Genomic DNA, 144,179 nt, shown 5'->3' with positions numbered 1-144,179 from the left:
TGGTCAATCTCAAATGCAGTCCATAAAGTGCTTAAAAACTATTAGTAAATTAAAATGAGTCCATAGTGAATAAATAGTGCCAAGTGCTTGTATATAGTCCTCCGATTGTGCTCGGGCCACCAAGTGTGTGGCTGTGTTCCCAACCAGTGTGCGTGACCGATGTGTCACAAAACCTTGTCACACCGTGCACCCCCTTGTGATTGGGCGCTCACATTAAGTAAGGGATATATAAACCCAAAACATGGTCAGTGGTTCCTCCTCAAGTTCACTTCTCCTCACTTCCACTTAGACCCAGATAGTTCACTGGCAGCACCTTCCTACATGTATCTCCGACTCTCCAAAGGAGGCGATGTTGTATACCATGTGGAAAAATAGCTCCAGATAGTGCTTATACCTTTTAAAGCTGTTTATCTGCAGTATTCCCTTCTCTACAGCTTTTCAAAGTGCAGAATTTATACAGCTACACTATTCATATAATTATTTAGCACTGTGCACTTTCTGAGGAGTGAGGTGTTTGCAGCAATATAAAAATCTAGGATAGGGGGGTAGCTCGCAGGACTTAATATACATGTCCTGTGGTCTGATGAGACCAAAATAAACGTATTTGGTTCAGATGGTGTCAAGCGTGCGTGGCGGCAACCAGGTGAGGAGTACAAAGACAAGTGTGTCTTGCCTACAGTCAAGCATAGTGGTAGGAGTGTCATGGTCTGGGGCTGTATGAGTGCTGCCGGCACTGGGGAGCTACAGTTCATTGAGGGAATCATGAATGCCAACATGTACTGTGACATACTGAAGCAGAGCATGATCCCCTCCCTTTGGAGACTGGACTGCAGGGAAATATTCCAACATGACAACGACCCCAAACATGCCTTCAAGTCGACCACTGCCTTGCTAAAGAAGCTGAGGGTAAAGGTGATGGACTGGCCAAGCATGTCTCAAGACCTAAACCCTATTGAACATCTGTGGGGCATCCTCAAACGGAAGGGGAGGAGCGCAAGGTCTCTAACATCCACCAGCTCTGTGATGTCATCATGGAAGAGTGGAAGATGACTCCAGTGTCAACCTGTAAAGCTCTGGTGAACTCTGAATTGTGTGTTGAATTAATTTGAGGGGACAGCACATTTACAGTTTTACAAGCTGTACACTCACTACTTTACATTGTAGCAGTATCATTTCTTCAGTGTTGTCACATGAAAAGATATAATAAAATATTTACAAAAATGTGAGTGGTGTACTAACTTTTGTGAGATACTGTATATCTGTCCATTTAGTCCTGAGATTTGCACAACCCTACGAGACAGCAATGCCAAGTTGGAGACTATTCTCTGCTGAAGTTAAAACTGAACTCCTGGCAAAAATAGGTCTTCTTTTGCAGTGGGGGCTGTCTCCCCACTGCAAGGGTTAATTATTCATTTTTGTCTAGGGGAGAGATGAAGGGAGATATAATGACCTAATCCTCTGATCCTCCCAGCACAAGACTGGTTTATTAATATATCACATCATTGATTTCCCATCACAGACTGGACATCTCTATTTAGGAAGAAGATATTTATATTTTTATCATCACATATTACATCTTTATTTAGAAGACAAAAATGAATTTTGTTCAGTTCATGTGGCCATGCAGTGAGTGAGCCCAACCAGAAATACATTTTGAGATACACAACATTCAATTTATGTATTAAATAGTTTTGATATAAGACTCAGCATGGGCAACAGAAGCAAAATCAGCCAACAGCAATCCATTTTTAGGGGTGAGAAAGTTTAGAGGTGAAAGAATTGAAACCAAAGAGGTAAAAGGATTCTGCTGGAGGGCCCATCAAGAGGAAATATATTCAGTATCATAAAGATGCACCATCAGTCTTTATAGTTCTGGACTGAAGGGGTGTATACAATGTTCTTCCATCAAGTCTCTGGTACAATCAGAATAACACCTAAAATTAGAAACTGGGAGGAGTTTCATATTTTTAGCTTTTTTCCGGTCGATTGCGGTTAAGGGCAGCTTTGGGTGTAAATTCCAGTTTTTCCTTCAGACTGGTGACTTGAGTGAGATCCCGTCCTGCAGCCTCCTGTAGGATTCTTTCCTCTCTTTTTTCTACAATGCTCTGTTCTTCTGTAGTTTGTTGTGGGGTTCCACGAACAAACCATTCCAAGTGATATCCAACAGCTCCCACCACGAGTGCCACTGGGAAGGTAATGTATGGAGCATACGTCCTTGCTGCAGTCATTATCAGAGGCCACATTATGGCTCAGATAATCGCAAAGCTACTGTTGTAGAAATAGAGCTTCAGGTGACAGCCTGCAGTAATCAGGATGACAGAAATGTTTAGGATTACGATGCATTAGTAATAATACATATAACAAACAAAGTAATTAAAGTGGTTCTAACGGCTGAAGGTTTTTTAATTTAAGGCATTCTATGCTACAGCCCCCCTAATACTTACCTGAGCTCCTACCAATCCAGTGATTTGCACGAGGGGACTCTCCCTCCTCATTGGCTGAGAAAACAGCTCAATCATAGCTAGACAGCCAATGATAGAGAAGAGGCAGGGCCAAGCTACGTCTCTGCATCTGAACAGACACAAAGCAGCGGCTTAGGAGCGTGCCTGCTTGGATGTCCCCATTGCAAGCTGCTTGCTGTGGGGGAATTCGACAGGATGGAGGGGCATGGAGCACCGGCAGAGAACCCAAGAAGGGGAGGAGAGTATGACATGCTTGTTTTTTTTGCCTTTAATATCACTTTAAGCACTTCTAAAATGAGATGTTAGTTTTAATAATTTTCACATGTATAGGTTTAAAGAGCTCATCAGAGCTAAAAAAAAAAAAAAAATTAACTGGTTGTAAACTTTAGGCGTGCTATGTATGCCCAAAAAAAGGTTATCAAAGCACACAGGGTATACAAAGCATGCTGTGTCTCCCAAATTAACAGCCAGGACTTGTGTATTACAGTAGTAATTGGAGCTGCTGCAGACAAAAACTGGATTTTTGACTTACCGAAAAAAAACGTTTCCCTTAAGTACATTGACAGACGCAGTTCTCTCCGATTCATATCAGTAGGGTAATACTGCCCCCTACAGGAGTAGGACACTAGACAAAAAAAAGTTCTGGCTACACCTATGGGCAGTCCCGGAGGGTACACCCTCTCTCTTCCTGCATAGGATGTCAGTTTTGTATCAAAGCAGTGTCAGAAAGTAATACCAACCCAACTCAAAATAGAGGGGCGGGTACCGCGTCCGTCAATGAACTTAACCACTTATCGCATATCGACGTATTTATACGTCGGGTAACTTTGCGGGGTTATACCGGGATGATGCCTCTAGCTAGAGGCATCATCCCGGTACCGTGGTTAACAGCCAACGGTCGGCCTTCCGTCTCTAACGACCGATGCGGCTCGGGAGCCGCTCGATCGTTACCAGGGTGAGCGGGAGGGGACGCCCCTCCCGCCGCCTTCCGTGACTTTGCTCGGGGCTCCCGTCCCACCGGGAGCCCCGAGCACCCAGCCGGCACGTCCGCCGGCTGGATGGAGTCGCGATCAATGCCGGAAACGGCTTTGTTCGGGTCTCCAATGACGTAACACGGAGGCGGCGTCCATGACGTCACTTCCGGGTTACTGTGCTGCAAAAAGCGGCAAATTTAAAAAACGGCTGTATGCAAAAAGGGCGTTTTTGTCGTTTTGCATACATGGAAGTGTAGTGGAGGGGTCTAGGGTCTTTTAGACCCTCGATCCCTCCATAAAGAGTACCTGTCACTACATATTGGTGTCACAAGGGATGTTTATATTGCTTGTGACAGCAATAAAAGTGATCAGATTTTTTTTTTTTTTTTTTTAAAAACCTGTAATAAAAAGTTAAAAAAAAATAAAATAAATAGGAAAAAAAAAAAAAATTTAGCTGCCCCCGTCACCGTTAGCTCGCGCACAAAAAAAAACGTATACGGAAGTCGAGCCGCGAATGAAATCGCTGTTCAAACCACACATGTGAGGTATCGTCGTGATCACCAGAGCGTGTGCAATAATTTAAAAAAAAGAGCTACACTCTAACATTAAACTGGTAACCGTTAAATAAATTTAAAGCGTGGCGCAATTTTAAACCGTAACATGTTGGGTATCTATTTACTCGGCGTGACATCCTCTTTCACAATATACAAAAAAATGGGCTAACTTTACTGTTTAGTATTTTTTAAATGCAGTGAAATGTGATTTTTCAAAATTTTTCCAAAAAAATGGCGTTTTAAAGACCGCTGCGCTAATACCGCGTGACAAAAAATATTGCAATGACCGACATTTTATTCTCCAGAGTCTTTGCTAAAAAAATATATATAATGTTTGGGGGTTCTAAGTAGTTTTCTAGGAAAAAATACTGGTTTTAACTTGTGAACAAAAAGTGTCCGAAATAGGGCTGGGGCTTAAGTGGTTAAGAGAAAAGGATTTTACGGTAAGTCAAAAATCCAGTTCTCTCTATCGTTCATTGACAGACGCAGTTCTCTCTGATTCATATCAGTAGGGTCGTTCCCAAAGCAGTGCCATAAAATGAGGGGTGGGAACAGCAGAAAAGAACAAGTCCCCAAGGCCAAACATAGCCAACCAAGCAACATAGGACTCATCAGAACAAAAGATGAGGCCCACCTGAAAACAAACAGTAAACACCCTCAAGGAAGGCCAAAAGCCTTCCAAACAGCAGCCAGCAAAAAACCTTGCGGCCGAAAAGATGCATCTGCAGATGCCAGCACATCCACCTTAAAAAACGTGGCAAAGGTGTGAACAAACGACCAGGTAGTCGTCTGGCAACCTGAAGCACAGATGCCTGTATGGCAAAAAGCCCAGGAAGCACTAGGCGCCCAAGTAGAAAGCGCCAAAACGGGGAAAGGTAGGACCTGACCCATAAATGAAGAAGCCTGCACCACCAGCTGTCCGATTCACCTGGAAATAGTCGCAGCAGACACAGGCAGCCCTGTCCTTGGGCCATCGGTGAGCACAGAGAGTGAACCTGACTACGGGAAGACTCAGTAGTCGCCAAGTACCCCTCGAGTGCCAGAACTGCATCCAGAGTATGCAGCGCACATTCCGTAGGATGAGGGGCTTAGGACACAAGATGGCAACACAATGGCCTCGTGCAAGTGAACACCAGAAACCACCTTCGGAGGAAAGGACGGATCCGGACGAAGTACCACCTGGCCCTATGTACCAACATATAGGGAGAACGACAGGATAATGTCACCAGTGCCGACACCCTGCGTGCAGAGTGACAGCAACCAAGAAGGCCACCTTCTGCAATAAGGTAAGAAGGGGATAACCTCGATACTCGCAAAGGAGGGTCTGGAAGAACCGACTGCACCAACCAAGGTCCCCAGTTGGCGATGGAGGTCACACCAGAAGAACCAAGTGTCGCACCCCCAGGAAAATGTTACGCACCAGGGAACGGGTGGCCAATGGCCTGTGGAATAAAAATTACCAAAGCTGAAACCTGACCCTTGACAGTACTCAAGGCCAACTATTGATCAACCCCCCCCCCCCCCCCGCCCCCCGTTGATGGAAGCCAAGATTCAGCCACTGAGTAAGAGCGAGGGGGAGCCCAAGAAGACTCACACCAATACGCGACTTTCTCATATGATGAAAAAATCATCACAGAAGACGCTTCCCACGCTTTACGCAGGGTGGGAATCACCGAAGCAGACAACCCTCCATCCTTTGACACCTGGCTTACAACAACCAAGCCAGCGACTATAAAGCCGGACGGGAGATCAGCCCCAGAGATAAGAAACCTTCCCTGAGAGGCAGCCTCCGAGGAGCGTCAATGGCAATCCTGACCAGGTCGGTGTACAAAGCTTGGCGAGGCCAGTCCGGAGCCACGAGAATGACCGAAATCCCTTCCAGCCTCGATCCTGCGACGGATTCTTGGCAGCAACTGGAGAGGATGAAAGACAGACAGCAGCTGACACTGACCTCGGCCCATCCATGAGCACTCTCGCATGACCATGCCGACGTCAGCCTTGCGCAGGTGACCACGCCAAACTTCTCAGCATCGTACATGTTGAACCTAGCAAAAGTTCTTGCCCATGACAGAACCCATGGTGCCACCATTGCACCCACCAGAGGGTCCCGGGAGCGTGCCACGACCTCTGCACTATCCTGTAGATGTGATGCCAACAGGACCACGTCTGGAGTACCCCCAAACGAAGGCACAACTGCTGGAACGACTCCGGATGAAGGGTCCATTGCCCTGTGGATCACTCTCAGCCCCAGGACAATAAGCGGTAACCTGGATCCTCCAGGGACCATACTCCTGAAGCAGAGAACCTGCCAAAGACTCCTCCCCACCCGGACAAGCTTGCATCCGTGGTGACAATTGTCCAGTAGACGGGGAGGACGGATTCCAGAGCAAGACTCCCCGGGCATCCGGCCCAGCCGGATCCACAAGTCCAGAGAGTTTGGATTCCAGTCGCCTTCGAGAAGGATTGCCTCCTGGGGGATCCCCAAGAGGGATTGAGCGAAAGGGACAGTCTTGAAAAAAACAACACCATCAGTCCCAGAACTCGCATGCAGGTTCGAAGGGAAGACCATGTGTGGGACAGCAACAGTCGACCGCAGTCTAAAGTGCCAAGAGTTTTGACCCCGGAGGGAGAGACACCCTGACCGAGGACGAGTCCAAATTCAGGCTCAGAAAGTCCAGTCTCATGGAAGGAACCAGGGATGATTTCTGAAGGTTCAGAACCCACCTGAACTCCACCAGAGTTCTCACGGTAACAAACAACTTCGTTGTCAGCATCGTAGGGGACTCCAAACGTAGAAGCAGAGCAGCCAGGAAACCAGGGCCGATACGCCCCGCTGCCACAACAGCGCCAGAACCGGAGCCGGAGCCAACACCTTTGTGAAGACCCTAGCAGCATAAGCGAGACCAAAGGGTAGCGCCACAAACCAAGAGATCCTTCCCCGCGGCAAAAAACTGAGAACCCGTAGCTGTCCAGAACATAACAGGATGTGAAGGTAGGCAGCTTGATGTCTATTGAGGCCAGGAAGACCCCTGATGTAGAGAAGCCACCACCGTGCGAACCAATACCAACTTGAATTTGTGATATGCACGGAACCATCAAAGGACCAGTAGGTCCAGCTTGTTGAACCAGAGCCTTAACTGCCCCACAGAGCGCCCGTAAGCGATCCGGAGACAGCCGTACATTGGAAGGGAAAAACCTTACCGGAAAAAAACGGATCGAAACTCGATCTTACAACTGGACCGCATGACCTCCTGAACCCAGTCAGCCTGGGATCCAGGCCAGCCGCAAGTCCTCCACTGGCAACTTCCACCAACCCCACATATGGGAGAGGAAGCACCTTCAGGCTGAGTAGGCCTTGTCCGCAGGTCTGGAAAAAAAAAAAAACAATTTCATGTACGCCAGACCAGGGTCATCTGGAACCTACGCGGAAGTCTGGAAGGACTTCGCCACATCGATTGTCCCGAGGGACGAAGAAACTGTTTGTGAGCCGAAAGGGAGGAACCCCGACTGTGATGAAGGTCCTCACCCTTAACAGCCTGTGGAAGAAAACACTCTTCCCCCCCATGAGACTCTTACATAATGTCATCCAGGGCAGCGCCAAACAGGCGATCTTGAAAAGGGAGATCCATTAAGACCTTCTTAGAAGTTTGATCCGCAGACCAACACTCCGGTCAAGTAGACTCCGGTCAACCACCGCTGTAAACGACAAGGTGACTACACAAGGGAGCCTCGACCAGTGCAGCATCGCAAACAAAATGCAGCCCCTGTGCCACCTGGTGCAACATCTCCCCCAGGGCAAGAGGGACACGCCCCACACCACGTCACGGCGTTGGGACTCTGCCCATCAGGCAGAGTCTGCGTGGCAAGGGCAGACATAAACACTTTTCCCAGTGTGGCTACGCCAGAGAGCACAGAGCGCAGGCCACAGCCTGCGCCATCCTATCCCCCAAGTCCTTAAAGGTTGGAAATTCCTCCACCGGAACAATGGTAGTCCCATTCAGCTAGAGACTGTATGTCCACCAAAGGTGGAACAGTCCTCTGTAGCAGAGACTCCCCCAAAAGGGCAACGTCTAACGGCCGCTTAGACACCCCAGGGGAACGTCTCAAGACGGTCCCCTCCTACATGAGCAGCCAGCAAAAAGAGCAGCTCCAGGTGGCATGTGAGTGAAGGGGTAGGGGTAGGTGGAGAAACGCTTTAGCGCACCTTCACCCAGGGCCAAATGTGTCCTGAACTGCCGAAAAGGCATCGACGGACAGTGGAGATCCGGAAGGCCCTGCGGCCTCCGTGAGGGGGTCAGGTGGGAAAAATGGCCTGCAGGGTCCATATTGAACACATATTGAATACATAAAGGGAATCAACTCAGTAAAGGAGGAGAGCATATTTAAAAGAAGAAAAACTACCACAAGAGGACACTGTTTTAAATTAGAGGGGCAAAGGTTTAAAAGTAATATGAGGAAGTATTACTTTACTGAGAGAGTAGTGGATGCATGGAATAACCTTCCTGCAGAAGTGGAAGCTGCAAATACAGTGAAGGAGTTTAAGCATGCATGGGATAGGCATAAGGCTATCCTTCATACAAGATAGGGCCAGGGACTATTCATAGGATTCAGATATATTGGGCAGACTAGATGGGCCAAATGGTTCTTATCTGCCGACACATTCTATGTTTCTATGAACCTGAGGAACCCGCCAGCAAATTTTCAAAAAAGGCATATTTTTTTAAACGGCCCCACAGCACTACAGGGCCCCCCGGAGGTCAGGTACGTACTAACGGACCCCCACAGAGAGGGAGAGACCACCCTCGTGACAAACTGTCCTCTAGGCACTCCCACCGACCTCCACAGCAAAAAATCTACAGCAAAACGTCGAAAACGGGTGTACCAAGATAGCCGCCTCCATAGAAGCAGACAGAGGCTACAACAAAATGGCGGCCCCGTGCGGGAATCGCGGTAATCGGGACCCCCCCAAACGCCCATCCACTTTAGAAAAACCCCACCAAGGACGCCCCCCTGCACGATCGTTGAGCGCCGTGGACGGCGCACTCCCCCGGCCCCCCAATGCGGCCTGCACACTAGGCCCCAGGCTCAGGTAGGCCCAAAGAGTGCCCCATGTGGGGGGGGGGGGGGTAGGGGGGCTGGGGGAGGTTGAGAGGAGAGGGGAGTCACAACAGGACAGAGGGTAACCCAGGAGTATGAGGGTCCGACCGTCCCAGGGAGAGGGCCCGCGTCCGCCCCAAAATCCACCAGGGAAGGGGGCACCATCTCTTGACAGGACCCCCACGCCACCGGAGTAGGGAGGCTGTCGGCCAAATAGGAATGCTGCGACATAAGCCTCGACCCTGTCGTGTGCGTCCTGGCGAGACATTTAACTTGCGGGGTCAGTCCCCGTCCAGTGGAACTATGTTGCGGCCAACCCAGCGCGGAGCTAAGGCCTGCACGCGCTCGATGGCCAGACTTTAGATCAAAGGAATGAACTTTCTGTAAGTGAGGGTAGTTTAAGGCCCCTTTCACACATACGGACCGGACCGTTTGTCTATTTCTCATCCATCCGTTGATGGATGAACAACGGACATCAATGCATTCTTATGGAAAAACGGATGACAACGGATGAACATCCTATCTAAATAAAAAATCCTTTTATCGGGGGATAATAAAACCATTCTCAGTTTAATAATGCCAATGAAATTTAACAGGGTTTTTGCTTACTATACAATTCTGTTTCTCATTGTTAAAGAGTAAACTGCATTAAAAATAAATAAATCGGGCCCCGAGCAGTTTAAATCATATGGTACTAGTATGCATCGCATAGTAGCCCATTATGACAGACTTACCTGAAAACGAAGCCCTCCATCAGCGTGCTGTCACCGCTGAAGGTGCTTCCATCTTCACCTGGTCTTCTTCCTGGGTTTGCGGGCTTTGGCGATTATAAATGGCTGAGTCAGTAAAGGGTTGCTGTTTACGGCACAGCTCTGAAGGAATGGCATTGATGGTATCCTGTTACTTCAGAACCCATGCACCAGTGACTTCACTGGCTGCATCTAAAGTAAATATCTCCTAAATGGCGCACGATTAGGAGATATTTACTGTACCTATAGTAGAGCTGCACGATTAATCGTTAAAAAGATTGCGATTTCGATTCACCCCACCCTCACGATCTTAAAACAGCATGTCCTCCATTCTTAGGCCTCTTTCACACGGCTGTCATCTGCTGACATCCGCAATCCCATAGACATACATTATGTCCGTATATCATCCGCAAACGGATGGGATAATATGCGGACATACGGACCGGATGACACAAGTGTCATCCATGTCCGTAAAAAAAAAAAGTGACTGAAGGGACGACAATAACGGAGCGCCCGTGTGAAAGAAGCCTTACAGAGCTGTTCTCTGCTTACTCACAGCTGTCAAAAAAAAAAGAGCCTACGCAAATGTTTATCAACATTGTTAACCACTTGCCGATCGCCGCACGACTATTTACAGCGGCAGTCGGCCCCTCACAGGCAAAGCGACGTAGGTCTACGTCGCTAGCCTGTGAGGCTCTAGGGAGCGAGCGCACGCGCCGCCAGAGGCGAGCTCCCGCTCGGTCACGGACCCGATGTCCGCTGGGCACTCGCGATCGTCCGTTACACCGGAAGAAAGGCAGGCGGCTAATGTAAACAAAGCCGCCTGTCATTCTTCCCTGTGTAAGAATGGAGATCATACGGTTCTGCTATGTAGGACCGTTGATCTCTGTTCTTACACATCAAGCCACAGCCAATCACAGTAATAAACACGCCCCTAGGGACACACTTAACCCCTCCCTCACAAATAAAGTTAACCCCTTCACTGCCAGTGTCATTTTTACAGTAACAGTGCATATGTATAGCACTGATTACTGTAGTAATGTCACTGGTAACCCCAAAAGTGTCAAAAATGTCAGTCAAGGGTCCGCAATGTCGCAGTCCCGCAAAAAAAAAAAACGCAGATCGCCGTCATTACTTGTTAAAAAAAAAAAAACAATAAAAATGACAAAAATCTTTCCCTTAGTTAGTAAACGGAATAACTTTTGCGTTTTTTTTTTTTACCAAACATATGTAGCATAAAACAAATTGGCCTAAAATGTTAAAAAATTTTGATTTTTACATTGTATTTTTGGGGAATTTCATATAAAAAAAAGTGAAAACAAAACGGATCAGACGAAAAACGGATGTAAAACTGACAAACTGTCAGTTTTTCATCCGTTTTTGCATTGGTATTGGTAGTGGATGTAAAAAAAATGGATGAATACTTCATCCATTTTGACGTGACTGAACTGATGAAATGTGTGAAAGGGGCCTATCCTCTTAAAGACTAAGCCTTTTTCTTACACTTGTTGCTTACAAGATAAAATCAGTAATTTTTGCTAGAACCCCCAAACATTATATATATTAGGGCTGAACGATAGTCGATATGATATCGAATATGGTTCTGCGGGCGTGGGCGATATTCATATCGCCGAAGACACGATATTTAGTATAGGCAGGGAGAAGTCGGGACTTGGGGGAGGAGGAGGACTCACAGTGATTACATCCGTCCCATGTTCCGTGAAGCTCCATTCTCTGCCTATAGATAAGCTCCGCACACCGGGGGCCAGTGTGGGGGATGTAGTTCTTTGCTCCCCTGTTCCTCCACTGGTTGGCGCCTACAAAGACTACATCTCCCGGCATCCCTTGCGCCTTATCAGCTGCCCTGCACACAGACAGACAGCTCCAGCGGTGTCCTATCACACCGGAGGGGGATGATGTCACCTGCAGGCTGCAGCACGCAGAGACAGTTCAAATAGATCTCCGCGTATGAGGAGCCCGGGCAGGATTCATGAGGGACCCGGCATGCTCAGGTGAAAGAGACCCTCCCTATGCTAGGAATGGCTGTGCTGGAGAACACAGACAGTACACACTGCAGGGGATGCTGGGGAGACACTCAACCAGCTTATGGGCGTGACAGCTATGTGGGGAGACTGCTAATACTCGGTGCGGGGTGCATGGAGGGTGTTCCATTGAGAAGAGCAGCTTGCTGGGTGGCTGGAGCCTCCCATTGATCTGCAGTCACTGGTCTCACTGGACACAATGGGGGCAACTACTGCCTTCCTTTCATTCTCCTCCATTCATACTGTCATCCCACTGGAAGCACGGCGCAGAAGGCTGTGTTGCTGCCTGCATGCCCTGCTGCAATACTTCATGATTTCCATCCATTCTCAATATTGCAATATATATTGTTGAAAAAAAAATATCGCAATATATTTTTTTTCCAATATCGTGCAGGCCATATATATATATATATATATATATATATATATATATATATATATTTTTTTTTTTTTTTTTGCAGAGACCCTAGAGAATAAAATGGCAATCATTACAATCTTTTATGTCACACTGTACTTGCACAGAAGTCTTTCAAACGCAGTGATTTGGGAAAAAAATACACTTGAATGAATTTAAAAAACTAAACAGTAAAAGTTAGTAATTAGAAAAAACTGAATTCTGTGTGTCCAAGATCTAATTAGACACTTTAATGCCCCATAAACATTGGGTGTTTAGCTTTGGTACATGGGGCTAAAGCATATCACTGCAATCAGGAGGAACAGGTGCCCTGTTCAGCTTTGCTGCCAACAGCCAGTTAAACTCTATGAAAGTATGAGCTGTTGCGGCTAGCAGGGCACCTAGCAGTACTTATGTTTAGCATAATGTACATACACCTAGGGATGAATGCCTGGAACCCATGATGATTTTTATAGTTGTGCGCAGCCTATTGCATTAAGGCATGCACCCCAAAGCTCAAACACATATTCCTTTCTCTGCAGCCTAAGCTGCACTGGCCAGTAAATAAATAGGAAGTGTTCTGTGCTGAGCAGTTTCCGGTTCATTCACAAACTGAGGCATAGTAAACATAGTTTTACTATGCTTCAGTTATCATTGAACAGGGTGTGTTCACTTAGAAAAGGAAGGGGCCAGTAATTGACATATCGATTAGCCCCCTTCCCCCACTTTCCATCCTGAAACATCCCCAAAGCAGCTAGGGGGAGAGGAGAGAAGGGAAGGGAAGCCAGCAGCACTTTGGTGTGGGGCACAACGTGAGGGGAAGCCCGGGCAGCAGGGGAAATCGGCAATGCATAAAAAGTGATTAGGATGTGCCCAGACACACACCTTTGACACTTTAAGGCCCCTTTCACACGGGCGATCCGATCCGCCTTTCGGTTTTTCAGGCAGACCTGATCGGATACTTCATGCATCCCTATGGGGCAGCGGAGACATCTCCGCTGACACCTGCTGCTATCAGATCCTGTCTGTGAAATCCGAATGCATGGAAAGCCTATTTTCCATCCGTCTGGAGGATCGGATTGGATGAGAACGGAAAGGTGGTCCGTTCTCATCCAATCTCCCCATAGAGGACAGCGGGGATCTGACAGCTCTGTCTCTGCACACAGAGCGGAGCCGGAGCGGTCATCTGCCTGCTCAGCGGGGGGGAAAAAAAGAGGATCGATCCCCCACTGAGCAGAACGGACTCCTTTGAGCGGTGCGCCCGTGTGAAAGGGGCCTTATTCAGGGAATTCCTCCTGGGCAAATACTGCACTAAATATAAGTGCTGCTAGGTGCCCTGCTAGACACAGCAGCTGCCACCCTCCCATAGAGTTTGACAAGCTGCTTGCAGCACAGTTGGGGGCACTTGTTCCTCCGGATTAGGAATGGGCTTGGGTGTGTTTGGGATCCCACCTGCCCGATTCTGTCAGGAAGCTTACACTGCATACGGCTAATCACAGGTACTGAGACATTTCCCGGTCAGCAGCTGCACAGACCAGGAAGAGTCTTATGGGCCATACACTATAAGATTTTCTGAAGACTTTTTCCTTTAATTTACCAAAACCATATAATATGAGGTCATACCTAAACACTTTCAATGTGTATGCAATCCGGCAGGCCCTTGCACTACAAAGAAAGGTAAATCTGAAGGAAAAAGTCTTCAGAAAATCTTATAGTGTGTATGGCCCTTTATTGCCCCGGATTAGCGGTGTGCAGTGCCAGTTTCCTGGCAGGTGGGATCCCAAACATGCCCGAGCCCATCTCTACTCCTGATTGCCACAACCTGCAGGAGTCCCATGCACCAAAGCTAAACACACAATGTACATGGGTGACTACACATATGTAAACCCAGCTAAATGCAGGAAAAAGTCATCTGGGAGGCATAAAGCAGTTTCTACTTCACTGATCACTGCAATTAGAAGAGGTGAACACAGGATTGCCAGTTCTATTAGTTCTGCCCGTTTGTAATCAGCATAGGACAGGTCCTTCGTAGCTATGTGCTAAAGTCTCCTCAGGTTGTGGATGGCATAGTCTGCACAGCTTGTCACGTCCCTCCCTATGTGCTTTCTAATAAGTATAATGATCACACACTTATGTACAGTCTATAAAGTAATACTCAGCCTCCCTTACCTAAGTGACATTGAACTCACGTCTACTTCCCAGCCACTACAGAGACCCGGAAGTGATGTCAGCCGAGGAACAGGAAGTGGGAGGGGTATGCACGGAGTGAACTCAGAGCCCGGGAAAAAAAAACTTCCATTTCATCGTCATTCTGTTCCTCCTAATAGATTGGATAGGACGAGGTGCTATAAGAAGAGAGGGGAAGCACAGGCAGTACGTCAGGGAATGCTGGATGCAGACACAGATAGGTGCAGTGTAGACAGAGATAAGTGATAGGGATGTACTGTTAGCAATGAAGGGTGCAGTGACGTTGGGGTTGCTGGGTGAGAGGAATTAGATAACAGGGGGTGCAGTGTCAGTGTTATGGGGTGGTATATAGCTGTGGTAGAGTACACATGATGTAATTGCAGGGGGATAGTGTAGGGTTGCCACCTCATTCCTTTAATCCAGGACACATGTTAATTACACAGGTTCTGAGGCTGATATAATGCACCTTTATTATGTCCGCTCTATAGCTAAAAGACGGCTACAGCGTGGACCTAAATTGCCGGGAAGGCATCTATTTACATCTTCCCGTGCATGAGCTGCCTGCACGCTCTGATCAGCGAGTCCATGAGACTCGGCTGATCGCAGATTGGAGCCAGTCCCGACCCCTTACCACGTGATCAGCTGATCACGTGATGTAAACAGCAGCCGGTGTTCCGTGAAAAAACCATACCCTCGTCACTTCCGGAGGGTATGGATTTCTCACGGCAGTGTGTTTAACGTTATACTTGCCGCCGTTACATTAAAACAGCTCCTCTGCACTATGAGGCATCTCCGCTCCTCTCCCTGTCACTTCCCTGATCTGGGGTAATAAATATAAAAGCGGATCACGGAGCCGACATTTACATCTCATACACCCGCCGCCGCTTTCATATTTATTAGCCCACATCAGGAAAGTTACAAGGATAGGAGCGGAGATGCCTCATAGTGCAGCCGCGCTGTTTTATGTAACCGCCGCAAGTTTAACATTACTTTCACTACCGTAATTTCATACCTTCTGAGCATGCGCACTTGTCATCTTCTCTGCTCTTCCATGATGTTTCCGGCTCTCTGAGCATGCGCACTCCTTCGCTGCTCAGCTGTTTCTCACGGGAAGTGACGAGGGTATGGTTTCTTCACGGGGTATGGTTTTTTAACGTTACACCGGCGATCAGCTTTTTTTTTTCTCCTCACGCTGTGAAAAAAAAAAGCCGATCACCGGTGTTGTAAAATTTTCCCGGACCCATGAAAATCCTGGACCTTTTCACTTACGGTTAGACCGCGTCATGACACAGCTGGTGCGAGTCATCAGTGCGCATGCACAGAAGACATTTTCGAGGGATGAGAAAAAGTATAAGACAGAGCGGACAGATGACTGAGAGGAGGCTGGGCTGAGGTGGGACGGCGTTGCCGTTGCGTCATGGAGTCCTTACAGGGGGCGGATAGGAGAGCTGAGAGGAGGCGGGATGGAGGTTGAGGAGACTTGTGCACCTGCAGAGCTGATTTAGTGGAGGTGGGACAGAGAGATGCCCTGCATTAAAGAGGAAGTAAACCTGTTTAAAAAAAAAATGTGAAAAAAAAAAACCTGTAAAGACAAAGGCATAATGAGCATACTAGCTCATTATGAAGTACTTACCTAAAAACAAAGCCCCCTCAGTGCCAACAGGATGGCCGACATGTTAGGCCGTCCTGCTTCCTGGATCTCGTCCTCCGAGCCATCTGATTGGCCGGGGGCGCGATTACATCACTCCCGCGTTCACTGCACTGGGATCTGAAGGAACAGCACGGGTGGCCGTTCCTTCACAGCGCATGCGCCAATGACGTCATTGGCTGCATGCAATGTAAATATCTCCTAAACGGTGCCAGTTTAGGAGATATTTATAGCACCTATAGGTAAGCCTTAATGTAGGCTTACCTATAGGTAAATGTAAACAAAGTGGGTTTACAACCTCTTTAATGACACAGCCACACCTCTGTACCACCTCCTCGAAGTCAGCTCTGCATGTGCAAAATTCTCCTTGACCTCCATCCCGCCTCCTCTCAGCTCTCCCATCTGCCCCACCCCCTGGATAGACTCGATGACGAGGTGGCAAACTCCATCCCACTTCAGCCCCGTCGCCTCTAATGGCACTTTTCCACTGCATAGAACCGTACCGGCTCGGCACGCTTCATGGAACCCGAACGGTACGGTACGGCTCTGAAAAAACAGTACCTACTCGATTGTGGTTCCAACAGGTACCAGACTGGTACCATATCCCACAATCCTTTGCATGCAGTCACTACTAGCCACTGATTGGTCAGAAAATCACACCCACCCTGTTTTTATCCCACCCACTTAACTTTAGTACTACTTTAGTGGAAAAGCAAACCTATACCGAACCGTTCCGACACTATACCATGCGGTACCGCAGTGGAAAAGCAAACCGGGCCAAGCAGGGCCGAGTAGAGCCGAGCCGGTACTAGCCGGTACTTGCAGTGGAAAAGTGCCATAAGTCAGCTATCTGCTCTGTCTTATAATTTTATATATAATATGATTCAACTCCTCCCGTATTGCCACACAGCTTTCTCTGACTATCTTGCCCACCGTCGAGACGCCAAGAAGGAAGTGGTGATGCAAGGACACAAAACGTAGTCCTGTAGCAAGGAACCTAAAAGAACATAATCGGGAGTGTCAATACAATACATTTTGTACGAATGCGATGTAAAATAAAGGCCCGTACACACGTACCGATCGTCGGCATACAAACGTCGGTGGACGAAGGATCTGCCGATTGTACGCGTGTTAGTATGGTGCCTCCGACAGATGTCTGCACACAATCCGCGGACAAAAGTCTTTCTTGCAAACATGAAAATTTTTGTATGCCGACACCAGAACGGACGATTGTTCGCCTGTCAGTACAGAATTCGGCCGACAGACCGCAGATTTGCAAGACTGGGCATGCTCAGAAAATAGAAAACACAGAGAAAGTTAACCATTACATGACATCACTTCTGCAGTCGGCGGACAAAATTCTTGTGCTGTCCTTGTGCTGTCTTTGCACTTTTCAGCAGACACCGACATCCCGGGGAGAAAAGAGGAACATTTGTATGCCGACCATCGGTACGTGTGTACGGGGCTTTAGACATACAATCTGTTTGGATGAAATCGTAATGCACAGACCGCATGAGATTTGCATAGCAGTGTGGTACAAATTGCATGCAATGTGTGACATTCCATATGTGTGAACAGGCACTGACCACAACCCCTAACCCTTCAAAAAAAATGTCACTTACCGGATCACAAGCAGTCATACCTCTGGTGACACACTGCTTATCATCATGGTGTCCATCCTTTCCAACCTTGGCCTGAGCCTCTCCAGCAGGTCATCAAAGACAGGCACATTCGGGTGAAGTTGTAACATTTTTCAGGATGCATGCGAAGTTGGGCATACATGTTATGAAAGTACCCCAACGTAAGACGCTGGGATACAATCGGATGCATCCAGAACCTACACTGACTCCTGCTTCTCTCCTCCTCCATCTGTCTTCTTCGCCGCATCCTTCAGCAGGATTGCTTCGTCAATTTTTTGAATCACAGGATCCATATTCCTCAAATCAACAATCTCCCAAAAATCAGTAATGTTCTCTTCTCTCCACACAAAATGGCACAGTCACATTTTTTTTGTCATTCTGGGTAATTTGGTAGTGTAATTTCGAAAAAGGTTGTTTATTAAAAAAAAACGCTGGTTAGCGCCAACGCACCTAAACGCAATATGACGCCAATGCAAAATGCAGCTTAAGGCGCGTTTTTGACGCCGCTTTTTCCTGGCGTCAAAAATAGCTTTGCAGCTCATTTTTTATGACGCCCTGTGTGCATGTGGCCTAGGTCTCTGCATGTGCTATCCAACAATAGGCCATACAGTATAGCAGTGGTTCTCAAATCCGGTCCTCGGGACCCACCAACAGGCCAGGTTTGCAAGATAACTAAATTACATCACAGGTGATCTCATTTGCTTCTCAGTGATTGCAGTATTCTAGTCTGCATCCCCCAAAGTAATACTTAAAATCTGGCCTGTTAGTGGGTCCCGAGGACCGGATTTGAGAACCACTGCAGTATAGATCAGTGAAGGATTTATTTTTTATACTTGTCTGCCTATTTGCCAACAGCAGCTTGATTTGTAAACTCACAAGATAATTAACCAGTACAGCTGCAAATGATAGAATCAAGAGAATGTCACACTTATACAGTATGTTCCCATGTATTATCAGCTTATGTTTAATTTAAGGGTTTGTTTTCTACACTTTACAACTATCATTTGATAGAATTCCAATTCTGATTTGACAACACTTTATTCGATTTTCTTGTAGTCAACAAAAACTATAGTTCCACTGACTAGATTACTAATTTTGTTCTTTTTAATCTTTTGATACAATAGCTCTAAATAAAATGAGCAGATTTGAATATACAGTATCTCACAAAAGTACACCACTCGCATGTTTGTAAATATTTTATTTTATCTTTTCATGTGACAATACAGAAGAAATGACACTTTGCTGCAATGTAAAGTAGTGTACAGCTTGTATAACAGTGTAAATTTGCTGTCCCCTCAAAATAACTCAACACACTGCTATTAATGTCAAAACCGCTGGCAACAAAATTGAGTACACCCCTAAGTGAAAATGTCCAAAATTGGGCCCAAAGTGTCTATTTGTGTGGCCACCATTATTTTCTATCACTGCCTTAACCCTCTTGGGCATGGAGTTCACCAGAGCTTCACAGGTTGCCAATGGAGGCCTCTTGAACGATGACATCACCAAGCTGGTGGATGCTAGAGACATTGCACTCCACCTTCCGTTTGAGGATGCCCCATGGATGCTTAATAGGGTTTAGGTCTCGAGACATGCTTGGCCAGTCCACCACCTTTACCTTCATCTTCTTTAGCAAGGCAGTGGTTGTCTTGGCGGTGTGTATGGGGTCGTTATCATGTTGGAATACTGCACTGCGGCCCAGTCTCCGAAGGGAGGGGATCATGATCTGCTTCAGTATGTCACAGTACATGTTGGCATTCATGGTTCCCTCAATGAACTGTAGCTTGCCAGTGCCGGCAGCACTCATGCAGCCCCAGACCATGACACTCCCACCACCATGCTTGACTGTAGGCAAAACAAACTTGTCTTTGTACTCCTCACCTGGTTGCTGCCACACACGCCTGACACCATCTGAGCCAAATACATTTATCTTGGTCCCATCAGACCACAGGACAGGGTTCCAGTAATCCATGTCCTTAGTCTGCTTGTCTTCAGCAAACTGTTTGCGGGCTTTCTTGTGCATCATCTTTAGAAGAGGCTTCCTTATGGGACAGCCATGCAGACCAATTTGATGCTGAGGGCAGCGTATGGTCTGAACACTGACAGGCTGAACCCCCCCATCCCTTCAACCTCTGTAGCAATGCTGGCAGCACTCATAAGTCTATTTCCCAAAGACGACCTCTGGATATGAAGCTGAGCATGTGCACTCAACCTCCTTGGTCGACCATGGTTAGACCTTGTAACACTTAACAGGTCCCATGGCACTGAGGGGGGGGGGGGGGGCTAATTGGGCACAATTTGGACATTTTCACTTGTGTGCGTACTCACTTTTGTTGCCAGCGGTTTAGACATTAATGGCTGCGTTGAGTTATCCGCTTGCCGACTGCCGCTTATATACTGCGGCAGACTGCCTCGGCACCTGCATTTGCTCCCCGTGGAGAGAGAACGGTGGTCTGCTGTTGTAAAACACAGCAGACTGTTGTTTTCTCTGGAATCAATACAAAGCGCCTGTGTTCCTAATATTTAGGATCACAGATCTTTGTGTTGATTCCACAAGCCCATCCCCCTCACAGTTAGAAACCACCCCCTAGGCATACATTTAAATCTTTGATCGCCCCTTGGTTAACCCCTTCCAGTGTCATTAGTACAGTAACAGTGCATATTTTTAGCACTATTTACTGTAGTAACGTCACTGGTCCCCCCCAAAAATGTCAGGGGCCCAATCTGTCCATCACAATACCACTAAAAATTGCTGATAGCAACCATTACAAGTAAAAAAAAAAAAAAAAAAGACAAATCTTTCCCCTAGTTTGTAGACACAATAACTTTTGCGCAAACCAATCAAAATACGCTCATTGGGATTTTTTTTTACCAAAAATATGTTTTATTGAGAATGTTCTATAGCAGAAAGTGAAACATTTTTTTTTCTCTGAATTTTCTTTCTTTCTTTATAGCGCAAAAAATTAAATCTCACAGGTGATCAAATACCACCAAAAGGAAGCTCTATTTGTGGGGGGAAAGATGACATCAATTTAATTTGGGTACAGCGTCGCACAACTGCGCAATAATCCTTTAAATTAACAGTGCCAAAGCTCAAAAAATGGCCTGGTCATTAGGGGGTAAATCCTTCCGGTCTGGAAGCCTTCTGTGTGTAGCAGCCGCCCCAGCACCCCCTAATACTTACCTGAGAGCCCCATCTCTATCCAGAAATGTCCGCGAGTCTCTCAGCCGCCCAGGACTCTCCCTCGATTGGCTGAGACACAGCAGCGGGAGCCAAAGTCAGTTAGCCAATTAGGAGTGAGAGAGGGGGCAGGGCCAAATGGCAGTTCCGTGTCTGAATGGACACATGGAGCTACAGCTCGGCTCTGGTGCCCTATAGCAAGCTGCTTGCTGTGGGGGCACTTAACAGGAGGGAGGGGCCAGGTGCAGCGCAGAGAGACTTGAAAAGAGGATCTGGGCTGCCCTGTGCAAAACCACTGCACAAAAGGAGGTAAGTAGAACTTGTTTGTTATTTTTTTTAAAAACCACAAGACTTTACAACTTTACAATCATTTGAAGTCCAGGTTTCTTTTCACTTTTATTAGTTTGTTTGGGCTAAGCTGGCCCAAACAAACTACTTCCATTACAAAGTTATTCTGCCATCGAACACCACAATTTCCACCTTGGCCAATCTGAGGAAGCCTTGTATTTATTCATAAAAACACCCTTCCTCTGAATGGCTTAGAAGCACTCAGCCCAACTTAATTTTGTTCTGCTAGGAGATGGGAAGTAATCCATGATGTTACCAGAACACAGCCTTGCATAGTTTATATAGTTGATGCTACTCAGACATGGGAGTAATGCCCTGTACACACGTGCAAATCGTCGGCCGAACGATCGGCCGTCTTTTGTCCCCGGGCTGTCGTGTCTGTTGAAAAGTGCAAAAGACTGCACAAGAATTTTGTCCGCCGACTACAGAAGTGATGTCATGTGATGGTTAACTTTCCCTGTGTTTTTTCTTTTCTGAGCATGCCCAGTCTTGCAAATCTGCTGTCTGTCGGCCGAAATCTGTACTGACTGGCGAACAATCGGCCGCTCTGGTGTCGGCATACAAAAAATGTAATGCTTGCACGACAGATTCTTTTCGGCCGAAAGTGCGCTGTCGGCTGTCGGAAGCATCATACTAACAAGCCGAAAATCGGCAGATCGTTCGGCGGCCGAACATTTTCGGCCGACAATCTGCACGTGTGTACAGGCCTTAAGTCACAAGCAAGTCTCAACCTTCAAATCTCAAGCAAGTCCCAAGTTACTGTGACGAAAAGCAAGCAAGTTAAGTCGAGTCCCTGCTAGAAGTCAAGTGAAGGCATTTATTTTGGTCAAGTCACAAATCAAGTCAAAATACTGATCTACCCCAATTTTCACCTTTAAATCAATTAAAAGTCAGTGGTCAGGAAAGGTTTTGTTTTATTTTCAACATTAACAAAACTGCTTAGTGATTTTTTCTTGGCATATTAAAGAAACACTTTGAATGCCCAAACAGCTCAAAATCCTTCATCCGGTCATGTTTCAACAGCACAGTCACTAAAAACATGTTAAGTATTTCCATTGTTAAACAGCCAGTGTCCTAAAAATCATAACACACTGAGGTGTTTTAAGTGACTGTGGTGTCAGAAACATAACAGGCACATTCATTTTGCTTTAACACATCTTGAGAAAATGCTAATATTTAATAACTTAAAGTAAAGTCATTTCGAGTCATATGTCTCAAGTAATGTAATGAATACCAAGTCAAAGTCAAGTTGAGTCTTTTATTAATTTTAGTCAAGCAAGTCTCAAGTCTTCAAACTGGTGACTTAAGTCAAGTCATGTGACTACAGTTTGATACAGCACTGATAGCGGCAGAATAACTAATGGGTACATTTGAATTCACAGACTAATTGTAAACCAACTTATTTTTTTCCATTGGTTGTCTAAATTTTCAGAGTGAAAAAAAATGTGAACAGGTAGCTTTTTATGGCAAAAGAGGCTAGGTTTGTCTCTTTATTTTTGGAGGTACAGTATCTCATCCCGCCCAATCAAGACAGCGGAAGACTCTGTGAGCTCCAATTTCTTTCAAGATCCAATTACAGTTTCGTGGCAGGAGGCCCTGCAATTTCAGCTTTAAACAGTCAAGTTTAGTTCAACTTTACCTTTTTAACCACTTTACCACTAGAGGATTTTGCTGTCTTACGTCTGGACCACTTTTTGCGATTCGGCGCTGTGCGACTTTTTTGACAATTGCGCGGTCGTGCGACGCCATACCCAAACGAAATTTACCTCCTTTTTTTTTTCCCACAAACAGAGCTTTCTTTTGGTGGTATTTGATCACCTGTGCGATTTTTACTTTTTGCGCTATAAACAAAAAAAGAGCGTAAATTTTGAAAAAACAACAATATTTTTCACATTTTTTATATGAAATTCCCCCCAAAAATGTAAAAATCTAAATTTTTTAAAATTTTTGGCCAATTTGTTTTCTGCTACCTATGTTTGGTAAAAAAATTCACAATAAGCGTATTTTGATTGGTTTGCGCAAAAGTTATTGCGTTTACTAACAAAGGGAAAGATTTCTGTCTTTTTTTTTTTTTTAATGCGTAATGGCGGCGATCTGCGATTTTTTTTTTTGCGGGACTGTGACATTGCGGCGGACAGATCGGACCCTTGACTGACATTTTTGACACTTTTGGGGGTACCAGTGACATTACTGCAGTAATCAGTGCTATATATATATATATATATATATATATATATATATATATATATATATATAGCACTGTTACTGTAAAAATGACACTGGCAGGGAAGGGGTTAATTTTATTGGAGAGGGAGGGGTTAATGTATGCCTGGTGCTTACTGACGTGTGTAGGTGACTGTGTGACACAAGGACAGATCCAGGGTTCAGCTATGCTGAACCCTGCAATCTGACCCTGCCTGTCACTTGGGAGATCCGCCCGCTTGTGTTTACACAAGCAGGCGGATCTCCACACTAGATCCCCGACGATCGGGGAAGAGCAGAGGCGATCGCCGCTGCTCCTCCCCTGGCCCGACTCCCGCTGTGACTGAATACAGTGGGAGCGCACGCCGCCGAGAAAGGGGAGTGTCCGACGACGTAGTACTACGTCGTCAGACGAGAACGAGCCACTTTGCCGCAGTAGTACTACGGTGCTCAGTGGTAAAGTGGTTAATGTGCTTTTTTTAAAATCGTAATAATATAATCGTTATAATTTTTCACACATTTAGATTTTTTATGTCTGTTAAATTTATTGAATGATCTGATTGTACACAGTCTTCTCCCTACTTTGGAGAAATCTGTGAATTTTTGTCTTTTATTGCATGGGTTAAAGGTGTTTTGATATACATATGTAGGCATTTTTTCTATGTTGAATTGATTCAGGGTGTGTTTAACCATCAAGTAATTGGCATCAGCTGATACTCTGCCTACAAATGTTAGTCCTTCACCGATATCCCATTGTGTGGTTATGAGTAAGCGATCCTTTGTATCGTGAAACGCGTCAACCTATTTGCATGTCTTTGATGCACTGTCTGTATGGATGTATTCATGAGGAATAAAAGACAGTTCTAATTTCATCTACTCCTGAGTGCGGTCCATTTTTTCTTGGTTTTGAGACATTTTCTGTATGGCGGATCTGACCAGCACCGGAGTGCCTTGTCTCACCTGAGTGGCTACCCCCTTCAGCCTGTACAGGTAGCTTTTTATGGCAAGAGAGGCTAGGTTTGTCTCTTTATTTTTGGAGGTACAGTATCTCATGTGGAAGTGATGTCATCCCGCCCAATCAAGACAGCTGAAGACTCTGGATCTTGAAAGAAATTGGAGCTCACAATTCGTTTCGTGGCAAGAGGCCCTGCAATTTCAGCTTTAACAGTCAAGTTTAGTTCAACTTTACCTTTTTAAAGTGCCTTTTTTTTTAAAAAAAAATTCCTTCTTATACTATATACGATGAGACCTTTTGACTGGATGGGAAGTATAGACATAACAAAAAGCAAACTTTTATCCCAATTTCGGGCCTTAACCAACCCACTCGAGAAACTACTTTCTGGTTTGAGGCAAAGCTGTGACTAGCTGAAACAAAACACTTTACCTTTGTTATTGACCACGGCCTCTCACAGTTCTCTCTGACAGCAAATGTTTTTCTGGGATCACCCTGCCATCTGCTGGCAAGATATCTCCACATCAGATCTGACCATGTGTTAAAAGTCTTTACATTCCAATTTTGCCAAGCTGTCAATGCTACAGTTTGCATAGATTGGTACCATAACATTATGTTTTCACACTGCTTCATTGAAAAAAAAAAAATGCATTAAAAAACGTGTGTTTTTAAAGCTTTTCCAGTGTGTTTTTTTTTTTTTGGGTGCCTGTTACCCAGCTTGCAGATCTGAAACTTGCAGATGTGACTCAAAAACACAATGCAGGTGCACCTTCTATTTATTGGGGACCTGCGCAAAGATGCAGCATACTAGACTTTTCAAAATGCACAGCACCCGCAGCCCAGTGGTGTGAAGAATCCCATATGATTAACCACTTTACAACCGGAGGATTTTGCTGTCTTCCGTCCAGGCCACTTTTTGCGATTCGGCGCTGTGCGACTTCAACTGACAATTGCGCGGTCGTGCGACGCCGTACCCAAACGAAATTTACGTCCTTTTTTTCCCACAAACAGAGCTTTCTTTTAGTGGTATTTGATCACCTGTGCGATTTTTACTTTTTGCGCTATAAACAAAAAAAGAGCGTTTATTTTGAAAAAATAATATTTTTAACATTTTTTTATATGAAATTCCCCCCAAAAAAGATGTAAAAACCAATTTTTTTAAAAATTTTTGGCCAATTTGTTTTATGCTACATATGTTTGGTAAAAAAAAAATCGCAATAAGCGTATTTTGATTGGTTTGCGCAAAAGTTATTGCGTTTACTAACAAAGGGAAAGATTTCTGTCATTTTTGGTGTTTTTTTTTTTAACGCGTAATGGCGGCGATCTGCGATTTTTTTTGCGGGACTGCGACATTGCGGCGGACAGACCGGACCCCTGACTGACATTTTTGACACTTTTGGGGGTACCAGTGACATTACTGCAGTAATCAGTGCTATAAATATGCACTGTTACTGTAAAAATGACACTGGCAGGGAAGGGGTTAATTTTATTGGAGAGGGAGGGGTTAATGTATGCCTGGTGCTTACTGACGTGTAGGGGGGGAGGTGACTGAGTGATTCATGGACAGATCGGATGTCCAGCTATGCTGAACAGTCCGATCTGTCACTCCCTGTCACTATGGAGATCCGCCCGCTGTGTTTACACACAGCGGGCGGATCTCCAGACTCGATCCCCGATGATCGGGTAAGAGCAGCGGCGATCGCCGCTGCTCCTCCCCTGGCCCGACTCCCGCTGTGAATGAAAACAGCGGGAGCGAGCCTCCGGCGGCGCGCAAGCGCCGCCCAGAAGGGGGAGTGTCCAGTCACGTTAATACTACGTGACTGGACGATAACGAACCACTCTGCCGCAGTAGTATTACTGTGAGCGGTTGCAGAGTGGTTAAAGAGGATTGTGCATTTGATGAATTTTTACCTTGCTAAAAACGCAACTGTGTGAAAGCAGCCTAAGATCAGATCAAGTTGAGTTAGAGCTCTACGAAGGGATAATAGTGTTTTTTATTGATCTTCTACAAAACGTTCTTCTGGAATGCTTTGTAGCTAGTTTTGAAACCCAGGAGAGGATTGCTTCAATTTATGCTTGATGCAGTCTGTTGGTGATCGCTTGGATTTGCAGCTGACAAGCTTGTCCAGGACTCAAGAGAACAGTTGATTCCCAGTGTCAACATACAATGGGATTGATTTATTAAAACTGGAGAGTGCAAAATCTGGTGCAGCTGTGCATGGTAGCTAACTTCAGCTTGTTCAATTAAGCTTTGACAGAAAAAAAATAAACTGGAAGCGGATTGTAAAGTCTGATACAGCTCTATATAGAAACCAATCCCTAAATCCCTCGTTTTAGTCAATCAACCCCAGTACATCTCTGAAATCCATGCAACATTACCATGCCATGCATCCAACAAGCTCTTGACTTCCTGTATTAGGCTGACAATGGTGCGAATGCTACGTTAAAACACAATAGCAGGGTTATTAGCCCTGCCCAGTTTTGATGAACTAAAGAACCCCCCCTCCATAATATATGGTACATGTATTCTGTAGCCCATCAGAGGACAACTCAGGGCTGACAACACCATTTACAGATCTTACAGAGCTGTCAGCATACAAAGTTAGGAGCCCACTCGATTTCTAACACATCAACATGTATTTTAATGTGTTTGCAGTCATTTTTAAAAGAGAAAAAGCATGGGGTAACCTGCATCACTAAAGCCTCGTACACACGCAACGAATTTCCGCCGACCGGTCGGCCGTCTTTTGTCCAGAGTGGCGTCTGTTGGTTGGAATGTGCTGTAGACTGCACACAAATTTTCCTGCACGACAGAATTCTACTTCAGAAGTGATGTCATGTGTTGGATTGCTTTCTTTGTGTTCTTTCACCTCTGAGCATGCCTAGTCTTGCTCATAAGATTTTTCCCCATCGAAATCTGTACTAATGAGACAAAAACCGGACGTGTTTTGATGGTCGACAAAAATTATATAGCCTGCTCACCAGGATTTTTTTTGGCCAAAAAGTCAGAGTCGGAAGCACCATACCAACAAGCCGAAAATCAGCAGATCGGTCGGACGAAATCTCCCGGCCGAATTTCTACTCGTGTGTACGGGGCTTAAGAGATGAAGTGAGGTAGGACATCCTATCCTTGCGTCCCTATTTAGTCAGTCACTAAACCAGAACAAGCAATGTGCAATCAGATAAACGCAAGTGCTTGTTTGTCTTGTGCAGGGTGACTGGTCCTGTATCCACCCCCCCTGCAGTTTTCTGAAGGCAGTCTTTAGTGAGTAGGTCTGCTGGATCTCTCTAAGAACAGTGATGAGGTCTGTGCTACTTTACAAAGTAATAAGGGTTTGCAAAGGCATTTGAGGCACACAAAGTTGATTTATATGCTTGGTCGCCATTAAGGAGTATATATAAAAGTTTTTGTGCCTGGAGTTCAGCTTTAAGAAAATCCTCCAACAGGTTTTAAAAGCTACCTTTGCATCCACCTGCCAATAAATCAACCTGGTAAAGGCATTCTTGCAGTTTAGCCCTGGACAGCATTAAAGCCTCATGTATCTACCATGATGACAGCTATTGTATGAACCAGTCAGTCACTGTTCTAATCAGCCAAAAATGATTGTAGAACTTCCGATACTTGAACAGCAAGTAATTGTAAGGCAAGTTCACTGGGTGGGGAGAAATCATACCCAATAGTTTTTTTTTTATTAATACTAAAAGCCCAGGGAATAAGAAGTGGTTTAAGAAACCTGACAGATGCATGTTAACAATGCATTTAGGTGTACTTGGTAAGGGGGTCAATGGGGGGGGGGGGATTGGGGGATACAGTTCAAAAGAGCTGCATGCTATAAATCTTCAACTATAAAAACACCCTGAAACAGCTTTATGGTTTCATATAAAGTTTTTATTTGAATTGCAGCTTTACTGACAAATGTTTTCTCTGGAATAGCTGCTGCAAGGAAAAATAAATGAACTTCACATATATTACAGTAAAATGTTCTTGTTCAACTCCACAAGAACCCACAATAATTCACTGAAAGAAAAAAAATCTGAAGCAAACAAAGTCCATTTAAATTAATAAAAAGGCAACATAAGGCTTCATGATTTTATACATGTCAATTAAAAGCATAAATTCATTTAAGAAAAACCATGTCATTTACATTTTATACACTTCTCATGTCCTTAAAATGTCCCCTATTCAATGTATCACAGATACATTTAGAATCAAATTGGTAGAGCATTATGTAGAATTTCAAACTGACAAAGAGGGACAAAAGAAACCGAATGATACTGGTGTAGGTTTTCTTCCTGGTTTATCTTTGGGTGATTGCAAATACAGTCAGTTTTGCTTGTCACCTTTCAGAGCTTGCAGTCTTTCCAACAGGGGAGGGTGAGAATAATGCCACATTGAAAACATCCAATCTGAAACAGGGAATCCTAAATTATCCTTATTTAGTTTAATTAGGGCAGAATACAAATCTTTGGCTTTTCCCATATTCTTTGCAAATGCATCAGCTTGGAACTCAAACCTCCGGCTCAGTACGGTCAAACAAAATGAGAGGACCTAAAAAAGGGGAAACAAATATAGATTAATATTTAATAACCCCATATAGTTAGGTGAACAATGAATACAAATTATATTACAAATTATTTGATGTAATAAAACTGGAGTGTGCAAAACCTGGTGGAGCTGTGCATGGTAGCCAATCGGCTTCTAATTTCAGCTTGTTCAATTAGGCTTTGACAAAAAAAAAAACCCTGGAAGCTGAATGGTTTCAATACAGAGCTGCAGCAGATTTTGCACTCTCCAGTTTCATTAAAATCGACCCCAAGACTGTCCATAGTCAGATTTTAATGGCAACATGTAATAGATCTGACCAATGTGCTTATAGTCACACCACCATAACCTGACAGACCCGCACGCTGTTCAAGCTAAATTCTGGGCAAACAGCCATTTCAAATATGAGAAGTTTTATCTTAAAAAAACTTTTTTGTTCAGTCCAGTCACTTTGGTGATTAACTAAACTTTGCCAGACAGCACAGCCATGAGGGTGACTGCAATTTTTCTGTCAAGTTAGGAAATGAGGTCACCATCTCTTATAGCCTGCCGATTCAGCACTGAAGGAGTGGCAACACACTGATAAGCCATCAACACTTCTTGTGCTTCCTTCTGAAGAGGGTGGGGTAACCGGAAACCACCCCTTTTTTATAGTTTTCCAGAATCCCAAATACTACATGTGCTAGGCATAGACAGAATAAAGAATAACACACAGCCTTTATTATTATATATGCCATTCATTTTTAGAAGACCATCAATTCCACATTACAATAATATGATGAACTGCCCATCAACCAAACAATTCCCCAGTAAAGACAAGTTGCTGCCTTCAAATTCATTTACACTGATGCTGATTGTTAGAATATTTATTGATGAGCTTTCTGCAATACCTCATTGTATGGAGAAAAGATGAACTGAAATATGATCATCAGGCCTATGAGAGTGGGTTGTGCTGTGTGGAATCCAAATGCAGCAAAAAGTTCTTTTCGACCACTGAGCACGGCAAATAAAGAAAAACAGAGAAACGAATTCATCTGACGGATGAGAAAAGAGAAAAAACAAAAATATTCAAATTATTAATATTAACAAACAAATTAAAAACACAAATGCTTTAACAGTTCGAAATCATGCTGTAGGTGCGGCATTGAGTGCTAGGTTCCAGGTCAATTTAGGTTAGGCATCCAATATGAAAGTTTTTTTTTTTTTTTTCCTATGGGGAATGGTTAGCACCAGGTATGCTTTAATTACTGTGTAGACTGGAAGCAGAAGTAAAAAAAAAAAAAAATATCTTGAAAAGCTACAAAGGTTGCCTGTATCCGGTTCCCCACTATACTCAGTTTCTTCTCACTGGCTGCTACACCAATACGATTTCCTCTAGTCTGTAACATGTGTCAGAAGAAGCCATGGAGTGTAATGGGAGACCAGTGGCATATGTATTAGAGAGCAAATATTTGAGTCCCTGGACACAGAAGAGACAAGTAGGGCCTTTAAATCTGAAGTTTAGTATAAACTTTATCCCATAGCTACATGGGAATATGGGATAGATAGATGCATACCTGGACCACAGTGATCCCTGTGGATGTTGCAAGTCACTGCTACTACAGTAATAGCATCAGTATTCTGGGTCCTGTGCCTTTTGCAGAGTAACTACAAGAAGCTGCTTGCTTGGCAATGCTGCCATTCACAGAACAACCTGGCATGTTTTTCAATGAATACAAAGCATTCTTTGATTGGCCAAGGTAAAGAGGCAGGCAGTGACGCTATGATTTCCAACTCATCCAAAGAATGCCTTGTACTCATTAAATGGAATAAACAAAATAAAAGCCAAAAGCATTCTGTGAATGGTGGCAGTGCCAAGTGAGCAGCCCACTGTGGTCAGTGTGCAAAGAGGAAGCACTAGAAGCAGAAAACTGATGCCATCACTGTAGTCGAGGTATACTACATGTGGTTTGCAGCTTCCACAGGGATTGCTCAGTTATGAGTTTTACATGCGTACATTGGTCTAAGCTGGCGCAATGTAACAATGGGTTACAATTCCTAAATTTCAGCTTTAAGGACTGTAAACAAACCATTCTAAACATGAGTAAGACCAGCAGGCAGCAACTTGGTTAGAGACTGAACATGCAACACCACTGTAGAAGACAACACTGTATTTTACAATTAAATAATATGAATATTCAGAAATGTACCGTATTAAAGGTAAAAAAGGACATATTTGTTTGTTACATTCATTTACAGGCAGTTCTGCCTACTTAGCTACACAGCACAACTAAAAAAAAAAAAAAAAAAAGTACATTGGCTTTATACCCGCAGTTAATAAAGTGGTTGTAAACCCTTCCATATACCAAGTGAAGTGACTGGCCTCAGGTGATGCATAGATGAAACAAAGCCTCCCATATAAGTTGTACCTGTTTATCTGCAGTCTTCTCTTCATCCATTCAAAGTCCAGAATTTAAAAAAAACTTGTCTAAACTGTCAGAAAACAGGGGATGGGGAGCTAAAGTCATTCTGCAAAGCTCAGTGAGGAGAGCTCTGAGAGCTGACTGGAGGGAAAGGTCACACCCATCTACACACAGGAGCACAGCTGAGGTTTTCAACCACAGGCTGTGTGTGATGGAGCTCTCTCCCCTATCACCTTTTTTCTCTTGGGTCAGGAAAACTTGTCAGAAGTGACTCATACAGATAGCAGAGAAAGAGGCAGACAGAAATGACACTTAGTGCACTAGATACTACACACTATAAAAGGATATGCTTTGTTCATATTTAATGTCTGAAAACCACTTTAGGAATACCAAGGGCACTATGAAATACAGTACTTTAAAATATGTACTTGAAATACACAAAAACAGCAAGCAAATAAAAAAAAAAAAAGTCACATGTGGTTTTACCTTCAATAAAGTTTACAATAGGTTTTGAACATACCGTACATTCGTTATCTAGAACAAAAGATCCTGTAATTGTGTATTCACCTGACTAATGACTATGTTCTTTACGGTGTGGCCCAACTTCCAGTGGCCCAGCTCATGTCCCAGAACAGCCAGAACTTCAGGATTGTTGCAGCCTTGCTTCTTATTAGCATTCTAGATTTGGGGAAAAAAAGAAAAAAAAAAAAGTTTAATCATTGGAGAAGATGCACTAGATTAGAGATGGCCAACCTTTCAGACCTCACAGATCACTAAACTCACAATTTTTAATCCTGCGGACAACATTAATTTTACATGCCTTATACATTATTCAATCTTTATTCTTAAAGCTAAAGCTGGCCATAGACAGTTTGAATCTCAGCTGGTTCAGCAGGAACTGGCCAAGATTTGAACCATGTATGGGCTGGCTGATTATACCAAAGTTGATCGAACAATCAATTTGGGTACATTCAGCATCTCAGACTTTTCTACAAATGGGTACTGCCGCTAGCAGTATCCATTGTATTCTAATGGCCGAGAATGCTCCCTGTGTCCCCTGCTGGCAGAATACAATAGCACGGCATAAGGTATTCCACCATCAACATGGACTGTGTTTGATGGGGGATTTGAGCGATTTTGCTTTCCTTCCACCCGTGGTGAAAGGAAAGAGAATCATATCATCTATGGCTGGCTTAAACAAGTGAAGGCAGAGGTTTACTGATTACTATGCACAACTACTACAGTTTTAGTAAATGCCTCTCACTGGAGTTTATTTACTAAAACTGGAGTGTGCAAATTCAGAGCCGGTTCACATTTGTGCGGCTGCGGCGTTCGCATGTAATGTCGGAGCGCACTGCTCCTTCATTACATGCGATCGGCTGTGCGGTGCGAGTTTAGCCATACACTTTGTATGGCTAAATTCGCACCGCACCAAACACGCACAGGACCCTTTTTTGCAGCCGCATCAGGATCGGATCGCACAGCGGTTCACACTTGTGCGATCCGATCCTGTGCGAACTGCAAGATCGCACTGCGATATGCGATCAAACTGGGGGTGTCGTTAAGATTACATTGACACCCCCAGCGTATCGCATATGGCAGTGTGAACTGCCGGGGGTGAGTTTGCGATGCGGGAACAGGCTGCGGATTCGCAGCCTTCCCGCATCGCATAAGTGTGAACCGGGGCTCAGGCTCACGTCTGCAAAAAAATAAACAATCAGCTTCCAGGTTTTATTGCCAAAACTTAATTGAACAAGCTGAATTTAGAAGCCGATTGGTTTCTATGCAGAAGTGAGCATGATTTTGCACTCCCCAGCTTTAGTAAAATAAACCTCTGTGTCAGAAAGGTTATATAGTCCATACTAGAGCTGCAACTTTCTTAGTGTCCACCCACTTCAGGCATGGTCTATTCCTCAAAAGGTAACACTGCATCCCTCAGTGAATGATACACAAAATACAGGCGGGCACTGCTTATCAACTAACTGTCATGATTAGCCAACAGCTTCAAGCACGAGTCACTGACCCAAATACATATATCAGGAGTTTACATTTTGTACTGAGATAAATGTTAATTCCAAAAGGGACCTCTTCTTTCACAAAACCCAGAGCACTTCCTATAGAGAGACCAATTGTCTGTGTTTTTTGGAATATACGAGAGGTTTCTGCACTTTTATATTTACGCTGAAACCGGTGAGGGTGGGAGGAGTAGTACTTGGTCGGGTCTGAGAGTGTTATGTGACTAGTCTGTCAAGCCGGCTACCCTTCTAGTTTGGTAGTTTGGTATAAGAGTTGTCACGCTGTGGTGACGATGGCTGCTAAAATGTATTTATATATATATATATATATATATATATATATATATAAATAAAATGCCAAAAAAAAACACACACACCATTTTGAAGAACCGTCGTATCTTAAAGCAAGCACACATGACTCCAAGGCAATCTGTTTTTTTCCCAGTTGTAACAAACAGCCAAAAACAACTTGGTATGTAAGGAATCACAATTCCCATGACTGAATATTCCTGTCCGAGTAAACAGCCGTCAGCATTTCAGTTGTGCAACCCTAATTAACAAATTTCACTTTTAACTCACCTTGGCTTTCAACTTCATTTCAGCAGTTTCATTTTCTGTGGTCTCTTCTGCATTATCTTTGTTTAGTGGTGAGTAGTCCTCCAAGAGAGTGTCAAATAAAACAATCCTCTTGTTTTTAAAGAATCCATAAAAATACGCATTGCTGTGAGAGGAGCGTTTTGAGCCTAGATAACACAATTGTAGAAAAAAATTAAACCATTTCTCTCTACACATACATCTTACATGAAGCTGGAATAATACATAAAAAAAAAAAAAAAAAAAAAAAAAAAAAATTAAATAAACCCACATACACCACAAAACAGACCTCCCATAAGACTAAATAGATCTTTATTTGGCTAATGCCATGGAGTGGGGGTGTAAAGTAGTGGATCCAGTTTTCATAGTGGGAATCCTATTAACTGCATGTATGTAGTAGGAATGTTGTCCCCAGTGAAACATTACAATATCCAAGACTAGGTAGGTATCTCAGTTTACAAACAGATACTTATCTATGTGACAACATCTCATCTCGCACCGGTCAGGACCAGTTGCACTGTAGTTTGTGAATAGATTTCATTTCATCCCATCTCAGAGATTTTCCAAGTTGGAAATTCTATTTACAACACCAAGTTTTCTATGCAACCCCACTTGCTCAACAGGCCATCCAGTTAGCACTAAACTAGTCTATGAATGGCCACCGCAAAGCGCTTTTAAAAAATATAAACAATGTGCTACAATATGTGACAGTAAGCCCCACACAGAGTCTGACCATATATTTTAGAAGCTGTACACTATAGCCCTATATTTTCATGGACCCCAAATCGATATCTAGCTTAGTATTTAAAAAGGGACTGTAAAGTAAAAATGTTTTTTCAAATATTAATACATTCTTTGCATTAAGCTAAAAAAAAACCTCTGTGCAGCAGCCCCCCCTCAAAATCACCTGAGGTCTATCTAGCTAGATTGCAGGTGTCTCAGCTGAATGGGACTTCCCCCTCCTCATTGGCTGAGACAGCAGCATGGTGCTATTGGCTCCCGCTGAAGTCAAAGTCAGTCAGCCAAATCGGGAAAGGGGGGGGGGGTCGCGCCTCCATGCCCAAATGGACACAGGGAGCTGTAGCTCATCTCGGGTGCCCCCATAGCAAGCTGCTTGCTGTGGGGGGCACCCAACAGGAGGGAGGGACGAGGAGCACTGAAGAGGGACCTGAGAAGAGGAGGATCCTGGCCACTCTGTGCAAAACCAACTGCAACAGAATAGGTAATTATAGCATGTTTGTTATTTAAAAAAAAAAAAAAAAAAAAAAAAAAAAAAACAACAACAACACACAACACACACACAACGTAACTTTACAATCACTTTAATATCGGATTATTTCTTTCCCCAAATCCATTTTTTGTTTAATGTGGCGATAGAATCACATTAAGGCAAAACCAGGAAATTATCCTAGCAGTTGGAGGAGAATACAGTCTCTGGAACATTTGCTTTCAAAGGTGTCTCTTACCTTCAACAACATAAACTTTGGTCAGTGGGAAGGAAATACTTCTTGCCATTGTTTCAATAGCATCCTTTAGCTCTCCTTCAGGAAGTGGAGTGAATTTATCAAACAAGGGTGCAATATAATCTGCATATATTGTCACAAGTACCTAAAATAAGGGAAATGTATAGATAAAACTTGCACATCAAGATACCAATATCAGGATATAGGTACAGATATATTCTTACCAGAGACACCACCAGTGTGAAGAGCCATGCATAGACAAAGAAGTAATCACCACCAATCTTGATTATATACAGCAAAAGAGATGTAACAGGGAGAAGAATGCACTGAGTGACCAAGAATTTCTTTACGGCATCCTTGAAGAAGAATCCAAGGGTCTGAAATGTACAAAACACAAAGGAAATAAAATACTGCTATATTGCTGTGGTTATAAGATTAATGTCCTAAAATTCTATACTAAAAATGTAATTCCCAGTACATTAAGAATAATGTGCTGTTCTTGGTGCATTGCAAACGGGATGCTTGTAATATTTGTTTGTTTTTTTGTCCCTCTGTGACATCTCAATAAAAAAGTCTTACTTGAATAGAATATATCACACACAAACACACACTATCTCACAAAAGTGGGTACACCGCTCACATTTTTGTAAATATTTTATTATATCTTTTCATGTGACAACACTGAAGAAATTACATTTTGCTACAATGTAAAGTAGTGAGTGTTCAGCTTCTGTAACAGTGTACATTTGCTGTCCCCTCAAAATAACTCAACACACAGCCATTAATGTCTAAACCGCTGACAACAAAAGTGAGAACACCCCTAAGTGAAAATGTCCCTCCCAGTATTTTTGATCCCATATACGAACACTAAATGCAGGGTGCTTTTTGGGGCACCGCTCAAAAGTAGGAGGTGAAAGTATATCCCAGTGTCCCAGAGCATGGGGTACAGGCTTGTCCTGATACCAATCCAGATGGCTAGTAAATGTAAGGAGGAAAGGATCGCCGCTACTCCTGACCAGTCCAGGTGAATAAATGGTAAGAAGCGGCCTCAGCTTCTCCAAACACAACCACATACCCCGATGCATTTTGCCCCACCCACCAGGGCTCCTGTGATTAAGCCCCCCCAGTAGGCGGGGCAAAATGCATCAGTGTGTGGTTGTGTTAGAGACAAACTTCCAGGTCATGAAAAAGGACTGGAAGGTTGAAAGAAACCCAATGTACACTTTTCTTTAACCACAGCTGCAGTGCCAGTGTTTGTTAATAGACCTCCAAGCTGGTTTTTCAAGTCAATCAACAAAGGACAAATGAACTAGGATAAACTGACACCACCACAACGCCCAGATAATAAAAATTAAACATTGTCAAATAAAAATTATATGCATCCCTGTCCTTGATCCATAAAACAGTCTTATCAATTAGAATCAACAGCTGAGTGAAAAAAGATCAATATGACAGGCTCTCACCTATCATGAAGATGGTGTTGCTCATCTTCCACCCTCTCAGCTCAGTGTCTGTCCAGACTAGAGCCAAGTTTACATGATACTCCTCAGATACTACAGGACAGCAGACAACTGGCTCATTGGTAAAGTAATACTGTATACATTAGGCAAAACAATCCCAAATATATACCCATTCTTCTAGATCAAGATTACAAGCCCTCCCAAACATTTGTTTTTATAGGAGCATTGGCGATCTAGCTACTGGTATTTACCCAAGCTGTGAAAATGTACACATTTTTAGCATCAAATACAAAATGAAACAGATTATAACAAACACACTCAGCTAACTACTTGACCTCCGGAAGATTTACCCCTCTTCATGACCAGGGCATTTTTTGCAATACGGCACTGCATTAATTTAACTGACAGCTGCAGTCATGCAATGGTGTACACAAATTAAATGTTTTCACCCTTTTCCCCCACAATTTAGAGCTTCATTTTTGGTGTTCTCTTTATGCTATAAAACATATCCCAAAAAAAAGACAAATCTATATTAATCAAATTTCTTCATAAAATTTTAGGCCAATATGTATTCTGCTACATTTGTTTGGTAAAAAAAAAAAAAAAAAAAAAAAAAAAAAAAAAATGATGAATTTCATTGGCCACTGTGGCAAAGAGATTCGGATCTCAATGTAGCACAAGTGTGGTGACCTTACTGCACTTGTTATAGCCTTGTAACTGAAGATCTGTACCTTGGTATGATCATGCAGCTGCAGAAAGTCTGCAGAAGCCAGAGCATTGCACCCTCGATCAACTGATCGCGGTCACGCTTTTCAGGCTCCTATGCAGAAAAAAAATAAATGCATTTATTAAATTACATTAAAGCCATGCCATTCTTTAACTAGGATTACCTGTTGGTTAAAGCCATGCCTTTCTTCAATAATAAAGGTACTGTATAAGCTCCATGGGATACCAGTCACAGAACTAAACAGTGTGGCAAGTAACAGGAATATCAGCGAGTGAGTAATCTATAAAATAAATAAATAGATAAAGTAAATAAACTACAATCATAATAATTTTAGTCACCTGAATTGTTTTGACTGTTTGCATAACACATACATACAGATACAATGGTATAGAAAAGAACCCCCCACCCCAAAAAAAAAAAAAAAAAAAAGGACACACATTTTGTTGCTTTTCAGCCTGAAATGAAGACAGACACAGGCTTGTAAAACTAAATCATGTGTAGCTAAATCACCTTCTCAATGGCACACAAAGCCATCTGACTTTCAACTGTGATCAGTGGTGGTCATTTTAATTAGCTCAGCAAAAAAGTTTCCTGGTGCAACTGAAGCTAACAAGCAACTATAGGTGGGCAAGCCACTGTCGAAAGATATCCGGGAACGAGTTGTGGGAGGGCACAAGTCAGGGGAAGGATACAAAAAAAATTCAAAGGCTTGATCAATGCCTAGAAGCACAGTGGGGTCTATTATTAAGAAGTGGAAGGTATTTGGTACAACACAAACCCTCCCTGGGGGTCAGAAGGAAATTGGTCAGAGGTTACACCAAGAGGCCTACAGCAACTCTGAAGCAACTGCAAGAATTTAAGACAAAGAGTAGTCATTGTGTGCATGTGACAATATCACAATTTCTACAAAATGTGGCTTGTATGGGAGGGTTGCAATAAAAAAGCCACTCTTCAAGAAAGGCCACATGCAGTCACCTTGAAGATTCTGATGCCATATGGAAAAAATGTGTTACGGTCAGATGAGACTAAAATTGAATTATTTGGCCTCAACACCAAACAATATGTCTGGCAGAAATCCAATACAGCTCACCATCCAAATAACACCATTCCTAGAGTAGAGTAAAGTAGGGAGGTGGTTATATCCTGTTATGGGGGAGTTTCTCTGCAGCAGGGACTGGAGCACTTGTCAGGATAGAAGGCAAAATATGGTCAAATTCTTGAGGAAAATCTGCTGCCCTCTGCCAGAAAGTTGTTGATGGGAAGAAGATTTACCTTCCAACATGACAATGACCCAAAGCACACAGCAAAAATTACCACAGTGGTTTAAGGAAAGAAAAAAGGGTGAATGTCCTTGCATGGCCTAGTTAGAGCCCAGATTAAACCCCACTGAAAATCTCTGGAAGGACTTGAAGACTACAGTCAAACATTCACCATCAAATTGAACTGAACTTGAACAGTTATGCAAAGAAGAGTGGGCAAATATTGCAAAGTTAATAGAGACATATCCCAACAGACTAAAGGTTGTAATTAAAGCAAAGGGTGGTTCAACAAAATACTGACAAAAGGGGTGATCCTTTTCCAACTCGGGATTCTGTTTTTGAATTCTTTTTTCCCCTGACATGTTGGTGTTTTAGCTTTTTGGGATGTTAAAGTTGCACTGAATAAATATAGCTGGATAAAATAAAAACTGTGTCCATCTTCATGTCAGGCTGCAAAGCAACAAAAGGATTTAAAAAGGGGGGGGGGGAGGGGGATGACAGTATTTACAAGGCATCTGTGGTGGACTTCTACCACAGAAACAATAGGCACCTTCAAAACAAATGCATCAGCGGTCATAATGTTCTGGAGAAGATCAGCAGTTGGATACTTATTCTCACAGTAATATCTGAGATGCTGCATTTACCCCTAGAACTACTGCAAAGTATAATTAGAACAGCTAAAATGCAACCTTATCCTTCACTAATGGCAGCATTTAAAACAAGTTGACTTTAAATTGAAAACAAAAAATAAATTTCAAACCTACCTCATACTCTGCAGTGAAACCTCCACGAACCAGTACATATTCTGACACATTCCAAAGGAAAGGGATGCCTCCTAAAACAAGAATGAGCTGCACAAAAGACAAGTGTAAGGTACAACACCAATTCAGAGTGGCTATATCACCTGATATAAACCCAACAATATTATGAATAGTGTAAAATGTATATACAGTAACATTTAAAAAAAAAATGTAAATGTCATTTAAATGCAACAAGTGTATACAATTGAGCTGGACTTGAAATCAGCCTCTTATCCCATGTATAGAGGAAGGAAAACCATGCTAACAGGAGGAAAGAGCCATTTCCATTTTGGACAAGCTGAAACACCAGATTCTAGCTGCAGCTGGCCACGAGGAACGCTGCTCCCACAAAACCACTACAGGGTAGCAACAAATACTACTCAGGTTTTGATCTCGTCACATATATATATATATATATATATATATATATATATATATATATATATATATATATATATATATATATATATATATATATATATATATATATATATATATATATATATATGTATGTATGTATGTATGTATGTATGTATGTATGTATGTATGTATGTATGTATGTATGTATGTATGTATATATATATATATATATATATGTATATATATATATATATATATATATATATATATATATATATATATATATATATATATATATATATATATATATATATATATATATATATATATGACCCTTGAATATTTTCTCCCAGATCTGAATTTTCTAACCAGCTGCCATATACATTATATGACCCCAAGAGACTCACACCACGCAATGCAAGTCTTCCACGTATGATGGTAGATCTTCCTAGAGGTAGATTTCCTAGCTTTCAACGGTGTAAGAATCACCGACTCAGATAGACCCCCTACCCTTCAGCACCTGGTGTCAACAGCCAAGCCGTCAAAGCCAGCGACTGCAAAGCAAGATGGAAGATCAGTCCTTGGGACAGCAGCCAGTCCAGGGTCATTAAGATGACCGGAATCCCTTCTGCCTCAATCCTGCGTAGAAGTCTGGGCAGAGGCTTGAGAGGAGGGAAGGCCTAAATCAGATGATAAATGACCCCACAGGGCCATCTGTGTCGGCCGCCAGAGGATCCCTTGACCGTGCCACAAACCTCTGCACCTTTCTGTTGAGCCGAGACGCTAACAAATCTACCTCGGGGGTGCCCAACCAGAGACACAGTTGATGAAACACCTCCGGATGAAGGGACTACTCCCCATGGTCCAATGCCTGCCGACTGAGGTAATCCGCCTGACAATTTTCCACCCTGGGAATGTGTACGGCGGAGAGGGCTGCAATAAACCGTTCTGCCCACCTTAAAATGCCGGCTACCTCCAGAGCCGCCAGGACACTTCTTATGCCCCCTTGGTGATTGACATAAGCCACGACTGTGGCATTTTCTGATTGAATGCGCACTGAAGACGATCTGTCCAATGATCCAGACACAGTCTGACCATGGGAAATTCAAGGCATTGATTGGGAGTCTGGACTCTTCCACATCTAGATCCCCAGAGCAGAATGCTTGCCGAGGACGCCTCCCCAGCCGGACAGGCTGGCATCCACGGTGACCACTGTCCAATACAAGGAGAGGAAGGATTTTCCCAGCCGAAGCACCAGAGAACGAAGATACCATATCAGGGACTCCTTTGTCCCCAACCGGATCCGTTTTTCCAGAGACTGCGGAGTCTTGTCCCATTTGGTCAGAATTTCCCCTGGCATGGACCTCGTATGGAACTAGGCAAAACGGAACCGCCTCGAAGGTAGACACGATCAGGCCCAGCACCCGCATGCAAGTCCGGAGGGATGACCATTTGTTGAACAGGAGGAGATGAATTGCAGCCTGCATTTTCTGGAGTTTGTCCAGAGGAAGTAGCAGCTAAGGCCAAGTCCAGAGTCAGGCCCAGATAGTCCAGCTTTGTGAATGGAAACAGAGCAGACTTATGAAAATTCAGAATCCAGCCGAAATCCCGTAGAGATTGTATTGTAATCTGCAGGTTCTCCACCAGAGCAAAGGGAGACTCAGCTCACAGGAGATCGTCCAAGTAGCCCAGTACCGCAATGCCCCGGTGTGGCAAAGCTAGCACCGCGGCTAAAACTTGTGAAAACCAGAGGAGCAGATGCAAGAACAAAGGGTAACGCCACAGTAAAGTGGAGAAAACGCTGGTGACTGGCACATAATGGAATGTGAAGGTAGGCATCCAAGACATAGCTAGGAGGCTAGGAACCCTGACGTAGGGATGCCACCACCGTTCAAATAGACTCCATTCTGAATTTCTGTATCTGCACAAAGCAGTTTAGCCTCTTGAGGTCCGCAATTGGACGCACTTTGCCTTCCTTCCTGGGAACTGAACACGTTTGAATAAAAAACTCTGAAAATGTTCAGAGGTCGGAACCAGGACAATCACTCCTTAAAGGAAAAAGGTCCTGTACCGCCCCAAAAAGGCTCTGTAAGCGGTCTGGGAACAGGCGCAAGTTGGAAGGAAAAAAACCTTACCAGGGGACAAGAGCAAAACTCAATCTTGTAGCCAGACTGAATGACTTTGTGGACCCACTTGTCTTGCACCCAGGAAATCCATGGGCCGGAAACCAGAGAAGACGTCCCCCCACCCTTGATATGGGTGAGGGCGCACCTTCATGCAGAAGGAGCCTTGTCCACGGGTCTGGAGAAGCCATATCTTGGCTTGCCAGAAAGGTTCATTTGTATCCTCCAGAAGAGGCCCTGAAAGACTGAGCATTTGTCAGTCAACCCTGAGGGACAAAAAAAAAAAAAAAAAAAAAAAAAAAAAAATCTTCTTACGAGCAGAGAAGGAAGGCCCACATCTACAACGAGGTTCCTTGCCCTTAGTAGCCTGTGGAAGAAAAAGTACTTTAATGATGTCATTCAGGGTAGCTTCAAACAGGTGATCTCCTTGAAAAGGAGGATCAGGCAAGACCTTTTTTGAAATCTGATCTGCAGACCAGCACTTGAGCCAAAAGACACGCCGAAGGACCACTGCCAAAACAGAGAGGCAAGCCATAAGGAGAGCCGCATCCAAAGAGGCCTTAGATAAACTGCAGCCCCCTGGACCAGCTGGCCCGCCAGCTCAGCAAAGGCAGGGGGTAGCTGTTCCCCCTCCAGGTCACGGTGCAGGAGCTTAGCTTGCTTGATCAGAGTTTGCGACACTAAGGCAATGGTGAATACCGACCTCATTTCTGAACCAGCCAGATTGTACATAGTGTGAGCCACAGCCTCCCCCTTCCGGTCATCTGGATCCTTAAAGGCCGGGGACTCTTCAACCAGAATCATGGTTGTCTTTTTTAAAGAGGTTGTACACCGAGAAATTTTTTTTTTCTCTTCTTTAAATCCTGAAAGAGAAACCCATAATGAGCTAGTATGCATCGCATACTAGCTCATTATGAAATACTTACCTTAGAACGAGCCCCCGCCGTGCCGTCCGCTTACCTGTATGACGGGCGACATGTATAGTCGCCCGTCTTCCGGGATCGCGGCATCCGGCCATCTGATTGGCCGGAGCCGCGGTGACGTCACTCCCGCGCACGCGCGCGAGAGCCGACGGTCACGGCACGGGGCTCTGAAGGAACGGCACGATCTGCCGTTCCTTCAGAGCGCATGCGCCAGTGACGTCACTGGCTGCATTAAAGGTAAATATCTCCTAAACGGTGCATGTTTAGGAGATATTTACAGTACCTATAGGTAAGCCTTAATATAGGCTTACCTATAGGTACAACTTCCTGAGGAGGGTTTACTTCCTCTTTAATCTGGAAACCGGAGGGTCCACCACCGGTGGCACAGTCCACTTCTTAAGAAGGGACTCCTCATAGGGGGTAACGCCTTAGGGACCCCACGGGGACGCTTTGGTCGTCCCCACTCTTTAGCGACAATTCTGTAAAAATAGGCAGGGAAAGGAAATACCTTAGCCGCTTTGGATGGCTTGGTTGTGTCAAGGGGCACCTGCGCCTGTCGCAGCTTCAGCTGCGTCCTCCATCTTCAGGGTCTCATGCACAGATACAATCAGTCGCAGACGTGGAGAAATCATCCTCATTATCAAAGGATTCCAGGCTCGTGGTTGCAGACCCAGCAGGGTGACCCACGTCCGCGGCGGCCGAATCAGATTTAAGATCGGAAGAGGCAGGGGAAGGCGGGGGGGGGGGGGCTTTTGCTAGCCCGTTGCCCGCAAGCCATCTCCACCCGGGACACAAGGGACTCCAGGACCGCTATCAGTGCAAGGACGGAGGGCTCCACAGCCTCAGAGAGGAGATCAGGTGGGGAAACGTGCTCCAAAGACTCTACGACTCACCAGGGAGACCCCACAAAAAGTGTAACACTGCTAAAGGGACAACCCCCACTATGCTGGCAGCACCACTCGGTCGCCAAGAACAAAGCGTCCTCAGCAGAGGGAGTCAACAACCCACAGAAAAAGGCACCTGCAGCCACCAGGGAAATCTGCACTACACATGCGGCGATCAGGAACTAAAATGATCCAGGAGTCAGCACCAGGGGATGAAGAGGGGCTCCCACCGCAGAAATCGCCGCTTAACTGTCATGGCCACCGCTATTTTCAATGAAAAAAACACAATAAAATGTTCTATTTACTAGGACCAGAGATCACAGCAGGGAACTAGGTCCTTACTCCATACTAGGCAGAAAAAAAAAAAACCTGAGTGGCTATAGCAGAGAGAGGGAGTATACCCCCTGGGACTGCCCATGGGTGTAGCCAGAATTATTTTTTGCCAAGTGTCATACTCCTGTAGGGGGCAGTATAACCCAATGGTTATGACTATCAGGAGTTGCGTCCCTCAATGAACGAAAGAGAAATAAAGCCTCCACAAATGCCAGTTTGATCCACTGGGCAATTCTGTTCTCCGAAGCTTTGTACCCCAATTTTTTACCAGAATGCAAAATAGAGCATTCGATTTTCCAATGCCTTCGGACAATTCCAAATAAACGCAAGACTCATGCCCTCTAATCTAGGTTGGTGCAATTCAGCTTCTTTGGGATTAGTTTGGGATGTACAGAAGGAAGGCAAAACAATCTTCTGAGCCCAAGTAAAAATGGCACCTGCCAGCCGAATCAAGGAAGGGCACCGTGTCCCCCCCTTATTTGTCGATATAGGAGACCGCCACCACGCTGTCTGAAGACCTTGTAAGAGGTTCTCTTCGCTCCTCCACCACCACAAAGACCTCTTGGTCTTTGAGGATAGGTGAAAGGTCACGTCCAATGATTCTTGTCTCCCGTCGAGTTTCTCAGGATATTGGCCTGGTAACACCTGAAATAGGCCTTTGCCCAAGGAACCACTGGGATCGTTGCTGCCAAGAGACCTAGACCCAACATGGCTGTTCTGACGGTCACTGCTAGATTGCTTTGAAAGGAAGTCACTATAGCCTTTACTTTTTCTACCTCCTCCGCCGTGAGAAAGACTTTCTGCGCTACAGAGTTTACCCTGTACCCCAGGTAGCACAGGTCCTCTGCTGGCATCAGGTTCAAATTTTCCCTATTTATCAACCAACCCAGATTTTCCAGAAAAAGAATGGCCACCCACAGATCCCTTTGTAATTGGGGCAAGGATTAGGCAAAAAAATAAAAGGTTGTCCAAATACGACAGATTCCCTTTTAGTCTGGGGGGGGGGGGGGCAGTGCCTCCGCCAGGACCTTTGTAAAAATCCTGAGCAGCAGAGCCCTGAACTGAAAATGGCAGACTTTCCCCCCACCCCCGCTTGTCTTCCACCCTCAAAAATTTTTGCGATTCTTCGTGGATTGGGATGTGCAAATAAGCATCCCTCAAATCAAGGGAAGCCCTATAGCAATTTGTGGGGAGAATACATTTTGCACTAAAAATGGTTTCCATCCGAAACGTTTTGTAGGCTACCCATTTGTTCAGAAACTTCAGGTTCAAAATTAGACTAAATTTGCCTGACGGTTTCCACACCATGAAAACACGCGAATAGAAACCCTGGTTTGTCTCCTGCTGAGACCACTGGGACGAGGTCCACTAGGTCGCGAATTTGTTACCAAAGTGCAGTCGCCTTCTGAGAATCCCTGGAAGGGGAGGTTATTAAAAAAAAAAAAAAGTCTCTTAAGAACATTTTTGGTTTTAGTCAGAAAGGCTTTCTTCTTATCCGCCGTTCGGTCCAAGACCTTCTCCAGGTCTGGCCGGAACAAAAGATCCCCCTCGAAAGGAATGCGGCAAAGTCTTATTTTTGAGGATGAATCTCCTGACCAGGATTTCAACCAAAGGGGTTGTTGGGAAGAATCGAACAGGGCTGCGGCTTTAGCCAAGAGCTTGACAGAATCTGCTGAGGCGTCTGCCATATACCCCGCCGCCTTATGTAGCATAGGTAGGGAATCCAGGATTTTCTTTCCCGAGAAGTCCCCGATTCCAAATGGGCCTGAAGTTGGTCAAACTAAACTTCCAAATTACGGGCCATCACTGTTGTAGACATTGCCGGCTTTAAATTAGCCACGACTACTTCCCATGACCTCTTCAGTAAAACCTCCATCCTTTTGTCCATAGGTGCCTTAAGGACCCCTCATGTCCTCAAAAGCGAGATCTGTTGTCTTAGTGCAATGCAAAAAAGCTACGTCTAAACTCTGAACTTTATTCCACACGCAGGAGGGGTCCTCATTAAAAGGCGAACCTCCTTTTCAAGCTTCTTGGAAAAAACAACTTTTTCTTAGGCTCCATCCACTCTTTTGATGGAGTTGGATAATGCGCAATGTAGCGGAAATACCCTACTTTGACCTTCCTTCAGGGTTTGGTACATTTTGTCATAGAGGGACAGAGACACCTGTTCCTCTTTAATATCCAGAGTTTCATAAATCACACCCAGCAAGGTATCCACCTCCTCGAGTAAAAAGCTTGTATCTAGGCTATTTTGTCCCATGATCTGAAATACTTTTGGATGAAGCTGCTTCACTTAGCTCCTCCTGGGAATCCAGATCTTCCTCCCCAGTTTTCCCACCCTCCTCTGGGGCTGAAACGAAGGGTACTTTGGCTGTTTTGGGGTCTCAAGGTTCAACAGCATAGACTTAATTGCCTTCATCTTTTTTTTCACCCCAGTAATTAAGTCCTTACTCGCCCCCGTAGCCTCTTTATATACTAATTTATCTATACATGACTTGCAGAGGAGTTTGTTCCAGCCCTCAAATTTAGTTGCACAAGCCAGGCACCTCTTCCTCCCCCTTGATTTCTCTGATTCTTTGGGCTGAGCCTGAAAAGAGGAAAAAAAAAAAAAAAAAAAAGCAGAAGGGGGAACAAACAAACAAGAAAAAAAAAAAAAATGCTGTCAGGAACCCTGGTTTGGATAGGTGCAACCATCACCGCCACCTGTGCTCCCCGTCAGCCAAAACAAGATTCACAAGGCACATATTATATATGTTTGGGGGTTCCAAGTAATTTTCTAGCAAACAATACTGATATTAATTTGTAGACTACATGTGTCAGAAATAGGCTTGGTCCTTAAGTGGTTAATCAAGCTCTCTTTTGGTAATATGCAATCCCATTTTTTTTTTTTTTTCAGTGAAAACATTTCCACATACTTTGAAAACCTATTGAATAAAAGTGTCAGGATAATACAAATAAACCCAAAATAACCCCTTTTTGATTACTCATACATTCATGTCACATACAACATTTTTATACACACACTGAAACCTGAACACACATACAGCTACAAGAAACTTACTGTGCCCTCTATTTCAGAGTATAATCCAGACCAAAAACTGAAGTTACTTTTATCAAGCTGATAAAGGCGAGATTTCTCAAATGTTTCTGGATCCATAATATTACCAAGTTCAGAAGGCACGTGTGTTGTAGTTCGATATACCTTTCTCTGCAATAGAAAATTAAATTCTTTAGTAAACGTTAAAGCCGATAACACGTAATAAAAGTAGTTTTTACCCAGCCAACACTCTACAGTAATATAGCACCAAAAGACAGTTCAAAACACACAGGGATTTCCACTGTCAGTAGGAGCCCCCATAGCCAAGATAATAAAATGTGCTCTTGAACCACGTCTTATTATGCATCCACAGCAAATACTTTTAAAAAGTAGGCAGGTTTATATAATACAAGTAAAACCAGAAAATGGTTACATAAAAAAAAAAAAAAAAAAAAAAAATTTAGAATGGTTGAAAATTGATTGTAATCCCACCACAGATAGCAGAGGTTTACATTTAAAACCTAATCGGTCTTATCACAAACACCAAATTTTCTCTCATTTGATGTGACCATCCATGCAAGAAAGTTCAATGGTAATCAGCTGACGGTCTAAAAACAAGAACTACCCACTACTGCATGTATTGTGGAACTTCTGTCAAATAACACATACACTGCATCTCTCACCAATGCCTGCCAAGAAACTTTAGTGGGTTCCCAGGAAACTTCAGTGTTTCAGTAATATACAAGTACCGGAGGAACAGGCAAATACACACCATCACCTCTGGGGGATGTCTACAGCCTGAAGGACCTTTCAAATGAAAGATTGGTCTTGGCTGGACAGGAAATCTATCCTGTAATATTTTGAAGGGTACTGAAGCTCGACCAGGTTGCCACCAGGCAGATTTTGTCTGACGTAACTCCAGCTTTTCCACATATAAAGATGGTCAGGCCCTGGTAGATTGGGCTGTGATCCCCTTGGGTGGTACCTGGTTGAGATTGGTAGATGTAAGATGTTAGTCTGATCTAACTGCCTGCTCTGTGGGGCTATTGAGAGGAATCCCTTCCTCTGTCCATACTGATGTCAAAGATTTGGGAAATGACCACTCACTCCACTGAGAAGTTCTACCTATAACTATGAAGTGTAGCAGGGAACCCCTAATTAAATCCATTTTAGGAATCATGCTGACAGTGATTACTCTGTGGGCCACTGGAATAATGCTTTACGAGCTGGAGACAATAGAGACCAAAAAAACCCTACAGCAGTGATAGACTGGCACCCTAAAAAATGGCCACAAAAAAAAAACATCGCTATGATGCCCCTTGGTTTGCTATGCGTCACTGGCCCCAGGTCCACACATGCACCATCCAATGTAAGCATGGAAATGCTGCTTTCCATCCCTGGTTGGGTCTGAAAATAGCTAAGAGATCACCCATACCTGAATCTGAGTGGACTACTGTAAAGACTATAGAGACTTGAGTAGGGCTGCAACCAACAATCGTTTTCATAATCGATTAGTTGGCCGATTATTGTTTTGATCGATTAATCGGATAAAATCATGAAAAAAAAAAAAACTCAATATGCCATTTTTTTCTTTTATTTAAAATAATAATGAACAGTGTTACACATAAACTGCACAAACAAAAACGTAAACTTTACAATTTACAGTAACATTACACAACTGTGCAAATTGTTAAAAAGCAGTACAAAAACAACAAACATTCTGAAAAAAGGTGGACTATAACTGTTCAAGAAACTTTGCATTGGAATGTAAAAATGTCAACCATTTCCACGTGCTCAGGGCAGAGGCTGGCTCTCTTTTTAGAAACGATGTTGCCTGCAACAGAAAAGAGAAGCTCTGAAGGAGTGGAGGTGCCTGGGATGCACAAAAAGGATTTTGCTAGTTTTGCCAAGGTAGGATATTTCTCTTGGTTCCCCTTACAGCAATGCAAAGGGTTTCCCTCCTTGGCAAGTGGCTTCTCTGCAAAATAAGCTTGGACTTCATTCCTTACTTGTGTATGAATATCCACCTCAAGTTGCCCCCAGACTCAAGGAGTGAGTCAAGTAGAGATGCTGAAGATGTTGAAGGCTCAGCAACTCTAGTTGCAGGCAAAGTGGTTGTTTGCTGCTGCACCATCTCCCTTCATAAAGCAAGCGCCTCTGTCTGTACATTAATAACTTGCTCTGGTGATAAAAATTGTAATCTTCTAAATCTAGGGTCCAGGGCAGAGGAAAGAATTACTTTGTTTGGGACCTGTTCAAAAAGGATCCCCTTCCATCTGCTTTAAAGCTGGTCTGCAGTGGCTTGGAAGGTCTTCAGCAGAGATGATTAAAAGAAGCAGTTTTATTGGACCGCAACAGCCCCTATCACAAGTGCAGGCACGGACGATAGAGTAACATATTCTTGGCCACTCATGAATACAGTACAGCATTCAAATGGCTTAAGAGCAGTGGAAAGTTTTTCCAAGAATACTCCACTGGTCTGGTTTTTAAGTCCATTGAAGGTTGTTCCTCTTTGTGTAACTGATGGGTCAGACATAGTTGCAATTAACGTCCACCTTTGTTCAATGAGTCTTTCAACCATATAGTAAGTGCTATTTCATCTTGTGCTTACATCTTGAAGAAGGTTGTGCTCAGTGTACCCCTCTGCTTCTCCTTTAATTTGCTGCTGGCTAGCTCACTTTTTTTTTAAAAATGTACAACTAGTCCTCTTGCAGCACTAACAGCTCTCTCAATTCCTGAATTCTTTAACGCAGCACCGATCACCAGCTGCAAGGTGTGGCCAGTGCAGCGGATACTGGTCCAGCCATGTGTGTCCTTCAGGATTTTTTGCAGCAGCCACAATATATGCACCATTGTCATGGACAATGACAATTATTTTCTGAGCCAGAATTTCAAATTTTGCAGTGACCTCCTCCAACCATTCTGCAATATTTGCTGCTATATGTCTGTCTTCCAGAGGAATGGTAGTGAGGCAGATAGAAATCATCTTCCACCCCTCCCCTATGTAGTGGCATATAATGCCAAAGAAAGCCTCATGTCCATATGTCCGCAGTAAAGGCAATTCTGCTTTCATTAGCGCTGATGGTATCGCATCCTTCATTCTGAAAGGTCTCCTGGTACTTTCTCCTTTCTCTCCACAAGTTTAGTAAAATGGGTTCTTGATGGGAGAGTATATCCAGGGTTCAGTACACTGATCATGCTTTGAAATCCTCGGTCTTCAACCATGGATAGTGGGCGCATGTCAGTGACTAGCATTTTCATAATCAAATCCGTTATAATTGCTGATTTTTGGGGAATGCACAGAGGATTTATCTGCACAAACTCTGTCATGGTGCGTTGTTTCTTTCTGCAATGAAAAAGATATGAATGATTAGTATGCAGGAAAAGCTATTTCTGTGTAACACAATATATCATTTGGGTTTAACTTACCATCCTGAGGTTTCGCCTTCCTCTGTGAAGCCCACGTGTTTCCATTTCATGTGCTTGTGCATCATTGTTGTGCTTCCGTGCCATACAAGTTCCATTTTGCAGGTGACCAACTTCTTTGCAGCATTTAAATTGGGTACATGTAAAGTTTGTTAAAAAAAAAAAAAAAAATATTACTCTTTAAACCACTCGCCGACCGCTCACGTTGCTACTACTGCAGCAGAGCGGCTCGGCTGGGTCCAGCGACGTAGACCTACGTCACTGGATTCCTCCCCCTCTAGGCGGCGCGCGCAGCCGGAGGCTCATTCCCGCTGTATTCAGACACAGCGGGAGTCGAGCCAGGGGAGGAGAGGCGGTGATCACCGCCGCTCTTCCCCGATGTGTAAACAAAGCGGGCGGATCTCCTCTGTGACCGGCAGGGACAGATCACAATATTCAGCATAGCTGAACCTGTGATCTGTGTCACACAATACCCTCCCCCCACACACGTCAGTAAGCATGAGGCAACATTTAACACTGATACTGGTTGCACTAATGCAGCACAAAGGGGTTAATTAACTGCCACTGGTCGGTCACTAATAGATGAGTGACCAGCAGTGGCAATACATTAACCCCCTCATGCTGCATAATACAAATACCATTGGTAATTAAATGAACCTCTTGCCAACCCATCACAGTACATATACTGTGACAGGGTGGCAGCGACAGGTGTACGTCGCTGCCTGTTTTTGGTGTATGCCCCTCTATCCATTTTAAAAAATTTTGGGGGAAAAAGTTATTTTCGGTTTTCGGCCAAGGGCATCCTGCATTTTCGGTCCAGAATTTTCATTTCGGTGCATCCCTAATTATTATCAATTTAGTCAATTAGTTATTTCAGCCCTAGACTGGAGCATAAAACAGTATAAAAGAATTCCATTATACCTAGGCCATAGTTACCACTGCAACTCCTGATGTGTCCAAATAGCTACTTAAAGCATGGACTAACGCCCTTGACCATCAGTGTTGAGAGGGATGACCAGGAAAGTGCTCCGACCACAAACAGAAAGAAATACACAGAAAATTGCTAGACTGCCAATCAGTAACTACGCATATGAGAAATATGAAAGAACAAATCATACAGTACATTCTTGCAGGGCTGCAACTAACGATTATTTTCATAATCGATTAGTTGGCCGAATATTGATCCCTTTTGCACCCTGGCTCCGCTGGATTAGGTTGGCCAGAGACTGCGGAGTCTTGTTCCATTTGATCAGAATCTCCCTTGCACGGACCTTGTATGGAACCGTGCAAACAGGACCGCCTTAAAGATAGGCACCATCAGGACTAGCACTAGCATGCAAGTTCAGAGGGGAATGACCATCTGCTGGACAGCAGGCGGCCAGTTGCAGCCTGCAGGTTCTGGAGTTTGTCCAGAGGAAGGAGTACTCTAGCTAAGGCCGAGTCCAGAGTCAGATCCAGATAGTCTGGTTTCGTGGAAGGAACCAAGGCAGACTTCCGAAGATTCTGAATCCAGCCGAACTTCCTAAAGGTCCCCAAGGAGATCTCCAGGTTTTTCCCCAGCGCAGTAGGAGACTCTGCTTGCAGAAGACGTTCGTCCACGTAGCCCAGGACCGCGATTCCCTGCTGACGTAACAATGCTAGCACCGGGGCCCACACTTTCATTAAGACCCAAGGAGCCGAGGCGAGACCAAAGGGTAACGCCACAAACTGATAATGCTCCTCTCCCACGACAAAGCGGAAGAAGCGCCGATGACGGACACATAATGGAATGTGAAGGTAAGCGTCCTTGATGTCAGCAAAAAAATCCACCTGATGCAGGGAAGCCACCCCCATGCAAACTGACTAAATTCTGAACTTCTGCATCTGTACACACAGTTCAGCACCTTAAGGTCCAGGATTGGATGCACCTTGCCTTCCTTTCTGGGGACTGTAAACAGGTTTGAGTAAAACCCCTGAAAACGTTCCGAAGTTGGAACCGGGACAATCACCCCTTGAAATAAAAAGGTCTTGCACCGCCCCAAAGAGAGCCTGTTAGCAGACCGGGGACAGTCGCAAGTTGAAGGAAAGAACCTTTTCAGAGGGCAAGAATGAAACTCGATCTTGTAGCTGAACCGTATGACTTATGAGGGCGCACCTTCAAGCTGAAGGGGCCTTGTCCTCAGGTCTGGAGAAGCTTGTTCCTGACTTGCCAGTCCAAGTTTGCTTGGATCCTCCAGAGGAGGCCCTAAAGGGCTTCGATCCCTTGTCAGTCGACCCTGAGGGACAAAAAAAAAACAAAAAAAAAAACAACTTTTGAGCAGAGAAGGAAACCCCACATCTACGACGAGAGACCTTGCCCTTAGTAGCTTGTGGAAGAAGGGTACTCTTCCCCCCCTGTGGGACCCTAAATGATGTCATCCAGGGTAGCACCAAACAGGCAATCCCCTTAAATGGGAAGATCAGTCAAGGCCTTTTTAGAAGTCTGATCCGCAGACCAGCATTTGAACCAAAAAACATGCCGAAGGACCACTGTCGAAAACAGAGAGCCAAGCTGGGAGCTGCATCCAAAAGAGGCATCACAGAAAAACTGCAGCCCGTGGACCAGCTGGTCCACCAGCTCAGCAAACGTAGGAGGCAACTGTTCTCCCTCAGGGTAATGGCCTAAAAGCTTAGCTCACTCGGTCAGGGTCTGGGACACCAGGGTAATGATGATCGGCCTCAGTGCGGGACCAGCCAGGGTGTACACAGCCCCCGTCTTCCTATCAGCTGGGTCCTTAAAGGCCTGGGACTCTTCAACTGAAATCATGGTTGCCTTGTTTAACCTGGAAACCGGAGGGTCCACCACCAGGGGGGTGGGAACAATCCACTTCTTAAGGGACTCCTTATAGGGGTATGGCCTAGCAAAGTGCTTAGGGAACCGAAGAGGATGCTTTGGTCGTCCCCACTCTGTAGTGACAATTCTGTCAAAATAGGAAGGGAAAGGTTACACCTTTGCCGCTCTGGATGGCTTGCGAGTGCCAAAGGGGACCTGCACCTTTGTTGCAGCTGTAGCTGCGTCCTCCCATCTTTAAGGTCTCACGCACAGATACAATCAGTGTGTCCCCAGTGCCTTTTAGTGCACGGTTGCAGAAGTGGAGGAATCCCCCTCATGATCTGAGTATTCAGTGTGTGTGGTCGCAGACCCATGCATAGTGACCCACGTCTGTGGTGGCCAAATGAGATTCAGGATCTGAGGGACAGATGAGGCCGGGGAAGGCGGGGGGCGCTTTTTTTGCCATCCGTCCAGGAGGGCTATGCCACGGCAGACCTAGCGCGGAGCTGAGGTCTGCAAGCACTCGCTGGCCAGACTGGGGTGACCACTTATTCTAGATTATGCAGCCCGTCGCCCAGTCCGGCAGTTGATTGTACGGCACAGGAAAAAAAAAAAAAAAAATCTATCTAAAAGAAAATAAATAAATAAATTTATGTTGTCAGGACCATAGATCCCAGCAAGGAACTAGGTCCCTACTCCTGACTAAGCAGCAAAAAAACTGAGTACCTATAGCAGAGAGAGGGAGTATACCCCCTGGAGCTGCCCATAGGCGTAGCCAGACTTTTTCTACCTAGTGTCCTACACTCCTATAGGGAGCAGTATAACCCATTAGTTAAGAATATCAGGGGCTGTGTCCGTCAATAAACGAAAGAGAAAAGGCAAATTTATTCTTAAATATCTATATGCATTAGGGCTCGACCGATATCTTTTTTTTCATTGCCGATACCGATACTCATCAGCCTAGCCTTAGCAGACAAATGCGGATCACTGCATTCTATCCAGCACCCTGCAGTGCCTTGGCTACCTTGGTGATCTTGTGTTGATCATGTTTATACGTGTGATACCTACATAGGTTTTGTGAGTATAATATATACTTTTTATTATTTTAATAAATCCTTTTAGTGGTAATGCACTAGTTAGTTGCGCCCTTCTCTTGTTGTCATAAAGTAGTGAGTGTACAGCTTGCTACAATGTAAAGTAGTGATTGTACAGCTTGTATAACAGTGTAAATTTGCTGTCCCCTCAAAATACCTCAACACACAGCCATTAATGTCTAAACCATTGGCAACAAACGTAAGCACACCCCTAAGTGAAAACGTTTAAATTGGGCCCAAAGGGTCAATATTTTGTGTGGCCACCATTATTTTCCAGCACTGCCTTAACCCTCTTGGGCATGGAGTTTACCAGGGCTTCAGAGACCGTGCGCTCCACCTTCCATTTGAGGATGCCCCACAGATGTTCAATTGGGTTTAGGTCTGGGGACATGCTTGGCCAGTCCATCACCTTTACCCTCAGCTTCTTTAGCAAGGCAGTGGTCATCTTGGAGGTGTGTTTTGGGTCGTTATGTTGGAATACTGCCCTGCGGCCCAGTCTCTGAAGGAAGGGGACCATGTTTTGCTTCATTATGTCCCAGTACGTGTTGGCATTCATGGTTCCCTCAATGAACTGTAGCTCCTCAGTGCCGGCAGCACTCATGCAGCTCCAGACCATGACACTCCCACCACCATGCTTGACTGTAGGCAAGACACGCCTGTCTTTGTACTCCTCCCCTGGTTGCCACCACACATGCTTGACACCATCTGAACCAAATAGGTTTAGCTTGGTCTAATCAGACCACAGGACATGTTTCCAGTAATCCATGTCCTTAGTTTGCTTGTCTTCAGAAAACTGTTTGCAGGCTCTCTTGTGCATCAACTTTAGAAGAGGCTTCCTTCTGGGATGACAGTCATGCAGACCAATTTGATACAGTGTGCGGCATATGGTCTGAGCACTGACAGGCTGACCCCCCACCCCTTCAACCTCTGCAACAGTGCTGGCAGCACTCATACATCTATTTCCCAAAGACAACCTCTGGATATGATGCGGAGTATGTGCACTCAACTTCTTTGGTCAACCATGGCCGGCCTGTTCATACAGTGGTTTAACAGGACAGGTTCCACTCTGGTCTTGGCCACCGTGCTGCAGCTCAGTTTCAGAGTATTGGCAATCTTCTTATAGACAAGGCCATCCTTATGTAGAGCAACAATTCTTTTTTTTTTTTTTTTTTTCTTCAGATCCTCATAGTTCTTTGCTATGAGGTGCCATGCTGAACTTCCAGTGACCAGTATGAGAGAGTGAGAGCAATAACACCAAATTTAACACACCTGCTCCCCATTCACACATGAGACCTTGTAATGCTAACGAGTCATATGACACTGGTTAGGGAAAATGGCTAATTGGGCCCAATTTGGACATGTTCACTTAGGGGTGTACTCAATTTTGTTGCCAGCGGTTTAGACATTAATGGCTGTGTGTTGAGTTATTTTGAGGGGACAGCAAATTTACACTATAATACAAGCTGTACACTCACTATTTTGCATTGTAGCAAAGTAATTTCTTCAGTGTTGTCACATAAAGATATAAAATATGTTGGAACCCCAGCAGATGTTTCCATCGGCTCTCAGGTGCTGCTCCCGCCACCATTGCCTGTAAGGGAAACCAGCAGTGCAGCCTTGCGGCTCCACAGCTGGCTCCCTACCGGACATGTGCTTTGTGAATGGCTGTTGGGGGGGGTGAGGAGGGGGCTGAACTTCCACGGGGGACTTTGCCGTATCTCGCCACAGCCAGGTCTCCCAGAAGTGGGGATGGGTACCTGTAAAAAAACAGGTACCCATTACCCCCCCCCCCCCTCCCGAAAGGTGCCAGTTGTGGCACCGGTAGGGGGGGGGGGGGGGGGAGAGGGTAAAGGAAGCAGATAAGCAGGGCTTTCACTTTTGGGTGGAACGCTGCGTTAAATGAATATTTGTGAACTGGCAGGATTTTTAATGCAGAAGAGACATTATAAGGGTCATACATCAATTCTGATGCAAAGCAGAGCTATGCTAAACAGAAGCAGTGAGACACATCCAAATGCAAAGCAGAGCTATGCTAAACAGAAGCAGTAAGACACATCCAAAGACTTTAGATTTATTACCCAACAGGAAGGTTACAGCCCGAGAGTCATAAATTCCTCTTTTGGCTGCTCCTGCCTGCCTTCAACCAGACCCCTTTCTAATTATGCTTTGGTTTAAAGTGAAAGTCTGTCTTCGAACTTTGCAACTGTTGCATTTGCCTGCCCAGGAATACAGACATACAGCTGTTTAAACCTGTTGCAGAGACTTTGCTGGAGATGCAGCCTGATTTGTGACTGTCTCAAATGTCCTTGACAAGTGTCCCCTATGTCTCTTTTACATAAAAGTATTCTTACCTGCATGTTCATAAAGTACAGCATGCCATCCCTTCAGAGCACATGCGCCAGTGACGTCACCGGCTGCACGTAATGTGAAAATCTCCTAAACAGTGCAAGTTAAGGAGATATTCACTGTACCTACAAAGGTAAGCTTTATTATAGGCTTACCTGTAGGTACAAGTTCAAAAGTTGAGTTTAATAACTTCCCGACTGCGCTATAACCGAACGACAGTTACAGCGCGGTTGTCCAGTTTTGGGAGGGTGACTATCGATGTCCTCCCAGAACCCAGGTCCCGCTGCGGCACCCTCTGTGATTGCTGTGTCCTTAAGACACAGCAGATCAAAGATCTGGGTAAAGAGCCAATCACAGCTGCTCTTTACCACGAGATCAGCTGTGTCCAATCACAGCTGATCACGATGTAAGCACACTTCCTGGTTATCGGCATTCCTTTCCTCGCACTGTTACAGTGTAAGAAGAGGCGAGAGCAGGTAACCGGCTGGTGCGAAAGAGGACATCTGCACTGATAATAAGGGGAACCGATAATCAGTATCCTGATTATCAGTGCAGACTCATCAGCGCCCATCAGCAAAAGGAGAATAAAAAAAAAATTACCTGATTGCAAAATTTTATAACAGAAACTAAGAAAAAGTTTTTCTTTTCCCCGAATTTTTGCTCTTTTTTTCCATTTATCAAAAAATAAATACCATCAAAAGAAAGCTGTGAGTGAAATAAAAAAATGATAAAAATGTCATATAGTTACAGTACCGCATAATTGTCATTCAAAGTGCGACAACACTGAAAGCTGAAAATTGTCCTGGGCAGGAAGGGGGTAAAAGAGCCCAGTAGGAAAGTGGGTAATTCCACTTTCCCCCACCTTCTGCATTGCAGGGTGTGATGTCAAACAATGAGCCCCCCAGATCTCAGAAGGCAATCCAGTTCAGTGGATTTGGGGTCCCCCCCCTGTTGCCAAGATCCTGCTGTAAAGAGCTCCTTTTCCCCTCAGGTTCATATCTCCTCTCTTATTCTGCAGCCATTTGTACAGAGAAGGGGGGCTAATATGGAGTAGGAAATTTATATATATATATATATATATATATATATATAGATAGATAGATAGATAGATAGATAGATAGATAGATAGGACGAAAGCACATTTTTGTATTTGTTCATTTATGTAGCACATATTTTAAATCCAAATGGGAGGGGGCTCAGATTTCAATGGAGGACTTTATATTGTACTGCACTGTGCTTGTTGCCTTTAGTTGCTCGGTCTCCTCTGTCCTCCCTGACAGAGTACAGTAGCTCACAGCCCAGTGTCAGTAAGCAATAAGGATGTCATATTGCCAGGCTACTCCTCATTACTGAGGCCTCCATAAGTGACAAAGCATGACACATCCCCTTCTCCCCCTCAGCAGCCGCACTCACTCACTCACCTGCCTGCTGGCCAGATAGGCCTCCCACACGTACACCACCCATGAGAAAAGCAGCACGGCGTAGAATATCTGCCTCTCCACAGACAGTTCAGACAGCACCATGTTGCCAGCCGTACAAACACCACCAACAACCGGCTCACAACCGAAACCAAACGAGCCGAGCGCTGATTGGTTCACGGCTGACGTACACTAAAACCGAAGCCTTCTTAGCGTGGTCCTTCCCACAGGAAAACGCTCATTGGTTACCATGTTAGATAGCGCCTGCTCTGATTGGTGAACAACGCTTCCGCCTTTGGGTCCTTCCGGGCTCTCTGATCATTCGGGAGCCGCGATTGGTGGAAGGTGTCTCAGGCGGCACAGGAACTGAAGTTGATACAAGCACAGGAACAATAGAGAACAAGAAGCGTTGTTGCAGTGCAATAAGGGAACAGAGGGGACCTGCATAGGTGATTGGTCTTGGGTTGGCTGCCTTCAGTCCTGAGAATCACAATGAGGGAGCAATGGGAAGCTTAGGGAAAGAAATAACCGAATAGATTACATGGAAGTGGAAGACGAGCTGCTTTACCCTATATTAGAATGTGTGCTTTTCTTCAATCTTACCTAAAGGGCCCAATCATAGTAATACATTGTTGCAACATGCGCTAAAAATGGACACCAGAACAGGCTTTTTCAGGGACTTTTTGTTTACAAGTTTATAGCAGTTTTTTTTTTTTGCTAGAAAATGAATTAGAACCCCCAAACATATTTTTTTACAGAGACTCCAGGGCACTCGTGTCAAACACAAGGCCCAGGGGATGAATCCAGTCCTCTGGGCCATTTCACGTGGCCCTTGCAGCCAGGGCTTTTTTTTTTTTTTTAGCCAGAACGCAGTGGAATGTCATTCTGCCACCGCTGGCTCTCGCCCTCTGCTCCCTGTTTACCACTATCACTTGTTAATACAGAAATAAGCCTTCTGTGTTTACAAGGACAGCTTTCCTCTTGGCAACTCTCACATATACCTGCCTGCCCTGCATGCACTCATGGTGGGTACAGATGACGACCAACGATCTCCCTGCAAGTACATAGTACACTCCTTAATGCTGCACTCTGTACACAGTACACTTCTTAACGTAGAATACTCCTGAACTCTGCACTTTGTACATAGCGCACGCCTGAACTCTGCGCTTGGTATGTAGCGTACTCCTGAACTCTGCAATCTGTACCTAATGCACTCCTGAATTCTGTACGCAGCACACTCCTGAACTCTGCACTTGGTATGTAGCGTACTCCTGAACTCTGCAATCTGTACCTAATGCACTCCTGAATTCTGCACTCGGTATGTGGTGTACTCCTGAACACTGCACTCCTGATCAATGCACGTAATGCACTGCTGAACTCCGCACTCTGTACGTAGCGCACTCCTGAACCCTGCACCCTGTACGTAGCGCACTCCTGAACCCTGCAATCTGTATGTAGCACACTCCTGAACTCTGCATACATAGTCTTATGCCCCGTACACACGTGCAGATTATCTGAAGACTTTTGTCTTCAGATTTACCTTTTCTATGTAGTGCAAGGGCCTGCCGGATTGCATACAAATTGAAAGTGTTTAGGTTTGACCTCATATTATATGGTTTTGGTAAGTCTGCAGACAAAAGTCTTCAGATAATCTGCACGTGTGTACGGGGCATTACAGATACAACCAGCACTTTGAGAGCAACCATAATGCCAATGCGACCCTTGATGAAATTTCGTTTGACACCCCTGCCCTAGGGAATAAAATGGCGATTGTTGGGAATTTTTTACGTCACATGCTATTTGCACAGCGGTTTTGCAGAACTAGAAAAAGAATCATGGACTTTATAGGCACATGTAAAAAATTAACAAATTTATTGGTCTATAGTAAAATATTTGTATACAATATAGCAATAGGTAAAGAATTTCCTATAAAATCACTGATCAGTCACAGACTGTTTGTGTAACCACTAGAGGACAATCTAACAAAAATACAACTTGTTTATGTGGACTGTGAACTAGGATTCGCATATCCTCCCAAGACTGGGGCTTCACTTGTCATTGGTCAACCTTCTGAATATTGCTCTACATATTTTGCGACCTTGTCGCTTCTTGAGGGGCTTTAACAATCTAATCACGTGAAAAACTGAATTTTTGTAAAATCATACCGACAGTCGCCGCCCATTCACACAGTCTTCACTTATGGGGTATTGACTTCATCTCCACAGGAGTTTCTAGGCATAAGACTTGTAAAAGAACAATAAATCTACATAGTCACACCCATGGGGGCTGTCCTTCTAGTGCAATAGCCATCCCAATTCAGTTTGGTCGCAAGCAGTGAAAGTGTATAAAAAGACCCCAAAAAGAGGGGCAGGGGCGGCGACTGTCGGAGGACTCAGAGAAAGGAATTTTACGGTAAGATTTTACAAAAATTCAGTTTTCTCTTACGTCCTCTGACAGTCGCCGCCCATTCACACAGTCTTCACTTATGGGGATGTCCCAAAGCAGTGTAGACATGAGGGGTGGGCAACGCAACCGCCAGAAAAGCAACGCAGTACCCACATCAGAGAAAGGAACCTTACATGTACAAGAAGGTAACCTTCTGGGTCACAAAAAAGGGCTCAACATGAGCAACAACCCAGGAAAACAAATAACCAAGGGGAAAACAACCCCAACAGCTAGGGACCCGTACAAAACCAGGGTTCCCTATGGAACTGCCGCACAGAGAACTTTGCGGCCAAAGGATGCATCAGCTGATGCCAGAACATCAATTTTGTAGAACTTTGAGAAAGTATGCACCGACCACCCAGTCGCAGCCTTGCACACCTGGGCCACCGAAAGCCTGATGCCGATAGGCCAAGGACGTACTCACCGACCTGGTAGAGTGCGCCTTGACAGTGAAGGGAGGAACCCGTTCCCGCAATGAATAGGCCTGTACAATGGTCTGTCTGATCCATTTGGCAATGGTTGCTGCAGACGCAGCCATACCCTTCAGAGGTCCCTCAGGAAGGACAAAGAGAGAATCCGATTTTCGAAAGGATTCCGTCGACGACAGGTAAACCCTGATCACCCAGACAACATCCAAGGAATGCAAGTCAACCTCTTTTGGATGCTTAGGATTCGCACAAAGCGAAGGCAAAACAATGTCCTCATTCAGGTGGAATTCCGAAACCACCTTTGGCAAAAAGGACGAATAGGTCGCAAGACCACCTTATCCCTATGAACCACCAGGTAAGGGGAGCGGCAAGACAACGCCGCCAACTCTGACACTCTGCGAGCAGAAGTGATCGCTACCAGGAAGGCAACCTTCTTAGATAGCATTGGTAAGGAAAGTTCCCTGATGTTTTCAAAAGGGGAACACTGCAACACGGACAGAACCAAGTTCAAGTCCCACGGAGGTAAGGGCTCCCTTCTAGGAGGAGCCAGATGACGCACACCTTGAATAAAGGTGCGAATCAAGGAATTAGACGCCACAGGGCGCTGGAAAAGAATAGCCAGTGCAGAGACCTGGCCCTTAATCGTGGCCAACGCAAGACGCTGGTCCACACCAGTCTGGAGGAAAGCCAACACTCTCGCCACCGAGTAGGAAAGAGGAGAGAAACCCCTGGACTCACACCAGGCAAAATAAGCTTTCCATGTACGGTAATAAATCTTACCAGAAGAGGCTTTTCTAGCCTTGATCAAAGTAGGAATGACCTCTGAGGAGAGACCCCTGTCTCTCAGGACCTGGCTCTCAACAGCCAGGCCGTTAAAGGCAGCAACTGTAAAGCAGGATGGAAGATCAGTCCCTGGGACAGCAGATCTTCTCGCATTGGCAGCCGCCACGGAGGCTCCACGGCCAGGTGAACGATGTCCGCGTACCAGGACCGGCGAGGCCAGTCCGGCGCCACCAGAATCACCAGCGATTGTTCCGAGGCCAACCAGCGAAGGAACCTGGACAACAATTGAATAGGAGGAAAGGCATAGATCAGTCGATACGGACGCCAAGGCACAACCAGCGCATCCGAGGCGTCTGCCAGAGGATCGCGCGTTTTTGCCATGAACCTTTCCACCTTTTGGTTTAGCCGAGACGCGAACAGATCCACATCCGGGGATCCCCACACAGCATTTGAAACACCTCCGGGTGTAGGGACCATTCCCCCTGATCCAGGGTCTGGCGGCTCAGATAATTGGCCTGCCAATTCTCACACCCGGAATGTGAACCGCCGAAATCACCGGGACATGAGTCTCGGCCCAAGACAGAATACTGGTCACTTCCTGGGCTGCCCGGGCACTCCTGGTGCCCCCGTGGTGATTGATGTAAGCCATCGCAGTGGCATTGTCCGTCTGCACCCGTACAGGACGGCCCCAAAGACGATCCGACCAATGGATCAGGCACAGCCTGATCGCTCTCAATTCCAAAATGTTTATCGAAAGGGAGGATTCCTCCTCCGACTAAGTGCCCTGGGCAGACAGGTTGCCCAGGACACCACCCCAGCCTGACAGGCTGGCATCCGTGGTCATTACCGTCCATAGAATTTGCCGGAAGGATTTTCCTTCCGACACCGCCGGGGACTGGAGCCACCACAAGAGATCCATTCTGGTTTGGCGACTCAGAGACACTCTCAGGTCCAAGGACTGAGGAAGCCTGTCCCACCTGGCCAGGATCTCTGCTTGAAGAGAGCGCGTGTGAAATTGTGCAAATGGTATCGCCTCAAAGGCCGACACCATCAACCCCAGGGACCGCATACAGTCCTGAGTGACGAGGATTTGTTGTCCCCGAGGGACCTGACCTCCGTCTGCAGGATCCGGAGCTTGTCCTCCGGCAAGAACACCTTTGCTTGAGCAGAGTCCAGAACCATTCCCAGATACTGGAGATGAACCAAAGGCGACAAGGTCGACTTCTGAATGTTGATCATCCAGCCGAACTCCTGAAGCGTCTGGACCGTAGTGGACAGATTGCGCAGCAGGCTCTGGCTGGCACTCAATCTTAACAGGAGATCGTCCAGATATCCCAAGACCGCAATGCCCTGTGCCCGCAACAGGCCCAGAACAGGCGCCAACACTTTGGTAAAGACCCTTGGAGCGGTAGCGAGACCGAAAAGTAACGCCACAAACTGGTAATGATCCTCCGCGATAGCGAATCGGAGGTACCTCTGATGACCTTCGAAAATGGGGATGTGCAGATACGCACCCTTAAGGTCTATGGAGACCAGGAACTCTCCCGGATTCAGGGAGGCCACCACCGAGCCGAGTGATTCCATGCGTAACTTTCGAATGCGCACGAAGCGGTTCAGCGCTTTTAAGTCCAGAAACGGACGCACTTTGCCCTCCTTTCTGGGCACAGTGAACAGATTCAAATAGAAACCTGTCCCGATGAGGCACTGGGACGATCACCCCCTGATCGAGAAGTTCCTGCACCGCCTGATGTAGGTCCTGTAACCGCCCTGGGGTCAAATGAAGATTTGAGGGAAAGAATCTGTTCGCCGGCTGTGAAAGAAATTCGATCTGGTACTCTGACCGAATGATTTCCTGAACCCACCTGTCCGTGATTCGGAGCAGCCAAGGTTGGAGGAAACCGCGCAAACGTCCCCCCACCCCTGTAACTGGTGAGGGCGCCCCTTCAGGCAGAGGCGGACTGAGCCACCGCACCGGCCTGGCCGGAGTTTTGTTTGCCAAACCAGGGCTTTTTCTGACTACCTTGGCCCTTGAAGGGTTTACCCTTGTTCTGCGCCTTGAAGGCATGAAAGGACCCTTGAGTAGGTTTAAAGGATGGGCCCCACTTACCGCGGAAAAACTTGCCCTTAGGATTCTGGGGCAGTAGAGTGCTCTTACCCCCCGTGACTCCTTTAACCAATTCGTCCAAGGATTCCCCAAAAAGGCGAGACCCCGCATAGGGGATGTCAGCCACCGTCTTCCTGGATTTTTGGTCAGCCGACCAGCATTTTAACCAGATTAAGCGACGCTTAACCACAGCGACACTGGACAGGCGTATCGCCAAGGGGGCCTTATTTAGAGCCGCATCGCACAAATACATGACCCCACGATGAATCTGATCACCATCTCCACTGTAGTGGGAGGGGCAGAGTCGGCCACGAGGGTGCGTTTGAGCACCTTGGTCCAATCCGCCACAGCCTGAGCCACCATCACAGAAGCAAAAATAGGCTTGAGCATGGAACCCGCCACCATGTAGGAATGATGGGCAAGAGACTCCAGTCTCCTATCAGTAGGATCACTAAACACCGGGGAGTCCTCAGCGGGGAGCAGGGTAGCTTTGTTCAACCTGGCCACCGTGTGATCCACTTGAGGAGGCACACACCAGTGCGCAGCCGTAGTAGCTGCAAAAGGGTAGAGAAGTTGAAACTTCTTAGGCACCACGAAGGTGTGTTTCAAATTACGCCATAGCTCATTCACATTATGGTGAAACTCTGCGGGGCAAGGGAAAACCTGCGCCGTCTTGCGGGTCCTGTGTGTACCAAAACAGAACACAAACGCCCGGAGGAGTGGGCTCATCCTCCAAATGTAGTGTTTCCTTTACTGCTAGGATCAACTCATCCATAGCTGCGCGTTCCTCAGGTGACCCAGGGGGGGAATCATCCACCCCTGCAACCTCCGCCTCCCCCTCAGACTCTTGCGGGTCCTGAGAAGAGCGAGACCCCGAAAGGGCCACGCTTCCTACAGCAACCATGTCACACTCAGAATAAGAAGAAAAGGAAAGGAAAAGTTTAGGCCTTTTCCTAGCAGCACGTTCAGACATCAGCACATCCATTTTTGACACCAAAGTTGCCACAACAGCAGCCAAATTAGTGACGGCGGAAGATTCAGAGGACCCTGAATCCCCCACCAAAGCTGGCGGGAATTTGCTGTCCTGGGATTCCATAACAGAAAAGAAAAGTGTTTTTTTTTTTTTTTAAACTGGCCCTTTAAGTGCGCCATGGACCCCCACAGCACACCGCTATAAGACTGTGACAAACAGACCCCCCGCAGGGACAAAACTGACCAGGAAGATTGCACAAGGCAGGACAGGAAAAGAACAGCAGGACAGAACCCCACAAAGTGTTACCAGCTTCTTCGGTCGGCTCTGTGAGAAAGGAGGAAGTGATGTCACCGCTGGAGGCTGAACTAGGCTGCAGGCCAAGGGAAAATGGATGCCTATTGAAACTAATGGGAGGCTTCGGCAAGATGGCCGCCGACATGTGCTCGGAACAATCGTTTGCCACACACAAGATGGCAAAAAGACACTACATAGCATGCTGTATGAGCACCCACAGTGAAGCCAGACATGCTGCCCACACTTAAAATGGCGGATCGGCGGTTTTTAACCCCGCAGCGGTCGCCGCATGTGTCTGCATCCCCAAGCACCCTAAAGTGACATTAGGAGAGGGACCCCCAAAACCCCACACAGCGCTGCTGTGAGAGAATAAAAACCCCCGTAGGGACCGGGACCAGGGAGCCCATAACGCACAGACACAGGGGACACCACAGACACACAGGACTGCCGACCCCAGACAGAGGCCCCACACAGAATGTACTTACCTGTACCCAATGGCATGGGGTGCCTCATATCAAGCGGGAAATCGCCCACCCTCAGATGGCAGGGGAGTGCCGCCAGCCAAAAACGCAGGACACTAGTAGTGCACGGACGAACCTATGCTGTGTCCAGTGAGGTAGCCACCTCACATGGCTGCATCCCTGATGGACAGGGATGGGTCGTTTGTGAGGCCAGGGCGAACACATAGCCTGCGAAATGCTCGATGGCGGGCTAGGATTCCACCTGACCCTCTGTCCTGGAGGACCAGGACGATCAGTCCGATTCCCGGCTCCGCAGACGCCGTCTTCATCCGAAGATCCACTAACTAATGCTGATAAAATAAACAGCTAGCAATGGAAAAGGAGTGACATTACGGATGGGATGAGCATGGATTTAGAATCTGTGTGGGTTGAACTCGATAGGGAAGAAGATAAGGGAAAAGTAGTTGTGGGGGTTTGCTATAGGCCACCTAACCAAGGGGAGGAGGTAGAGCTGGAATTTTTAGCACTAATAGGTAAAGCGGCAAAACTAGGATCAGTCATCATATTGGGGGACTTCAATTATCCCGACATTGACTGGGAAGAGGGGACTGCACACTCGCATAAGGCCCGGCTATTCACGGAAACCTTACAGGATAACTACATGTCGCAGTTGGTGGATTCCCCTACTAGAGAGAATGCTATCCTGGATCTATTGATCACTAATGACCCAGACATAATCTCGGAGGTAGGAGTCCAGGACAACCTGGGCTCTAGCGATCACAGGATGATCACATTTAGTTTAAATAACAATATAAAAAGGCAAGTGGGGAACATAAGAACCCTAAACTTCAGAAGGGCAGACTTTCCAAAATTGTACTCATTGATGGAAAGGGTAAACTGGGACCAAACCCTGGGATCACTGACCACAGAGGAAAAATGGGAATGCTTTAGAACAATATTAAGCAAAGGCATCTTGCAGTGCATTCCTATGGGGAATAAATTTAGAAGAGACAAAGCCAAACCTGGCTGGCTAAACCGTAGCGTTAAAAAACTTATTAGGGGAAAAAAATTGGCCTTCAAGAAATATAAATCAGAGGGCACCGTATCGGCCTTCCAGCAATACAAGGAGGAAAATAAGAAGTGTAAACACGAAATCAAGATGGCTAAAATCAACTTTGAGAGACAAATAGCGGAGGATAGTAAAAAAAACCCAAAGAAATTCTTTAAATATATCAACAGCAAAAAAACTAGGGCAGAGCATATTGCACACATAATTAGCGATGATGGGAGGATGGTTACAGAGGACACTGAAAAAGCAACCGTGCTGAATTCTTTTTTCTCGTCAGTCTTTACGCAGGAAAAGGAAGGGTACACTGACCATGACTGTATGGTTAGTAGTAATACACAGGACTTGCCACTATGGCTAACAGAGGGGGAAATCAGGGAAAGACTGGATAAACTTAACACAAACAAATCACCAGGCCCGGATGGCGTACATCCGAGAGTGCTCAAGGAACTCAGTATGGTTATATCTAGACCACTGTTCCTGATCTTTGCTGACAGTATTAGGACAGGAGATGTACCAGGGGATTGGAGGAAGGCTAACGTGATTCCGATATTCAAAAAGGGCCAGAGACATATCCCGGGAAATTATAGGCCTGTCAGTCTGACATCAATAATATGTAAACTTTTGGAGGGGATGATAAGGGACTATATCGTAGAGTATGCTAAAGACAACAACATCATCAGTAGTAACCAGCACGGGTTTACAAATGGGCGATCTTGTCAAACCAATCTCTTAGCATTCTACGAGGAAGTGAGCTGTGAGCTAGATAGGGGGAGACCAGTGGATGTGGTGTACTTGGATTTCGCTAAGGCGTTTGATACAGTTCCCCACAAGCGCTTAATTTATAAAATAAGGTCTGCAGGTATCGACAGCAGGGTTTGCTCTTGGATACGGAATTGGCTAAAAGGCCGTGTCCAAAGGGTAGTAATAAACAGCGCATACTCAGACTGGTCTGAGGTAGTAAGCGGGGTGCCCCAGGGCTCAGTCCTGGGACCAACCTTGTTCAATTTATTCATAAACAGCATTGAGGAAGGGATCAGTAGTTCGTTATCAGTTTTTGCAGATGACACAAAATTGGCCAGGGCAATAACTGCACAGCATGAAGCAGATATCCTACAGAATGACCTGGACAAAATTACGGAGTGGGCAACGACATGGCAAATGAGGTTTAATGTGGAGAAGTGTAAGGTTTTGCACTTGGGGACCAAAAACATAAAAACACAATACACGTTAGGAGGGGAACCCTTGGGGGAATCAAAAATGGAGAAAGATCTGGGAGTCTTAGTTGATGATAGATTAGGCAACAGCATGCAATGCCAAGCGGCAGCTTCCAAAGCCAACAGAATATTAGCATGCATAAAGAAAGGGATGTATTCCAGAGATAAGACTATAATCCTTCCACTTTATAAAACTCTGGTCCGACCGCATCTGGAGTATTCTGTCCAGTTCTGGTCGCCAGTCCTCAGGAGGGATGTGTTGGAGCTGGAGAAAGTCCAGAGAAGGGCAACTAAACTGATTAGGGGGTTGGAGGACCTTACCTATGAAGAGCGGCTGCAATCGCTCGATTTATTTTCCCTGGAGAAAAGACGTCTGAGAGGGGACATGATAGCAATTTATAAATATCTTAATGGGGATCTCAGCTTAGAAGAAAAGCTGTTCATTCGAAGGAATTGCATGAGGACTCGAGGACATACAATGCGATTAGAGGAGAAGCGTTTTAACCTCAGGCAACGTGGGGGGTTCTTTACTGTTAGGGCTACAAGATTGTGGAATTGTCTACCACAAGAGGTGGTTTCTGCGGGTAGTATGGTGACTTTCAAAAGACTCTTAGACTTACATCTCAAGGATCAGGAGATTGAGGGCTATGTTAGATGATTACAGTCACACACACCTACACAGGTTGAACTGGATGGACTATTGTCTTTATTCAACCTCACCTACTATGTAACTATGTAAAGAAAAAATTACATTTTTTTTTAAATAAATCATAAAAGAGAAAGGCTGAGACTGTAGCCTCAGCACAGGGAAGCCTATCCACTCCTGAAGCTAGGCAGAAGACAAACTGAATTGGGATGGCTATTGCAGGGGGGTATTGGACTAGAAGGACAGCCCCCATGGGTGTGACTATGTAGATTTATTGTTCTTTTACAAGTCTTATGCCTAGAAACTCCTGTGGAGATGAAGTCAATACCCCATAAGTGAAGACTGTGTGAATGGGCGGCGACTGTCAGAGGACGTAAGAGAAACATATATACAGTGCCTTGCGAAAGTATTCGACCCCTTGAACTTTGCGACCTTTTGCCACATTTCAGGCTTCAAACATAAAGATATAAAACTGTAATTTTTTGTGAAGAATCAACAACAAGTGGTACACAATCATGAAGTGGAATGAAATTTATTGGATATTTCAAACTTTGTTAAATAAAAAACTGAAAAATTGGGCGTGCAAAATTATTCAGCCCCTTTACTTTCAGTGCAGCAAACTCTCTCCAGAAGTTCAGTGAGGATCTCTGAATGATCCAATGTTGACCTAAATGACTAATGATGATAAATAGAATCCACCTGTGTGTAATCAAGTCTCCGTATAAATGCACCTGCACTGTGATAGTCTCAGAGGTCCGTTTAAAGCCCAGAGAGCATCATGAAGAACAAGGAAAACATCAGGCAGGTCCGAGATACTGTTGTGGAGAAGTTTAAAGTCGGATTTGGATACAAAAAGATTTCCCAAGCTTTAAACATCCCAAGGAGCACTGTGCAAGCGATAATATTGAAATGGAAGGAGTATCAGACCACTGCAAATCTACGAAGACCTGGCCGTCCCTCTAAACTTTCAGCTCATACAAGGAGAAGACTGATCAGAGATGCAGCCAAGAGGCCCATGATCACTCTGGATGAACTGCAGAGATCTACAGCTGAGGTGGGAGACTCTGTCCATAGGACAACAATCAGTCGTATACTGCACAAATCTGGCCTTTATGGAAGAGTGGCAAGAAGAAAGCCATTTCTTAAAGATATCCATAAAAAGTGTCATTTAAAGTTTGCCACAAGCCACCTGGGAGACACACCAAACATGTGGAAGAAGCAGCTCTGGTCAGATGAAACCAAAATCGAACTTTTTGGCAACAATGCAAAACGTTATGTTTGGCGTAAAAGCAAAACAGTTCATCACCCTGAACACACCATCCCCACTGTCAAACATGGTGGTGGTAGCATCATGGTTTGGGCCTGCTTTTCTTCAACAGGGACAGGGAAGATTAAAATTGATGGGAAGATGGATAGAGCCAAATACAGGACCATTCTGGAAGAAAACCTGATGGAGTCTGCAAAAGACCTGAGACTGGGACGGAGATTTGTCTTCCAACAAGACAATGATCCAAAACATAAATCAAAATCTACAATGGAATGGTTCACAAATAAACATATCCAGGTGTTAGAATGGCCAAGTCAAAGTCCAGACCTGAATCCAATCGAGAATCTGTGGAAAGAACTGAAAACTGCTGTTCACAAACGCTCTCCATCCAACCTCACTGAGCTCGAGCTGTTTTGCAAGGAGGAATGGGCAAAAATTTCAGTCTCTCGATGTGCAAAACTGATAGAGACATACCCCAAGCGACTTACAGCTGTAATCGCAGCAAAAGGTGGTGCTACAAAGTATTAACTTAAGGGGGCTAAATAATTTTGCACACCCAATTTTTCAGTTTTTTATTTGTTAAAAAAGTTTGAAATATCCAATAAATTTCGTTCCACTTCAGGATTGTGTCCCACTTGTTGTTGATTCTTCATAAAAAAATTACAGTTTTATATCTTTATGTTTGAAGCCTGAAATGTGGCAAAAGGTCACAAAGTTCAAGGGGGCCGAATACTTCCGCAAGGCACTGTATTTGAATAGAGGAATACATATCACTTTCCACAAGGGTATCACTCACTCGCAATAAGAAGCATGTAGTCACAGCGCCACCAGAAGAGAACAACCGGGGATGCTCATGGAATGGCGACAAACTACAGTAGTCAAAAATCTCCATAGGCGACACTTTAAATTCCTTTACAGGTTACCTGTTTAGAGTTACAGAGGAGGTCTAGTTCTAGAATTATTGATCTCGCTCTACCGTTTGCAGTGTTAGCTCACATATGTGGTGCGAATACCATTTACATATGTGTGCGCGACTTTACATTTCTTTTTCTTTCTTATGCATTTTTTTTATATTTTGCTTTAAAAAAAAAAAAAAAAAAAAAAAAACAACTTGTTACCCTAGCCTGGAAAAGAAGTGATGTTGTTACGTCACTTTGGTCCTTCCAAGGCCATAGAGGCAATCAAAGCAGATCTATTCTTTGATTACCCGTGTGGCCAGCTGGCAGCACCGACGGATCATTTCTAGGGCAAACCAGTGGAAATGGTAAGACCAAGAAACACCAGTGGGTCCCCTCCCACCACTTTGGAAAACGTTGCAGCGGCTCATAAGCAGCTTAAAACACTTTCATGAGCAAGCCAGCCCCTGGCTATAAAAAAACAACACCAGGGTTATGGCTAATATCTTCAGCCATAATCCTGGTAAACCACTTGCAAACAACAACATATATAAGTATTGCAGTTGGCAAGTGGTTAACATGTTGCCACAAGGTGTAAATGGCCCTTCCATGTATTGTAGAGCACTATGCATATTGCAACACACATCATTTTACAGGATTGATATTGTCATCCCGAAGATAAGTGACAAAACATCGAAGGTACTGCTCCAAACTTTGAATGGTCCTCCCGGTCTGGCTATTAGACTGAGAATGAAAAGCAGATGACATTAACTGTTATGCCTAAAGCGGAGCAAAAGCTTTACCAAAATTTAGAAGTACGTAAACTGCTCTCTGTCAGGAATTCCACGTAGTGTAAAGACCTCTCGAACCATCAACTCTGCAGTTTGTTCAGCAGAAGGTACCCCTTTAACAGATATAAAATGAGCTATCTTACTGGGACGGTTGACGACTTCCAAGATAGTAGTCATTTCTTGCAGAGGTGGAAGAGCCAGCACAAAGTCCATAGAGATTAACCCCCATGGTCTTGATAGAGGATAGTGGCTGGAGCAACCCCAAAGGAGAATCTTGGGGTGTCTTATTGTTGGAGATACAACAGCTTTTAGCTTATTACAAATAAACTGCAGTTCACAAATAGGACAGTAGATGTCGCTAATGCTAAGTGATATGCTATGCATTCTCTATGATGTGTTGTCATTTCCTGTACACTGCACTGAACTAGTTGGTTATCTCTTCCTGTCTGTGTTCTTATTACAAATGATGAGGTGACATGTTTGATTTCTGTGTTATGTTCTAATAAATAAGCCAGTTCCTGTTTACTCCACAATGTCTGATCTGAATGGACTCCGCTGCACCCAGTGATCGCACTCTGCAACACTTATTGTGTACAAAGGTCAGGCACGAGGCCATGTAGCTTTTGACATCTTTCTTGTGATCCGCCATCAAAATGAACATGATCAATGTTCTGTCTTAGAAATCCCAAAATGCCCAGCAATGTTAGAGTCATGAACCAGCCTGAGGGCTTCAACCCGAGCAGATTTAGGTACATAGTTCTTGTACTCATGGTTAATGTTCTTAGGAGGATGGTTGAGGAGTGGGTCATAAGAGCTTACAATCTAATAGGGGGGCAAGTGGTACAAAAGGTAATAACTGTGGGAGATGAGCTGATGGAAGAGTTCAGTTGTTAGTTGGAGGCAGGATAGGCTAAAGCCCCGTACACACGCATCGATTATTGGCCGGGAATTTTCGGCCAACGTCCGATCGGCCGATTTTCGGCTTGTTAGTATGATGCTTCCGACAACCGACTCTGACTTTTCGGCCGAAAAAAATCTGGTGTGCAGGCTATAAAATTTTTGTTGGCCATCAACACAACGGCCGATTTTCCGTCAGTCAGTACAGATTTCGGCAGACAAAAATCTGATGAGCAAGACTGGGCATGGTCAGAGAAGAAAAAACACACGGAAAGTAAACCAGCACGACATCACTTTTGAAGTAGATTTTTGTTGGCCGAGAAAATGTGTGTGCAGTCTAGGCACATTCCAACCAATAAAACACCACTCTGGACAAAAGTCGGATGATCGGTCGGCCGATAATCGTTGCGTGTGTACGAGGCATAACTCACATGTTATGCTTTGTTTGAAAAAACATGCACATTTTTTTTTTTTTTTCCATACGTTGTGGTGCATTGGAAACCCATTTACAAGGATTGGACTGCCTTAACACAACACACTGCAAAGGGTCACTTTAGTGTAAATGGGTCATAAAAGATCAGAACACTGCTCTATAATCACCTATTTTGTTCATTAAACGCAATAGTCATTTTATTATTGCAAGCCCTGTATTTCTACACTATTTTCACTAACTCAATCCTGTTAGAAAAAGGTGTGAATCCTGGGGGAAAACTTTTTTAACCACCTAGGAACCGCCCATCCACAATGTACTGAGGATGGGCGGCCGCTGTAGGCAAAACAACCTATCTGTACGTCACTGCCTACTTCCAGTTTTGGGCTTGCGTATGTGCTCCCCACCCGGCCGGCTCCCACTGTGATCATACACAGCGGGGGCCTGTGAACAAGTCCCAGCCAATTATTCAGTGATCAACTGTGTAAGATTGTAGCCCAGAGCTCTGTGTTGGTAAACAACACAGTGCTCTGTACAGAGGGAGCGGTCTGTTAGTTTCTCATCTGAGCGATCTCATAGTAAAAGCAGCACATATTACACATAGGCACATATTTAACCCCTTAATTCGCCTAGATATTAACCCCTTCCCAGCCAGTGTCATTAGTACAGTGACAGTTTATAGTATTACCACTGATCATTGTATTAAAGCGGTAGTAAAATCGCACCTAGTATGCATCGCGAGGAGTCAACATATTCTGCCCTGGATCACTTTTTAGAGTGAATGAGCCCTTAAAGAACTAGAAGTGTCAATAAACTACAGTGCAGTGATTACCGCACTTGTGTTTCACTGAGAAGTTCATCACTCGCTGTGGAAGGCAGGACGTGTAGTTTATTCATTCCTTGGTTTTGGTGAATGAATGATGCAGCTGTGCAGGCAAAGCCACACACAGCAGAACAAAATTCAAATCGGACAGCTGCCACTGGAGAGAAGGGGCCCTGCATGAGGTCAAGGGTTGGGGATCGACGTGGCACAATGTTACACCCGAAATATGGCTGTAACCTAGTTTAAAATGTGGAGTTAGTCTTTAGGGCCAATTGTCACAGTAGGTGAATAGGGCAGCAAGGGAGCATATAGAAGAGTTAGGTGGTGGTGGGGCTATTACTAATTAATAAGCAGGATGACAGATTCCCATTTATGTGAACTGAAAGCAAAAAGTTTACCTGTAAAAAGCAGCAACACTGGCAGTCTCTCCCATGCCTGCCTGCATTTCACACCACAGCTCCGGGGGCACAGAGACTGCTTTGAGGATCTGATTGCAAGGACTAAGCCCCTGAGTAATGAGTTCCAGAGAACAGAGAAAGACACAGACATTTTGAGAAAAATAAAAAAAATAAAAAAAAGTTTCTTATTTTCTGTCAGTAAATTTAGAAAATAAATATTTTTTCTCCTTCACTTATGTGCGCTGATGAGGCTGCACTGATGGGCACTGATAGGCACTGATGAAGAGGTACTAATATGCCACACTGATGAAGAGGTACTAATATGCCACACTGATGGGTGGCATTGACAGGCAGCACTGATGGGCACTGACTGGTAGCACTATGGGCACGGTTTTTAAGTTTACTGTAATCAGGGCACTGATGATCACTGCCTTGATTACCTGTCCTAGACCCCCCTTTGAGGAGGAACCGCTGATCGGCTCTCCTTGCCAAACACTGACAGTGTGAGGGGAGGAGAGCCGGTAAACGGCACTTACTTAATCCTCATATACATGTGACCATCTGTGATTGGACACAGCAAATCACATGGACGTCTTGGACGACGACATAGGACAAGAGCCGCACTGCTCCGCCGTCATTAAGGGTGGTCGGGCAGCAAGTGGTTAATTACAATGCTGATGATCTCCTTTGAGCTGGATGGCTGTGCAACAAATAAATCATCCGAGACAGAATATTTAAAAAGGAACATTTTATTGTATTACACCTAAAACAAAATCAGTATGCACATTAAACAAGTTTATATTTTGTACATTCCTTTATTTGCTGCCCCCCACTTCCCATTTTAATGGTCCTAGACCAGTATTCTGAAAAAGTATATGGATTTTCACTTAGATTTTTGTTAGAACATTTTTTTAGAAAGCAATTTTAGGCACTACCTGCAATTTTTTCATATTCCTGCCATACTTTGGGGGTTGTAGCTCATATAGAAGATTGTACATGTACATATTAAACTACAGAAGAAAGAAACACATAGGATTATTTACATATGGCCAAGTAACTTTTCACAGTGACATCACATTCATTTATCTTAACAAAAGTTAAAAAGTCAGTAAGTGGAAGTACAGGGTGTGTAAAGAAATGTTAAGACAGAGCAGAAACTATTACCATTAAGAATCCAAAGGGGGGGTTCCCAGTTCTTGAAGTGGAAAACCCTATCGCTATGGTATTTTCATGTAACAAACCTACAAAGAATTGCCTTGCATCAGTAAGGTCCTGCAAATGAGGTATCAAAGGAAATTTAAATGCATTCCATTATGATTAAGTTTGAATCAGTCCTTTATGGTTTAAAGTTCATGAAATATTTATTATAGGAATGTAATGTGTGCATTTTATTTTGACATGTAAACATTAGGTACGGTAAATCTGAAAATCACTTTCAGTGGTAAGGTTTATGTTGTGTTAGATATCATCATTCTTCCCCTGATACTTTATAAACACAATGAGCATTACGATTGCAAAGAATGTACATAAGGAACCAAATACAAGATACGCTATGCCCAAAAAGGGGTTCTTCCCTCCCATCCAAGACACGGTGCTGAAGACAATTTTCTTTTTTCCTCCAAAACTTAATACTGGATAATCTGTTGAGAAATAGTTAAGGTTTCCTATTCATCAAAGTTTTATTTTTCCTAAAGAAACTGTTGGCAGTGGTTTTACTTACTTGCCCCATTTGCTGTCCAGCTACGCTGGTTGACAACTCTTCCTTTCCGAAATGCAGGAGGAGCAAGTGCATTATTTGCAGTAAGATAATTAAATTATTTTTTTTTTTTTTTTTGTAATTAGTGGCACTCTCAAAGAGTAACCTTAAAATAGTCCCGTGAAAACCCTTGACAATGTAAAGTTGACCATCTGATAAAAATAATGCATATGCATCAGTAAAATCATAATATCAAAACTATTAGATCTAGAGCTACAGGCCGCTGAAGTTGAATACAAATCTGAGCTTTTTTTTCAAATTGATTTTGAACATGCCCCTCATTCCTCCTGAGCATTCCTAATAGCCAAAAAAGCCACCCAATACATTAACCAATTACAGAGGCAAAAGGTGGAAAGATCAACTTTTACAGAATGGTCAGTATTTCCTATAATTCAGCTGCTTATACAGCAGGATCTTCTGATCATTTAGGGCCCTTTCACACGGGCGCTCCGTATGTCCGCAAATCATCCTATTTTTTTGCGGATGATTTACGGACATAATGTAAGTCAATGGCATTGCGGATGTCAGCGGAATACCATCCACTGACATCCGATTTTCTTCCTTTCAGTTCTGTTCCGTTTTTTGGAACGGAACAGAACCCTATTTTTCCTCCGTTCAAAAAACGGAAAGGAAGCAAAATCGGATGTCAGCGGTGTCATCCGCTGACATCCGCAATGCCCATAGACTTACATTATGTCCGTATATCATCCGCAAACGGATGGGATGATATGCGGACATACAGAGCGGATGACACAAGTGTCATCAGCTCCGTGAAAAAAAAAAAAGTGCCGGAGCGGATCGCAATGCGGTCTTTGTTCATTTCTCTGCTTATTACAACAATCTGTTAGGTGATTTTAAACATGCAGTAATGTACTTCACAATTTGGTCTAGTCAAAAAAAGTTTATATAACCCAAGGACCTAAAGGGGTTAAAAGCCTTTATTTTTTTTTTTTTTTTGTATTGAACAGAGTGAGGATTTTTTTTTTCTCTGACACCATGGGGGAGACTATATCTCACTTTCTGGACCTCTGAGATCATGGAAATAAAAAATGGGAGGGAGGGCTGCCCCCAAGGCAGGAGGGCAGCGACAGCAATAAAAAGCATACTCACACATTGCAACCCTTCCTGGCTCTTCTAAACATGGTTTTTGTCTGTGTCCCTTTTGGAGGATTTCCCATTACTGCCTGTTCTCAGCAATAAGCACCTAAAAGAGGCTCTATTGTAACCTTCCCCCACTCTATTAAACGTGAACCGGGCTTTAAAATTGGTAATAGAAATACAGGCACATTTTTTTTTTTTCCCCAGTTTCTGTGAAAAGGATACTGTACTGAATCACAAGTTTGTACTCTCCTGCGGGCAGACCAGATGAGAAATTTCCACTGTCAATTCTACGGTATAACTTCCGAAAAGTAGGTAATGCTGATGTTCTCATCCATACGATAAAGTCTTCATTTATGAAGCCGGTATTATACGGGTCACTTGACAAGTTGTACGCAGGCTTCGACCAATTTATAGGCGGTGCTGTTCCTGGAGGTATTTAAGAAAACACCATTTGCCAAATAAGGTTCACTTAGGTATAAAATCACTGCATCCAATTACAATAAGTTACAAATAAAATGGGTGTTGTATCTGTGTTAGTAAATGAGTTACATGCATATATTTAATTAATTACAGTATGCGAGGAGCAGAGTGAAAAATCAGATGCTTCCATAAATTACAAAGCTGATTTTATTTAAATAAGAAAACCGCATACACGATGTCCTTTTGGATTTATTCTTCATATTCCTTGCTGAGCCCATGACTACATACTTAAAAAAGTGCATACATGCTCCCAGGCTGAATATACAGTATACTGCATATATTCATTTATATTTACATATTTTAGCCATTTTTTTTTTTTTTCAAATCACCTTTAAAGATCTCAGATAAGCTTAGATTGCCATTAGTTGGATTCCGGAATTTAATGTTGTAATCTGTCCACCATGCAATCCCTTTTCCATTTAATGGAACTTCCTCATATGTTCCACTACTGTTAAAGTAATACAAGGTAATAGAATCTGAAATGCAAAAAAAAAAAAAGTTTAAAAAATTACAGCTGCTTTTGGATGAAGAAAGTTCAACTATAGAACCACTATCATTCAGCAACAGGGCCTGTTCACACTTGGACACAGTGGGCTGTGTAAGTAACAAGTTTTGCACCGTGTTTGACAGTCCATTCAATGCAATAGGCTGCAATGTGCACATACAGTGCCTTGCGAAAGTATTCGGCCCCCTTAAACTTTGCAACCTTTTGCCACATTTCAGGCTTCAAACAAAGATATAAACCTGTAATTTTTTGTGAAGAATCAACAACAAGTGGGACACAATCATGAAGTGGAACGACATTTATTGGATATTTCAAACTTTTTTAACAAATAAAAAACTGAAAAATTGGGCGTGCAAAATTATACAGCCCCCTTAAGTTAATACTTTGTAGCGCCACCTTGTGCTGCGATTACAGCTGTAAGACGCTTGGGGTACGTCTCTATCATTTGACAGTGGGGATGGGGTGTTCAGGGTGATGAGCTGTGTTGCTTTTACGCCAAACATAACATTTTGCATTGTTGCCAAAAAAAAATGGATTTTTGTAAAATCTTACCGTAAAATCCTTTTCTCTTAAGCTCATTGACAGACGCAGTCCTCTTGATTAATAACACATTGGGTTATACTGCCCTCTACAGGAGTAGGACACTAGACGGAAGGAAAACATTCTGGCCACACCTTAGGGGCAGTCCCAGAGGGTATATCCTCTCTCTCTCTGCTACAGGAAGTCAGTTATGTCACAAAGCAGTGTCAGAGAATTTAACCAAACCCCACTCAAAAAAACCGAGGGGCGGGTACTGCGTCTGTCAATGAGCTTAAGAGAAAAAGGATTTTACGGTAAGATTTTACAAAAATCCATTTTTCTCTGTCGCTCATTGACAGACGCAATCCTCTTGATTAATAACACATTGGGACGTCCCAAAGCAGTGCCACAAATGAGGAGTGGGATAACCGAAAAATTCAAATCTAGAAGGCCCAACCGGTGCCGACTAGAAGTCTTAAAGGCTCATTTAAATCAAATGATGAGACTCAACTGAAAATCCAACGGAAAAAAACCCTCGAGGTAGACCACCGGTCTCCTCAAATTGCGGCCTGCAGAACCTTGCGGCCAAAAGAGTCATCCGACGATGCCATCACATCAACTTTATAAAATTTTGTAAAGGTATGAACCGACGACCAGGTAGCCGCCTTGCATACCTGGACCACTGACGCCTGATGGCGGAAGGGCCAGGAAGCACTAAGCGCCCGAGTGGAGTGCGCCTTGACAGGGAACGGAGGATCCCGACCCTTAATAGAATAAGCCTGCACCGTCTGTCTGATCCATTTGGAGATAGTCGCGGCAGAAGCAGGCAACCCCTTTTTGGGGCCATCCGTGATCACAAAAAGTGAATCCTTTTTACGAAACGGGTCCGTAGTCTTCAGGTATACCCTGATTGCCCGAACCACATCCAAGGAATGTAACGCACACTCCCGAGGATGACTGGGCTTAGGACACACGGAAGGCAATACAATGTCTTCATTCAGATGAAACTCTGAAACCACTTTAGGAAGGAAGGATGGATTCGGACGAAGAACCACCTTATCCCTATGAACCACCAGATATGGGGAACGACAAGATAATGCGGCCAGTTCTGACACCCTGCGTGCAGAAGTGATAGCCACCAAGAAGGCCACCTTCTGGGATAATGTAAGCAAGGGAATCTCCCTAAAATCTTCAAAGGGAGGTTTCTGAAGAACCGACAACACTAAATTAAGATCCCAGGGCAGTAAGGGTGCGCGCACTGGCGGAGCCAGGTGTCGCACCCCCTGGATGAAATTCCGCACCAAGGAATGAGTAGCCAAAGGTTTCTGAAAGAAGATTGCTAACGCTGAAACCTGACCCTTGATAGTGCTCAAGAACAGCTTCTGCTCAACCCCCTGTTGCAGAAAGGCCAAGATTTGGGCCACCGAATAGGTACGTGGGGGAAATCCAAGCGATTCACACCACGCAATATAAGACCTCCATGTGCGATAATAGACTTTGCTGGAAGTCGCCTTCCTTGCTTTGATTAGAGTAGGAATAACTGAAGCTGACAAACCCTTGTCCTTCAGTACCTGAGTCTCAATGGCCAGGCCGTTGAAGCCAGCAATTGTAAAGCAAGATGGAAGACCGGTCCGTGAGACAGCAGATCCTCCTTGAGAGGAAGTCTCCAAGGAGCGTCCGCGACTAGCCTCACCAAGTCGTTTTCCCAGGCTCGACAAGGTCCGTCCGGAGTTCCCAGGATAACTGGAATTCCCTCCACCTCTATTCTGCGAGGAAGTTCCCGCAGTAACCTGAGAGGATGGAAGGCATACCGTAGCTGATACTGCCCCCACGGGACGATCATCGCGCTTTTTGCGTCCACTAGAGGATCGCGGGCGCGTGCTACCAACCTCAGCACCTTCCTGTTGAGCCGAGATGCCAACAGATCCACACCCGGGGTGCCCCAATGAAGGCACCGCTGGTGAAATACCTCTGGATGAAGGGACCATTCCCCTTGATCCAGAGTCTGACGGCTGAGATAGTCTGCCTGCCAATCCCCTAGGTGATTGACCTAAGCCACAGCCGTGGCCAACTGGATCCGAACCGGGCTGCCCTGGAGCTGCTCGGTCCAGTAAATCAGACAAAGTCTGATCATTCTCAGTTCCCACACATTTATCGGAAACCTGGATCCTATCGGAAGGAGTAACTTCCCCTGGGTGAGCATTGGGGACCGAAGCCTCCAGACCAGAGACTCCCTGGTCCGTTCGCTCAACCGGATCCGATTGTCCAGGGAATCGGGATTCCGATTCCATTAGAAAAGAATCTCCTTTAGAAGAATTCTCCTGGAGGGAACTGGAAATGACCTTTGAAAAAAGTGAAGAAAACGTTCTGCTCAAGGAACGGGAACTACCGCTCCCTGTAGCATATGAATGTTGGAAGGGAAGAATCGCACCGGTAGAAGTGATCGAAACTCGATCCTGTATCCTGACCGCACGGCCTCCTGAACCCCTTCGTCTGGGCTTCAGTAAGGTCATGGATCTGGAAACCGGTGAAGACGTCCCCCCACCCCAGAGATGGGTGGGGGCGCACCTTCAGGCTGTATTGGTTTTATCTTCAGGTTTGGCTGAGCCGGACTTTTGTTTACCCGACCAGCGTCCTTTGAAACCCCCTGAAGGAGTTTTGCCCTTCTCGCTCGCCCCAGCGGAGCGAACAAACCTTTTATGAGCGGTAAAGGAAGGTCCTCGCCTGCTGCAAGGTCCTTTGCCCTTAGCAGTCTGTGGCAAAAAAGTGCTCTTGCCCCCAGTGACATCCTTTATAATCTCATCTAAGGTGGCCCCAAACAGGCGATCCTCCTGAAAAGGGAGATTAGTCAAAGTTTTCTTGGAACCTAGATCCGCCGACCAGCACTTTAACCACAATACACGTCTGAGGACCACTGCTGACATAGATGCATGCCCTAACAGGGGAGTGGCATCCAGGGCGGCGTCACAGATGAACTGTAGTCCTTGTATAATTTGCTCCATCAAATCAGATGCTGCCGGGGGGATACTTCTCCCCTTTAAGTCACGGCGTAACAATTTGGCCCATTCTGTTAATGTTTGCGAAACTAAACCAATGGCAACCACTGGCCTAAAGGTTGACCCTATCAGGGAAAAAATGGTGCGGGACTCCGCTTCTACCTTTCGATCCACCGGATCCTTAAAGGACGGAGCATCCTCCAACGGGATAACAGAAGTTTTATTTAGTCTGGAAATCGGTGGGTCCACCACTGGTGGTACCGTCCATTTCTTAATGAGGGATTCCTCAAACGGATAGCGCCTAGCAATGCGTCTGGAAACAGCCAGAGGTCGTTTCGGATGATCCCATTCCTCTTTAATCTTATTGCCAAAACATTTGGGTAAAGGAAAAACCTTCGCCATTTTGGCACGTTTACTAGTACCGAAAGGAATTTCCATCTCGGTTACCTCTGCCGGTATAACCTCAAGCCTTAAGGTTTCCCGGACAGACACAACTAGTGCGTCCACCAACGTTTCTTCTTGTGCTATGGCGGAGGCAGGAACGTCCTCCTCACTGTCTGAGGAGACATTACCTGAGACCGCAGCCCCAGAAGAGGGACCTGCAGCTGCAGTGACCGGCTCAGAATCCGAATCTGAAGTATCAGATGAAATAGGGGTAGGCGGGGGTCGCTTTCTTGACCCCCGTCCCTGACAGGCCACCTCCAACCGGGATACCAAAGACTCCAAAACTGTTGATAATGCATCAATTACAAGTGGGGTACTGGAGGGTCCTGCGGCCACCTCGAGGGGATCAGGTGGGGATACATGTGTGGCAGGGTCCATGATTATACAAGACACTTGCCAGCGACAAAAAAATTGCCAAGTAAAAAAAACTTTTTTTTTTTTTTTCTTTGTAATCCCCCAGCGCAACAGTGCCCCTCAGTGTTACCTGCTTCTTTGGACCCCACAGAGAGAGAGAGAGACCCCAAGGCTCACCACCTGATGCACAGAAGTTTTCTATCAACCTGCCTCAGCGCTGTCCTGTTACAGACAGGAAGTCTTTGGCCCTTCTTCCCGGGTAAAGGAGGCGGCTCCGCCCCTTTACACGCCTTCCGGCGCCTCCCCTGTCTCTCCACGAGGTGGCTGGTCATCTCCAAAATGGCAGCCCCCATGCTGGAGACACGAGGCTACGCCAAGATGGCGGCCCCGCGCGAAAATGGCGGCGGCCTGTGGAAGATTGCTGCGGCCTATGAACGAGCTATCGGCCTATGCGGCCTGCGGGAGCCTGTGGGAGGATGGCACGGGAGGATGGCGGCCTGCGGGAGGATGGCAGCCTGCGGATGGCGGTAGTCCAGGCACAGGCATCGGCCTGTCTTGCAATCTTATCAGGTAGGATGCTCTTTGTATATGGCCATCATCACAGTATTGCCACTGACCTTAGTCATAGTCCCTTAACAGTGCCCACTATACAGTGACTTTAGATAGTCAGCTCCCAAACCAAGCCTCCTGGTCTTTTATTCACACAATCACACTCAATTGGGGGATCTGTGACCTGTTATAGGATAGAGGGGAGACACAGGATCCTGAGCGTCCGACCATCCCAGGGAGGGGCCCGCGTTCACCAACAAACCCGTCAGGGGGAACATTCTACTCACCATACCGGAACCAGGCGGGCGCCAACTCTTGACAGAACCCCTCTCCACCGAAGTGGGGGGGCTGTCGACCAATATGGATGCCGTGACTCAGTTTCCAACTGGTCGTTGGCGTCCAGGCGAGACGTTTAACTCGCAGGGTCAGTCCCCGTCCAGTGGGACTAGGTTGCGGCCGACCCAGCGCGGAGCTAGGGCCTGCACGCGCTCGCAGGCTGACTGGGGTGACCACTGGATCTCAACATCCAGCCCGTCGCCCAGTTCAGCGTACTTGCTTGAAGATCTCACAGGAACAACTGGAGAAAAAAAAAAAGTTGTCTATTAAAAAAGTCTTTCTAAAAAAAAAAAAAATATCTTGCCAGGACCAAGGATCCCAGCAAGGAACTTCGGTCCTTACTCCTAACTAGACAGAAAAAACTGATTTCCTGTAGCAGAGAGAGAGAGAGAGAGAGAGAGAGAGGATATACCCTCTGGGACTGCCCCTAAGGTATGGCCAGAACGTTTTCCTTCCGTCTAGTGTCCTACTCCTGTAGAGGGCAGTATAACCCAATATGTTATTAATCAAGAGGACTGCGTCTGTCAATGAGCGACAGAGAAAGTTCGATTTTGGTTTCATCGGACCAGAGCACCTTCTTCCACATGTTTGGTGTGTCTCCCAGGTGGCTTGTGGCAAACTTTAAACAACACTTTTTATGGATATCTTTAAAAAATGGCTTTCTTCTTGCCACTCTTCCATAAAGGCCAGATTTGTGCAGTATACGACTGATTGTTGTCCTATGGACAGAGTCTCCCACCTCAGCTGTAGATCTCTGCAGTTCATCCAGAGTGATCATGGGCCTCTTGGCTCAATCTCTGATCAGTCTTCTCCTTGTAGGAGCTGAAAGTTTAGAGGGACGGCCAGGTATTCGTAGATTTGCGGTGGTCTGATACTCCTTCCATTTCAATATTATCGCTTGCACAGTGCTCCTTGGGATGTTTAAAGCTTGGCAAATATTTTTGTATCCAAATCCGGCTTTAGACTTCTCCACAACAGTATCTTGGACCTGCCTGGTGTGTTCCTTGTTCTTCATGATGCTCTCTGAACATCCGCTTTACACGGACCTCTGAGACTATCACAGTGCAGGTGCATTTATACGGAGACTTGATTACACACAGGTAGATTCTATTAATCATCATTAGTCATTTAGGTCAACATTGGATCATTCAGAGATCCTCACTGAACTTCTGGAGAGAGTTTGCTGCACTGAAAGTAAAAGGGGCTGAATAATTTTGCACGCCCAATTTTTCAGTTTTTTATTTGTTAACAAAGTTTGAAATATCCAATAAATTTCGTTCCACTTCATGATTGTGTCTCGCTTGTTGATTCTTCACAAAAAATTACAGTTTTAGATCTTTAGGTTTGAAGCCTGAAATGTGGCAAAAGGTCGCAAAGTTCAAGGGGGCTGAATACTTTCGCAAGGCACTGTATAAGCAGCCTTACCTGTATTGCAGAATTCTTACCATTAAACATGCTGTTAGCAATAGCACCACATGGAGCAATTGGTATTTGCTCAGAATTCACTCTATATGGGAAACAGTCATTTGATGGTTTCTAAAATTAAAAAAAAAAATCAAATTACTTTTCACACGACTAAAATCAGTAAATAAAACATGGAATCATACTAAAGTAAAAATTACATTATACAAAAATTGGATTTTTTTGTCTTACCGCAACAACCATTTCTCTAATGTTCATTGATGGAAACAGCTCTTAATCTTCTTGACCGTAGGGTTATACTGCCCCCTACAGGAGTAGGACACTAGGCAGTCCCTGGGTGTATACTCCCACTTCCTGCTATAGGTATTCAGAAGGAGTGTCAGAAGGAAAAAAACCCAACTCCATAGAGAGGCGGGTGCTGTGTCCATCAATGAACATCAGAGAAATGGATTTTGCGGTAAGACAAAAATACCATTTTTCTTTTTCGTTCATTGGCGGACACAGCTCTTTATGTTCTTGACCGTAGGGACGTCCCAAAGCAGTGTCAAACATGAGGGGTGGGAACAGCAGAAAAAATAAACTTCCTCAAGGCTAAACATAGCCAGCCAGGTAACTTGGGAGCTCAAAAAAACACCCTCAAAAGGAGGCCAAGTCCTCTAAACAGCAGCCTGCAAAACTTATGCGGCCAAAAGAAGCCTCCACTTTATAAAACTTTGTGAATGTGTGTACAGACGACCAGGTAGCCACCTGCAAACCTGCATCACTGACGCCGGATGATGAAAGGCCCAGGAGGCACTAAGCGTCTGAGTAGAGTGCGCCTTGACAGGGAAAAAGGAGGAACCTGACCCTTAATAGAATAAGTGAGAAACCACAGTCTGTCTGATCATCTGGAAATGGTTGCAGCAGAAGCAGCCAGCCCCTTGTGAGGTCCATCCGTGAGGACAAATAGTGAGTCCGACTTCCTAAAAGACTCCATAGCTGCCAGATACACCCTTATTGCCCGAACCACATCCAGGGAGTGCAAAGCAACTTCCTTAAGCCTTGATTGTCGGCTTGTTAGTATGATGCTTCCGACAACCGACTGGGACTTTTCGGCCGAACAAAATCTGGTGTGCATGCTATAAAATTTTTGTTGGCCGTCACCAGAACGGCTGATTGTTCTCAAGTCAGTACAGATTTCGGCAGACAAAAATGTGATGAGCAAGACTGGGCATGCTCAGGGAAGAAAAAAACACACAAAAAGTAAACCAGAACATGACATCACTTCTGCAGTTGGTTGTTGTTGGCCGACAAAATTCGTGTGCAGTCTAGAGCACATTTCAATGTAAAATGGTGGGTTTTTCTGCGCTAATCAAAAAATTAAAATAATTAATATACAAAACTATTTATAAAGTAAAGCTGCTGCACAAAGGAATCATAGAAAAAACCCAAATGAATTAAAATCGAAAATGTGCTGCGCTACAGTACAGTGAAATGTGAATTCACCAGAAGAACAACTATAATAATAAAACTTGTGTTTGTAAAGGACAAAAACCTGAAAATTAATCAGTGTATTATTTTTTTTTTTAAAATAAAAAAATCAATGGTGCAAAAATAATCAATAATCACGTGTATCATAATAAACCATGCAGTGCAAAATAAAAAAAGATAAAGAGACAAGAGGATGATATTTTAAATCCCAGTTAGATCCCAATAAAGTCCATGTATTGGAGCACAGAGGAAATTTCAAGATCAGCCACAAAGTCCCAGGAAGTGCATCCACACAACTCCTTATGAAGATAGGGAAGACACCGGTGTACAAATCACCCAAAGAAATCAAATGGCTGCTTACCAGAGAGAGTTGGTCTCTCAAACTAATGAGTGGACCAAAAACAGCTTATGTGTATAACCAAAGATGGCCACAGGATGTCTCCTTACAGACTCAATAGCGATATTTATTTTTGGCCACTTGCTTCCATAAAACTGCTCTGTGGATCTGTGTGTCTATTCAGTTCTCAGTTCTCTAGCCCTCTCATTCCACTACAGAGCAAGAGAACTGAATAGACACACAGATCCACAGAGCAGTTTTATGGAAGCAAGTGGCCAAAAATAGAGATCGCTATTGAGTCTGTAAGGAGACATCCTGTGGCCATCTTTGGTATTACACATAAGCTGTTTTTGGTCCACTCATTAGTTTGAGAGACCAACTCTCTCTGGTAAGCAGCCATTTGATTTCTTTGGGTGATTTGTACACCGGTGTCTTCCCTATCTTCATAAGGAGTTGTGTGAATGCACTTCCTGGGACTTTGTGGCTGATCTTCTTGAAATTTCCTCTGTGCTCCAATACATGGACTTTATTGGGATCTAACTGGGATTTAAAATATCTTCTTGTCTCTTTATCTTTTGTATTTTGCACTGCATGGTTTATGATACACGTGATTGATTATTTTTGCACAATTGATTTTTTTATTTTTAAAAAAAATAATAAACTGATTAATTTCAGGTTTTAGGTTTTTGTCCTTTACAAACACAAGTTTTATTATTATAGTTGTTCTTCTGGGGAATTCACATTTCACTGTACTGTAGCGCAGCACATTTTTGATTTTAATTTATTAGAGCACATTTCAACCAACACAACAACACTGGACAAAAGACGGCCGATCGGTCGGTCAACAATCGGTGCGTGTGTACGAGGCTTTAGGCTGCTTAGGCTTGGGACACAGGGAGGGCAACACAAGGTCTTCATTCAGATGAAAGTCAGAGATGACCATCGGAAGGAACGATAGACATTGGACGCAGAACCACCTTATCCCTGTGAACCACATATATCTGTTCTTTGCATCAAGGGTAATTCCCATTAGGTATTCTATAGCATTTTTTAAATAAAATCTTTAACAGCAGCACAAATAATTTTACATAACATATTGTCACATAATAAATGCATGTCTGTACTTTGAGACTCTCTCCAGGAACTCCTGGGATATGGACACAGCCTGCAGATTTTGAGGTTCTCACTCTCTACCTTTTGATCTCTCCCAAAATATATATGATTGTTTGCAGTAACAATTTAAACCAGTAAAAATATTACAAAGTTTGTGTTTGAAAATAAAAAGTCTGTAACTGACATTTCGCCTTGTTCATTTTTAAGAGTGTTAAAACCTGTTTGAGTAGAGAAAAATGAAAACACACACGAAAAAGGGAGGAGGTCCTTCCTAATTATTTCAGAAACTTTGCAAAGAGGTAATACCCAGGAATACTCCTTAGTAATATGGAATAATGATAATGATAATGCCAGCATAAACTGTAATTAGTAGAAATAAGTTTACAGTGGTACCAGTAATGACAGCATTAGCCTAGAGTGCTTACCTTTAGATTATCAAGGAATCCACTTAACTGTGTATCATCTCTAGATATCATGTAGCGGTAGTGATTCTGAAAGTAATTTGATAGCTCATAGTACATAAAGACTGGACCCTATTTGAAAATGAAATAAGGATAGAATAAGATGATGATTGATTCCCAAATCTTTTAAACCTGCTTAACTCTTCAATAAGGTACACTACATAAAATCAAAGTGCAGCAATATAAACAAATGATATAGTGCACATTTAAAAGTCCATAGAAGTAAAATCCTATCGAAGAGATGAAAAGATCCCACACGTCCTTTACGCGGAACTCCACAAACCCTCGTCCACCGTTATAGCCTACTCTGTTAAAACTAATTGGGTGACGGATGTGGGAGACCTAGACGACGAGGACTGGGATGACGCCCTCGAGACGTGTCGAAGGTATCCCCCAAACTGTCTGACCGACTTACCCAGCTGTTTATCTTGCACCGAACTTATCTCACTCCCCTCGGCCTGTCGCGATATCAACCCAAGGCAACCCCGAACTGCCCGATGTGCCATGTGACCGTGGACACTTTCTTTCACTTGCTCTGGAGCTGCCCATTGATTCAGGGTTATTGGAAACAAATTATAGCCTTCCTACATGGCAAAATGGGATCCCCGGTACAGCTAGACCCCAAACAGTGCATATTGGGTATATACCCAGATGAAGACAGATAAATCCCTTACCACTTTTCTGCAAATTACGCTGTTCTTATCTAGGAAATTGATCGCCAGACAGTGGATGCGGGAGCGCCCCCCTGCGTTCGATGCATGGCTGCCGGAGGTAAACAGTGTTCTTCTATACCATAAGCTTATGTACAAACACAGAGGCAACCCGGCCAAGTTCAATAAGATCTGGGATAGATGGCTCAAGAGGTCTGACACCTGTACTTAATGCATTTTCTGTTCCTGCAAATACCCTTTGTAGAAGTTTTACTACCTCGTATAGGATGCTTCCATGTACAGTATTCACGAAGCTCTTGACTGTACAAAACTGCTCATTGGTATTTTCTATGCACAGTCCTTGTTATTGTTTATTGTTATGCTGAAGTTTTTTTTTTTTTTTTCAATAAAAAAATCACTGTTTTAAAAAAAAAAAAAAGAAAAGATCCCACACACTTCGTGAATAGTGATGAAAGATATTGGAGGTATCACCAGGTCGTGATCTCACACTGCGCTTACCGTATGCAATGTGACCCCCTAATAAGGGTGGTCTCACTCGCTCTATTAAATGGATAAACCGAGATCCAGATCACTGGGACATTATCTCCTGCAGCTGAACAAATGGCACCATGGGGACATATACAAAAATTGCGCCCTCACACCACAGCATACACACACCAAAGGAAAGCTCAGTAAGCCTGGGTAAACTCAGGCAGGGATGTAATGTACCTCAGGCAGGCAGTACCTCTGCAGAGCAAATGTTCCTGTGAGAAAAGGCTGCCATGTGGTGTCCTGTCCTGAGACTCCTGAGGTACATTACATGCCTGAAGTTACCCGGGCTTCCTGAGCTTTCCCATAGTTGCCAACATTTGAAACAAATTTCCAGGGACACTTTGCAGCACGGCTATCAATTACTTATCACACCCACTTCCCTGAAGCTCTGCCCACGCCACATAATTAATCTCCGCCTACTTATCAGATTATAGGGTCTACTCAAAGAGTTGGAATAATTCTCCCATTCAGCTGCACTACTTCTGCCTAAAGTTTAAAATTCTTATCACAATTCCCTGCAATTCTAAAAGTGTCAAATGTGTTCAGGTGTGACCCTACAAAAAATTTAATATGTAAAATATAAATAAAGTGCATTGCCGGGACAATGTAAATTACCCGGGACTGCTCCTATTTGCGGGGGGGGGGGGGGGGGGTCACATTGCCTATGGTAAGCGCAGTGTAAGATCACGAGCTGGTTATACCTCCAAAAGCTTTCATCACTATTCACAGTGTGGGATCTTTGCATTGCTTTGACACTCTTCAATGGGATTTTACTTATATGGACTTTCATATGTTCACTAAATCATTTGTTTATAGCGCTGCACTTTTATTTTATAATTTGTATTGATCCATTGTCTGGATTGTGCACAGCTGCTGTTTATATATTTGGTTTCACTGGTTGCACAGATTTATTTTATTTCTCAATGTATTACTCCATGTATATTAATAGCGTTTCAAAACATACTAAAGCACTAAAAAACAGACACTGGAAGATTAGGTTTTGGTGGAGAGGTATTGGAAAAAAAAAAAAAAAAAAACACACACAACAGAAGAACCTCTATCTATAGCACTGGGGGATTTGAGTCAATACAGCCCAATGAGAATCCATATACTTGCCAGCTGTCACTTGTAGTCCCACAGGACTGATAGAATCAAAATAGATAATAGTGCATATAGTTATTGAATAGTCAATTTAAAACAGCTATTGGCAATATACAAAGAACTGGTGTTGATGACCCATCATATCAACAAGAAAACTGCATAAGAGGCTGCACATACCAGGAACTGAATGCTGGAGAGAAGACCGGAAATTATCTGCCCGGGTAGAAACCGACCTGTCTCCCCCCATGTAATCAGCTGAATCTCTGTGGTGTACTGTGTGATGTCCCTCTGTGAGGTATCAGTGTGTGATGGTAGGTTCAGAGATGGAGAGCGGCTGCGCCCTGGATCACTATCCTTGATGCTGTGGCAGCAGACCCACGATGTGCACTGGGGCTGGGAAGCGAGTAAAGCCTCGTACACACGCAACGAATTTCCGCTGACCGGTCATCCGTTTTTTGTCCAGAGTGGTGTCTGTTGGTTGGAATGTGCTCTAGACTGCACACGAATTTTCCCGCACGACAGAATTCTACTTCAGAAGTGATGTCATGTGTTGGATTGCTTTGTATGTGTTCTTTCGTCTCTGAGCATGCCCAGTCTTGCTCATAAGATTTTTCCCCCATCGAAATCTGTACTAATGAGACGAAAATCGGACATGTTTTGACGGTCAACAAAAATTATATAGCCTGCACACCAGGATTTTTTCAGCCGAAAAGTTGGAGTCGGTTGTCGGAAGCACCATACTAACATGCCGACGAAAATCGGCAGATCGGTCGTCGGATGAAATTTCCCGGCCGAATTTCTACTCGGGGCTTTAGGATGCCAGATGTGGGCAGCCAAGCTGTCAGTAGAAACACAGGAAGGGGATAAATCAGACTTGTCAGCTGCAGCCACGCTCACCAGTGAAGGTGGTGTGTGGGTCAGGGATGATGGATCCAATGCCTAACCATCTGTCACAAGGCTGTCACCATGACGCGTTTCGGGCATGGACCTTCATCTGGTTGAGCTGCATAGACTCCTATCCCCCAGCGCTTTACATAGAGGTTCTTCTGTTTTTTTCCTGTGCATTGGTACCAAATTTGGCACCTTGTATGTTCCTCATAGCTGCGGGTGGTTAATTATTTTATGGTCCACTATAGAGCGCCTAAATATTTGTTTGTTGAGAAAATGCAAAGTGTTCCCTGAATGGCCTTGTGCAAGGCGAATGACCTTCTGTGTTCACAATGTAGCAGGGTAGCTGCTCAGCACAGGACCCAGAAGCAAGTGGAGATCACTGTAGTAGCGGTACCTGCTACAGTGATCTCCAGCTTCCACTTGGATCCCATAAACATGCCACATCCTTAAATGTGTCCAAGATGGACTGATGCAGTTATGTAGAAATTGCTATACCTGGAATTATTCTTTACACTATACTTCCCAACAAAGGTTTTCTGCTATTGACCAATGGGTTTTCACAATGTCTACTGTTAAAGGAGCATTCACAAATATTACAACATGCCATTTGGTTTGGTGACTTCAACAAAATATGAAATAATTTGTGATAAAACAGGTGGGATTTAAATCAGACTACTTAGCCATAAAATTAGCTATGCATGTTATTTCATGCAAAGAAATGGAAAGGGTGCCAGATCAGTACGGGTTAAAAAAACAACACTTGTGTTTTTCAGACTCCCCTATAAAACTCCTGGATGCTGTTTACATGGCTGGTGTGGTATGCAAGGCAGCTTCAGCAATCTGGATTGACTGGTGGATAGCTGGGGAGCATTGGCAGGGACCTGCCATGGGGTAGAATATTGGCGGCATCTCAAGCCCTCACTCGCGCCACTGACAGGAGACCAAAGACAAGCATAGGGGACGGGCTGCTACGTGTTTCCAAGGCCCTGCTTCTATTAGTTAACTCATGCCAGATAGAGGCGGGGCATCAGAAGCATAGCTTTATTTGTAGGTGATCATCATTTCATAAATATTTGTCTTTTTATCATTTTTATGCTTTATTTTATTATACTTTTTTCAGTATCTTTCAGGTTACTGCTATTACCATGTTGATTATGTCCATGTATTTATTTAGCATTTTTAATTTTCAGTTAAATTAGCTTGTATTGATTTGCTTTCCTGCTTCACTTGTCCTGCATTCTACTCATACTTTTTTCCCCACTAGAGGGAGTTTGACTATCTCCTTTAAGTAGTTTTAGAGCCTTGATTGGCTGTTAGTCTCTTATCCTAAATTGATTTGAGTTGGTTACTGAAATTGAGGCTTGGTTCAAACAACTTAACTTGCTCCCAAAAGAGGTTTGGCCAACATGGGATGTTTCGTGCAGCATAGGTGAAAGAGAGACTTGGTTACATTGGTAATTGTAAACAAGATGAAGATGCAACATGGCTCCCGCGCCCTGAAAGAAGTACGTGGTGAAAAAAAAACGTAGAGCGGAGCGATGCGCTTGCATCATCCTGTCAAATGGAAAGGACGGTAAATGCCATCTTTGTCAGCTTGCAAGTCTGTTTTATTGCGCACTCTCGTAAACATGGCGAGTGGTATTTTATAGTTTAATAAAATATTTTAAAGGGTTTTACACTATATAGTTTATTTTTCTTCATTGCCCTTCATCAGTGATTGGGAATGGGCCAATGGGCCAGAGTTCCTAAAGTGACGCCCACATATGTGGAGGGTCGGAGGACCACATGGGAAACAGCTTGTTTGACCTATCTTTCATAATTTATGGTAAGCGTACATCCGATTCCTCTTGGTGGTGGTTTTCTTCATGAGGTGGAGGTTTGATTCACCACATGCTCATTGGTTCAAAGGAAGAAGCGGGACTTTTTATTTATTTTTTTACTTGTTCTTAAACATACAAGGACTATATTTGTGATCAGGTTTTTCACATAATTGACCAGTTTTTCACAAATAAATGATTGCATTACTATTTTAGTACTATATTAGCGCAGCACTTTATGCATAGATGTCCAATTTACTGGAAACATACTACAAGGTGTTGTCCTAGCGGTATCTTGTACATGCGAGGATAGCGAAACATGTTCCAAACTATCAGTCTGTGTGTTTTCATGGATGCAATACCCTTGGCACACATTTGGTGGAGCTGTCCACTAGTAAGAAATGTTTGGTCTGATATTTTTCAGATCTGCAGTTGCCTGTTTGATACCACATTCCAACCGGATCCGCAGGTTGCCCTCTAAATCATAATTCACTGGGGATGACCAAAAACCGATTTAAAGGAGTTTTAAAGGCAGAATGTTTTTTTTATCTTAATACATTCTGTGCATTAAGATTAAAAGCCTTCTATGTGCAGCAGCTTCCCCATACCCCCTAATACTTACCTGTGCCTCATCTCTGTCCAGCGATGTCTACAAGTCCCTCGGCCACCCAGGACTCTCCCTCCCATTTGGCTGAGACACAGCCACAGAGCCATTGGCTCCCGTGGCTGCCAAAGACAGTTAGCCAAATCAGGAGAGAGAGGGGGCGGGGACGAACAGCAGCTCCATGGCCGAATTAACACACAAAGCTGCAGCTCGGCTCGGGTGCCCCCATAGCAAGCTGCTTGCTGTGGGGGGCACTCAATAGGAGGGAGGGGCCAGGAGAGCTGAAGAGAGACCCAAGAAGAGGAGGATCCAGGCTGCCCTGTGCAAAACAAGCAGCACAGACCTGGTAAGTAAAACAGGTTTGTAGTTTTTTTTTTTTTTTTAAGGGCTTTACGTCACCACAGCTGCTAAACGAACAATCGCTAAATTATGGAAAACCCAGACTCTTTGTATCTTGGCAACCAAGCACAAGATCATAAGGGTGATGGCCCATGCCAAGATTGAGGCAACCCTATAAAATAGAGAGTTTGTCACCCATTGAATAATTTCTTGCCTCCTGACTTTGATACAACTTTATTGGAACCTTAAGATCTAACACCCATTCTGACCTTTGCATGAATTATTGCTGAATATAATAAGCTAAACTTTTTTTTAAACTTACTAGATATTATAGGACATATTCTGCTTAGTAATTTACCATGAAACGCACATTGTGAATAGGTGGATCTTTGTACTTCCTACTACTTCTAAGTAATAGATTATATTACTCCTTGCTAGGAGATGACTGTTCTTAACAGTGCAATGTTTTCCATTTTGTTTCTAAATAAAATATTTTTACATTATAATTGTATGTTATGTTAATAGGAACATGTAAGAAATATAAAGTAAGTGTTATCTGAATTTGCCTGAGAATGTGGAAATATGCTTTAAAGTTTTAAAGAAAAAAGAAAAAATAATTCACCATCCCAATACTTTTAGTGAACATGGCAGTGCCAGAATGAAAGCTTAAATATTCATGGATGCTGAGGGAGTATAAAGACTGTTCTTTAATCAAGCACTTTGAAATATAGATCTATTGTTCATATATGGCTCAGGGCCATTTACTGCTAAGGTAGAGCACAACTCCATGCAAACCTAACTAGTCTTAAAAATGCTCCCACCCCCTTCCTAACACCTATTCTAACTAAAGGGCCGTACACACTTGACGAAAATCGGACGAAATATCCTCTGATTTTTCTCTCTCATGCTCGCGTTCACAACTGTTTTTTGGGGACATTTGTTCCTAGACTTCCGCGTGGTCAGCAACTTCAGATCATGCCGAACCAACCATACCGAACAAGCCAAATTTCAGTCCATCTGTGGGCATCTTAACCTGTATAAAAAAAAGATTTATATACCTATTTTCAGGGCACTCTGGTCTAGTCATATGATCTGGATCCCCTGTATCAGCCAGTGGCGGCTGCAGGGGTGAGAAGGGAGCACCGACAATGGATGGGCCATGTAAACCTATGAGTGAGGTCTTTGCTCCCAGGTATTGCCAGCCATTGTCAAGCTGGCAAGAGATGTATAGTAACCAAGAACTACTTCACTATTGTACTTAAGTACCGAAAGGCGGTATCTGTACTGTAGAATTTTTTTCTCCTACTTCCACTTTTACTTCACTACATTTTTTCGATGATTTCAATACTTCTACTCTGATAATTTTTTTTTTGTGCTGCATAGTTACTCGTTACAATTATAAAAATTACCACTGCCAGAACAGATGGCAGGTTTCATGAAGCTCAAAACATGTGTATTATCAGCGCATACGAAAATAAAAGCTACTGTATGTATAAATAAAAGCTGCATTTGAAATAATAAAAAACAATATGATGTTCAAACTTTTGACTTCTTTCTTTTATAACTACATAACACAGTACTTGTACTTTTACTTTCAGTACTTGAGTAGCAATTTTTTTTTTCAAAACTACTGGCACTTTTACTTTCAGTACTTGAGTAGCAAAATTTAAAAAAAAAACTACTTGCAATACTTAAGTACAAAAAATGTTGAAAACTTTAGTACTTCTACTCAAGTCACTTTTTGATAGAGCACTTCCACTTCTACTCAAGTCACTTTTTGATCGAGCACTTGAACTTTTACTCAAGTATGGGTTTCGAGTACTTTATACAACTCTGCTGCTGGCTGACAGAGATTATTTGACTAGACTGGTACGGCCTGAAAACAGGTAGTATACAAATCTTTTTTTGCTCAGGCTAGTCGGAATAGGTGTTAGGACAGTAGAGGAGCATTTTTAAGATTGGTTAGGTTTTGCATGGAATTCTACTTTAACATGATCTTTGTTGCCAATCCTTTAAGTCTATCCTGACAGAAACATGGTTGCTAGAATGCTGCCTTTTTATTCTGAAAATGCTATTTGCTTTGCTGTAATGCTGACCCTCTTGTTTCAATACTCAAGAGTCACCTGCCCAGGACAACTATGCAGATAAAGACTAATGACTTTGCTTTAACTTTCCTGATATGCATACTTTTTCCAGTGCACTTACTCAAAGCACAAGTTCAATTACTCAGAATGTACTGAAGTTCATTATAACAGCCAGGCAACTAGCAATCATAGTATATCAACAATGACAGCCTCCCATTTTGCTTAGGTTTACAGTAGGATTTAGGTACATTTGCCTGCATCAGTCATGCTTGGTCTAAACTGTTCTGAATTTAGATGGCTGCAAAAACACAGATCAGTTAACTGACCAATAGCTAGAGTATTACATAAAGATGCTCCCCCATAGGGGTTAGGTTGTTCGACTTACCGAAAAAAATGATTTTAAGTTAAAAGGGATACTGCAGTTGCAAGGTTTTGAGCCATTAGTAGCACATAGGTAACAGGAATCATTTGTGCTTGTACCAGTATAGTCATACTAAAAAAAAAAAAATAAAAACAACATTTAGAGTTAGATTAATAAAAGTAGAAAATGCCACATTTCCTTAGATTTACATGCATTAATGCTTCTTACTGTATATTCAAATTGTCTAATAAATCATTTATTTCATGGTCAGCTGTATTGCCTTTCACTTTAAGCGTTACTAAACCCAGGACCCTGCATTCACAATATCTGGTCTCCCACAGTACACACAAAAAATGAAAATGCAATTATTTTAGTAAATATAAACTGCTAAATACTTTTCTCATCAGACGTATTTAGCCATCTTGTGACTTCTATCAGTGCCAGATTAAAGCTTGTAGGAGGGAGTTTTCATACTGCACTGGTCCTAGGCAGGACCCCTGACCTTCTGTCTGGACAGTGTTGATGGGAGAGTGCATGTGATCAGCACAGGGCCAAAGAAAAAAACAAAAAAAAAAAAAAAAAAAACACAAAACACCTCTAGCAATAACACACCAAACTGAGCATGTGCAGACTCCAGTTACTCTGTCTTATCCGGACAGGTTCTGGGGACAATGCAGGAAGAGGAAGATCTGTGCATACAGGATCAAACAGCCTTTTTTACACAATGCAGAGGATTACCCCCTAGGTTCTACAGGGAGTATAACAAGCATGCTTTACTGGATATACAGACTGATTTTCCTTTCGTGGGTTTGGTAACACTTTAACTTGGGTTATGAAGTTCATACAGGCTTCTACTCTGCTTGCTGTTCCTGATGCCACAAACAATAATGCTGATAATACTACAAAACAGCAAAGTGAGGAGACTGCTGAAGAACGTCATAACCCTGAATCCTATGGTCCTCAATGCAAACTTTCATAGCCTAAGAAAAATGATGTTTTATATCATCTTCAAATCGGTCTGGAGTCCACTGAACTAGTAAAAAGGCCAGGTTTGGACTCCTTAAAGCATATGTATTGGCACACTTATCTGTTCCATGATCCAGCTCTGGTTCACATACACTTGATTTGGTCACTAAGATTTGGGGGGAGGGGGGGGTGAGTCCCCTGTCCCTAATCCTTGATTCCCCAGTCTGTTAGTGGAAGGGACAACCCTGATTTTATTTTGAAGCAGAATTGGAGAATTCTTCACCCCTTGTACAATTTGTACTACAGAAGTGGTTAACCAGGAAATATATGAAAGTCACAGAGGCAGGAAATCAACCCCCAAAATCGCCTGTGTGTTCAGCATGCATTTAAAGTCGAGAAGCCCATAGGCAAGAGGCAGAGAGTCCGCACTCTGAACACATTGGTTCACCTAGTGGAGCCTGTTGCAGATCAACATGCAGGGCCGCCAAAAGGGGGGGGACCACCGGTCCTCCTGTAGGGGGCTTGGGCACACAGGGGGGCCTGGACAGGAATGAGGATTGGTGCAGCAGGGCAGGAGTGCAATTATAGGAAAAATGCACTGTGCTGCGCACTCAGCAGCAGCTGAAAGCTGGTTTAATCCCCTCTTCCTCCCAATAGCTTTCAGGTGCTGGGAGGGAGAGGCACAGTGCATCATTCTTGTAATTTCGACCTGCCGCACCGATCCTCCTCCCTGTCCTGCCCACATCTGATCATCATCCCACCCCTTTGTGCCGAGCCCCCCCATGCGCTGCTGGATTTCATCTACTGCAGGTACACAGAGGGATGTGTCAGCTGTCAGGACCTAGAGCAGTGGAAGGGGCCGTAAAATATGTTATTTACCGACCCCTTCCTTTTCTGAATGGACACAGTGAGCAATTGGTACTAATCGCCCCTGTGTCCTTTGATAACTGAGCATAGTAAACTAGGTTTACTATGCTTCAATTTATGAATGAACAGGAGCCCCTGTCTTCTTTCTGTTCATTCATCTTCAATGTGGAGGCTGCAGAGAAATACATTTGAGAATCTGTGTCCTCAATTCCTTTCTCGGTCTCAAAAAGTGAGATGTCAGGGGTCTATTTAGAGCCCTGATATTTTACCCAAGCCCCAACCCTAACAGCATTGAAAAATAAAATGTAAAAATTGTAAAATTGTACAATTTTTAAAACTTAAAAAGAATAATTTAAAAAAAGTTAAGGGCTCATTCACATGGGTTCTCTGGTCCATACAGTGTGAATGAGCAATTTGTTGCTGTTACTCTATGGCAGTAATGGTGAACCTTGGCACCCCAGATATTTTGGAACTACATTTCCTATGATGCTCATGAACTCTGCAGTGTAGTTGAGCTTAATGGGAAATGTAGCCTCAAAACATCAGGGGTGCCAAGGTTTGCCATGACTGCTTTATGGGGATGCTACGGCTGCATGAACTCAGCTGCAGGTCCTATTTGATTGGTGTCCAGGTGTGGGCGAGTGGTCCCAAATGCACAATGTTGGATCTGTATACCTGCATCCACACGCCTGTCAAATTAGGCCCTGCAGCTGTGTTCATACAGCTGCTGCATCCCCATACCTTAACATAGGCTGCCTGCACACAGCAGTAGCCACATAAAAATAAAAAAATAAAAAAAAATACTGGTGATTCACACAGTACAGGCAAAGAGCCTATGTGAATAAACCCCAAGACCTCATTTACACATAGAACTTTATTACCGCAATACAGTTTTTTAGCTTTTAGATTTAGCAGGAATTTTGTAAGCTATGTTACGTTTTTGTCTATTAATAATGGGATAGACCAGGGTGCCATAAAACCTTTCATCATTTTATACAAACCAAAGCTTTTTGTAAAGTTCAACTTAAAGTGGCTCACTAAAGGAAAAAAAAAGACAAGAACAAAACAAACACATACAGTAGATTTGAGCAAAGACTTGTATTGCTTAAAGCGGTAGTATCCCGCTTTTTGACACTTTTACCTACAGGTAAGCCTATAATAAGGCTTACCTGTAGGTACAATTAATATTTATTTTAATATAAATGTAATATTTGTAGTGAATGCAGCCGCTCACGCGAGCGGCGCATGTGCTCTGAAGGTCCCGGGGACCTTCAGCTTTCCTTGCCGGGAGCTTGCCGGAAAATCACGCACGCACGGGAGTGACGTCATCGCGGCTCCGGCCAATCACAGCGCCGGAGCCGCCGAACCCGGAAGAGACGCCGAGGGATCATGGCAGCGCCCGCAGCAATGTCCGGGGGTCCGTGTCGGGGGCTTCGTTCTAAGGTAAGTAATACATAATGAGCTAGTATGCGATGCATACTAGCTCATTATGCCTTTGTCTTGCAGGTTTTTTTTTTTTTTTTTTTCCGGGTTTACAACCGCTTTAACTAATGTTATGGCCAGGCAGCTAGATTATCCCTAGTACCAACATAGGGGTGAAGGTGGATCTGACCATCTGGCTCATGGGCTGGGATAAAGACCAGAAGCCACAAAACCCTTCACTGTTTTACACAAAGCAAAGATTTTGTTAAGTTCAACTTTAAGTAAATAGGATACAAAAAGATACTGGAAAAAAAAATAGGGTTCAAATGGAAATGAACAGAGAAAAGTACACTAACACATACTGGATTTAAGCAAAGACTTCAACTGTTTTGCTAACATTGTGGCCCTGCTGCTGGATTCTCTGTAGGAACATAGGAGGTGAAGGTGGAGCTCACTGTCTGGGCAGCACTACGTGATAAAGACCTAGGTGCCATGATACCCTTCTTCATTTTTCATAAATCAAAGCTCTTGTAAAGTTTTAATTCGAAGTAAATGAGTTACAAAATGGAAATAAAAAAAAACACACACACACACCCACACAATATGTTCAGTCTTTTCTTACCTCATACTCTGTGATGCTGTTGGAAGAATAATATAATCCGATGCCAATGCCTATAAAAGATAGCCCTACAAAGAAGAAAAGTGGCAAGATAATACTAGCAGACAGGAGTGGCTGCCAGGCAGGAAGTCTCTGTTGAGTGAAGGCAGTGTTGTCGGGTCTCTGAGATGGGAGAGGTTCATGTCGGCTAGTAAAGTCCCTGGCAGCAGGTGCCATTTTCTCCTAGTAGAGATCTAAAATGTAAAAAAGTTATTTTACATCAATATTCAAATATTTTACAAAGCAAGACGTGTATTTGTTTAGTGACACAGTAACTGGTATATATGTATACAAACATGTCTTTTACACCTGTCCACTATGTTTTTCCTAGAGTCATTTTTAACAAGTTTACTAAAACTATATTGAGTTCTGTGACATGGAAAATGTACACGCTAAAGGACCCATTTATATTTGAGCATGTCGGAGCTAAAAGTTCACATATAAGCACTCAGATGCCTCAAAGCCTGATGCTCCAAAAGTTACATGAGCTACTTTTGAGGCAGATTTTGGGCATTTCTGGTCCAATAGACTTTAATGGGAATGCCTATAAAAAAAAAAAATTAAAGCCTTTATGCGGGTTTTGTTTTCCGAGTGTTTCAAGCATGTAAGAACTGGTCTTATAACTGGTCTTATAATCCTAACGTTCTCCACTGGCTGAAACAAAAAATGCCTAAAGCTTGAATACACATGTAAACTATTTCAAATAGGCTTCTAAAATGCTCGCATACACACAAAAGCTTCCAAATAAACATGCCTAAAGATCCCTTTTTAGGGGTTAAGGATTGGTTCACACCAAAAATGATTAAGTGATTCTTTGTGCTGGCATGTTGTATGATAATAAGGTTTTCATTCAGTTGACATGAATGGCAAAATGCAATTTAACACACTAAAGCTAGCATACATTTTTTCACAATTAAGAAAAACCACTATGGTTTTATTTTTGCGCTGCAATAAATAGTCTTTTTACAATTATAGCTAGCCTGTACTAAATAGTGAACACCGCCCCAATGTAAATCTTATAAATAAAATAAGTGTGGCACTCTAGTAAAATCACCATTAATAATGACATGGAGTAATTATACAGTGGGGAAAATTATTATTTGATCCCCTGCAGATTTTGTAAGTTTGCCCACTTACAAAGAAATAAAGGGTCTATAATTTTTTTATCATAGGTGTATTTTAAATGACCGAGATAGAATTATCAACCAAAATCCAGAAAAAAAAAAACACATAATACAAATGTTTAGAAATTGAATTGCTGTTCAGTGAGTAAAATAAGAATTTGATCCCGAAGCAAAACATGACTTAGTACTTGGTGGAAAGCGCAGAGGTAAGACATTTCTTGTAGTTCGTGACCAGGTTTACACACATCTCAGGAGGGATTTCGGTACATGCTTTTTTTACAGATCTTCTCTAAATCCTTAAGAGGTATTGGCTGTTGCTCTAAAAAGCAACCTCAAAGTTTTAGTTACCTCAATAAACTTTCTATAGGATTAGGGTCTGGAGACTGGCTAGGCCACTCCATGACCTTAATGTACTTCTTCTTGAGCCACTCCTTTGTTGCCTTGGTGGTATGTTTTGGGTCATTGTCATGCTGGAAGATCCATCCATAACCTATCTTCAGTGTTCTGGCTGAGGGAAGAAGGTTCTCAATCCAAGATTTTACAATAAATGGCCCCATCCATTGGCCCCTCAATGCAGCAAAGTCGGTCTGTACCTCCCGCGCTCCCACCCCCACTCGGCAGCGGGAAAGTTGTAAACACAGCCAACTGTTCCTCTCCCTGAAATGATCACAGAGCCCCTGTGATCCTTCTATATAGGATCACAGGTCTCTATGATCATTTCACAAGCCACGCCCCCCCACAGTTAGAATCAATCCCCTAGGCTCACATTTAACCCATTGATCACCCACAATGTTAACCCCTGCCAGTGTCATTATTATAGTAACAGTGCATATTTTTAGCACCGATTACTGTAGTAATGTCACTGGTCCCCCCCAAAAGTGTAAAAAAATGTCATTTAGGGGGTCTGATCTGTCTGCCGCAATGTTGCAGTCCCGCAAAAAAAAAAAAAAAAAAAAAAAAAAATCGCACAGGTGATCAAATACCACCAAAAGAAAGCTCTATTTGAGGGAAAAAAAGGACATCAATTTTATTTGGGTACAGCATCGCACAAGCTCACAATTTTGCGTTAAAATAACGCAGTGCCGAATCGCAAAATATGGCCTGGTCATTAAGGGGGAAAATCTTCCGGTCCAGAAGTGGTTATTGATCATGGTATCACTGGGCTTGATTGGCCAGCAAACTTGTCTGAGCTAAACCTCAGAATCTGTGCTTCCATAAAACCTCAGCAGTGCCACAGGCTGATCACCCCCATGCCACGCCACATTAATTCAATAATTCATGCAAAATGAGCCCCAACCAAGTATTGAGGGCATACTATACTGTACATGGGCATACTTTTCAGTAAGACAATATTTCTGTAATAAAAATCCTTTTTTTTTTTCTTAAATATTTCTGTAATAAAAATCTTTTTTTTTTTTTTTTTTTTTTTTCTTAAATTGTCTGAGATACTGCATTTAGGGTCTTCACTAGCTGTAATAATCATCAAAATTAAAAGAAAGAAATGCTTAAAAGAAAAAAAAAAAAAATTATATATATAAAATACAACTATGAAATATAGGAGTTTCACTTTTTGGATTTAAATTACTGAAATAAATTAACTTTTTGATGATATTCTAATTTTATGAGATCTCTATCTATACACACACATAGGGAAATATCCCCTGCAGATTTTTTAAGTTTGTTCTTACAAAGAAATGAAGTGTTGATAATGTTTATCATAGGTGCATTTTAAATGATAGAGCCAGAATAATCAACCAAAAATCCAAAAAAAAAAAAAAAAAAAAAAAAAAACACGGGATACAAATTAAACAAGAAGGATTATGTGGAAATCACACTGTAGGAATGATGTGGGACCAGAGAATACAGTGGATTAGATACCAAGGGACTTTAATGGATTGGGTATGGCAATAGGAAGCACACATGAATGTAAAACATTAAAAAAAATGTATTAAATATATAAAAACATGAAAGTTCATATGTACATTACATTACATTTGGAAAAATAGATCCAAGAGCATAACAGGGATACAATCATAAAGTTCGACGTGTTTCACCAGTTAGGTGAAAGATGGCTTCCTCAGGAACCATCATGGTTTAATTGATGTCCCCTCTAACCTAAAGAAGAATATATAAGCAAATATACAAAATGGTCATTTTTAATGTTCAACTAGATTAATCTAGAGTGTGTGTTTTATATCATACAAGACATAAACACTCCATAGTATTTACATGCTCACCTATCAATAGAGAACGGTCAATTTTGACATCCATGATATCAAGCCAGCCTTATACAAATTTACACAGGATACAAATGTTATAAATTGAGTTGCAGTTCACTGAGTAAAATAAGTATTTGATCCCCAACCAACCAACAATAATTCTGGATCCCAGACTGGCTATATAGTATGTGCTCATGTGGTACACAGATTAGTCCTGTCAATTTAGGAATGTGCTCATAACGACAACTTATTCTGTGTATAAAAGACACCGGTCCACAGAATCTCTCTCTTTCTTCCAGTCAAACTCACCATCATGGGCAAGACCAAAGAGCTGTCAAACTAACGTCAGGGAAAAGATTGTAGACCTGTACAGGCTGGAATGGGCTACAAGACCATCAACAAGAAGCTTGGTGAGAAAAAGACAACTGTTGGGAGTGATTATTCCCAAAAATGGAAGAAATACAAAATAACTATCAATCGGCTTGTCTAGCAACAAATTCCCACATATTTCCTATTCAAAGAGGACTAATGCTACACCTTCCAAGAACAAGTATGGAATGTGAAGGACCACTAGAAATTGTCTGTGAGCAAAAATGTGTGTCTTCTCTAGTCTTCAATTGGCAGATATCATCATGAGCCCACCCTCCTACAAGGATACACTGCATATATAATTGCCAAATACAAACCAAGGTTGGGATCAAGATTAGAATCATCAATAGTATTCACCCTAGACTATGAGAAATACTAATGTAGTAAATGCTTTTAGATCTATTGATACAAATTATAGTCTTACATAGTGAAGAAAAATTAGGACACCTATTTTTTATTAGCTACATCCAGTGCAATACAAAATGGCATGTCTGAAGTAGAACGTGTATTTCAGAGAAGGTAATATATTAATTTTTCCACTAAGTAGAGTGTGTGTGTGTGTGTGTGTTACAAGCAATGTTTTTCCATTCTAAATGGAACATATATTTTATTCTAATTCACTTAAAGTATAACAATTTAACACAGCTTCATTCTAAACTTGTCCTTCCTATGCTATGTATAGCCTTGTTTACATACTTGAGATGCCACGTTGATACAGGCTTCAACTTGTAATCACATTTACTTTAAAACAGCAAGCTGAAAGCTAGCCATACACTGATCAGCATGTGGCCTACCCTCCTCAACATAAGAGTGTTAAAAGTGTTTTGTGGATGGGAAATTTTGGAAAACATTCCCCCAATCCACTGTAGCCACTGCTCAGTGTACTCTGACAGTGGCTGGTGCCACCAGTTTAAAGAGGGTAATATACATCCAAATCAGAGTCTGGTCTAGCTGATTTCCTGGTTGGGACTAGCAAATTTCATGTTTAGTAGCAAAACTCACAAGGCTAAGTAACGTGGAGAATTTAATCTCATTACCAGGAGGTTTAGAGGGTGAAGCTGGCCATAGATGGTTCAAATCTCAGCCAGTTCAGCAGGGACCGGCCAAAATTCAAACCATCTATGGGTAGGCTAATTAACCACTTTACCGCTAAGTACTTGAATAGTACTGCGGCAAAGTGGCTCGTTCCCGTCTGACGACGTAGACCTACGTCGCCAGACTCCTCCCCGGAGGCGCGCTCCCGCTGTTTTCATTCACAGCGGGAGTCAGGCCAGGGGAGGATCAGCGGCGATCGCCGCTGCTCTGCCCCGATCGTCGGGGATCTAGTGTGGAGATCCGCCCGCCTGTGTAAACACAAGCGGGCGGATCTCCTCAGTGACAGGGAGTGACAGATCGGACTATTCAGCATAGCTGGACATCCGATCTGTCCCTGTCTCACACAGTCACCTCCCCCCCCCCACACGTCAGTAAGCACCAGGCATACATTAACCCCTCCCTCTCCAATAAAATTAACCCCTTCACTGCCAGTGTCATTTTTACAGTAACAGTGCATATGTATAGCACTGATTACTGTAGTAATGTCACTGGTACCCCCAAAAGTGTAAAAAATGTCAGTCAAGGGTCCAATCTGTCCGCCGCAATGTCGCAGTCCCGCAAAAAAAAAAAAAAAAAAAAACACACCAAAAATGACAAATCTTTCCCTTTGTTATGCCCCGTACACACGTGCAGATTATCTGAAGACTTTTGTCTGCAGATTTACCTTTTCTATGTAGTGCAAGGGCCTGCCGGATTGCATACAAATTGAAAGTGTTTAGGTTTGACCTCATATTATATGGTTTTGGTAAGTCTGCAGACAAAAGTCTGCAGATAATCTGCACGTGTGTACGGGGCATTAGTAAACGCAATAACTTTTGCGCAAACCAATCAAAATAAGCTTATTGCGATTTTTTTTTTACCAAACATGGGTAGCAGTAAACAAATTGGCCAAAAATTTAAAAAAAAATTGGTTTTTACATCTTTTTTGGGGGGAATTTCATATAAAAAAAAAAAGTTAAAAATATTGTTATTTTTTCAAAATAAACGCTCTTTTTTTGTTTATAGCGCAAAAAGTAAAAATCGCACAGGTGATCAAATACCACCAAAAGAAAGCTCTGTTTGTGGGAAAAAAAGGACGTCAATTTCGTTTGGGTACGGTGTCGCACGACCGCGAAATTGTCAGTTAAAGTCGCACAGCGCCGAATCGCAAAAAGTGGCCCAGACGTAAGACAGCAAAATGCTCTAGTGGTAAAGTGGTTAATCAACTTGACTACAACCAACCCGTTTGATTTTGCATAAAATTATTGACAGCGACTATAGGCGATAGGGGAATCAAGTGATTTTTTTTCCTGCAAGGGAAGAAAATTGCACCATCTATGGCCAGCTTTAGTTCACTTTTACCAAAAAACTGCCTATGCAGATAAGGGACGTCTGTAGATAAAGACAAGCTGTGCAGCTTTGGTCAAACCTTAATAAATGCCCTTGCTATAGGTGTAGGCCATTTACATACCTGATGAAGACTGACTTAGGCCTGGTTCACACCTATGCAGATTGCAGTTTGCATATCCCCAGGGCTGCTGTTAGAAATCGGGGGGCCCCGTACAGACTACCTGGCAGGCCCCCCCCCCCCCCCCAAGAAAATATTAAAGATATATTTTGTTAAAATTACAACAAAATAATTATTAGCAGACACAAATATAACATAACTCGCATAATTCCTGCTAAATCTAAAAAAAAAAAAAAAACTATGTTAAATAAAAAAGATGAAATTAGAAAAATATACAGGCTGGGCAGTTGGAGGTCAGGGATCAGAGAGACAGAAACAAAGTTACAATTTACAAATAAACTCCTGAGCAGAGATAAGTGCTGGGAGGGGGGCCCACACAAGGGAGGGGGGTTGGTGAGGGACAACTGTCTCTTTCTCAACAGATAAAAGCTGATAGCAGGGAGAGAGTCAGATAAGATTCAGGTGCTGGAGGAAGATTTCTGTATTTGTTGTCCATCACTAATCCTCCTCTCTGTGTGGGCCCCCCTGTGTGCTCAGGACCCTACAAGAGGGCTGGTGGTCCCCCCCTATCAGCGGCCCTGCATATCCCACATGCATTTTGCGTTTTCAATACACTTTTTTTATCCATTTGAGGTCTATGGAACCAAAAACCATAAAAAAGACCCTGGCCCTTTCCATAAAATGCAGATGTGAACGTGACCCATTAGAAGTCATGTTAAATGGACTGTAGTGTGGTTCTGCAAAACTAAAAACGCATAGTTGTGAATCAGGCCTTAAAGCAGAACTATAGTGCGTCTGAGCACCACAAACCAAAAATGTGATTTAATACATTTTTATCAATCAAAAGCAAACTCCCACATCCATCCATATCTTCATACTTTATTTTGCGGAGAAATTACTATGAAAAACAACCCTTAGACCAGTGGTTCTCAACTCCTGTCCTCAGGACCCACAAACAGGCCAGATTTTAAGTATTACCTTGGGGAGATGCAGATTAGAATACTGCAATCACTTAGCAGAAAATGATATCCGTCATGCATTTCAGTTATCTTGCAAACCTGGCCTTTTAGTGGGTCCTGAGGACATGAGTTGAGAACCACTGCCCTAGACTTTCTGGCCGCTGCCATCTTGAGTAAGGGCAGATGATTCATGAAGCATTTCTTGGAATCCATCTACCCTTAGCTCAGGCTTGTCGACAGGAGGGTGTGCTTAGCAGAGATACATCCAGGAGACTTCACGAGGGGTTAGACATAACTTGCCTATGCCAGGAAACCAGGAGGAAACTAAAGAAACATACAAAAAATTTTAACACAAGTAAATAGGATATACTTTCCCATTTACAAATGCCAGCAGTATTAGGATTAAAATGTTGATTGAGATCGAGAGAGTAAAGTTCTGCTTTAAAAGATTCTAAGACGTTTCTAAGAGAAACCAAGTGTTGCCATTCACCTTCACAGGAGTGGGCTCTTTCTTTGATTCAAACCTCCTCACTTGCGCGCTCTCCCCCCCCGATACAGTAGCTCTGGGCTCAGCATTTGAGAGCTTGCTCCTGCAATGGTGAAGATGAACAGTAACAGATCAGGCTTCACGAGGTACAAAAGTGGCCTACATCTACAGAAAGGCAAATTTCCAACAGGTCAAAGCTGCATAGTTGTATTTACAGATTCCCCTTATCTGCATAGGCAGTTTTTTATAAAGATGAATTATCCCTTCAGAGGATAAGTGCACCATAAAACAAATTAATTTGTCTTTTTTTTCTCCCTTCCTCTGACGTAACCTAACCAACACCCCCATCACATATGCAATACCTCAGTTTAGGGACCACTTTTTGTTTGCATTCAGCGGCATAAGACTTCATTGTCCTAGCTGTACCTGCACATTAGTGTCCCATAGACTGTGTCCTGAGGCTGGGGACAGTCCCGTAGAAGGCTATAGGAGTGTACAGCACAGACAGGCCAGGACTGGGAACACTTGCACCACTAAATTGTAAACAAATAAAGGAACCGTGGCCATCGGATTAAGGCAAGTATGCATCTGTGGAGGTTGAGGGTGGGTTAGATTAGGTCAGGGGAAGAGCAGATAAAGGAAAAGTGTATTTTAAATGTGTCTTTATTATTTAAGGCTTTTCTCTTGCTAAAATAAAAAAAAGTGACCTGCTTAAAATGACAACTTTGTGGGAAAAAAATAAGAATTTCCTTATCTTCCAAATAATTGAGAAAAAAAATTACAACTTCAAAAAACTCACAATGCCTCTTACTAAATACCTTGGACTTATCTACTTTCCAAAAAGGGATCACTTGGGGGGTGGGGGGGGGGGGTATTTGTACTCCTCAAAAAAAAAAAAAATTAGATCGGGATTGATCAATTTTTTTTTTCATTAAAATATATTGGTACAAAATATAGCCTTTGGGCATTCCCCAGCTAATACATAAAACATAGAACTACTAACACCTCCTATTCTGTCATTCTCTTATAAAATCACTTCAATGGCTAATGAATTATAAGGAGATTCCTGTTCAATCCCAACCTTAAGGATAATGTATCGGAAGAATATTAACTCGTGTTTAGAATCCTACAGGAACAAATGTAATGCGAGTCCCTGCAGAGGAATAAATTTGTTAATATCATAAACTAAACCTTATCAGGGGGGAATGAATTCAGTCTGTGGACTCCTGATCATCTGTTGTACACTCCGAATCTGTCTACAAGTGCCAGATCTTCTTAAATTTCCTAGGGCAACCCCGTGACAAATAAGTAGGTTTGTATAGGGGTACAACTATTAACCGCTTGCCGACTGCGCACAGTATATTTACTGCGGCAGTCGGCCCCGGCCAGGCAGAGTGACGTAGGTCTACGTCGCTCGCCTGTCACTCCTTCCAGAGCCAATAGCGGGCGGGCGCGCGCCCGCCGAGGCGCGCGCCCGCCTCGGCTCGTTCACGGAGGAGTGCGGGAGTGTGACTGGCGGACCCGATGTCCGCCGGTCACACTACGATCGCCGCTACAGCGGGAGAAAGACAGAGCGGCTTGTGTAAACAAGCCACCTGTCAGTTCTCCCTGTGTAAAAGTGAAGATCAAACAGTTCTACTATGTAGAACTGTTGATCTTTGTTTTTACACTAGTAGACCTGTCCCTACACAGTTAGAATCACGCCCCTAGGACACACTTAACCCCTCCCTGTCCAATACTGTTAACCCCTTCCCTGCCAGTGTCATTTTTGCAGTAACAGTGCATATGTATAGCACTGATTACTGCAGTAATGTCACTGGTACCCCCAAAAGTGTCAAAAATGTCAGTCAAGGGTCTGATCTGTCCGCCGCAATGTCGCAGTACCGCAAAAAAAAAAAATCGCAGATCGCCGCCATTACTCGTTAAAAAAAAAAACACCAAAAATGACAAAAATCTTTCCCTTTGTTAGTAAACGCGATAACTTTTGCGCAAACCAATCAAAATACGCTTTTTGCGATTTTTTTTACCAAACATAGGTAGCGTAAAACAAATTGGCCGAAAATTTTAAAAAATTTTGATTTTTACATTTTTTTTTGGGGGAATTTCATATAAAAAAAAGTGAAAAATATTGTTGTTTTTGCAAAAATTACGCTCTTTTTTTGTTTATAGCGCGTGATCAAAAAATCGCACAGGTGATCAAATACCACCAAAAGAAAGCTCTGTTTGTGGGAAAAAAAGGACGTGAAATTCGTTTAGGTACAGCGTCGCACGACCGCGCGATTGTCCGTTAAAGTCACGCAGTAAAAAAAAAAATCGCAAAATAACCCCTGGTCTTTTAGCAGGAAAATCCTCCGGTGGTAAAGTGGTTAATTAAACGCTTCCAGAAGGGCAGATTAGGGGCTGTCTGTTGAGCACTATCGCCTTCCTGGCATAAAATAGGAGACCTAAGAGAGTACGCGTCACCCTACTAACAGCCAAAGAGTCAACTAACCCCAGGAGGCAAACGCCAACTTTTACATGGACCTGTATAGTAGTTAGGGTAGATAAAAACTGGGTCACTTCCCGCCAGTAGCTACTAATCTGAGGGCACTCCCAAAAGATATGGGAAAATCACTAGAGCATCTCCAACAGCAAGAAGAGGAATTGGGGTATATACGATGTAGTTGTTGCCGTGTAAAATAAATTCTGTGCACTATTTAAATTGGATCAGCCTGTCTTTAGTCAATATTAGTGCTTGAAATAGGCTGTCCCAGAGATCATTCCAGTCTTCATTGTCCTGTCCAAGTCCCCCTCCGAATGCCACGCAGTTTGCAGGGCATCTAGTCCCACACGAACAGATGGACGTAGTGACTTGTAGATCACAGTGTTTTTTTCCTATAATTTTTCAGATTTTGTTTTTCATTTTATATAGGAACCCCCCCCCCCCCCCAGTAGTGATTAAATACCACCAAAAGAAAGCTCTACCAAAGAAAAAAAAAAAAGCGAAAATTTTATTTGGGTACAGTGATGTGTGATAGCGCTGAAAACTTAGGCAGTTTCACCACCCCTAAACCGCTACCCCCTTTAGCTGATCGGGGACACTAACTGGTGTGGAAGTGATCAGAGACCATTATGACTGGTGTGGCAGCGATCATGGAATACTGTCAGAGCTGGGACAAAGGGTGGCCAGGAGGGGTGGCTGCCCTGGGCGCAATGGTTTATTACAGGGATGAGGGTGCCCTGACCCTAATCCTATGGGTTGGGGGCGCAGTTTGGCATCTTTGCCCTTGGTGCTGGATGATTTTGTCCCGGCACTGGATACTGTAACTGTTATGGCAGGGAATAGGGAAAATATGACTGGTATTGCAGTATCAGGAGCACTGCGACAGGTGCAGCGTTGATTAGGGACACCAACTGGTGACAGTACGTAAAGAAGAAAAATAAATGATACAATTTTTATTGTTACATTAACATACTGTACCCAGAGTAGTGCAGTGTTACCATAGTGAAAAATCATCCAACAGTGGTCTAAAGTCCACTGTCGGCTGACGTCACAGAGCCATTCTAGACTCAAGAGGAGCCTCTCAGGCGCCGCTGAGAGCCTGAGGCAGCCGTTCCTGCCAGGCGCTCCAGTGAGCGTTGAAGGGGCAGAGAGATCAGCGGTCATGTGATTGCTCCGTTTTTTGGGCTTAGTTTTTGGGCTTAGAGGTGGTGGGGGACATCTCCAGCAATGGATCATTAATGGGTGCAACAACACACTAGAAGCCTAGACAACACCTTTAAAAAGGCAGCTGAAGACTTCCAGTGTGTGGATTAAAAGAAAAAAAAAAACACAACCAGTTTTAGCCCCCATTCATATCAGTGCGACTTGTCATGCAATTTGACAGGTCCAAATCACATGACAAGTCGCACCCCATTGTCGGCAATGGAACCGTTCAAACCAATGCAACTTCGATTTGCATCAATTTGAAAAAGTTGTTCTTGCACTATTTTTTTAGGTTCGACTTGCATAGACATCTGTGACATAGTTGCCATCATTTGAAAAAGATTTCAAGGGACACTTTGCAGCACAAATATCAATTACTTACTTGAAAATGTACCACACCCACTTCCCTAAAGCTTCCGCATAATTAATCTTCGCCTACTTATCGGGTCTACTGTTGCATTGTGAATACAGGAGGTCAGCCACTCAGTATGGTGCCATTCAGGGAATGCTCTGCATTTTCTGAATGAATGCAAAGAGTTCTCAGATTGGACAAGGTGGAGATCATGATGTCCCTACCCCGCCTCTCTACCTTGTCCAATCAGAGAACACTTTGCATTCATTCAGAAGAAGCAAAGCATTCTTTGAATGGCGCCCCTGCCAAACAGCCAACCTCCCGCGTTCACAAAGCAGGAGAGCAACCGCTTGTCCAAGGAACGGGAAGCAAGTGCAGATCTATTTTGGTGATTTCCAGCTTCCAGCGACATTTGGCAGGTATGGTGTATACTAGGGATCTACCGATTATCGGCAATGCTGATATATCGGGGGCCGATATGCACTTTCTCCTATATATCGGAATCGGCCCCTGAGTTTACCGATATTGCCAATATTTTGGGAAAGTGCTTGTACCGGGGTGATGCCTGCAGCTAGAGGCATCACCCTGGTACCAGCATCCATAGCCAAGGGTCGGGTGTCTTGTAATGACAACCAATGTGGCTGAGAAGCCGCTTGGCTGTCATTACAAGGAGGGGGAGGGGACGTCCCCCTCCCTCCTGCCGCAGGGCGCCCGGGTCTCCCGTCCCACCGGGATACCTGGGCAACCATCCTGCATGGCTGCTGAAGACCCGATCAAATCCGCATTCGGCTCTGATTGGGTCTCCATGTAAAAACCCGGAAGTGATGTCATAACATCACTTCCGGGTACTCGTCACCAAATTAAAAAAAATGACAGCATTCAAAACAGTCAAACTTGGCATTTTGAATGCTTTTAAGTGCAAAGGAGTGGTTTGGGGTCTTTTAGACCCCCCAGATCGCTCCACAGCAGTACCAGCCAAGAAAAAAAAAAAATAGAAAATAAGTTTTAAATGTACAAAAATAAATCGGCCGATACCGATATTCAATGACCAAAATATATGTAACGGCTTTAAAAAAAACTATATTGGTTGATCACTAGTGTATACATCATTATATTTGTCCAAGCTCAACCAATGTAACTATGTATAACATGCCAATCCCTGGAATTTTTATAGTTAGGTTTTTAGATATGTGAGAATAATTTAGTTTTAACATGTCGTCCCACTCAGAGTGAATATTTAAAAGTTTGATCATCCCCATTTTAAAATATTATGCCAGGAACTTTTTCTCATCTTTTTTCCTCTTGTGGTCTATAAAAGTATCCAGCAATTTTTAGAATAAATGTGAACATAAAATAAATGTGCATCAGTTTTAAAGGTGTCCTATTACAATAAAAGCAAAAAAAAAAAATTACATTTTATACTAAAATTAGTTGTAAATTAATTATAAATACAGTACAAATTCATTTCAAGTACTTATCTCTTTCCTGTTTATAAAAGCCAGCATTATTCAGATTATCCCAAGTGCAGTAATTGCTTGGTACATTGCCATAAGGATGATCAGACTCTGTACAGAGTAGCTGATCTGTTTCTTACAGTTCAGAGACTGTACTTATGTGGTCTAAGTATCAGAGCACCCATGATGGCCACTGACCTGCAACTGTGGTGCCTGCAGCATCGCATCTCCCCCTGCACGTGTCAGCTCAGAATTAAGGGGGCAAGCGGCAGCTCTGTGGTGCCCACGCAGGATCTCCCTCCGGCTAGCATGTGTCTTCCATGTGTACAGTGGAGAGGGGAGGGGCCTCCGACCTGGGCAGCTAATCGGCATCAGTGTACAAGTGAATTGCTTTGCTTGTGCACTGAAGAGAGAAGCCGATTAGCTGCTCCGGTCAGAGGCCGCTCCCATAGTTGCCAATTTTTTTGAAAAAAAATTTCCAGGGACACTTTGCAGCACAGCTATCAATTACTTACCACACCCACTTCCCCCGAAGCTCCGCCCACTCCACATAAATAATCTCCGCCTACTTATCTTTAGATTATAGGGTCTACTCAATAAAGAGAGAATTCCAGGAAATTGAAAAGGGAATTTCAAATGTAAGGCCAAAGTAGCAGAGTCGGAATAATTCTCCCATTCAGCTGCACTACTTCTGCCTAAAGTTTAAAATTCTCATCACAATTCTAAAGTGTCAAAATGTGCTCAGGTGTGACCATACAAAAAAAATGTAACATGTAAATAAAGTACAAAGTATAAATAAGTACATTGCCAGGACAATGTAAATTACCCGGGACAGGCTGCTATTTTCCGGGACTGTCCCGGCAAAAAGGGGACAGTTGGCAAGTATGCCCTCCCCTCTCCACTATACACAAGGAAGTGACCCGCTATACGAAAGGGAGATCCCATGGCGTGTATAATTTTCTCTTTGGCTATCACAAAGCCAATTTCCCGTGATTTTTCCCGGGACACGGGTCTGAAAACCAGAACTGCCCCGGGACAAACGGGACTGTTGGCAGCTATGCTGTGCATGAAGTTACACAGATGTCAGCCAAGTCGCACCTGAAGTCGCTCTGACATGAGGCTTGGAAATTGTGCGATTTCATGCGAAGTCGCACGATTTTAAAGCCACTTGTCAGTGTGAACCAGGGCTGAAGCTAGCAAAAAGGAGTGACATGCACAAGGACAGGGCACTAAACAATACAAGCGGGGCTCACTTCAGCACACTTTTGAGATAGTCAGCAAAAAAATAAAAATGTCCATTTAACCACTTGCTACCAGTCACCTCATTTAGGATAAAGCTACACAGAAGATTATTAGTAGCGCAATTTTGCTAATAAAATCTCTAGCAATTAGTTGCTAGAAATAATAATTGATTACTAGACAGATGAAACAAACGGCTCCCCGTAGAATTAGCCACACGAGTAGTATGTACTAGCATCTTGTAGCAATTGATCACACATCAACCTTCATTCAACAATAAATTACTACTCCTAGCTAAGTCACCAGTGATTTACAGTGCCTTGCCAAAGTATTCGGCCCCCTTGAACTTTGCGACCTTTTGCCACATTTCAGGCTTCAAACATAAAGATATAAAACTGTAATTTTTTGTGAAGAATCAACAACAAGTGGGACACAATCAGGAAGTGGAACGAAATTTATTGGATATTTCAAACTATTTCAAACTTTGTTAAATAAAAAACTGAAAAATTAGACGTGCAAAATTATTCAGCCCCTTTACTTTCAGTGCAGCAAACTCTCTCCAGAAGTTCAGTGAGGATCTCTGAATGATCCAATGTTGACCTAAATGACTAATGATGATAAATAGAATCCACCTGTGTGTAATCAAGTCTCTGTATAAATGCACCTGCACTGTGATAGTCTCAGAGGTCCGTTTAAAGCGCAGAGAGCATCATGAAGAACAAGGAACTCACCAGGCAGGTCCGAGATACTGTTGTGGAGAAGTTTAAGGCCGGATTTGGATACAAAAAGTTTTCCCAAGCTTTAAACATCCCAAGGAGCACTGTGCAAGCGATAATATTGAAATGGAAGGAGTATCAGACCACTGCAAATCTACGAAGACCTGGCCGTCCCTCTAAACTTTCAGCTCATAGAAGGAGAAGACTGATCAGAGATGCAGCCAAGAGGCCCATGATCACTCTGGATGAACTGCAGAGATCTACAGCTGAGGTGGGAGACTCTGTCCATAGGACAACAATCAGTCGTATACTGCACAAATCTGGCCTTTATGGAAGAGTGGCAAGAAGAAAGCCATTTCTTAAAAATATCCATAAAAAGTGTTGTTTAAAGTTTGCCACAAGCCACCTGGTAGACACACCAAACATGTGGAAGAAGGTGCTCTGGTCAGATGAAACCAAAATAACTTTTTGGCAACAATGCAAAATGTTATGTTTGGCGTAAAAGCAACACAGCTCATCACCCTGAACACACCATCCCCACTGTCAAACATGGTGGTGGCAGCATCATGGTTTGGACCTGCTTTTCTTCAGCAGGGACAGGGAAGATGGTTAAAATTGATGGGAAGATGGATGGAGCCAAACACAGGACCATTCTGGAAGAAAACCTGATGGAGTCTGCAAAAGACCTGAGACTGGGACGGAGATTTGTCTTCCAACAAGACAATGATCCAAGACATAAAGCAAAATCTACAATGGAATGGTTCACAAATAAACATATCCAGGTGTTAGAATGGCCAAGTCAAAGTCCAGATTTGAATCCAATCGAGAATCTGTGGAAAGAACTGAAAACTGCTGTTCACAAACGCTCTCCATTCAACCTCACTGAGCTCAAGCTGTTTTGCAAGGAGGAATGGGCAAAAATTTCAGTCTATCGATGTGCAAAACTGATAGAGACATACCCCAAGTGACTTACAGCTGTAATCGCAGCAAAAGGTGGCGCTACAAAGTATTAACTTAAGGGGGCTGAATAATTTTGTACACCCAATTTCAGTTTTTTATTTGTTAACAAAGTTTGAAATATCCAATAAATTTCGTTCCCACTTCATGATGGTGTCCCACTTGTTGTTGATTCTTCACAAAAAATTACAGTTTTATATCTTTATGTTTGAAGCCTGAAATGTGGCAAAAGGTCGCAAAGTTCAAGGGGGCCGAATACTTTAGCAAGGCACTGCAAGTAGCCCAATTGCTATTATGATAAATCTGCCATGTATCTCTAGCCAATTGGAGGTCCACTTACCGTGTTTCTCCGAAAATAAGACCTACTGGGATTTTTGGGGAGGGCTGCAATATAGGCAAAAATAAGCCCTAGTTTAAAGTGTTTGTAAAATCCTAGAATCCACTCTATCACTGGTTTATATAATGTCCATGGTGTGTGTTTCTGTATTATAATTGTGTCAAATACCTTCGGTACCATGCCGCTCTGCGCTCAGCTATTTTCCTTCTCTTCTTCCAGCTGTCAGCAGGGGATCTCAGCCCCTCCCCTCTGCAGTGCTCAGAGCAGGAAGAGAGCTCAGGCGGATCACGGAAGCGCTGAGTGGCGCTGTAACTAAGGTATTTGGCACAATTATAATACAGGAACACACATGTTGGACATGATATTATACTAAGAGAAGAGAGCTCCAGGGGGGGTCACGGAAATTATTTGGCATGATTCTAATACAGGAACACACACATTGGACATGATATACTAATAATTTAGTGGATTTTACAAACACTTTTACTCGGTTCACACAGGGGATTCCTGACAGGCAGGGAGGGAGAGGGGGAGAGAGGACAGCACAATATATGTTAAGACCTACCCCAAAAATAAGCCCTACTCTGTCTTTTGTTACCAAAATTAATATAAGACCTGGTCTTATTTTAGGGGAAACACAGTGTTTAAAATTGGGTAACAGCCCTCATCATCACTAAGGCCCGTACATAATGTTAAGGTTAAGGGTCCATTCACACTAGAAACTGCATGTGAAATGCTGTGCAGTTTAAAAATTAATGGGCTGAAATCGCACTGCACCACACCAAAAGTAGTGCCTGGAATACTTCCTAAAAACGTACTGCAACTGGATCACATGGAACTTTTGTTCCATGCGATCAGGTGCGGACAAATGTACTGCCTTTGGAGTGTCGGTAACTTTGCACTGACACCAACTGCAGATAGTAAAGGGATGTGGGGTTGGAATGTGGTGTGGGAAACCGGCGTTGAAGTTTCCTGCACGGCATTCTAGTGTGAACTAGATATCACAGCCCTTACAAATCAATGTCCTCCCATTTGTGCTCCCAAAAATTACTTGTTCCACATTTGATATTTCTCTCTGCAAGAATTAATATTAAGAAAAAAAAAAAAAAAACATAAGCAGAGAAAGGGATAGACAGCACACAAAATAAGGTAGTGTGAAAGAAGGAAACCAAGCCATTTACCACTACTAGTGGTCAGTCTAAAACAGCCTTTTTCAACCAGGGCGCCTTGAGGTGGGCACCAAGAATGTAGCTTTAACAGAAGGCGTAACTTTTTTTTTTTTTTTTTTAGTTTTAGATTGAGTAGAACACCGGTATCAGTTGTTTATTCTTTCTGTGCCCCCATTTAGGACATTCTCCCTCTCTTTTTCTCCTGTTTTCTTTTTCACTTTCAATGATGGTGGTAAATCCCAAATTTTGGGTTGTCTCCAAAAATTTATAGAGGGGAAATTTTCCCAAAGGGGACACTAGCTCTGGTGACCCAGGGGTCCCCAAGAAAATACCTCAATTTGCAGGGATTTCCTTTCACTTCCTGTTTGGCTATAGGACAGGAAGTGAAGGGAAGAATCTTCGTAATGGGACACAAATGGCTCACGGGGGTTATAACCCTCCATTACTCTATCCAAAAAAAAAAAAAAAAGGTTTTGTCCATAGTTCAACTTTAATGCGGGGATGGTCATCAAGTGATAATTCTATCAGTACCAAGAAATCAGCTTGTATTATGGCCTTGGGCTCTAGCTAAACTGACAAATCTCATTGCTACTGCTTGTTGACATCCTATTTGTGGTATGATGAAATCAATGGAATGATAATGAGATAATTATCATCTAGCAATTAAATCTCTCGTTAGCACAGAGATTTCATCACCAGTGTATCCCTAGGCTTAATTCTAACCGGTTACTGACAAATAGTCAGCTTTTAGTGCTAAATAAATGACAAAAGGCTTGTGCACTAGACGACATGGTTCCTCAAAGCTGTAGTCAGGGGACTATATTTGAAAGGGTTTTTTCAAATCTGCGGTACCTCTAGGACAGTAGTTACCCCAGACCTTAACTTTCCAGTTTCATCATGCGTCTGAACGATCAAGTAGGTATCAGGCAGTATAAATAGACTTTGTGTTTGACTCCTGTGATGAACCTTAGAACTTCAGCAGGCAACAACACAGTAACCAAGCAATGATTTTCAGGGTTCTACTCTGATAAAAAGTCTGACTACTGATCTACATTGACAGTGCTACTAATGGCCCTTACGCACTATAAGAAAATCTGGCAAACATTTTTGTCTAAGTAAGGATCTTACGATTTTCTGATAGTGTGTACACACGTTTCGACAGGCGATTCCAACCTTCTGACCAAAATTTCCAAAGGGAAAAATGTCAACATTTTTTTCGTACAGGAACAGAACGTTTAATGTGTACTGTTTTCGTACGAGAAATATCAGATGCAAAAAATTGTGAATGATCAGAAACAACAAATAACAAAAAAAAAAAAAAAACGAAGGCCTTTCTCATACATTATTGCTATCCTTGGTTCCGACTTGCTGTGAAACATTGAGGAAAACTGGCCGCTCGTTCGCCCGATTTTCTCATAGTGTGTAGGGGGCTTAAAGTGGTTGTAAACCCCCAGGTAGTGTTTGTACCCTATAGTTAAGCCTATGATAAGGCTTACCTATTTGGTACTGTAAATATCTCCTAAACTTGCCCTGTTTAGGAGATATTTACATTTCATGCAGCCGATGACGTCATCGGCACATGAACTCTGAAGAAACAGCATGCGCGGGAGTGACGTCATCGCGCCCCTGCCCAATCAGAATGCCGGATGACACGAACCCGAAAGCAAGATGGATGAACGTGTCGGCCATGTTACAGATGAGCGGGTAGCACTGCGGGGGCTTCCTTCTAAGGTAAGTATTTCATAATAAGCTAGTATGCCATGCATACAAGCTCATTATGCCTTTGTCTTTCAGGTTTTTTTTTTTCTGAGGTGTACAACTTCTTTAAGTTTCCATGCACACTAGCTTTATTTAAGCCCCGTACACACGTACCGATTGTCGGCCGCAAATATTCGGCCGCCGACCGATCGGCCGATTGTAGGCTTGTTAGTATGATGCTTCCGACAGCCGACAGCGCATTTTCGGCCAAACAGAATCTGTCGTGCAGACTTTAAAATATTTGTTGGCCGTCACCAGAACGGCCGATTGTTCGCCAGTCAGTACAGAATTCGGCCGACAATCAGCAGATTTGCAAGACTGGGCATGCTCAGAAAAGAAAAAACACGGAAAGTTAACCATCACATGACATCACTTCTGCAGTCAGCTGTTGTTGGCCGACAAAATTCGTGTGCAGTCTTTTGCAGTTTTCAACCGACAGGACAGCCCTGGACAAAAGACGGCCGATCGTTCGGCCGACAATCGCTACGTGTGTACGGGGCTTTAGGCTCCTAGAAGTCAAATCGTGTTATCCTATGTGTCCATGCACACAAATTTAGACTTTTAGCATTTTTTTGAGCTTCAGCATCTAGGAGCAGAAAAAAAAAAAAAGTGTTTTTGTTGAGTTTTCTAAAGAGTTCTTCCAGCACAAAAAAAGAAAAAAAAAAAAATGCCAAAGCTACTAGAAGCTGGCACAAAAATGCTATTGTCAGCATTTTTTCATCCAGCGTTTTTTTTCTAATTACATAGTTAGTCAGGTTGAAAAAAGACACTCCGGCTCAACCAATAAAAAAAACAGTAAAGAAAACCCAACCATACAATCCCATATACACAATCCTATACCCACAGTTTATCCAGAGGAAGGCAAAAAACCCCAGCAAAGCATGATCCAGTTAACTACAGCAGGGGAAAAAAATTCCTTCCTGATCCCCCGAGAGGCAATCTGATATTCCCTGGATCAACTTTACCTTTATTTTCAAGCTTATTAAAAACGCTAGTGAGCATGGAGCTTTATACACACAGACAGTATATACCCACATATGCACGCACGCACACCCTGCAAAGCGATTGCTCTATCTATGAATATATGTCTATGATCATTACACTTTGCTCCCTATTTGCAGCTTATTTCCTACCATAAAGTCTCCTATCACACAAATACTCCTATTTCTTTAGTTTAGTGAACTTTTTTTTTTTTTTTTTGTACTTTTAGCTAAAAGTTTAAAATACTTCTCTCTTTCTAGTTAGGCTTCCTTTATCATGTTTTTATTTCGGTTACCAGGTGAAATATCCGCTCAGGAAAAAGGCGTCAGCCCTGGACTTTGCTCCCTAGAAATCAGCCGTTTAAAGATACCATTTCCCGTCAGACCTTATTTTTTTAAAATAAAATCCTGCCATTCCACATAGCAAAGTTCCCAAAGTACAAAATAAATGTAGCAAAATGTTTTCTTGTACTTACCACATAGACCCGTAGACACAGGATGAGAGCCGTCTTGTGAAGCCACTCCTATACGCAGACACCTAGAGAAACCAGTTATCCCACTCAGACTATCTTACCTACTACTCATACCTCCATTGTGGCAGCTCAGTCACAAGCTAAACATGTTCAGCTCATTAAACCCCACCCAGAAACACATGCCGTGTGTCTAACAATGTAAACACCAGAAAATCTTATAAATATAATTATCAAAGGCTATTAGGAAAGTCATCAAAAAGCTATTTGCGCTATGTGTGAGCCAAAGGGAACACACACAGGGAATGCATCAAACAAATTGATAGAATAGACAGAAAAAAAAACAATAATAAGTGGTATTTACTGCCCTCTGAAAAGTGATCTGCGGTGGATTGCATTTCAGAAGGAGGTATAGCAGGCAGACAATCAGGGGGCACTTATACTTCTCTTTGCACGTTTGTAAGGATTTTTTATATTCTCTTTAATTATATTAATTTTTTTTTTTGGTAGCACAAGGGTTAACACTACCTTATCTTTTTTATTTATTGCTTTTTCTACGCTTTTTTTTCATTTTTTTTTAAACCACTTGCCTATTGCGCACTTTTACCCCTTTTCTGACCAGGCCAATTTTCAGCTTTCAGCACAGTCACACTTGACAATGTGTGCTCATGCAACACTGTGCCCAAACAGCATTTTTATCATTCATTGAGACAGATAGAGCTTTCTTTTAGTGGTAATTAATCACCACTGAGTTGTTTTTTTTTTTTTTTTTTTTTGCTAAACAAACAAAAAAAAAGACCGAAAATTTTGAAAAAAAAAAAAACAATTTCTTTGTTTATCAAATTTAGCAAAATAGTAATTTTTCTTCCTCACTGATGGGCACTGATGGGGCAGTCCGTTATCATCCGATCTCCCATAGAGGAGAGCGGGGCTCTGACAGTGATCCGCGGATCGATCCCCGCTGAGAAAAACGGAGTCCGCCGAGTGCACCGCTCATGTGAAAGGACCCTTAGGGCTCTTTCACACGGCCGCTCCGTATGTCCGCAAATCATCCTATTTTTTTGCGGATGATTTGCGGACATAATGTATGTCAATTGCATTGCGGATGTCAGCGGAATGCCATTGACATACATTATGTCCGCAAATCATCCGCAAAAAACTAGGATGATTTGCGGACATACGGAGCGGCCGTGTGAAAGAGCCCTAAGGGTCCTTTCACATGAGCGGTGCGCTCGGCGGACTCCGTTTTTCTCAGCGGGGATCGATCCGCGGATCACTGTCAGAGCCCCGCTGACATCCGATTTTCTTCCTTTCAGTTCTGTTCTGTTTTTCGGAACGGAACAGAACCCTATTTTTCCTCCGTTCAAAAAACGGAAAGGAAGGAAAATCGGATGTCAGCGGTGTCATCCGCTGACATCTGCAATGCCCATAGACTTACATTATGTCCGCATATCATCCGCAAACGGATGGGATGATATGCGGGCATACAGAGCGGATGACACAAATGTCATCCGCTCCGTGAAAAAAAAAAAAAAAAGTCCCGCAGCGGACAAAAACAGCGGAGCGGCCGTCTGAAAGAGCCCTTAATCGACTTCTGTTGAAGGGACATGCAGGAACATTCTCAATCAGTGGCTACAGCTGCTGATCAATGTATTCTGATAGCTGCGGGTGCTATTGTAATGCCCCATACACACATGCAGATTATCTGCAGACTTTTGTCTGCAGACTTACCAAAACCATATAATATGAGGTCAAACCTAAACACTTTCAATTTGTATGCAATCCGGCAGGCCCTTGCACTACATAGAAAAGGTAAGTCTGCAGACAAAAGTCTGCAGATAATCTGCTCGTGTGTATGGGGCATTAGAACACAATGTCCTGACTGGTGGGATTCCCTAATCCACTTCATTTACGTTAATGGCAGAATCTGTTACGATTTTTTTTTCATTTAGCCCGCTGGCTGAATGAATAAAAAAAACAGACAATGTATAATGAGCTTTAGAACCCCATTCAGGCTTTTATTACTGCCCATGTCCCTGGGGATAATCAATCTTCTGTAGTTCGGGGGACCATTGTGCCCAAAATAAAAAGGGAGGAAAAATCCAAATTATTTAGATCTCTTTAGGGCAGGAAATGAAGGGAACACTTTTGAAAGGGACAAAGATGGTAACACAAATATGATAAGGTTTCCTGACAGGAAGTAAGGTGAAATCTCCCCAATTGGGACACAGATGGCAATAAAACCTTACAGAGGTTATAACACTTTCCTATTGTATCCAAAACTAAAAAAAAAAAAAAAAGAGATGATGATGGGCCTTCCAATTAAATTAGGTAAACTGGTGATGTGCATGCTCAGAGGGTACACTGTTTGGCCGGGAAGATACTGAAGAAAACATTGGCTTAAAATCCTTTCATGAGAAATCTTTACCTGTATTTATGAAAAAAATAAAATGTAAAATCTGTGTAATAGGACACACCTCAACTATCCATTCAATTTGTATTAAATCAGGAAAGCCCTTGCAGTACATAGTTTACGGCAAATCTAAAGGAGATTGTATAGTCACCATTAGCACTGGATTCAAATCTGTGTGTTGCACTTTATTGTTCATTATCGCCTCAGGGCTGGGTGGAAAGAAGAGAATTAAATCTGTTGATATTCATTTACAATGGCATCCCAGCACAACTTACTAGTGCATTAAAAAATTGGATTTTTGACTTACCGTTTCTCTGATGTTCATTGACGGACACAGCTCCTGATCTTCTTAAACATTGGGTTATACTGCCCCCTACAGGAGTAGGACACTAGGGAGAAAAAAAGTCTGGCTATGGGCAGTCCCAGGGGGATATACTCCCTCTCTCTGCTATAGGCACTCAGTTTTGTTACAAGCAGTGTCAGAAGAATTACAACTCCACAGAGGGGTTGGTGCTGTGTCCGTCAATGAACATCAGAGAAATGGATTTTACCGTAAGTCAAAAATCCCATTTTCTCTTTCGTTCATTGATGGACACAGCTCCTGAACTTCTTAACCATTGGGACATCCCAAAGCAGTGCTAAACATGAGGGTTTAGAACTTCCTGAAACTGTGCACCGACAACCAGAAGGCTGCCTTGCAAACCTACGTCACTGACGCCTGATGACGGAAGGCCCAGGAGGCACTGAGCACCCGAGTAGAATGCGCCTTGACAGGGAAAGGAGGAACCTGACCCTTGATGGAATAGACCTGAACCACCGTCTGTCTGATCCATCTGGAAATGGTCGCAGAGGAAGCGGACAATCCTTTCTGAGGCCCATCCGTGAGCACAAATAGTGAGTCTGACTTCCTTAACCACTTAAGCCCCGGAAGATTTGGCTGCTCAACCAGGCCCTATTTTGTGATTCGGTACTGCGTGATTTTAATGGACAATTGCGCGATCGTACGACGCTGTACCCAAACAAAATTGACGTCCTTTTGTTGCCACAAATAGAGCTTTCTTATGGTAGTATTTGATCACCTGTGCGATTTTTATTTTTTGCGCTATAAATAAAAAAATGCGACAATTTTTAAAAAACAACAATATTTTTCACATTTTTTTTTATATGAAATTCTCAAAAAAAAAAAGTAAAAATCAAAATGTTTTAACATTTTAGGCCAATGTGTTTTCTGCTACATATGTTTGGTAAAAAAAATCAGTTATTGCGTTTACTAACTACGGAAAAGATTTATGTCATTTTTATTGTTTTTTTTTTTACTAGTAATGGCGGCGCTTTTGGGAGTACCAGTGACATTACTACAGTAATCAGTGCTATAAATATGCACTGTTACTGTCAAAATGACACTGGCAAGGAAGGGGTTAACTTTATTGGTGATCAAGGGGTTAAGTGTGTCCCTAGGGGCGTGATTCTAACTGTGGGGGGCGTGGCTTGTGATGTAATCACAGAGACATACGATCCTACATAGCAGGATCGTATAGTCTCTGCACTTACATCAGGGAGAATGACAGACGGCTGTGTTTACATCAGCCATCTGCCTTTCTCCCTCTCCTGCGGGAGATCGGGAGTGACCAGCGGACATCGGAGCCGCCGGTCACTCGCACAGGGAACTCAGTGAACGAGCGGGAGCGGGGGCGTGCCTCTGGTGGCGCGCGCTCGCCCCCTACAGGCGACTGAGCGAGTGACGTACCCCTACGTCACTTTGCCCAGCAGCAGCTGCCTGCCACAGTATATCTGCGGTGGGCGGTCGTTATGTGGTTAAAGATTCCATAGCAGCCAGGTACACCCTAATTTCCCTGACCCCATCCAAGACATGCAAAGCAATTTCCTTCAGATGTTTAGGCCTGGGACACAGGGAAGGCAACACAACATATCTATTTAAATGGAAATCAGAAACAACCCGAGCAAGAAACGACAGACGGATGCGAAAAACCACCTTATCTCTGTGAACCACCAATTAAGATGAACGACAGGATAACGCAGCCACAAAAAGAGCACCTTCTGGGACAGCGTAATCAGGGGAATCTCCCAAAGATTCTCAAAAGGAGGCTTTTGGAAGACTGAGAGCACCAAATTGAGGTCCCAAGGCAGCAACAGAGACCGCACTGGAGGGGTCAAAAGCCTAACTCCCTGAAGAAAAGTACATATCAGGGAGTCTGTGGCTAAGAGCCATTGAAAGAAGACCACTAAGGCCGACATTGACCCTTGATAGTACTCACGGCAAGTTTCTGCTCAACCACCCAATGAAGGAAGGTCAAGATCCGAGCCATCAAACACCAAGAGACTCACACCAAGCAATGTATGTTTTCCAGGTACGATGGTAGATCTTCCTAGAAATAGATTCCAACGCTGTTAAAATCTAGGCAATAACCGACTCAGACAAAACCTCTATCCATCAGCACCTAGCATTCAACAGCCAAGCCATCAAAGCCAGTGACTGTAAAGCAGGATGAAAGATTGGCTCTTGGGACAGCAGATCCTCCCTGAGAGGAAGCTTCCAAGGAACGTCTGCAACCAGCTGGACCAGATCGGTGTACCAAGCACAGCGGAGCCAGTCCAGGGCCATTAAAATGACCCGCATCCCTTCTGCCTCAATCCTGCATACAAGTCTTGGCAGAAGCTTGAGAGTAGGAAAGGCATAAAATCGATCCTGACCCCACGGGTCCACCAGTGCATCTGTGGCGTCCACCAGAGAATCCCGTGTCCGAGACACAAACCTCTGCACCTTTCTTTTGAGCCAAGACGCCAACAGATCCACCTCGGGATGCCCCACCAGAGACATAACTGATGAAACACCTCCAGTTGAAGGGACCACTCCCCTTGGTCCAATGCCTGCCGACTGAGGCAATCCGCCTGCCAGTTTTCCACCCCTGGAATGTGTACGGCAGAGAGGGCTGGAACAAACCGTTCTGCCAACCTCAGAATGTCGGCTACCCACAGAGCCGCCAGGACACTTTTTGTGCCCCCCCTGGTGATTGACATAAGCCACGACTGTGGCATTGTCCGATTGAATGCGCACTGGACATCCCTGAAGATGATCCATCCAATGTTCCAGGCACAGTCTGATCACTTCCAAGACATTAATCAGAATTCTGGATGCTTCCAGTGTCCAGATCCCCTGAGCAGAATTTTTGCCGGGATGCCTGCCCAGCTAGACAGGCTGGTATCCGTGGTGACCACCGTCCAATACATGGGGAGGAAGGATTTGCCCAGCCGAACCGCCGGAGAATGAAGCCACCATATCAGGGACTCTTTCGTTCCCCCCGACTCATATGGAACTGTGCAAATGTAACTGCCTCGAAGGTAGACACCATCAGGCCCAGCACCCGCATGCAAGTATGGAAGGATGACCATCTGCTGGACAGCAGGAGACGAATTGCAGCCTGCAGTTTTTGATAATGCTCCTCTCCCACGGCAAAGCGGAGGAAGCACTGGTGCCCGGCACATATTGGAATGTGAAGGTAAGCATCCTTGATGTCGATGGAGGGAAGAAAAAATCCCACTGATGCAGGGAAGCCACCACCGTGCAAATAGACTCCATTCTGAACTTCTGCACCCTCACAAAGCAGTTCAGCGTCTTGAGGTCCAGAATTGGACGCACCTTGCCTTCCTTTCTGCAGACTGTAAACAGGTTTTAAGTAAAAACCCCTGAAAACGTTCCGAAGTCAGAACCGGGACAATCATCCTTTGAAGTAAAAGGTCCTGCACCTCCCCAAAAAGAGCCTGTAAGTGGACCGGGGACAGTCACACGTTGGAAGGAAGAACCTTACCGAAGAGTAAGAACGAAACTCGATTGTACCTGGACCGTATGACCTCATGGACCCACTTGTCTTATACCAGGGAAGTGAACCGGTCCAGGAACCAGTGAAGACGTCTCCCCCCCCCCCACCCCAGATACAAGTGAGGGCGCACCTTCCTGCTGAAGGGGGTCTTGTCTGCAACTCTGGAGAAGCCCCCTCTTGATTTGCCAGACCAAGTTCGCTTGGATCCTCCAGAGGAGGCCCTTCGATCCCTTGTCAGTCGACCTTGAGATACGGAAAAAAACTTTTTATGAGCCGAGAGGAGGGCCCACGTCTACGACGAGGGACCTTACAACTAGTAGCCTCTGGAAGAAGGGTACTCATTCCCCCTGTGAGACCTTTAATGATGTCATCCAGGGTAGCACCAAACAGTGATCACCTTGAAAGGGAAGATAAGTCAGGCTTTTTTAGAAGTCTGGTCCGCAGACCAGCATTTGAACCAAAAAGACACGCCGAAAGAGCACTGCCAAAACAGAGAATCAAGCCACTAGGGGAGCCGCATCCAAAGAGGCATTACAGATAAACTGCAGCTTCTGGACCAGCTGGTCCGCAAGCTCAGCAAAGGCAGGGGGGAGCTACTCCCCCTTCCAGGTCATGGCGAAAAGCTTAGCCGATTCGGTCAGAGTCTGCAACAACAGGGCAATGGTGAATATCGGCCTCAGTGCCGAACCAGCCAGGGTGTACAAATTGGGGGCCACAGCCTCCACCTTCCTGTCAGCCAGGGACTCTTCAACTGGAATCATGGTTGCCTTGTTTAATCTGGAACCCGGAAGGTCCACCACCAGTGTAACAGTCCACTTCTTAAGAAAGGGACTCTTAATAGGGGCATCGCCTAGCAACTCACTTAGGGACCCAAAGGGGATGCTTTGGGCGTCCCCACTGGTTAGTGACAATTCTGTCAAACTAGGAGGGGAAAGGGAACACCTTTGCCACTCTGGATGACTTGTGAGTGCCAAAGGGAACCTGTGGCACAGTTGCAGCTGTGTCCTCCAACTTTAGGTCTCAAGCACAGATACAATCAGTGCATCCACCAGCACCTTTTTGTGCGCGGTTGCAGAGGCAGAGGAATTCAGGGCGCATGGTCGCAGACCCAGCAGGGTAACCAATGCCTGTGGCGGCGGCGGCCGAATCAGATTCAGGATCTGAGGGGGCAGATGAGGCAGGGGAAGGATCACTTTACGCCAGCCGTCGCCCAAAAGTCACCTCCACCCAGGACACAAAGGACTCCAGGACTGCCGTCAGTGCATGGATGGATGGGACCCAGAAGGCCCCGGAGCCTCAGAGAGGGGATCAGGTGGGGAGATGTGCTCCAAAGACTCCATGCGTCACAGGACTATACAAGCATTGAGCACACAGGCTACATGGCAGCACCACGAGACTCCCAGGGACCCAGGAGGGATTCCTAGGCCTCAAGGACAGGCCGAGGCAGGACGGGGGGCCCAGGCAGGATGGGGGGCCCAGGCAGGAGCCCCCACCAGGTACAGCCCCCTCCCCCCGCACAGCAAATCGTCTGGTCGCTGGCGGCGCACCCCCTCGCCAGCATAGCGACATGCCCCCACCCCAGGAGGTGGACCAAACCACCCACACAGCCTCAGCATAAGTGGAGGGGGGTAGGATGGGGGGGACAGATGAAGAGGGGGTGCCTGGCGGGAAGGAGGGGAACCCGGAGGTCTGACCGTCCCATGCAGGGGCCCACGTCCACCCCAAAACCCTCTAGGGGGTGAAGGACAGCTACTCACCATATCAGGAGGGCACCACTCCAGACAGAACCCCTGGCCATCAATATGGGGGGGCTGTCGGCCAGGAGGAACACTGCGACTTGGGCTGAGACTCGGTCATATGCATCCTCATGAGGCGTTTAACGCTGGGGCTAAGTCGTGGCCTACCTAGCGTGCAGCTGAAGTCTGCGCGCGTTTGCTGGCCAGGCTGGGATGACCACTGGATCTAGATTATCCAGCCCCTCGCCCAGTCCGGCAGTTGATTTTAGATCTCCCAGGAAAAAAAAACAGGAGAAAAAAATGTATCTTAAAAGAAAAAAAATTGCCAGGACCAAAGATCCCAGCAAGGAACTAGGTCCTTACTCCTTACTAGGCAGAAAAAAAACTGAGTACATATAGCAGAGACAGGGAGTATATCCCCTGGGACTGCCCATAGGCGTAGCCAGACTTTTTTTTCTGCCTAGTGTCCTACTCCTGTAGGGGGCAGTATAACTCAATGGTTAGGAAGATCAGGAGCTGTGTCCGTCAATGAACGAAAGAGAAAAAATGGATTTTTGACTTACTATAAAATCCATTTCTCTGGTGTTCATTGACGAACACAGCTCCTGGTATTCATAACCATTGGGTTGTTCCAAAGCAGTGTTAAACATGAGGGGTGGGAACAACCAAAAAAAAAATTTGCAAGACTAAACATTAGCCAACCAGGCAACAAGAGCTCAAGCAAACAACTGGAGCCCCCACCTGAAAAAAACAATACACCCTCAAAGAGGATCAGGTCTTCTTAAACATCAGCCTGCAAAACTTTGCGGCTAAAGGAAGCATCCGCAGATACCAGCACATCCACTTTATAAAACTTTGTAAAAATGTGCACCGACGACCAGGTGGCTGCCTTACAAACCTGCGTCACTGATGCCTGATGACAAAAGGCCCAGGAGGCACTAAGCGTCCGAGTAGAGTGCACCTTGACAGGTAAAGGAGAAACCTGACCCCTGATGGAACAGGGCCTGAACCACCGTCTGTCTGATCCATCTGAAAATGATCGCAGAGGAAGCAGACAACCCTTTTCAAGGTCCGCTGTGAGCACAAAAACAGAGTCTGACTTCCTGAAAGACTCCGTAGCTGCCAGGTACACCCTAATTGTCTGGACCACATCGAGGCAATTTCCTTTGGATGTTTAGGCCTGGGACACAGGGAAGGCAACACAATGTCTTCATTCAAATGAAAATCAGAGACAACCTTTGGAAGGAGAGATGGACAGGGGCGAAGAACCACCTTATCCCTATGAATCACCAATTCGTTGGAGGAAGACCACCAAAGCCGACACCTGGCCCTCGATGGTACTCAAGGCCAATTGTGTTCAACGCACCAGATCGGTGTACCAAGCCTGACGAGGCTCAATCCTGCTTAGAAGTCTGGGCAGAAGCTTGAGAGGAGGGAAGGCGTAAATCAGACGATACTGACCCCACGGAGTCTCCAGCCCATCTGTGGTGTCCGCCAGAGGATCCCTTGACAGAGCCACAAACCTCTGCACCTTTCTGTTGAGCAGAGAAGCCAACAGATCTACTTCAGGGGTAATCCACCGGGGAGACAGCTGATAAAACACCTCCGGGTGAAGGGACCACTACCCTTGGTCCAACGCCTGCCGACTGAGGTAATCCACCTGCCAATTCTTCACCCCAGGAATGTGTACAGCGGAGAGGGCTGGAACGGATCATTGTGCCCACCTTAGAAAGCCGGCTACCTCCAGAGCCGCCAGGTGATTGAATGCGCACTGGACAACCCTGAAGACGATCCGTCCAAGGGGAGGAAGGATTTTCCGAAGCGTTGGAGAAGGAAGCCACTATATCAGGGACTCCTTCGTTCCCTGGCTAAGCCGGATCTGATTGTTCAGAGACTGCGTAGCCTTGTCCCATTTGATCAGAATCTCCCTATGCAAGGACCTCGTATGGAACTGTGCAAATGGAACCGCCTCGAAGGTAGACACTATCAGGCCCAGCACCTGCATGCAAGTCCAGGGGAATGCCCATCTGTTGGACAGCAGGAGTTGAATTGCAGCCTGCCATTTCTGGAGTTTGTCCAGAGGAAGGAGCACTCTGGCTAAGGCAAAGTCCAGAGTCAGGCCCAGATAGTCCAGCTTCATGGACAGAGCCAGAGCAGACTTCTGAAAATTCAGAATCCAGCCAAACTCCTACAGAGTTCCTATTGTGACTTCTAGGTTTTCCACCAGAGAAGAGGGAGACTCCACTCGCAGAAGGAGATTGTCCTAGTAGCCTAGTACCGCGATATTGGCTTGCTAGACCAGGCTCATTTGGGTCCTTCTGAAGATGTCCTGAAAGGCTTCAAGCCCTTGTCAGTCGACCCTGAGGGACTAAAAAACTTCTTATGAGCTGAGAAGGAAGTCCCATGTCCACGACGAGGTTCCTTGCTCTTAGTAGCCTGCCGAAAAAAGTACTCTTCCCCTGTTTGAGACCTTTAATGATGTCATCCAGGGTAGCTCCAAACAGGCGATCTCCTTAAAAAGGAAGATTAGTCAATGCCTTTTTTGAAGTCTGATCTGCAGACCAGCACTTGATCCAAAAGACATGCCGAAGGACCACTGCCAAAACAGAGAGGCGAGCCATCAGGGGAGCTGCATCCAAAGAGGCATCACAGATAAACTGCAGCCCCTGGACCAGCTGGTCTGCTAACTCAGCAAAGGCAGGGGGGAGCTGTTCCCTCTCCAGGTCATGGTGTAAGAGCTTAGCCCTCTCGGTCCGAGTTTGCAACAGAGTGTAGGCCACCTTACAGTCAGGTCGCTAGCAGCGCACCCCTCTGGCCCCCATCGCTGGTAAGCGCTCTGCCCCAACCCCAGAAACCAGTGGCCAGACCACTCAAAACAGCCACAACATATGTGGAGGGGAGGGGGCGGCAGGTGAGGGACTCAGCAAGGGGGGTGCCTGCAGGAAGGAGGGGAACCCAGGGGTGCGACCGTCCCAAGGAGGGGCCCACGTCCACCCGAAAACCCTCCAGGGGGAGAGGGGGGACAACTACTCACCATACCAGGCAGGCACCCTTCCAGACAGAACCCCTCTCCATCTAAATGAGGGGGCTCTCGGCCAGGAGGAACGCTGCGACTCGGGATGCGACCTCCCAAGGCGTTTAACTTACAGGCCAGCCCCTGTCCAGGAGAAAAAAAATGTATATTTAAAAAGAAAAAAATTTGCCAGGACCAAAGATTCCAATAAGGAACTAGGTCCTTACTCCTGACTAGGCAGAAAAAAATGGAGTGGCTATAGCAGAGAGAGGGAGTATATCCCCTGAGACTGCCCATGGGTGTAGCCAGAATTATTTTCTGCCTAGTGTCCTACTCCTGTAGGGGGCAGTATAACCCAATGGTTATGATTACCAGGAGCTGTGTCCATTAATGAATGAAAGAAAATGGGATTTTTGACCTAACGTAAAATCCTTTTCTCTGATGTTCATTGATGAACACAGCTCCTCATCTTCATGACTATATGGGTTATACTACCCCCTACAGGAGTAGGACACTAGGCAGACAAAAACTTGACTACGTTTATGGGGCAGTCCCAGGGAGTATATTCCCACTCTCTGCTATAGGTATTCAGTTTCATTACATGCAGTGTCAAAAGAGAAAAAACCCAACTCCATAGAGGGGCAGATGTTGTGTCCGTCAATGAACATCAGAGAAAAGGATTTTACAGTAAGTCAAAGATCCCATTTTTTTTCTTTTGTTCATTGACTGAGACAGCTCCTCATCTTCATGACTATATGGGACGTCCCAAACCAGTGTCAAACATTAGGGGTGGGAACAGTAAGGAAAAAACCTTCCCCAAGGCTAAACATAGCCAACCAGGAAACATGGAGCTCAACTATCAACAACTGGAGCTCACCGGAAAAAAATTATAAAACAACCTCAAAGAGGACAAGTCCTCTAAACAGCAGCCTGTAAAACCTTGCACCCGAAAGAAACAGGCTGGGCCTTTTGGCTAAAGTCCGGGGCAATTTTTGCTTACCAGGCCCTGGAGCCCGGCCAGTGCACATTTGGCATGGCCACTTTATTATTTTCTATTTATTTCCCTCATTGTTTGTCACTTTCACTTTTGTGTGTGTTTTCACTGATTTGTAGGGTGTGAGTCCTCGGGCTTACCCTGAAGTCTAGGGGGAGGATGTGTGGCCCTCAGGTTCCTTCCTCCCCTGCCTCGGGGGGGGGGGGTCTCTCTTCGGGAGAGCCCCCTGACCTAGTATTCGTGGTCGGCTTTGGCCGGCCTGGAGAACGAGGTCTGCCAGGCCTTCTGGCTAGGCAGACCAGGGAAACCTTAATCCCTGTCAGGAGCCTTGTGCCCCGGGGGATCAGGGTCAAAGTCCTATCCCTTCGGGGGGTGGACTAAAGCACACGCTTAAGTGCACCTTTTCTGTGTGCGAGTTTCACATGCACGTTTTTTGTTCACTTACAGGTTTTTTCATTGAAGGTTTTGCACCACTGGGGCCTTTAAAAAAAAATCTGCAGATGCCAACACATCCACCTTATAAAACTTTATGAAAGTGAGCACAGGCGACCAGGTAGCCACCTTGCAAACCTGCAGCACTGATGCCTAATGATGGAAAGCCCAGGAGGCACTAAGCACCCGAGTAGAGTGTGCCTTAACAGGGAAAGGAGGAACCTGACCTTTAATGGAAGAAGCCTGAACCACTGTCTGTCTGATCCATCTGCAAATGGTCACAGCAGAAGCAGTCAGCCCTTTGCGAGGTCCATCCTTGAGGACAAATGGTGAGTCTGACTTTCTAAAAAGACTATGTAGCTGCCAGGTACACCCTTATTGCCCGAACCACATCCAGGGAATGCAAAGCAACTTCCTTAGGATGCTTAGCTGCAAAAGGAACACAGGCGCCACTCTAAGTGTAATAAGAAGGTTTAATATGAATAAAAATCTCATACAACAGAATACTCACAAACGAGCATATGTAAAAAGTATGTGGTATAAATCTTAGTTGTCCGTCTGTCCGGTAGAGCAGTTCAGGATGGATCCAGCGGTCTCAGTTAGTCAGCAGGAGCTGGTTGGAGTCGGCGATTCCTGGTCCCTGGAACAAATAGAGACACTATCCCGATGTCACTTCCCGGATGCGACGAAATGGGCGCAGGCGGCGATGCGTTTGCGGAGCATGCGCTCCTTCCACAGGCCTGCGCCTATTTCGTCACATCCGGGAAGTGACGTCAGGATAGTGTCTTTGTGCATTCCAAGGACCAGGAAGCGCCGACTCCAACCGGCTGCTGCTGACTAACTGAGACCGCTGGAGCCATCCTGAACTGCTCTACCGGACAGACGGACAACTAAGATTTATACCACTTTTTACATATGCACGTTTGTGAGTATTCTGTTGTATGAGATTTTTATTCATATTAAACCTTCTTATTACACTTAGAGTGGCACCTGTGTTTCTTTTACAGCTGCCTTCAAGGTTCTTCTTACTTGTCATCAGAGCAGCCCTCAGTGTAAATTAAGACTTTATATATGGACTTTTATATGGACTATCTCTCATATGTTTATATCTGATATTGATATGTTGTACTTGTTTTTAGTGTGGTAACTGTTGGTCCCATATCCCTCGCGTCAGTATATATATATACAGTTCTGAAGACGTCTAGCCAATGACGAAACGCGTTAGATGGAACGCACATCGTGACGTCACATGAGCTCGGTGGAACGCAAGCCGGAAGTGCTGCTCTCCACCTCGTAGCTCACACGTGTGACGGCGTTATACTGTTTTTATCTTTGATTTTTACTTGTTTTACCTTTACTGGGACTTGTTATGGATTATCTGAACTGTGTGCAATAAAATATTTGTTTTAAACGATACTGCACTATCTGGATTTTTCCTTTTTTATACATCCCTATTGGAGGTGGATAACAGGAGGAGCGTTATCACAGGAAAAGGTACCTGTTTGGAGGGAACGCATACCGACCCAGGTGGGTCACTAAAGCTTGTATGGTCCTAGTGTCATAAGGCACATAGGACCCACGCTATCTGGTGAGTGTGAAATTCATTTATTTTGTCACGGTGGAACACAAGGAAGGACACCAGGGAGAGAGTGGAATTACCTATTACGAAGCACTAAGCACTATTCACTGTGCACCAGTGTTCATTTCGTCGACTAAAACCGACTAAAATGTTTTCGTCGACTAAATGAATACAATTTTAGTCGACTAAAATACGACTAAAACTAAAACAATTCAGATGACTAAAATACGACTAAAACTAAAATGGCATTTTAGTCTTAAAACTAAATTACGACTAAAACTAAAATGCCATTTTAGTCATAAGACTATAACTAGAACTAAATTGAAATTTGCTGCCAAAATTAACACTGGTGTAGTGCTCTGCTAGTGCATGCTCAAAGCTTAATACCATAAATAATAACATACAGTATTCGATTTTTCACTCCAGGACCAGCAGTAGTATATAATGAGTTTGGAAATTGTAGAGAAATGCTTAAATAATGCATTACAAATTACAATTGAACTACACCCATTCGATTATAGATGACTAAAATGAGTTTTAGTCGACTAAAATGAAGGATGTTTTAGTCGACTAAAATGTAAGATGTTTTAGTCGACTAAAATGTACTGGAGTTTTAGTCGACTAAATACGACTAAAACTAAAACACTTGCAGAAGACTAAAATGGGACTAAAACTAAAATGCCATTTTAGTCCTAAGACTAAGACTAAAACTAAATTGAAATTTGCTGCCAAAATTAACACTGCTGTGCACTCTACTTTGAACTTTTATCACTAAGAAGCCACATTATTATAAACTTTCCTGCACATGAGTTTATTTTGCACACAAACTTTAAGGAAATTTCATGAGAACACCATTTTCTTGCACTTTATATTAACTTGTTTTTTTATATTTATATTCATCATCATATTTATCAATTATTGCAATCTTATTTAAGTGTAAATAAGTATATTCAAAATTGTATATATCAATTGCATTAGATCACGGGGTTTATATGTAATTTATAATTTTAAACATTGCAAATATTTTTAAACAAGCGCTATAGGTAATCTTATATATATATAGATTACTTCACATTTGAGCACTCGCACTTTACTATAGCAGCTGCTAATCACAGTTATTTATAAGTTTTAGGTCTCTCCACTTGGTGCAGGAAATATACTCTTGTATATTTTACTCTTCATTATATATATATATATATATATATATACACAGTGCCTTGCGAAAGTATTCGGCCCCCTTGAACTTTGCGACCTTTTGCCACATTTCAGGCTTCAAACATAAAGATATAAAACTGTAATTTTTTGTGAAGAATCAACAACAAGTGGGACACAATCATTAAGTGAAACGAAATTTATTGGATATTTCAAACTTTGTTAACAAATAAAAAACTGAAGAATTGGGCGTGCAAAATTATTCAGCCCCTTTACTTTCAGTGCAGCAAACTCTCTCCAGAAGTTCAGTGAGGATCTCTGAATGATCCAATGTTGACCTAAATGACTAATGATGATAAATAGAATCCACCCGTGTGTACTCAAGTCTCCGTATAAATACACCTGCACTGTGATAGTCTCAGAGGTCCGTTTAAAGCGCAGAGAGCATCATGAAGAACAAGGAACACACCAGGCAGGTCCAAGATACTGTTGTGGAGAAGTTTAAAGCCGGATTTGGATACAAAAAGATTTCCCAAGCTTTAAACATCCCAAGGAGCACTGTGCAAGCAATAATATTGAAATGGAAGGAGTATCAGACCACTGGAAATCTACGAAGACCTGGCCATCCCTCTAAACTTTCAGCTCATACAAGGAGAAGACTGATCAGAGATGCAGCCAAGAGGCCCATGATCACTCTGGATGAACTGCAGAGATCTACAGCTGAGGTGGGAGACTCTGTCCATAGGACAACAATCAGTCGTATACTGCACAAATCTGGCCTTTATGGAAGAGTGGCAAGAAGAAAGTTATTTCTTAACCACTTGCCTTCTGTGCACTTAAACACCCTTCCCATCCAGACCAATTTTCAGCTTTCAGCGCTCTCACACTTTGACTGACAATTGCGCGGTCATGCTACACTGTACCCATATGAAATTTTTATCATTTTTTTCACACAAATAGAGCTTTCTTTTGGTGGTATGTAATCACCTCTGGGTTTTTTATTTTTTACAAAAAAAAAAGAAAAAAGACAGAAAATTTTGAAAAAAAAAAAAAGTTTTTCTTATTTTCTGCGAGTAAATTTTGAAAATAAATTTTTCTCCTTCACTGATGTGCACTGATGAGGCGGCACTGATGGGCACTGATAGGCTGCACTGATGGGCACTGATGAGGTGGCACTTATGGGCACTGATGAGGTGGCACTTATGGGCACTGATGAGGAGGTACTAATATGCCGCACTGATGAGCACTGATAGGCGGCACTGATGAGCACTGATAGGCGGCACTGCTGGGCACTGAGAATTGGCACTGCTGGGCACTGAGAGGTGGCACTGAGAGGTGGCACTGACGGGCGGCACTGATGGGCACTGATAGGCGGCACTGATGGACACTGACGGGTGGCACTGATGGACACTGACGGGCGGCACTGATGAGCACTGATGGGCAGCACCATCAGTGCCCACACTCAGTGCCCATAGTGCTGCCAGTCAGTGCTCATCAGTGCCTAGATGAGCAGGCACTGATGGGCACTGACTGACAGCACTATGGGCACTGATTGTGGGCATTGATGGGGGGCACTGATGGTGGGCACTGTGGGCAGTGTGTATGTTTTATTTACCTTTAGTAATCAGGGCACTGGTGATCGGTGCCCTGATTACATTCCTGTGTGTCCCTGGCGCTGTGAGGCTCCCCCTCCTTCCTCACACTGCAGGCTGACGGCCTCCCGAAAATTCAATTCCGCGCTGCAGCCGTATATAGGCTGTGGCGCGGATGGCAGGTGGTTAAAGATATCCATAAAAAGTGTTGTTTAAAGTTTGCCACAAGCCACCTGGGAGACACACCAAACATGTGGAAGAAGGTGCTCTGGTCAGATGAAACCAAAATCAAACTTTTTGGCAACAATGCAAAACGTTATGTTTGGCGTAAAAGCAACACAGTAAGAAAAACCCCAAAGTAGTTGGGATTAGTATAGCGCTTGCTGTTAGTAGCCAGGGGTAAACAATTGCTTGTTAATAGCCTGGATAAAATGTATGAGACAAATATAAATTAATTATAAAAAGTGATAAATGTAGATTGAATACGTAAATAAAGTGATGACTTTTAGAACTCATTAAAATATACTTTAATAAGTGTAACTGATTGCACAGTACAAAAAAAAGTTTAAAATTCAAAGGATCGCGCCTGCTATGCTATTGCCTGTACGTACAGGCAATAGCATAGCAGGCGCGATCCTTGGAATTTTAATGGTACTGCACTATTTGGAGCATTTATTTTTTACCCCAACCGGACTCTGAGGATCCAGCCTATCCAGGAAGGGGACCCCGGACCATAGGGGACTACAAAGCCCAGCAGTCGCCATCTCTCTGGCCTAGGAGGCCACAAGGCTCTTAAGGTCTTTCTGCCATATGGTAACTAAGACCCACAACCTCTGGTGAGTGCACACCCCCATTATTCCTTAAAGCCACACCACAAGTACCAGCAGTTGGACTACTGGAGGACCCAGCACAAGCACTTGCACTTTCTCCCCCTTTGGCACCGAAGTTATTTTTTATGCACTTAACCACTTAAGCCCCGGAAGATTTTACCCCCATTCCGACCAGGGGGTATTTTGCGATTCGGCACTGCGTGACTTTAACGGACAATTGCGCGGTCATGCGACGCTGTACCTAAACGAATTTGGCGTCCTTTTTTTCCCACAAACAGAGCTTTCTTTTGGTGGTATTTGATCACCTGTGCGATTTTTTGATCACGCGCTATAAACAAAAAAAGAGCGTCAATTTTGCAAAAATAACAATATTTTTCACATTTTTTTATATGAAATTCCCCCAAAAAAAAATGTAAAAATCAAAATTTTTTAACATTTTCGGCCAATTTGTTTTATGCTACCTATGTTTGGTAAAAAAAATCGCAAAAAGCGTATTTTGATTGGTTTGCGCAAAAGTTATCGCGTTTACTAACAAAGGGAAAGATTTTTGTCATTTTTGTTGTTTTTTTTTTTAACGCGTAATGGCGGCGATCTGCGATTTTTTTTTGCGGTACTGCGACATTGCGGCGGACAGATCGGACCCTTGACTGACATTTTTGACACTTTTGGGGTTACCAGTGACATTTCTACAGTAATCAGTGCTATATATATGCACTGTTACTGTAAAAATACACTGGTAGTGAAGGGGTTAACTTTATTTGGGAGGGAGGGGCTGTGTGTATCCCTAGGGGCGTGCTTTCTACTGTGATTGGCTGTGGCTTCAGCTGTAAGGACACTGATCAACGGATCTACATAGTAGATCCATGTGATCTGTGTCTTTGCAGCGAGGAGAATGACAGGCAGCTTGTTTACACAAGCTGCCTGACATTCTCCCTCTCCCCCGCCGATCGCCGAGTGACCGGCGGACATCGGGTCCGCTGGTCACACGCGCGGGGGGGTCCGTGACCACGCGGGAGCGGGAGCGCGCCTCCGGGGGCGCGCGCTCGCTCCCTAGACCCTCACAAGCAAGCAACGTAGCCCTACGTTAGTTTGCCTGTGAGGGGCTGACCGCCGACGTAGATAGTCGTGCGGCGGTCGGCAAGTGGTTAAGTCACGTATGAACTTTATTTGGACTTATTTGCACTTTAAGGCACTTATGTGATTTGATTGACTTTTTATAACCTGATATTTTATGACCATTTATTGATTTTACACTGTAATTATTTGTGATTTATCACCATCCAGTCTGTTATTTCTTGAGTTCTAAAAGTCATCACTTTATTTACGTATTCAATCTACATTTATAAATTATAATTAATTTATATTTGCCTCATACATTTTATCCAGGCTATTAACAAGCAATTGTTTACCCCTGGCTACTAACAGCAAGCGCTATACTAATCCCAACTACTTTGGGGTTTTTCTTACTCATTTAATATCTATTCTATAGCAGCTGCTACCACCACCCCTTCCCTTATTTATTTATATATTTATTCTCACACTCCCCCCTCCTAGTAGGCCATCCATAGGCGCGAAGAATATACACCTATTGGAGTATATACCTTTATCAGTAAAAACAACACAGCTCATCACCCTGAACACACCATCCCCACTGTCAACCATGGTGGTGGCAGCATTATGGTTTGGGCCTGCTTTTCTTCAGCAGGGACAGGGAAGATAGTTAAAATTGATGGGAAGATGGATGGAGCCAAATACAGGACCATTCTGGAAGAAAACCTGATGGAGTCTGCAAAAGACCTGAGACTGGGACGGAGATTTGTCTTCCAACAAGACAATGATCCAAAACATAAAGAAAAACCTACAATGGAATGGTTCACAAATAAATATATACAGGTGTTAGAATGGCCAAGTCAAAGTCCAGACCAGAATCCAATCGAGAATCTGTGGAAAGAACTGAAAACTGCTGTTCACAAACGCTTTCCATCCAACCTCACTGAGCTCGAGCTGTTTTGCAAGGAGGAATGGGCAAAAATTTCAGTCCCTCGATGTGCAAAACTGATAGAGACAATCGCAGCAAAAGGTGGCGCTACAAAGTATTAACTTAAGGGGGCTGAATAATTTTGCACGCCCAATTTTTCAGTTTTTTATTTGTTAAAAAAGTTTGAAATATCCAATAAATTTCGTTCCACTTCATGATTGTGTCCCACTTGTTGATTCTTCACAAAAAATTACAGTTTTATATCTTTATGTTTGAAGCCTGAAATGTGGCAAAAGGTCGCAAATTTCAAGGGGGGCGAATACTTTCGCAAGGCACTGTATGTTTGTCTTAGGATGCTTAGGCCTGGGATACAGGGAAGGCAACACGATTTCATCCAAATAAAAATCAGAGACAACCTTCGGAAGGAACGACAGACATGGACGAAGAACCACCCTATCCCTGTGAGCCCCCAAGTAAGGTGAATGACAAGAAAGCGCCGCCAGCTCTGACACCCTGTGCGCAGAAGTGATAACCAGCAAAAAAGGCTACCTTCTGGGATAACGTAAGCTGGGGAACCTCCTGAATATCTTATAAGGGAGGCTTGTGGAGAACGTTCAACACCAAATTGAGGTCCCATGGCAGCAACGGAGACCGCACTGGAGGAACCAAATGTCTCACTCTCTGGATAAAAAGGTACACACCAGGGAATTTGCACATTAACACCTGTTGTTTCACATCATCTACACTTGAACCAGCTTCTCTGAGGTCATATTATCTCCTGGTAGCGCATTGGTCCTCGCTATCTACACCAGGGAATGTGTGGCCAATGGACGTTGAAAGAAAACAGCCAAGGCCGAGACCTGGCCCTTGATGGTACTCAAGGCTAGGCGTTGCTCAACCCCTCGTTGGAGGAAAGCCAAGATCCGAGTGACCGAACAGGAGCGAGGGTGAACCCGGAAGGATTCACACCATGCAATGTACGTCTTCCACGTACGATGGTAAATCTTCCTAGTATATTTTCTAGCTTTTAACAGTGTAGGAATCACCGACTCAGACAAACCTCTATCCTTTAGCACCTAGCTTTCAAAGCCACCAACTGTAAATCAGGATGGAAGATTGGCCCTTGGGACAGTAGATCTTCCCTGAGAGGAAGTTTCCAAGGGGCATCGGCAACCAGCCATACAAGACAGTCGAGGCCAGTCTGGAGCCACTAGGATGACCGGAAATCTCTTCTGCCTCCAACCTATGCAGGCAGGGCCGCTGATAGGCCAGTACAACTGGCCCTGTTGTACCGGGCCCGGAGTCCTCAGCTCATTAGGGGGGCCCGGTGAAATCTCTAAACAGCGCAAAAAAAAAAAAAAAAGCCTTACTGCATGCATCTTAGGCTGCGTGTGTTTTTTTTTTTTTCTTTTTATGGCCCCTCTGCGATGTTGTGCTGGTGGGGGAGTCTGGGACTATTTTTTATATTTCGGGCGCATGGCATCAGCCCCGCGCCGCGTTCTTCTACACTGACTGAGGGCGCCGTGCGGCTCAAGTCCCGGCCGCCTGTCTGCACTTTGCCTTGAATGCCTTCTCTGGCGGAGGGATCTATTATCCTCCGCGGCTCCGCCCACAGCCGGCACTCAGCTCTGCTCTCCACTCATCCTGCGACGAGAGACAGAGCCTACAGTGAAGCTGCCTGTGCTGTGACCTGTGAGTGAGTGACAGCCAAGCTCAGCTTAGCAGCTACAGCGCAGCGGTGTAGTAGGCTGTGTGAGTTCAGCAGTCCAGACAGGAGGAGGACGTGCAAGTGTTTTACAACAGGTGTGTGCTTGGGGGATGGCTTTGGCATGAGGGGGGAGGGGGAGCGGGAGGGCACTGCCTCTGGCTGCAGCGCCAGCACATACATGGCATGCCATGTATGTGCTGCAGTCAGAGACAGTGCCCTCCCCCCATGCCATGTATGTTCTACACTGCAGTCAGAGACAGTGCCCACTGCCCTCCCCCCATGCCATGTATGTTCTGCACTGCAGTCAGAGACAGTGCCCCCCCCATGCCATGTATGATGCATGGCATGGGGGGCACTGTCTCTGACTGCAGCTCATACATGGCATGGGGGGGGGCACTGTCTCTGATGCACATACATGGCATTTGCATGGGGGGGCACTGTCTCTGCAGCACATACATCATGTATGTGCCGCAGAGACAGTGCCCCCCATGCCAATGCCATGTATGATACATGGCATTGGAAGGGGGGGCACTGTTTCTGCGGCGCATACATGGCATTAGCATGGGGGGACTGTCTCTGCAGCATATACATGGCATTGGAAGGGCACGGTGCCATCCATGCCGATGCCATGTATGTGCTGCAGAGACAGTGTCATTCATTGGATGTGACCAGGGGCGGGGTTGGGGTGGGGCCATGGGTGGGGCTTAAGGGGGCCCCGTCAGCTAGGCTGTACGGGGCCCCATGATTTCTATCAGCGGCCCTGTATGCAGGAGTCTCAGCAGAAGCTTGAGAGGAGTAAAGGCGTAAACCAGATGATACTGAATCCAAGGAGCCACTAAGGAGTCTGTGGCGTCAGCCAGAGGATCCTGAGACTGTGCCACAAACGTCTGCACTTTCCTGTTTAGGCAAGAGACCAACAGATCCACCTCGGGAGTACCCCACCGGAGACAACTGATAAAACACCTCCAGATGAAGTGACCATTCCCCCTGGTCCAAAGCCTGTCGACTGAGGTAATCCGCCTGCCAATTTTCCACCCCTGGAATGTGTACAGTAGAGGGCTAGAACGATTTGTTCTGCCCACCTGAGAATGCAGGCTACTTCCCAAGCCGCCAGGACACTTCTTGTGCTCCCTTGGTGATCGACATACAGTAGGCCACGGACATGGCATTGTCTGATTAAATCCGTACTGGACACCCCTGGAGATGACTTGTCCAATGAGCCGTCTGATCGCTCGGAGCTCCAGGTCATTGATCGGTAGCTTGAATTCTTCCAGACCCCCCTAAGTACACTCTGTGCCGAGGACGCCTCCCCAGCCGGACAGGCTGGCGTCTGTGGTTACGACCGTCCAGTACAGGGGAAAAAATTATTTTCCCTGATGAAGTGCCGGAGAACGAAGCCACCAAACCAGGGACCCCCTTGTACTCCAGCTCAACAGGATCAGATTGTCTAGAGACTGAGGATCCTTGTTCCATTTCACCAGAATCTCCTTTTGCAGAGATCTCGTGTGGAACTGTGCAAATGGAACCGCCTCAAAAGGTAGACACCATTAGGCCCAGCACCCGCATGCAAGTCCGAAAAAATTACCATCTGCTGGAC

At 44.3% G+C, this 144,179-nt stretch overlaps 3 protein-coding genes across 3 annotated transcripts; all 3 read right to left on the bottom strand.

The window, feature by feature from the left end:
• Positions 1-1,610: 1,610 nt before the first annotated feature.
• On the bottom strand, positions 1,611-14,518 carry SMIM12 (small integral membrane protein 12). Its single transcript, XM_082244389.1, has 2 exons — positions 14,442-14,518; positions 1,611-2,299 (listed from the first exon to the last, which is right to left on the bottom strand). Exon 2 carries the CDS (start codon positions 2,241-2,243, stop codon positions 1,968-1,970), a length of 276 nt encoding a protein of 91 aa, XP_082100515.1. The 5' UTR covers positions 2,244-2,299; positions 14,442-14,518; the 3' UTR covers positions 1,611-1,967.
• Positions 14,519-28,300: 13,782 nt separating this feature from the next.
• Positions 28,301-58,644, bottom strand: ZMPSTE24 (zinc metallopeptidase STE24). The gene is made up of 10 exons (XM_082244706.1): positions 58,429-58,644; positions 47,375-47,521; positions 39,655-39,741; positions 37,795-37,911; positions 35,669-35,821; positions 35,448-35,589; positions 33,967-34,130; positions 31,940-32,050; positions 29,861-30,004; positions 28,301-28,976 (listed from the first exon to the last, which is right to left on the bottom strand). Exons 1-10 carry the CDS (start codon positions 58,528-58,530, stop codon positions 28,752-28,754), a joined length of 1,392 nt encoding a protein of 463 aa, XP_082100832.1. The 5' UTR covers positions 58,531-58,644; the 3' UTR covers positions 28,301-28,751.
• A 16,828-nt stretch (positions 58,645-75,472) lies between these two features.
• Positions 75,473-121,444, bottom strand: LOC309547378 (cell cycle control protein 50B-like). Its single transcript, XM_082247221.1, has 8 exons — positions 121,323-121,444; positions 100,464-100,693; positions 96,611-96,718; positions 88,152-88,259; positions 84,830-84,920; positions 78,011-78,157; positions 77,424-77,627; positions 75,473-75,984 (listed from the first exon to the last, which is right to left on the bottom strand). The coding sequence occupies exons 2-8, from the start codon at positions 100,674-100,676 to the stop codon at positions 75,803-75,805; spliced, it is 1,053 nt and encodes a 350-aa protein (XP_082103347.1). The 5' UTR covers positions 100,677-100,693; positions 121,323-121,444; the 3' UTR covers positions 75,473-75,802.
• Positions 121,445-144,179: the final 22,735 nt, after the last annotated feature.

Source organism: Pelophylax lessonae, assembly GCF_965119305.1.
Source record: "Pelophylax lessonae genome assembly, chromosome: 2".
NCBI classification, from domain to species: domain Eukaryota; kingdom Metazoa; phylum Chordata; class Amphibia; order Anura; family Ranidae; genus Pelophylax; species Pelophylax lessonae.
The sequence above is the reverse complement of the archived record's forward strand: the minus strand, read 5'-3'. Positions and strand labels throughout refer to the sequence as shown.

Excerpts from the sequence above, each read along its gene's own strand:
- ZMPSTE24 (XM_082244706.1), bottom strand. The coding sequence starts at position 58,530 with ATGGTGCTGTCTGAACTGTCTGTGGAGAGGCAGATATTCTACGCCGTG. Across the intron at positions 47,522-58,428 it reads CCTATCTGGCCAGCAGGCAG|AGAAAGGTATATCGAACTAC; the intron begins GTGAGTGAGTGA and ends TTTCTATTGCAG. Across the intron at positions 35,590-35,668 it reads TCACACTGGTGGTGTCTCTG|GTACTTGTGACAATATATGC; the intron begins GTAAGAATATAT and ends CCCTTATTTTAG.
- LOC309547378 (XM_082247221.1), bottom strand. The coding sequence starts at position 100,676 with ATGGCACCTGCTGCCAGGGACTTTACTAGCCGACATGAACCTCTCCCA. Across the intron at positions 96,719-100,463 it reads ACAGCATCACAGAGTATGAG|TATGACTATACTGGTACAAG; the intron begins GTAAGAAAAGAC and ends TTTTTTTTTTAG. Across the intron at positions 78,158-84,829 it reads TGCTAACAGCATGTTTAATG|ATTCTATTACCTTGTATTAC; the intron begins GTAAGAATTCTG and ends TTTGCATTTCAG.
- SMIM12 (XM_082244389.1), bottom strand. The coding sequence starts at position 2,243 with ATGTGGCCTCTGATAATGACTGCAGCAAGGACGTATGCTCCATACATT.